The sequence below is a fragment of the Aythya ferina genome (assembly GCF_964211825.1).
Source record: "Aythya ferina genome assembly, chromosome: 8".
Lineage (NCBI taxonomy): Eukaryota > Metazoa > Chordata > Aves > Anseriformes > Anatidae > Aythya > Aythya ferina.
In genome coordinates this window covers 10,059,473-10,177,431 of record NC_140304.1, presented here as the reverse complement: position 1 = coordinate 10,177,431, position 117,959 = coordinate 10,059,473, and the positions used below count along the sequence as shown (strand labels likewise).

At 50.9% G+C, this 117,959-nt stretch overlaps 7 protein-coding genes across 23 annotated transcripts; 3 read left to right on the top strand and 4 right to left on the bottom strand.

The window, feature by feature from the left end:
* The first annotated feature begins 5,774 nt into the window (after positions 1-5,774).
* On the top strand, positions 5,775-14,747 carry OLFML2B (olfactomedin like 2B). 2 transcript variants are annotated; one of them, XM_084526869.1, is made up of 8 exons: positions 5,775-5,975; positions 6,632-6,895; positions 8,470-8,577; positions 10,279-10,437; positions 11,452-11,680; positions 12,198-12,734; positions 12,951-13,127; positions 13,367-14,747. In XM_084526869.1, exons 1-8 carry the CDS (start codon positions 5,847-5,849, stop codon positions 13,966-13,968), a joined length of 2,205 nt encoding a protein of 734 aa, XP_084382995.1. In that variant the 5' UTR covers positions 5,775-5,846; the 3' UTR covers positions 13,969-14,747. The 2 variants fall into 2 exon arrangements, with proteins under 2 accessions (XP_084382995.1, XP_084382994.1); XM_084526868.1 differs by having other exon boundaries at positions 11,452-11,689.
* Positions 14,748-16,266: 1,519 nt separating this feature from the next.
* ATF6 (activating transcription factor 6) lies at positions 16,267-89,062 on the bottom strand. Of its 2 annotated transcripts, none has more exons than XM_084528184.1 (16): positions 88,964-89,062; positions 88,769-88,845; positions 88,003-88,090; positions 87,616-87,710; positions 87,015-87,144; positions 86,638-86,841; positions 83,929-84,149; positions 77,802-77,987; positions 77,297-77,388; positions 66,531-66,674; positions 64,879-65,004; positions 63,814-63,916; positions 62,622-62,686; positions 58,483-58,597; positions 30,980-31,064; positions 16,267-17,133 (listed from the first exon to the last, which is right to left on the bottom strand). In XM_084528184.1, exons 1-16 carry the CDS (start codon positions 89,037-89,039, stop codon positions 16,925-16,927), a joined length of 2,016 nt encoding a protein of 671 aa, XP_084384310.1. In that variant the 5' UTR covers positions 89,040-89,062; the 3' UTR covers positions 16,267-16,924. The 2 variants fall into 2 exon arrangements, with proteins under 2 accessions (XP_084384310.1, XP_084384311.1); XM_084528185.1 differs by having other exon boundaries at positions 58,483-58,594.
* Positions 89,063-89,275: 213 nt separating this feature from the next.
* Positions 89,276-100,369, bottom strand: LOC311440811 (P-selectin-like). Of its 9 annotated transcripts, none has more exons than XM_084528164.1 (19): positions 98,489-100,358; positions 98,050-98,140; positions 96,049-96,432; positions 95,857-95,964; positions 95,524-95,706; positions 94,159-94,344; positions 93,682-93,867; positions 93,367-93,552; positions 93,056-93,241; positions 92,742-92,927; positions 92,428-92,613; positions 92,116-92,301; positions 91,801-91,986; positions 91,488-91,673; positions 90,842-91,027; positions 90,608-90,730; positions 90,237-90,267; positions 89,627-89,682; positions 89,276-89,436 (listed from the first exon to the last, which is right to left on the bottom strand). In XM_084528164.1, exons 1-18 carry the CDS (start codon positions 98,612-98,614, stop codon positions 89,628-89,630), a joined length of 2,961 nt encoding a protein of 986 aa, XP_084384290.1. In that variant the 5' UTR covers positions 98,615-100,358; the 3' UTR covers positions 89,276-89,436; position 89,627. The 9 variants fall into 9 exon arrangements, with proteins under 9 accessions (XP_084384290.1, XP_084384291.1, XP_084384294.1 ...); XM_084528165.1 differs by lacking the exon at positions 98,489-100,358 and adding an exon at positions 98,294-98,379; XM_084528168.1 differs by lacking the exon at positions 92,116-92,301 and having other exon boundaries at positions 98,489-100,364.
* A 337-nt stretch (positions 100,370-100,706) lies between these two features.
* On the bottom strand, positions 100,707-104,004 carry LOC311440813 (uncharacterized protein; the record flags this gene model as incomplete). Of its 3 annotated transcripts, none has more annotated exons than XR_014695599.1 (3): positions 100,707-101,878; positions 102,103-103,231; positions 103,398-104,004. XR_014695599.1 is itself a non-coding variant. In XM_084528174.1 (2 exons), 2 exons carry the CDS (start codon positions 104,002-104,004, stop codon positions 102,174-102,176), a joined length of 1,665 nt encoding a protein of 554 aa, XP_084384300.1. In that variant the 3' UTR covers positions 100,707-102,173. The 3 variants fall into 3 exon arrangements, 1 of the variants encoding a protein (XP_084384300.1); XR_014695600.1 differs by having other exon boundaries at positions 100,707-101,623; XM_084528174.1 differs by having other exon boundaries at positions 100,707-103,231.
* A 4-nt stretch (positions 104,005-104,008) lies between these two features.
* HTATIP2 (HIV-1 Tat interactive protein 2) lies at positions 104,009-106,704 on the top strand. The gene is made up of 5 exons (XM_084528175.1): positions 104,009-104,312; positions 104,393-104,500; positions 104,677-104,814; positions 105,614-105,675; positions 106,209-106,704. Exons 1-5 carry the CDS (start codon positions 104,139-104,141, stop codon positions 106,432-106,434), a joined length of 708 nt encoding a protein of 235 aa, XP_084384301.1. The 5' UTR covers positions 104,009-104,138; the 3' UTR covers positions 106,435-106,704.
* Positions 106,705-106,846: 142 nt separating this feature from the next.
* LOC311440816 (uncharacterized protein) lies at positions 106,847-112,224 on the bottom strand. Of its 5 annotated transcripts, XM_084528178.1 has the most exons (4): positions 110,932-112,224; positions 109,392-109,492; positions 108,032-108,142; positions 106,847-107,189 (listed from the first exon to the last, which is right to left on the bottom strand). In XM_084528178.1, the coding sequence occupies exons 1-4, from the start codon at positions 111,131-111,133 to the stop codon at positions 106,905-106,907; spliced, it is 699 nt and encodes a 232-aa protein (XP_084384304.1). In that variant the 5' UTR covers positions 111,134-112,224; the 3' UTR covers positions 106,847-106,904. The 5 variants fall into 5 exon arrangements, 1 of the variants encoding a protein (XP_084384304.1); XR_014695601.1 differs by lacking the exons at positions 106,847-107,189; positions 108,032-108,142 and adding an exon at positions 108,152-109,172; XR_014695602.1 differs by lacking the exons at positions 106,847-107,189; positions 108,032-108,142; positions 110,932-112,224 and adding an exon at positions 108,152-109,172 and having other exon boundaries at positions 109,392-109,825.
* On the top strand, positions 109,953-115,231 carry LOC311440820 (regulator of G-protein signaling 5). The gene is made up of 5 exons (XM_084528181.1): positions 109,953-110,198; positions 113,051-113,161; positions 113,897-113,958; positions 114,069-114,235; positions 114,319-115,231. The coding sequence occupies exons 1-5, from the start codon at positions 110,155-110,157 to the stop codon at positions 114,478-114,480; spliced, it is 546 nt and encodes a 181-aa protein (XP_084384307.1). The 5' UTR covers positions 109,953-110,154; the 3' UTR covers positions 114,481-115,231.
* The last annotated feature ends 2,728 nt before the right edge of the window (positions 115,232-117,959 follow it).

Sequence of the window (117,959 nt, the reverse complement as noted above, 5' to 3'; positions counted from 1 at the left end):
AGGGGCTGAAGTTGTGCAGGTGTCAGGGAAGCTGAGCCTGGTGGGATGGGGCAAGTCCTTCTTGCCTGTGTTGTGCCCAGGGGAAGGCGAGGCACGATACTCCAGCCAATTCTTCAGCTATTGATCATTTTGGAGTCAATCAGAGCTACGCACGGGTCTCTGGGCTCATCCCACAAGCACTTCGTGGCCCTCGCTTGAGGGTTTGGGGTTGGAGGTTGGCCAAGGGTCTGAGCTGTCGTGCAGGGTTTAGTTCCACCTGCTCGCTTGCTGACGGCACCTGGTGGGTGGCAGTGTTTGCTCTGGGCTTTGGGGGCATCTCCTGCAGGATGTGGTTGTGGCTGCTGGACGTGGAGTCACCTCTGGAGATCTCCAGCTCCGCTTCCTGCTTCAACAGAGCTGGACGGAGGAGGAACAAAAGGCACTGCAGCATGATCACAGCCTTGGGGAGAGGGGACAGCCTGGGAATAGGGAATAAACCTGGTGGTTTCCCCTGGGTTTGGTTCAGCGTGGAGCTGGAGGTGCTGTCAGCTGAGGTGCCTCCAGTTTGAAGAGGTGCTCCAGGGCACGTCCTCTGAGGTGAGGTCTGCTGGGAGGCCACCGAGGAGGTTCAAGGGCTCTCTTGTGTGTCCCTGCACCAGCACCAGGCTGGGTGTGGGCCCTGCAGCCCTGCTCCTGAGCTCCTGTGTTGGGTTCCCTGCGGGGTGAATCCATCCTGGCTTTTGGGTGTCTGCTCTGGGTGCCGAGCTGCCTGCCCGCGGGGACGGATGGGGACGGCTCCCAGTGCCCTGCCCTTGGCTAACAGGTGCCTGCACGCGGAGCTTAATCCCCAGTAATCCCCCAGCCCGTCGGGCGCAGCCGGGCGTGAAACTGGGAATGGAGAAACAGCAACTGGGTCAAGGAGAGCAGTCTCTCCTCGCCGGGTGAGCCAGGTCAGCAGAGACCCTGCCGGTGCCATGGCTGAGTCAGGCTCAGGCCCAGGCCCTGCACGTGGAGCTGACGGGCCCGTCGTGTGTCACAGGCAGCTCTGCCCGGAGCACGGGGCTCGTGGTGGGGCCGGGGTGATGCACGAGGGTGGGAAACGCTGGGATGTGTGACGGGTGAGGAGCAGCAGTGAGTCAGTGCCAAAACGGGAGCCTTCAGCTCGCGGTGCCTGCTTTGGGAGCCACCAGAGAGGCTCTGGGGCAGGTGCTGAGCATGAAAAGTTGCTGTGGTTGCTCCACAGCATCCTGCACGGCCGGGCCGTGCGATCTTCCATCATTACTGATCGTGCTTAGTCCCAAGCCACCAGATTCCTATCTCCACAGGACAACGAGCTGCCTTGCTCCAAATGCAACTGGAATTCACTGTTGTTTACAGCCCAGCTGGCTCCGTGGGGTGGGTGGGAGCTGCAGCCCGAGATGTGGCTGAGAGAGGAGGGAGCAGGAGATGGCTGAGGGCTGGCTGAGCTCGGCCTCTCCACGAAGGAGTCACCAAGGACCAGAAGGAGCACAGGAGCAGCACACAGCTGGGCTCCCACAAGGCCTGGGACCAAACCTGTGCCTTGCCAGGATCCGTGCTCAGGCAGGCAGCTCCTGACAGGTGCCAGGTCTACTCCTGATGCCAGCCTTCCTCCCACCCACGTGGCCATGGCCCCCGGCACTTCCTTCCCCAAAAGAGCCCCTGGCAAACTCAGCAGCTCCTCTGGCTGCTCATGTTGGACATGAGAGCCTCTCCGAGCCTCCCTAGGCTGGCTCCATGGCACCTCCTCGCTTAGTTCCCTGTGAACGGGGGGTACGGATGGGAGGCACCGTGCCATCATCCTCCGTGGGTCCCCCACGTGCAGTGAGCCATGGGCAGGGACCTTGGAGGAGCTGACTTTGGTGCCCCATGGCACAAAGGGACAGGATGGGTGGTGCTTCCACCCCAGACATCCTGCTGGGGGGATGCTGATGGCATGTGGTGGCTGTGTCCCGGAGCCACCTGGTGCCTCACGGCTTAGCCTCCTGCCCTGGCTGCCCACCGCGTGCCAAACCCCATCTGTAAGCAGCCACAACAGGTCCTGCCAGCCTCCTCGTGACCCAGGCCTCTGCCAGGGAGCCCTGCCACGCTGTTATCAGCCCTTCCTAAGCCGTCTTCGCTCCCCACCTTTTCCTCTTGGCTGTGCCCCAGCCCGGGGACCCTGGCAGCAGGGTGTAGGCACCCCGGTGGGTTGGGTTCCTCACCGCGTGGGAGCTGGGGGCTGAACCGCAGCACCCTGGGCACTGTGAGAGCACGGCTGGTTGGAAGCAGACCCACAGCCCCAAACCTTACTGTGCTCCCCTTGCCCATGTTGGCCAGTGCTGACCACCAGCAGCCTCAGCAGGGGCTGCCTGGGGTGTGCAGGGCTCTGCCCGTGGCTCCCTGCACGCCCTGCCAGGTCCCCGGCTGAGATCGGGGGCGAGCAGAGCAGGGCACTAAGGACAGGGCATCCCAAGGAGAATGCCAGAGTGGCTGGGAGTTACGTGGGATTGCCAGGCTGATCTTCCTGGAGCCAAAAAGTTTGAAGCCAAGCTGTCCTTGGCGACTTCTGTCCAAGCTGGAATTCTCCCCAGAAAATTATTATTTTTTTTTCTTTTTTTCTCTCTCCTTTCTCTCTCTCTCTCTCTCTCTCTCTCTCTCTCTCTCTCTCTTTTTTTTTTTTTTTTTTTTTTTCCCCTTTTATTTTATTTTTTTATTTTTATTCATTTATTTTTTTTTCTGGGAGGTCAGAACAGATTTTGCATCCTCACTCCACCCAGCCATGAGAAGTGTTTTGGCCCCTGGAAATTGTCAGCCGGAGCCTCCCATATTCCTGCAGGGCTGCGCTGCCCAAAACAGGTCTTGTGGGGCTCCTGGGGCAGTGCACGTGCATGCGAGGTGCTGTGAGGGGATATTTCTGTCCTCCTGGACCAGCTTGCCACATCACAGCCTTTGTCTACAGACCTTTTATTTTGCATTTTCCATTTAGGCTCACCTCTAGAGGTGCTGTTTGTCATGGGTTTAGTGGGAGCCCCTGCAGGGCACGCAGGCAGATGCTGGTGCTCCCCAAAAGACCCCAAAGCTGACAGGCAGCTCAAATGTCTGTGTCTCTATGTACACCAGCGTGGGAGGTGGGTGTAAAGGAAGCATGGCAGGGCATCGGTGTTGGCAACATGGCCCCAAAACCCCAGGAAGGTCTCGCCCAGCTGCCAGCAATGACCAGGGCATGTTGTGCTGCCCTGGTGTGCGTGCTCAAGGGGATTTGGGTTTTGAAACACAGAGAGGCGGAACCTTCCCTTGATCACAGGGGCTCGGGCGGGCTTGATTACAGCACGAGGTGGGCACAGCACCAACTGGCTGGCACGTCAGCGAGGCAGGATGCGTACAGCTGCCTGCACGCAGCCGGGAGGAAGAAGTAGGGGATGAGATGAGGTCAGGGGGTTGGATGCTCCCCTTCGTCACCCTCTGGCTGTTTTGTCTCATGATGCCCAATCTGGGCTCCTATCCTGAAGCATTTTCCAGGCTGTGCTGCCTGCACCCTGCAGGTACAGGTACAGGGCATGCACCAAGCTGCACGGGTCCCAGTCTCTGACAGCCCCAGCCCGGCACAGCTTGGTGAGGTGGCACAGTCAGGGAGTGTGGACTTCAGAATAATGCAGCTACAAGGCAGAACGTGTTTGAAGCCCACTTTTCTCACATCGTGGCCATGTGGCCTGAGCTCTGCGCTCAGCTCCTGTGCAGCTCGGCTTGGCGTGGCTTCTCCAAAACCCAGCGCCAAGCTGCCATCAGAAAGCCTTCCCAGGGAGAGCTGCCCAGGAAGCTTAGGGGCTCATCGCAGCCAAATGGCACAGCAAAGCTCTCCTGGTTTTAAAATTGCTCTTTTAAAACACACATCCTATTCGGCTTGGGCAGAGCTCCCCTGTGTGCCCAGGGTGCTGCAATCCCAGCTTGGCGCAGGCGTGCCTCCTGCAGGTGACAGGCGTTGGGCAGCCTCGGGAAGGGCAGGCTCCCAGCGCAGGCACACCTGCATTCACCCGCTTGACTCACGGGTGCAAACGCAAGTGTCACTGCTGAGGTCAGTGAGGAAGCCTCTCAAATTGCCGTGCAGCTCGGGCTCACGTCAGGAGCCTTCCTGCCTCGTCACACGGCTCCGTGGGACAGCTCTGCTGCACCGACGGGGCTGGGAGGGAGCGCGCCTAATCCTGGGCGCGGAGCGGATGCACGAGGGACGGGCGTCAGCTCCCTCGTCAAGCCGTGACCCCGGGGGCGTGCAGCTCTTGGGCCACCTCTCGCCCCGAAGGTTTGCCTCAGCTGGCCCTTGGCAGTCACGGGAGCGCCGCCCTCGCAAGCCCCCGTTGGCACTGGCGGTGGCGGCGTGCTCCGCGGGCACGTTTCTGCACGTGGGCCCTGCAGGGCGCAGCTGGGGTGGCTTAGGGTGCCGTGCGAGACCAAGCATGAGGATGCTGATGGTGGGGCCTGCCCCCAGCAGCTCTGCTCTGTTCCAGCAGGATGTGGTGCTGGCGCTGCTGCTCACGGGGCCGGAGGCCGCAGGAGGTGAGGGGCAGAGAGGTGCTGGAAGAGCCACGGCACGCACCGCAGGAGCCCAGTGAGGGGAAGCACCGATTCCTGGCACATGCAGCGTGCCCTTGCTGTAAGAAAGAAAATGATCTCTGGAGAGGCCTGAGCAAGAAACCCAAGCTGGCAGCGCGTGGCAGCGCACATCCTGCCTTCCCCAGGGCTTTGTGCCCGCAGCAGCTCCTCTCCTCGCTCGGCTCCGCGCGGTGGTGCTGCGGCCCCGCCGTGCTCACTCAGGGCTGCTTCGGAGAGCTCTGGCTGCGGGTTTCCTCGTGGTGGTGTGTTGTGTTTTCTTTTTTTTTCCCCTTGGAGGAGGGATAGTCAGAGTTTAGAGAGGACCGCAGGGAGCAGAAGTGCCTGCTGCTGTCTCCGCTCGCCCCCAAAGGACAGGCTTAAACTCGTCTGCAGCCCAGACCAAACACCACCGGCACCAGCTCCTTGGAAAAAAAGAAGGCAACAAAGGATGCCGGTGGCGGGGGAGACCCTGCCTATTCCAAAACCCCGTGGCTGATTCCTTTCCCTTCTTTCTCCAGCCTTTGAAAGTGGCCGTGAGGAAGGGGCTGAAGGAGTTACAGGGGGACAGGGCAGCCCCCCGGGTGGCAGCCCTCCTGCAAGCCCCCCTCCTGCCTTGCTCCTTGCTGTGATGCTGGATCCAAACCTGCCTGTCCTGGGGGGTTTTGCCCAATCCCCCAAATGCAGACTGGGCAGCCCGCAGACCCCGTGGGACACGAGCTGGGACCCCAGAAGCGCCCCGGTCTCACAGCTGCCCCTGGGGGACCCCCGCTGCCAGCAGCACGGAGCCATGGAGCTGGGCGTGAGGGAGCTGGCGCCCGGGGGCTGCTGTTTGCTGGGAAGAAACCTCCTTACCACCCATTTTCACCCGCTTCCCCCACTCGTAACCCCCCCGGGCTCCGTGCCGGGCCTCGCCCCCATCTCCCCCCTTCTCTCTCCCCCCTCCCCAGTTTCCCCGGCCGGGGGTGGGGGTGCGCTCGGGCAGCCCCCTGCGCTCCGCAGGTGGGAAGCACCGCCCGGGGCGGCCCCAAACCCCGACCCCAAGCCCATCCCCGGCTCCGCCCGCCGGGGAGGGAGCCCGGGAGGCTGGGGGCGAGGCCGGGAGGCTGGGGGCGAGGCCGGGGGGCCGGCAGGGAGGCGGGGGCCCTGCCCGGCCCCGCCCGCGCCCTCCGCGCCGCACCTGAGCGCGCAGCGGCGTCCCCATCCCCATCCCCATCCCCATCCCCATCCTCATCCTCATCTTCATCCCCATCCTCATCCTCACACCCCCCCCCAGCCCTCCCATGGCGCTGCGGCTGCTGCTGTGCCTGGCGGCGCTGGGAGCCGGCTGCCGGGCAGGGCCCCCCCCCGGCCCCTCCACCGAGCCGCCGCTGCAGGACGAGGCGGACAACCAGGAGAACATCCTCTCGCAGGTCCGGGGGGGTGCCGAGGGGGGGGTGCCGCTGTTACTGCCCCCGGAGGGCTTGGGGGAAGCCGGGGGGTCCTTTGGGGGGCGCTGGGTGGGCGCATGGGGGGGCTCTGGGTGCCCGGAGAGGGGCGTCCCATGGCCGGGCTGTGCGCCCCCCCTCCGAAATGCGCTGCGTGCTGCTGTCTGCCCCCCGGAACAGCTTTTTGGGGTGGCTGCTGGACAAACAAACCCCGTCCCGGTTGTGTTCGGGCTCCCCAAAGCACTTTCTGCAGCTGAAGGAAATTCCTGGCACGGTGCGGGGCTGCTCGGCGGGGCTGTCCCACCGCCAGGTCCCGCTGTCTGTAGGGTTATTTCGGCTGCCCCAGCCCTGCGAAGAAGCCTGGCTCGGGGCAGCAGGTGGCTTATGGGGTGGCTGTTCCCCAAAGGACACCAAGCATGAAGGGACAGCGGGATGGGCTTCACCCCTAAAGCTCCTAGAGCCTGGGTCCATCTTATTATACGGACAAGAAGACCACCCTGGTGCGGGAAGGCGGCTTTCCCCGTGTAGGGGCAGAAAGCCCAGCGCTTTGTAGGGGACTTGTCCACCGGTTTTGGGATGGTTTCCCGGAGGCTGGGGGCACCATGAGGCTCCCCGAGGGGCCTGACGGTGCCGGTGCTCAGCTGCTAGGTGACTACGACAAGGTGAAGGCGGTGTCCGAGGGCTCCGACTGCCGCTGCAAGTGCCTGGTCAGGCCCCTGGGCCGTGGCGCCTGCCAGCGGATCAACGAGGGCGCCTTCAGAGCCGAGGACTTCTACACGGTGGAGACCATCACCTCGGGACCCGGCTGCAAGTGCGCCTGCGTCGCCCCCCCGTCCGCCCTCAACCCCTGCGAGGGCGACTTCAGGCTGAAGAAGCTGCGGGAGGCGGAGAGCAGTGACCTGAAGGTAGGGGCACGGCGAGGATTTTCGGGCTCCTCGCGCCTCCCAGGGGCGCGTTGTGGGAGCGGGTGGCACCGGTGACGTCCCCTGGGCACCAGGGGGATGGTTTGCTGCCTGTGGGCGCAGAGGCACAGAGGCATTTTCCAATAAATTCATCCATCTGGGTTTAGGAGTGTACAAAAATCCCCGGGGAAGCTGCCACCACCAGCTGGCGGGCATCAGAGCCCTCATGGATGGCCGGGACTGCCTCAGGCAGCTGCTGGCAGTGATCCCCCACGGCCCCGTTCGTCCCCCCCTGCCCTCGGTGCCCCACAGCAGAGGGACGCCCCGCGGGATGCTCACAGGGCTGGTTTGGTTTCTGCAGGCTGCAAACCACTGATGTGTCAGCACGAAAGTGTGCCGCAGTGCTGGCGGGGACGGTGGCGGGGTGGCTTTTGTCCTTGCTGCGATCACAGTCTGGAGTTTTTTGGTGGCCCCTCGGCCGGCAGCACCGTGCCGTGTCCCCGGGGACGCCTCGCAGCCAGCGCCGGCCCTCGAGGAACTGGCCCCGGCTCCCCGGGTGTTTCGCAAGGACCCGCGGCCAAACCGCCTCGCGGAGCCTGTCCAAGCAGCACGTGGGGATCGTCCTTGCTGCTAGAGCCCGGCCACGGGGGCTGTGGGGAGGCTCCCCAAAATGAGGCGGGCAGTGCTGGGAGCACCCCAGGGCGTGCAGCAAATGTTGGCGGGGATTCTCAGAGCGGGGAAAAGCAAACCCCCGGCGGGCAAAGCGAGGGAGATGGAGTTGGTCGGGGTGTGCGCATCGGCACAGTGCGTCAGGGAGGGTCAGCCCGGGGCAGCTGAATCCAAAATCTCTTTTTGAGGGCCAGCAGCTTGCTGCTGGTCCTCTGCTGGTGTTCCTGGGGGCCTGGAGCCTGACCTGGAGCCCTCCCCAGCCCTTCCGTGCCCGTGCCCAACCACAGGGCTCCTCTGCCCTCTGCTCCCACGGCCATCCCCACCCGGGTGGGACCAGGGCAGGCACCTCTTAAATGGGGGCTGCAAGGAGGAGGCAGGAGGCAGCATCCCTCCAACGAGGGGGTTCCCCGGGGCAGCCGGCTCTTACTAGGCTGGCGCTGAACTTCGGCCCCCGCGCGCTGTTGCCTTTGTGAGTATTTTTATTTTTTAACGAGCTTCCCCTGGTTCCAGGAAAAACAAGCACGGGATGGCAGGAGCTCAGAGTCTGATCTCAAACGCGTTTTATGTTCACTCCTTGGCTCCTCGGCTGCCAGCCGTGTCACTTGGGGAGCTGACCCTTGGGGACGCGAGCGCCGCGCTCCCCTCGCACCCGGCACGCGGTGCTGTGCGCCGTGCCCCTGCCTGCCCCGTGGGCTGGGTGGGCCGAGGTTGTTTATCCCCTCCAGGAGCATTAAGAGTAGCCCATCGTCCCCAGATGCAGAGTGCTGGCTGTACAGGGACAAAACTGCTCTCTAATATCCCCTTGTGCTCGGACACCTGCGTTACCCTTGACTTTTGGCTACTGAAACCCTTCTGGGTGCTTCATATCAAGCACCTCTGCCTGACGGTGTGCTCCGTTTGCCTTGCAGCTGTCCTCCATCGTCGAGATGCTGGAGAGTGCCTTCTACGGCTTGGACCTGCTGAAGCTGCACTCAGTCACCACGAAGCTGGTGGGCCGGGTGGAGAGGCTGGAGGAGGTAAGCCTCACCTTCGGGCTGCAGCCAAAACCCTGTACCTGGTGCCTGGGGTGGGCTCAGAGCCTCCTTAATGTTGGAGGAAACCATAATTAACTCTTCTGGCTCATTCCTTGGTGCTGCTAAAAGATAGATTTGGTTCAGTATTTCCCCTGGCTAGCACGATGCAGGGTGGCAGTTCGCTGAGCCGTGCTCAGAGCGAAGAGCGCGGTGCGCTCCCCGGGTCTGTGTCTGGGGCAGCAGTCCCACATTCTTGTTGGAGCAGCACGGACCCGTTCGGCTGCAGCCAGCGGCCAAGAAGTGGTGATTTATAAAGCCAAAATTCCACTTGCAAAGTGTTTTGGGAAGGCACGGGGTGCTCCGCCTCGGGGTCAGGCGAGAGACAGCTGAGAGGAGCACGCTTGGCCGCGAGGAGCCGGCTTTCCAAACAGGGTGTTGACCCAAAAGGAGGAAAAGGGTTTTGAGGTCTGAAAATAATAAAACACCGCTGTGTGTGCTTGCAATCCCACCCTCCTCCTGCGGTTTGGCTCGCTCCCCAGGTGTTGTTGGGGCTGCCGTTGAGTCCTGGGTGAGGAAGGAAGGGGAGCGGTGACACGGGGCTGTGCCACTGCGGAGTGGGGCTCAGCGTGGGGGGCGTCCTGCCCCGGGGGTTTGTGCACGCCTGAGGCCAGCGAGGTGAAAATGTCAGCTCGGAGGCTTGGGGAGTGCCAAGGAGAGCGTCCCCGTGCTTTCCCTGCTCTTGCTTTTCCAGCAGCACCCTTTGAGGATGTGCCCGACAGCGCCGCGAGCAGCCGGGGCTTGGGGAAGGCACCTCCGAAGGGGGCAGCTGCGGGCAGCAGCTGGGAGCAGCCTCCTGTCCCCGGCCTCGCACCCAAATTCCTGCCCGCGGGGCCGGCTGCAGGGGACAGCTGGGTGCTGGGGGAGGTCTCGGCATCGCTCCAAGGTGTTGGCCCCCAGGCGAGAAGGGTTTTGGCAGCTGCTCCCCCGAGAAGCAGCTGAGCGGCCTCGGAGAGCATCACAGGGCACCGTGTTGGCCCTCTGCTCACAGGGAGAAGGGTTTTGTCCCCCTAGAGCAGATATTACACAAAATAAGTGACAAGGGCACAGGACAGTTGGAAACAGCCATGATTCCTGAAGGAGGAGGGTGTCAAAGCTGCTTCTTTCTCTCCTAGGAGAGCATCTTAAAGCTCCCCTCTTCCTCTCCTTACTGCAACAAAAAGCTTGCCGAGGAGTCCCCGTGTTACAGGACTCGGCCTCAAAACTAAACGCAAATCGAGATTAAATGCCCTGCGGGGTGGTGGGCTAACCGGGCTCGGGTGGCTGTTTTTGGAGGGGAAGGGACTGCCAGTTTTTTTTCCAGCATGACAAGGTGTCGCGCACAAACGCTGCGTGGTTGGACCCCGGAGCTGAGCTTGGCAGAGCTGGCACCTCCTCTGCTTCGTCGTCAGCTCGCAGCTGTTGCTTCAGCTGGCAGCTCCGGGGTCACAGATGGAGGTCACGGCGGATTTTAGGAGAGATTAATGGCAGGACAGATTCGAGATGAAGGATCGGGGGGGAACTGCCTCCAGGCTGTGTGCAAAAGTGCTCTGATTGATGTGCCGTCTACTCGAGCGGCTGAAGATGGAGAGGACCAAGAGGTTTTGAGCCCAGAGCCCCCCTCCTCCAGGGGTCCGGGCTGGGGTGAATCCCCTCTCTCCTTCCCAGGGCATGGCCAGGAACCTCAGCGGGGAGCGAGCCGCCGTGGAGGAGCCTCTGCAGGAGCCCCAGGGCCGGGAGAACTGCTCCAGCCTCATCTCCAACAGCCTCGCCGACATCGAGGGCTCGCTGCAGAGGGACGCGGAGGCTGCCTACGTGCACACCGAGGTACAGCCGCCTGGCACCAGCCCTGCCCTGCCTTCCCCGTGCCCCCAGCGCCACGCCATAAGGCTGGGCATCGAGGCAGCCCAGCTCTAGGTTATTATTTTCCCTCCCCGCTCAGCAAAGCCCGGCCCCAGCCTGCTGCTCCCGGCACGGCCCAGCTGCAGCCGGGACGTGGGAGGCAGCGGGACCGGGCTGCTCCCCGCGCCTCCCCCTCCTGCTTTTCCAGGTCGGAGTGCTCGGAAAGACTGATGTCATTGCGGGGCCGGCCGGCAGCCGCTGGGAAGCCTTTGATTAGCGGGGCTCGGGGGCTCCGGGGACGGGCAGCGCGTTGCTTTCCATCACCAGCAGCTCCCCGCCAGCTCCCGCGCCCGCAGGCTGCGGGCAGAGACGTGGGCATCCCGTGGGTCTGCCCCACGTGGGGACGATCCTGCTGGGACTGGGCTTTCTGTGCTGCTGCTGCGATGAGCGAGGAGGGTGTTTGCGGGGGAAAAGCCCCACTGGGGTGTCCTGACCCCCTCCCTGCCCTGGTTGTATGAGCTGGGGAGGCTTTGTGCTGCTCTGCGCCTTGGTGCTCTGGCCTCTGCCCCCTGCCCGTGTGATGCCCGGGCCCCCAGGCTGCCCTGCCCGTGATGTGGGGGGCACGGCTGGCAGGGGGGTGCCCGCTGGGGGTCCCAGCCCTGCCGCGGGGCCGTTATCACCCCGAGTGACCTCATTTCCCAGCACTCCCCCTTCCGCGCCGTTAATTGCAGCGGGGCTTCGAAGGAATCCTGGGCCCGTCCCCGCAGCCAAATGGGCACGGCTTCAACGCTCCGTCTGTCTTTCCATTTCGCTTTAATGAGGTGAAATCCCACAGACCTGAGCCGTGGCTGCTGGGCTCTGCCTGCGCTCGGCTGCCCAGCATCACTCGTGATCCAACGCAGGGCACGGCAAGCCCCGAGGAAGGATGGCACAACCCCTGCCAACCCCCCGCCCTTTCCCCCAAAAATCTTCCCATAACAAGCTCCCTGTCTCCTGCAGGGCAAGTACGAGGAAAGGTTCCTGAAGGACGAGACCATTTCTCAGCAGATCAACTCCGTCGAGTCCCTCCCGGAGCTGCACCTGGCTCCGGAGGAGGAGAAGCCCAAGCAGCTCCTGCAGAGGAAGCTGCGGCTGCGCAGCCGGCCTCCTTCCAAGCCCACCATCGTGCGAGGGGTCACCTACTACAAGGCGCAGTCCGGAGAGTTGGAGAACGACATCGAGGAGCAGCGTGAGTCGGGTTTGTGGCCCCAGTCCCCATCAGAAGCAGCCTCGTCCCTCGGGAATCTGTGGGGACAGCGTGGGGGACACGGTGCCTTCGGAGTAGGGAGCAGGGGGCTTGGAGACGTGGGCTGGGGGACGGGGTGCGGAGGTGCTGGGCCAGGCTGCTGGCAGGGCAGGGGAACCAAAGGAGTGAGCCGTGGGGATGGATGAGCTGCTAATTCCGGAGACGTGGTTTCTGAGAGGAGGCCAGAGCAGGAAAACCGAAGCTGCGGGATGGAAATAAAGGGGCAGGAGATGAAAACATGGGGTGGAGGGGAGCTCCGAGTCCCGCTCCTCTCAGGGGTGCTGTGGGGCTAGCGCTGGGCGTGTTGGTCGAGCAGCAGGACCAGCGGGCAAACCACCACTGAGAGCATCAGTGTGGGCATCCAGCGCCCACACCCAGACGGGTGGGCTTGGCACAAGGGACGTGGGGCGGTGGGAGGAGGAGGCTCGTGGCTCCACTGACGCCCGTGTCCGTGCGGCAGAGGACGAGCTGTTCAGCGGGGACAACACGGTGGACCTGCTGATCGAGGACCAGCTCCTGCGGCCCAGCGGGCGGGCGGGCGAGGCTGTGAGGAAGCCCTCCCCGGTGGGGTGGCCGCCCACCCCCAGCAGCGACCCCACCACCGCCGCGCCGACCACCCTGCCCTTGTCCCCTGCCGCCTCCGTGGGGCCGACTCCGGACCCCAACACCGTGAGCCCACCGCCCCCCACCCCGGGGACCACAAGCGCCCCATCGGGGCTGCCCGAGGAGGGAACCCCGCAGCTGCCGACAGCATCGGCCAGCGCGGTGGCACCCACGGCTACCGAGAGCCTGCCCGCGGCCACCAGCCACGTCCCCAGCCCCACTGCGGCCACCGCAGCCCAGAGCCCGTGGGACATGGGGACGAGCCCTGAGCCTGGCACCGGGAGCAGCCCGGGACCCCCGGAGCAGGCGAGCACCCCCGCGACGCCGCTCAGCCCCACGATCCCCGCCACCCCGAAACAGGCGCTGGAGGAGGAGGACATCAGGAACATCATCGGTGAGTGCTCCTGCGCGTGGCCACGGGGGCAGGCTCGTGCCCAGGGTGCGCACCCCTGGGTTTGGTCGCTGGTGGGAGATGCTGGGCTCTTCTGGGGCACCAAGCTTCACTTGTTCACTCTGGAACCTACTGATGTCCCCTCCCTGGTTTGGGGGTGGAGAGGGGTGATGCCTGCTGCCCTGCCTCCAGCCTGGTGACCCCTCTCTGCCCGCGCAGGGCGCTGCAAGGACACGCTGTCCACCATCTCGGGGCCCACCACCCAGAACACCTACGGGCGCAACGAGGGGGCCTGGATGAAGGACCCCCTGGCCAGGGAGGAGCGCATCTACGTCACCAACTACTACTACGGGAACACGCTGGTGGAGTTCAGGAACCTCGACAACTTCAAGCAAGGTGGGGTTGCGCCGTCCCCGCGTCCCCGGGGCTGTGCCAGGCCCTGCTGGGCTGCCACAAATACCCTCCCAATAGGGCTGGGAAGGACCTTTTTGGGTGGTGGTACCCGGTGTGGGGTTCACAGCACGGGGCAGGACCAGCTGCCTGTGGTGGCTGTGACCTTTCATGTCACCACGGGAGGTGTGGAAGGGGGTGCAGGAAAGGGAGGACTTCACCAGCGCGGTGTCTGTGCCTCTCAGGGCGCTGGAGCAACTCCTACAAGCTCCCCTACAGCTGGATCGGGACGGGGCACGTGGTCTACAACGGGTCCTTCTACTACAACCGGGCCTTCACCCGCAACATCATCAAGTACGACCTGAAGCAGCGCTACGTGGCCGCCTGGGCCATGCTGCACGACGTGGCCTACGAGGAGTCCACGCCGTGGCGGTGGCGGGGCCACTCGGACGTGGACTTCGCCGTGGATGAGAACGGCCTGTGGGTCATTTACCCGGCCATCAGCTACGAGGGCTTCAACCAGGAGGTGATCGTGCTGAGCAAGCTGAACGCCGCCGACCTCAGCACGCAGAAGGAGACCACGTGGCGGACGGGGCTGCGGAAGAACTTCTACGGGAACTGCTTCGTCATCTGCGGCGTCCTCTACGCCGTCGACAGTTACAACAAGAGGAACGCCAACATCTCCTACGCCTTCGACACGCACACCAACACGCAGATCATCCCCCGGCTGCTCTTCGAGAACGAGTACGCCTACACCACGCAGATAGACTATAACCCCAAGGACCGCCTGCTCTACGCCTGGGACAATGGCCACCAGGTCACCTACCACGTCATCTTTGCCTACTGAGCCCCCCGCCACGGCGGGGCACTGCGAGCGAGGGGCCGCCAGCACCTTTTGTTATTATTATTATTATTTTTATTATTATTATAATTATTATTTTGTACAAATCAAAGAGTAAATGATTTTTTTTTTCGGCGTTTCAAGCTGTTTTTTTTTGTTTTGTTTTGTTTTTGTTTTTATGGCGGATTGTAGATCGATCCCCAGGCCGGGCCCACCCCCTTTGTCTCTGGTGCACCCTGCTCCTGATCCCCGGGGCAGCGTGCAGGGGCCGGTGGCAGCAGGGCTGCTCCTTCGGGAGGGGACGCCGGGCTCCACGCATGCAGGAGGAGGTGGCCCTACTCCTCAGCTTTTTTTTTTTGAGCAACCCCAGCCCCTGGTGCAAAGCTGGCCTTTCTGCTGCAGGCTGCAGGGCCCGGCGGGACGCTGGTGTCCTGGTGATGGGGAGCGTGTCCCCGCTCGGCACCGGCAGGTGCTTTGGAGAACCCCTGTGCGATGCGGCTGCGAGCGCAGCCCCGGTGCTGGCACTAACGCTGAGGACTGTCCCCTCTCCCCCTGGAGCCCCGGGGGGCTACGGGTGCCAGGCTGGGAGCCAGCAGCGGGAGGGGGGCTGTAAATAGCTGTAGATGACATGTTGGTGCGCTCTGTAACCCCAAATCCTCCCCCGCTGGGATTTGCCGGGTGCTGCTCTGCTGGAGGGCACGGCCAGCAGGAGCCCCCCGCCTCCCCAGCCTGGCACCATCTTGTATTTACCTGCTGTTAATAATAAAAGATCAAGTACCTTTGCAGCTGTCTGGGGCTTTCTTTGGGGCTGGGTCACCCCACAAAAGAAACACGTGCATGGGGCTGCTGCTCAGGCTGGGTTCTGCCTGCAACCGCTTGTCCTGGCGTTGCTGGAGCAGCCCCTGTCCTCCCAAGGGACGGGGAGACGGTGACGAGTGTGGCTCGGGGCTGCCTGCTGCAGTCCTAGAGGGGAAGACAAAAACCCAACCCGCCCAAGGTGGCACCTGACCTGCAGCCACCCTGCGCTGCCCCCCCTGCAGCCGCCTCTTCCCCAGGGGGCCAGGAGGAGGGTGTGGGTGCCCCGCCAGCCTTTTGTGCACGTAAAGCAGCATGAACAAGCCAACTAGTGTAATAAATAAGAGAACCATTTTATTGCCATCGGTGCTAGGGACACAGACAAGAGGACCACACGGGAAGAGAGGTGCTCTCCGCCACCGGGCTGCAGCGGTCCCACGTCCCCAACCCCTCTGCGCCAGCCCCGGGCTCGGGACTCTGCCCTGCCACCCCCGTGGCCCTTTCCACGGCACCATTGTGACTGCACCCATGGGTGCACCCCCTCCCTGCCCCAACCTACCCACCCACGGCACGGATTTGGGAGCGCGGCCATCACCGCCGGGTCCCCGCCGTGGCTCCCCGCAGCAAAGGGTCCCCCCGGAGCACCGCGGGGCCGCGTGCCTCTGGCTGGGGCACAGCCGGGGAGTTTCTGCTCGATGACTGCGCGAGCTGGCCCGCAGTCAGGTGGGGCCCGGGCCAGGAAAACAGAACTGGTGCAAGGAGCGCAGCCAAGCCCCTCGCCGAGCCCGGCTGCTTCCCAGCAGCTCCAGCGCCGAGGGGACGGGGGCCGCGCGGCGCTGACTACGTGGCAAAGGGCAAAGCTTTTCCACAGTGTTGCAAGGCACATATTTCACAGGGGTGTATTGCTGCTCGCCCTCCTCCTCGCCTCCTCCGAGCTGTTTGTCTTGCTGCGGGATCAACCTTTATTTCCTAACAGCCCCACACACAGACACACACACGCACACACACAAAGAATAATAATAATAATAATAATAATTAAAAAAAAACACATCGGTAAGTGGTTCAGACAAGGAGGGAAAGCCAATGGGCTGGCAAACCGAAGCCGATCATCTTCTGTGCTAACTGCAAGGGGGGAAAAAAAAGAAGTAACAACATGCTGAAGTCATTACGCACGGCCGATGCGCTGCTGGCGCCCGACCCCAGCTGAGCACCGCGCCGCAGCCCCTCGGCCCTGCCACGGCTGGCCAAAAAGGGCAGAGGGCTTCTGCGGTGGCACTCAGGGGGTGTGTTGTGGGCAGACGGTGCTCCTGTGTGTGTCTGTGTGCATGTTTCGGGAGGAAGGAGCTGTGGCTGCGTCCCAACACACTCAGCGTGCCCCCCCTACCCCAGCTGGGCTGGCGCTGTGGGGGTGATGCTGCCTGCGAACACAGGCAGAGCCACTCAGCGGGCTGGTAGCAGTGAGAAACATTAAATATCACCCAAAATTTAAAAAAAATAAGCACAGGGAGGTAAAGAAATACAATCTTTAGTGATGGTTACGCTGCACTAATCCACCACCTTCAGGCCAAGCCCCAGCTTTTTGCCACCCCGCAGGGTGCACGCAGGTGAGGCTGCGCACCCGGGCACCCCGCTCGGTGGGCACAAACCCACTGCGGGGTGACCCCGGCAGCAGGACGCTGTTTGAGCAGCTCCACGGGTGGCTGGGCTGCACGGAGCCCTCGGGGCACGCCTGGTGGCCGTGCAGCTCGTTCTGCTTGTAGTGCCTTGGCTGCCCCAGGCAGCAGCCCCCTGTTTCCCCGGTGAGGGAGGCTGCGTGGGGAAGGGTTTGGGGCAGGTGATGAAACCAAAAAAAAAACCACCAATTTTGGGCAGTGCATAAGCAGCAAGGACGGCCAGTGCCCCCTTTGCCAGTGCGGGGCTCCAGCTGCTGATGCCGGACACCAGGACTGTGGCAACCTATCACCCACGCCTCGGGCACGGGGCATCACTTGTGTGGGTCCCCCAGGCCTGTCCCCAGCTGGCAGAGCTCTGCAGTCCCTGGGTTAGGACAGGACGCGGCCGCGTGGCAGGGTGAGGCACAGGAATGGGCTCTCAGCTGCCCTCGCTGTGCCCGGAGCCCCAGGGACCTGCCGGCGTCGTCAGGCAGGGTGTAGGGGCCGTGCAGGGGCTACTGCAGGGACTTGACGATTGCCCTGAGGGCGTGGGGCGTCTCTGAGACGGAGGGGGACGAGCTGTAGAAGGTGTTGGTGTGATTCCTGCGCTGCTCGCGGAGGTAGGGAGGGACGGACGAGCTTTTGATGTGGAGGATCCTGGTGTCCATCACCTCGCAGTCGATCTGCATCATCACTTCGTAGTCCTGCCCGTTGATCACGTTCTCTGCAAAAAAAAAAAAAAAAGGAGAAGTCAGAGTCAGCCGTGCAACCTCGTGACACAAGGGCATCACAAAGCAGAGCTTTCCGGACACTTTTCTGGGTTGGACTGGCTTCGGCTGGAGGCAGAGGCAGAGCTGGAGCAAGGCGGGGGGGATGGGAACCCTTTTGTAGGGTCACACGTGGAGATCTACTGTGCACAGCACAGCCCCGGCCTGCTGCTGACACTCCAAAGGCCCAGCCCACGCTTAGCATCTGCACTCACGTGTAGAAAATAATGTTACATCTTTTCTTTTCCACTTCTTCATCTGCACTTAATCACGAATGGCATTTGCAGTGTCTAACATTTATTCCTGCAGAGTTGTTCTTGAGCTACTAAAGCACACAGCTGGTTAAAGACAGGGCAGAGCTCAGAAAGCTGAGTGTTTTCACTTTCTTTTACTGGCTTAAGAATCCTGTAACCCTCCTGATACTGAGGATCTAGAGGAATTTATTATTTTTAGAAGTGAAAAACGTGAACTCTCAAAAGAATTAACTGTGCCTCATTAACGGGCTGAGCTGGCTGCTGTGCTCGCATGACACCGCGGTGCTGCTGACCGGGAAGCCATGACCAAGCAGCCCACGATGGGCACAACCATGGAGACGTGCCTTTGGGAAAAATGTTTGAGAGAAAGAGCTGAGAAGGAGACAGTGATGGTTTCCTCTGCCCTGAGAGCTCAGCTGGTGGCAAGACACAGAAGCCACAAGCTGCAAGCACTCAATGAATGTGGCAGGGCGATGGCAGCGAGGAGCCGAGGCTGCCCAGGAGCCCGTCTCCCTGGGAGAAGCCCAGAGATGTTTCCAGGAGGGGAAGGGAGCTCGGCTTGCAGAGGTTTGTGCATGGCCTCAGGCTGGGCACGTCTGCTGCTGCAGAAGCTGCTGGGCTTGCAGGCGGAGGCCCAGCAGTGCACATGGCCAGCATCTGCTGCCCGGCCGGGAAGGTGGGAGACGATCCTTGCACAGACAGCGAGCCCAGGAATGCGAGAGCCGAGATCAGGTTTCCAGGCACGACCAATCCTCGCTTTCCCGAGTGAGAACTGCTGACTGCCATCGGCAGGGTTTTCTTTCTGTGCTGAGGAGGATGGAGGATCACCTAATGGAAAGCGTATGGACTGCAGGAATGCAATATACATTGCTAATTTTTACTGTTTTCCTGGATTAGCTCTGATTCTGGATGACAGCTGACAACCGCGGCCGGACCCTCTTGCACCCTGCGCCACCTGCAGAAGCCATTAGATGGAATATGTCTGGTGCAGTAATGAAAAGCAGGAGCAGACCCTTGCGAAGGGGGCTGGGAAATCAAAGCTCCCACCTGCAGGAATGCACCGCAGACAGCTCGACGTGCCACCGAGCCACTGGGGCCAGGAGCAGCCGTGCTGGGCACCGACGGCCGTGGCTGTGCTGTGGAAGCTTGTCCACAGCGTTCGGAGCCCTGTGTGGGGCTCTGTCTGAGGCCAGTCCCTCTGTGTCACCCTGTCTCTTGCCCTTTGGTTGCCAGCAGACAGCTCGGGGGATGCAGAGGGGCTGGGATGGTGCTGCGCAGTGGGGAGCAGGAGGAAAGGCTGAGGGAGCCGGAGAGCCCGGCCTTTGGGCTGGGGACAGCTAGCAGGAACAGATCCGCTCCCTGAAAACACAGCTCCTCAGCTCTCCTGCTGTGGAGGCGATGGCTGAAAAGGAGCCCGGCCCTGAGAGAAAATTTGCTCCAAAGCCACAAGTGGGTGAGGTGGGCTGGGCGGGCAGCCAGGGTGAGGAAAACCCCTCGGGAAGCTCCCCGAGGCAGTAAGGGGACCCTGCATTCGCCTGCAGCGGCCAGCCCCGTGGGTTACCACCAGGCTCCCTGGCACTGCACAAGCCGGAATAATAACACCCCAGAGAGCAGCGACGTGAGCGAGGGAGCCGTGCTCTGTGTGGGTGGCAGCCGAGAGCATGGGAACGGGCTCCTCCAGCCTCCCGCTGCCCTGGCTTTGACAAAAGCTCCCCCTGTGACAAAATCCAGCCCCAAAATGTGTGTGAATGGGCACGGGAAGGGCAGAGCTCCTCCACATCTGGGTGCTGAAGGCTGGCACTGCTCCGATACTCGCTGAGCAGAGGGCAGGCAGCTCAGAAACAATTCCTCATGGCTCTGGCCTGAGCTCGAGCCCACGGCATTGTTTCATGGTCTGGATGAGGACTGGAGAGCGTACTTACAGGGTTTCTGGAAGATGCTACGCTGGAGAGCTTTCAAGCACCTTGGAGGACTGGATTAGGCTACAGCTTCACTAAAAGAGAGGGGCCGTCCAAAATCCTCAGGATGCGTTTCAGCAAAGGCGAGAGCGAAGCACAACGCTCGGGAGGACTCAGAACATGAGTACGAAGGGGGCCGGGCAGGAGCACTGCAGAAGAAGTTGGAGGGCCGCAGAGGCTCGCTGGGTGCAGGCCAGCAGCACAACAGGCCTCGAAATCATCAGCTCCAGTGCGAGAAAAACAGCCTTACCCTTGCCCAGGTTTCTAACGTGGCACCCATCGAACCTCCTGCGGGGAGCTGGGGTCGGTGCTGGGAGGACTGACCCGGCTGCAGGCCAGCACTGCCCCTGTGTGCCCCGCGGGGCTGCTCGCACGGAGCCACTTCTGACGGCTCTCGCGTTACCTACGAGTGGTGTTCTGTGGGATTACACAAGTGAAAAGGGAACGGCTGTCCCGGAGAGGTGTCGGGGTTTATAAATAGGTTTATTGCTCCTCCGTGAAGCCCAGGACGTACAGCCTTTCGCACTGCGCGGCGTCAGAACAAAGCTCCCAGTTGGGCTTCAGACGCTCCCCTTTGCAGGCCAAGAGTGCCGGTTATTAATTGCGAACAGCTCTCAGGCCGTGCTTCGTGGAGGCTGTTTCAAAATACGAGCAAGGTAGCTGTGCCAAGCACTGCAGTTCCCTGCCTGCACCTTCCCGGAGAGGCGTGCTGGCCTGGGCTGGACCCAGCCCCCAGCGCTGAGCCGGGGCCGGGCAGCACAGCGCCAAGCCCCCAGCGCTGCTCTCCAGGGCTCGCCGCGGCTCCTCCGACAAGCAAACAGGCTGCGAGTGCCAGCTGATGAAAGACGAAGTCAGCAGCCCAAAGTAAAAATGTCCAGCAAACAAAGCCGAGGGTTATAGCTACTGCTACCAATTACTGGAGAAGGTGGAAGTTTGTCTTAACCTTTGGAGCACCGGATTTTCAAAAGGCGTGTGAGAAAGGGCAAGAGGACAGAGTCCTCCTTCTCCCTGAGGGGAGCTTTTCAGTCAGCCCCAGGACCCACACAACTCCTTTATTTGATGCCAAATGCCATGGAAGCCTCTCTCCATAAGGTATCACACAACCACCAACTCTTTTAAAGGCACCTTTGCTGCACACACGCTCCCACCCTTTGTGTTTTCCACGTTTCCTTCTAACAAGAGGGCTCGCTTTGCCACATCAGATTCCCCACAGGGTCCGTGTCGGTGTTAATTTGCGCCTCCAGCCCCTTCAGCGGTCCCATCTATCACACCAGCAGGAACCCAGCCAGCCTTCACACAGCCATCAGAGGTGTTGGTGGTTGCTTTGCGCTAGCTGTGCGACGCTGACAACGATGAAGTTTGGCTTGAAGAATGATTTAGCACCAAACCACCAAAACAATTCACACTGCAACCTGTCCCGGCCCGACACAGAGATTATTTTAGGGCAGCGCAGAGCTGAGAAAGCAGAAGAGAAGGGCACCAGCTGCGTGCAGCTCCGGGGCTGGGCTGCTGAAGCGCTTCAGCTGTCCCCAAACAATCTTCAGGGGGCTTTCTCCGCCCTGTCACTGCTGCGACCTTCCATCCCCTCCATGGAGCGGTGCCGACTGTCCGCCACATCTGGACAACGTTTCCGTCTGAAGGCTTGGTGTGCACTACCAAATAAGTATCGAAATGCAGCAGCGTTGCTGTAAAAGCTACCAGGACTAAAAATACACTCATTGCAACAACGCAGCAGGGTTTCTAAAATATTTACAGATTTGCTTGTTACACGGGATTACTTGAGGCAAGGGAGAAAGTTAGATTGTGACCCAAGTCATTTTTTTTTTTTTTCTTAAATCAACTTTCTGCCTCCAACTATTTCCAAGCAAACCAGTCGCAATAGCTTTGTCTCTGTGGACCCAGCTGCCCCCAGACCCTGGGGTGGGTTAGATGAGATCCTGGGTGTTTCTGCTCTGCAGGTCTTCCCACGGAAACCCCTCCCAGCTGGTCTCCTACCTCCCCTTCACACCTTTCATGCTGCAGCATCACTGCCACCTCTGCAAGAGGATGCTGGGCATGGCCAGAGAGGGCCCAGTTTGGGTAAACTGGGCTTGCCGTTGGTTTGGCAGGGAGCCGAGGGCCTCTCAAGAAGAGATGAGAATCAGTGGTGCTGATCCTCGCAGGCACAGCATTTAAAGCTCCCTCAGGTAGAGCATTTCTTGGCAATACAGAGACACTGGTGACAGCACTGGCTGTGGGCATGCTTCTTGCTGGCAGGATGGCCAGATCTGAAACCCAGCCCGCTTAGGCAATGCTAACTGCAAAGAAGGAGGGAAAAGGGAAAAAAAAAAAAGACAGAAGAAAACAAAGGCAAGGCACAGAGGAGTTTTCCTTCACAGAAAGCTCTCTTGGGAGCACAAGAAAGGAAAGAGGCTGGGGAGAGCAACTCTGCTCGGCAGAACCATCCCATGGCTGCTCGGGAGGCACCACGTGTAAACAAATCTGCAGAGTCTGCAAAACCAGACAGACCCACGCACAAGACAAATAGCTGTACACAGCAGAGTAGCCTAAAAAGGAATTCCTCTGCAGGCTTTGTTCACAAACAAGGGCTGGGAGCTTGTTGGGGGCAGCAAGCAGGGGGCTGCTCCGAGCACAGCAGGATGGGACCAAGAGGCATGGGCACCAAGTCAGGGCAAGTACCTGATTTTGGGGTAAAATAAAGAGCAAATTGCAGCTTCCTCGCCACCTGACCCACGGCGTTCATGGTTCTTTAGGTTCTGTTCTGGCTCTTCTCTCAGCCATCTCTTGCCGATTCAGCAGTGATAAGTTACACTGCTCTTCTTCCTTGGCTAAGCTGGAGCTTCAGGGAATGGTCCCCAGTGAGCAGGAACAGCTCGGGCAGAACCCAGCACTGTAGGTTTGGGCAGGAACACTCTTTCCATGTTTTTGTGTTGTTTTGTTGTTTTTTTTTTTTCATTTTTTTCACACCTGCTGAAACGAGTCCCACTCTCTTCTGAGACCTTCCACCCTCTGAGGAGCCGCGCTGCAGTGAGGCACCCCCAGCACACGAAGCCAGGCCAGCTGCTTCCACCTTTCACTTACAGCTCTTAGGGAGACACTAACCTACACGCCAGCCTTCCCCTTCCCTCACAAAACCTCACTTTCTTTGCAGAGTGTCTGCAGAGCTACCATTTCACAAGTTTTCTCAAAAGCCAAACCTGTTATTGCACCGAGGAGGCTGCCTTATCCTCGAAATCGCTGCCGTTGAGGCCCCCAGCAGAGCACCCTTGGCTCTGCAGGAGCTCTGCTCTCCCTTCCCAGCCTCTCCAAGGTACCCACGCGTGCTCAGCTCCAACAGGTTCAGCCAACCCGTGCTAATGCGAGACCTGATTGTTAACAGTTCCTGATGCCACTTGTCACTTGCCATCCCCATGTTTGTATATCCTCAGACACAAGAATGCTTCAAGTGCTCTTTTACACCTTGGTCCTCTGCAGGCACTACAGATTCCCTGGCAGGCTTCCTCTGAAAAGTTGTTTTTGTTCTTTTTTTATGCCTTAAGCGAGTTGTTCCTCAGTATCATTTTTGGCTGGGCTTCTTACGGCTTGATGCTAAGTCTGCCAGAAATCGTGTGCTTTTCCTAATTCCCTCATTTGGTCGCAGTGTCTATTGTTCAAGAGAGCTCTTCTTACTTCTAAGAATCTACTTTAATGTATTATTTAAGCCTGCTGGATTTTCTAGGGTCCTTTTAAAGGTCCTTTTGCACTGTCTTTAATCATTCTCCAGACCACTCGCCAGCATTTTACCCTATTGTTTTCCTTTTAATATTTTCCCATTCTTACGTAGCCCTTAACCTCTGAAGTCGTACTGTAGTATCTACTTCACCATTTCAATTTGCAGGCACTTACTGATAAAATTAACTTAATTAGTCGACTTCATTTGCTTTTCCAGGAGGCAGCCATCACTTGTTCACTGACACGGACCTTTTCTGTCACCCAGTGTCATCTGTACCCTGGTGTTAAAGTGTCTCCCTGATTTAAGAGTGAAGGCTGGCGAGAGCCTGTACGCACTCCCAGTTCAAATGTCTTTACAGGTTGGATGTTATCCAGATAATGAGCTGAATTTTCCACCTGTCTCACTTGGATACATAAAATTACCTCATTTATTTAGATACTGTGATCAGCCCTTGCTTGTAGAAGCGTGTTTTTAATACCACCTCCTCGAAGCTTCTGTCTGCATGGGGCAAGCACTTTCCTCCATGGGAACTTCTCTGCTACAATAGATTTGCCAGTTAATTAAAAATAAATACGAATTGCACACGTGCTGCAGAGTGCCTCCCTGAACAATGCACACTAATAAAAATGCTAAGTCCGCTTCAAAGACTTCTGCCTTGCAGCTACATCAGCAGGAGATGTCCAGCTTTAAGACACAAGCGCTAAAACATGACTGAAATTGCAAATCTCCTTCAGGTGCTCAGGATGTATTTTTCAAACGCTTTCCTGCAGCAACGCTGACGTTGGCTCACACCAGGAGGCCAGCACCAAGTGCTAGAGGTACAGTGACTGGACAAAGTGGGCTAGGAAAGCTGCAGTGTGGAAGACTGGGACTGGGGTAAGAGAACAAGGCAGAGTCCTGCTGGCCCAGCTGGCTGCAGTCTCCTAAGAGACTGCAATCAAAACACAGAAAAAGACTGTCTTGGACTGCTGTGTTTTCACTGATCTCTAGGTTTACCCCAGTGATGTTCTCAAGACAGAACTCATAAATGTGGACCTCATCTACCAGCCCCGTTTCAGCTCTTTATGTTTTTACAGGGTGAGCTCATTACGTATAATTATGTTTCAGATCATGGCAGAAATAAAGAGCTACCAGTAACCAGGGCCGGCCTATGCATCACAAACATAAAACTGTATTTGCCACCTCTAAATTAACACGACGAGGAATTATGTAATCTTCAATTTACAACACTTGAAAATGTATTAGGGCAGATCAGCTGGACTCAGGGCTAGAGTTACGACGTGCCGCACAAACACAGCTCAAACCAGCTGAGACGGAGAGTGCAATCTCACTGATCAGGATTGAAATTTCCTTTTTTGCTTTGCAGCACAGCTCTCGGCACGGCGCTGACTGTGAAGCTTGGTGGGTGAGCGTTACCTACACGGCAGAATCAGCATCCAGCTTTAACGGGTATCTAGGAGATAGGCTCTCTGCAGCTCAGCTCCAAACTCAACCTGGCTCCTGCGGCTCCGTACCGGCAGCTCATGGCATGGGTTCCTTTTTTCTTCCACGCTGTGAATTTTATATAGCATGGCTTTTATATGGAAAAACAATCTGGTGTAGGAACTCTACGCTGGCACTTGAAATAGTAAATCTGAAGTCCAATTAATTTGTGACTCATTCTTTACCACTTCTTGGACAACATGTTCCCAAGAAAATGCCATCTGTAGCATTTATCCTGTCTGTGCAGGGAAGACCAGTCACACTGGGGCTTTAGCCAGCTATATCACACAAAACTCAAGAGATTTTCCCGTTAACGAAGGGGCAAAAAGACACAGAAGATCCTCTGAACTCATCTTCCTGTTCTTTTGAATACTTAAAAATAGGTTACTTATTTAGCAGTTTAGGTAAACAGACCATTATGAAAAGTCACAGGGGAATAAGCCTTTATGATTTCATTTCTTGATCGTTTCCTGTCTAACTAACTAAACATGAACTCAAATGACACGGATTCCTTTTCTTCTGCATGCAGAATATTTGAATGATTTCTGTCATACTTCTTTGACTAATTTAATCTTCTCCTTCCTGTCAAGGACAACGCGCATTAGCAGAAAAGTGGTGGGGACTGCAAAATCTCTCAAAGAACAAAACTTAGCAAAAACTCGTGTTTCAAGCTGAATCTAGGCAGTGATCAGTTTTATGTTCATGGAAACAGGGAAGATGAGGGGGGTTATTCTGCTCTGGCAAACAGCAATTGCACATCACTTTGAAAAGAGAAAAGCAGTGAGAACAGCAACATCTGACAATCTGACTAAAAGCTGTGGTTAGAGTTCCTTGACAAAGCCTGTCCTGCCAAGCTTTCGGCCCTGACCTCTGGAGCAGAATTTCAGATGAGCTCAAGGGGTGAAGCACATCTGTGACACCAGCAAACCGCCGCTACTACAGCAGGACCACGGTAACCCAACACGCTGCTTGCCTGACTGCACACCAGCACAGCAGACTCTCCACGTCGCAGTCCAGGCACCAAAATCAGCTGCTGCAGAGAGTCCTAGCCAAGAGCGAGCTTCGGCTTGTGTTTGTCCTGGTCTGGCTTCACCAAACTCCTTGTGCTCCTCAAATGGACAAATTTTGAAAATGGCCTGTAGACTTACAGCATGGAGACATGTTCAGATACACTATTCTATATCCTGACTGAGAAGCCTTGCTGCTTTATAGGATTCTCAGTGACCTTCTGAAAAAAACGCTAGCAGTCACCCTACCTTCGTCTCATAGATTGTAATCCTACCTGCACAACTTCCAGACCCTCTTCCCATACACTATAGCTTATAAGGCTATGCTGATTTCTCAGTGCTTTCTGCTAAATCCAGCCATAAATGCAGATTCAGCAAGGGAAAGCTCTCTGCAGATCATGCTTGTGCAGCCCAGAGGTGAGCCCTCTCTCTGTACCTACTAGCCTGGCACGAGCTTCCCAGTCTGGGGCCAAGCACAGCAACCATGAGAGGGAGCCACAGGGATTAACATCTGGCTGCTAAGCACGAAGAAGGAACTGACAACACCTAGAGACAGAAGGCTACCTGAACTGTGAAGCAGCAAAGGAAAGTCAGCCACCCGTAAATGTATTGTTTTAGACCTTCCTCGCTCAGTGACTGGGAATTCTGCTCCTTCTCCTGCAAGAGGGAAATGACATCTTTTGTTTGCTTGACCCTGAAGGCAGAGGAAGTTGGAGACTATTTTTTTTAACTCCGAGACATGAGAACTTATAGAACATTGCCATTTCCCAACTCGATTTTGTTTTTTATCTTCCTTCTCAGCCTGTGTGGGTTCTGTTTGCCTTATGGATTTTTCACAGAGTTTGCTACCAGCCTTGGACATCTGCAAGGGGCTGTTGCACGTGGCTGTCAGTTGAAAGAGCGTCCTTTGTAGCTGCGTGCAAATATCCGTGCTACTTGATGGCAGCAAACCCTCTGGTTTTGATCAAAAAGCCTTCCCACTGTATTTGTTATTAGCCATTTTAATTGAAACGTGGATTATTTCAGAGCACTTTTGAAGTCTGTTACATCAGTAGGGTGAGAATTGCTGGAAAGGAAGGCCGAGGGAAATAGCTGCGAGCAGGAGCTGGCCAACGCAACCGAGCATATGGACTTTGCAAAGCTCTCCATTCCGCTCGGTAGATTTTTACCTCTAAGAGCCTCTTTGGCTGTTGTGCTTCATCACAAAAAGCAGCTCTTAGGCTAACTCCATCCAGGAACACACACATTACAGAAGATCAGGCACACAAACAAGTATAACAAAGGCAGGCTGAAGACAAGTCCCATTGTGTGACATCAGACCTCGGACCTATCCAGAATATCTGCAGAAAATTCAAAAAACTCTGCTCATGGCTGTCAGTTCTCAGAAAATAAGGTGAGGAACTTGTCTGCTGGCTGGACATGTACTTGCTTATTGCTAGGCAACTGATAAACTCCCCTGCTTTCAACAGCCTTGCTGTTAATGCTCTCCTCGCAGCAGCTCTCTCTTGGATCGACAGATACTCAGGGCTCAGTAACCAACTCTGGTAACTTATTCCACGTACCAGCAGCTGAACTGATCCCCATGAATCAGCCTCCATGTAAACAACCGCTGGCCCTGACTTCTACACTCATGTATTGGGAGCAAGGGGAAGGGGAGAGACTAATGCCAAAGGACACGTTGACATAGTACAGGATATCCAGGGGGTTCTAGGAAGAGGATGTGCAGCCTTCACCTCCAGACCACGAAGGATCCCAAATCTGCACGATGTGAAGACCGTACATTAGCCCTTACGTGAAATCAACAGGAAATCTGCAGCTTAGTACTCAGCTGGTTGGTTTCCACGTGGTAAATGGCCTGATGCTGGCACTAACAACACTTGTGTTTGTAACTAGCAGAAAGTCCAAGGCACTAGCTCTGCTTCTTCCAACATCTGCAACACCAGCGTTTGCCTGGGGAAAAATACATTAACCAAAGTGTCTTCTTCAGCTGAATTCTGACTGCTGTCTCCTACAAGGAGTGGCTGTACAGATGTTCTCTCTTTTGCACGCTGCATGGAGAGGACTACTGGTAGTGTGCGCTGCGCTGCAGAGCTGCGGACGTCCTGCAGAGACAAAAGGCCCATGCTTGGGGTCGGAAGAGTGGCTCAGCTGTGCTGCTCTCTATAGGTTATTTTGATCCAAAGACCCATGTTATAACCCACTGCATTTTTTACAGCAGTTAAATAAATACAAGACTAATGGCAAATGTTTTCAGTTAAACTTCAAGCAAGGCACCGCCTATATGTCAATTTGGAACTGGTGTAATGAGCCAACACGACTCTGAATTACAATAAAAGCAAATTTAGGAATGAAATCTACTGGAGACTTAACTGGTCTCAAGTGCATAGTTAGATTTCTAAAATAATAGCTGCAATCCAGCATAACAAACATGACTTGCTCAAAAACAAAAGCTGAAGTTTAACTGTAAATTGCAGTTGGCTTTCATTCCCATGAGAAACTGTCAGATATTTCTTCTTGGAATAACTTCTCAGCAAAGTCATACCAGTGGTACTCCCAGAACCACGCACGGTGGGACTAGGGCTACACAACTCTGCTTTTTTTCCCTCCAGGCTTATCACGCCCGGGTTACTTACGTCCCATCAGAAAGATTGTTTTTGACTACTACTTGTGTCCAGAAATGCTGGGGCTTCGTCGTTGGGCAGAGGGAGGTCAAGACGTGGGCTCAGCTGGCTGCAGGGACCGAGGGGAGAGTTGGGCTGAGTGACAGCAGCCAGCAGGGAAGTGGGACAAGGGTAAAGCACAATGAGAGCAGCTGGGGAGGCAGCAACGCAGAAGCTGATAGCAAGCACTGGCTGTGAATTGCAGGAGTGGCCTGGTGAGCATGGAAGGGAGGCTGGAACAGGGTGGGGAGAAACCAGTCGGTGAGAGAGGAGGGATTAACATGCACCAACACAGTTGTTGTCTACTAAAAAAAAAAAAAAAAAAAGAAAAAGAAAAAGAAAAGCAACACCTTAATACTTAAATATATTTCAGAGTTAACACACTTTCAGGCACCGGCACACACGCCCTCAGTGGAGGCTGTGCTGGCTACTGGTGCTCGCAGAGAGGCATTGGGCAATTCAGGCTGAACGAGAGACGGAGCACATAGGGTGTATTTAAAAGGCAACGGCCACCTTTAACCACATAAAACTCTGAATCGTTTTTACCAAGTTTTTGCCTTGAAAATAAATAACTGTTATTGCTTTGTACAATATTCTCTTAAATATTCCAGCTACAACTTCCATTGTACTGAACACGCACACACACACGCCTACTAGGAAGTTTTCTTTCGAGATCTGCCATCAGCTGAAAAGCACTAGTGCTGCTGGACTTACATCAAGTTTTCCCCCGAGAAGAATTATGAAAAACTTTTCGAACTACAAACCAAATTCTGTTTTGTACACGGGTGAAAAAGAGTCAAACAAACCTTGCAGAGCTATGTCACTAACCTCCACGTCGAGTCACACAAGACAGTGAGTGACAACTCGTTTCATTTCCCGGTCTCTGCCTGCACTTGTTCTCTCCCCATTGCTGCTGCTGGGAACTGCTCAGTGAGCTCAAGAGTCTCCAGCAGAGCTCAGAGGGCACTCAAGAGATCAAAGCACAAGCAGAAAAGGATGACAGCCCTGCCGGTAAAAGACCGTCCAAGTTGTTCAAAACGTCCTCTAACGAACTGTAAAGCTGTTTCATGTTTGTAAAGTGTCAGGGGTAAATGTTAGTACTCAGATAAAATTAAGATCCTGTCGAAGAAATCACGTGAAGTAGCTGTGAAAAAGATTCAAAGCAAAGGCCATTCTACTTGTACTCCCTTCAGCTCCTCTGCCAGTGGCAGTGAAAAGGGTTTCCCTTCTTCCACAAAGACCTGTCTGAGGCATGAGGAAAAGCAGGAGATCTTTCACTCAAAGCTTTGACAGTTCCACGCAGGGAGACCCAGCCTTTTCCAGCAGCCAATTCTCTGCAGGTGGACAAAGAATTAAGGTGGGCTTAAAAGCAGAGCAGACAGCTTGGAGAAAAGCTTCGCTGTCAGCAAACTTCCAGATGCCTCTTCAGGACACACTCAGTCCCCGCGGAGGACAGGGTGGAGGAGCAATGTTCTCAAAGGAGAGGAACAGGTTCGTCTCCAGGCAGAAGTTTTTAGGGAATAGTCTCCTAACAGCAATCTACTAATTATCACATTAAACATTATGCCAAGGTACCCACTGCCTCTTATGTATCTTGTAATTTTCTTCCTAACACCTGGTTGAGTGTCACAGAGGAAGCAGTGTTTGATGCCATTGTTCACGTAATTGCTGTCCTCGTGTCTGATCCATTTCAATACCTCTACCAAGTCCCAGGACATTTTTTATTTCCTGGATTATACCGATGTTCTGAAGAAAAATCCCAAAAAACTCCAGTAACTGTAATTTCACAATGTTTCATTCTTAATAAAGGGTACGATTTATCACCGGACTCTGATGTGCATTTTCCAAATTATATTTACTCCAATAATTGAACAGCTATCCCACTTCAGACTCAATAACATTTTAAGAATAAATACTTTGTAAATTAGAAATAGGGTTTATTCTCCAAGTGATAAAGTTCACATTTGCATGTGATAATTCAGCTCAGCCAGAAAAGGATTTTTGTAACAGACATGAAAAGGGAGTTTCAGACTGAGGAATGCCAAAAATAATTCTGATACATCTAATAAAAATTTCCCTAAGACAGCCGGTTATATATTATCACTCTAGACTTACCATACTGTAGTGCATGGGAAAACATAATTATTAAGATGTTGCAAGCCCGAACTGATGTGTTTGTTTGTTTATGGAAATTTATGTCATCAGACAATGTTTTTGGCACGCTTGTATTTAACAAAAACATTTGGGTTTATGATTCACTTGTACTGTAAAGCATGTATTACAAAGGCATTGCAGTGTATAGATACTCAGTAAGCAAAGTTTGTACTGTCAAAAGGTTCCTGCTGCATTTGATGACTGTGACAGTGACACTGTCTTAACTTGTCAGCTCCTCATCACATGAATTAATGGTATATTTGTACAGTTCAAGTCATATCTCTCACGTGGGACTAAAATGGAGGCCAAGATCATTTCTTTTCACTAACAAGCCTGTGCCTCTAGTACAAAGCTGTTTTCTCTGTTTTCTATGCACGAGGCCTCTTGTGACAGGGATGCCAGGCATGGATGATGTGCCAGTACCCCTTTTCCAGGAGGAACTTTGTCAACTACCAGTTTGACATCTTTTCCAAAGCTGTAACAGCGGCCGCTTAGTCTAAGCTTGGTTTCCATACACAAGTCAGGCATCTCTTTGAAATTATTCTCCTATCAGTCTCTTTCATGTTTCGCACTTACCATTGATGTTTACAGCTGGCAACACTATAGACATCTTTGGTCTTCTGGTCTTGTTGTGTGTGGTGGCTGGCAATAACAGGTGGTCCTGAAAAACAGGGGAAAAGATGTGTTAAATCTACCCTGGAAGCACAGAGCTGGGAAAATTCCTTTCCATTCTGTGTTACAGGCATTCCACATAAAAGTATTTATGACAGCTTAGCAATTTCAAATTGTTGAGAGAGTCTTCCAAAAGTCACAGCAGTTGCTCACGCTGTGCAACCAAGGAGAAATCCCTATCGCATGCAGCAGAATATGAAAAGGCCTTGATCATGTGGAGAGAGATGGAAACTCCTATTAGGCCCTAGTTCAACAGCGTACTTATGTATATGATTAAAGTAATTGAACTTGACTTCAATGATATTTAAACATGTGGTTAAGGGCTTTGCTGAACTGGAGCCTTTACTGGCAGTGCTGTCTGCTTTCTATATAAATATCGTCTTGCTGTATCTATGGCAAGCTCATGCCACATGCCTCTTGCAGCAGGGCTCTATCAGTTAGGGCTGTGATGGGCTGTGAAATACGGGCTCTGCTGACAAAACCTACCAAGGCTGTCTGATGGCAGAGCTATGCCTTAGGAGTTTATTTCAGCTGGGAGGTGGCTAGGCGCTGCCGTAGGACAGGAGGGTTCAAACCATCCCGGGTTCTCAGCAGCAGAAGCTGTGTCTGCAGGAGAAGCTCCGGACGTGGACCTGACCTGCCAGGAAAAATGCCACCTTTCCTCAGTTTTCTTGCTAGCTGTTGCTGAGCTCGTATCACTCAGCCTGTCATCTGGGAAAAGAGAGCCTTTCCCAGGCTCCAAAGAATGAATTCAAGGGTTTATTTTCCCACGTGTTTGTCCCTCGCAGCCCCAACAGCTCCGAATTCACCCCGTGTCACTGAGAAGAACCAAACCAGCAGGTGCCACCACGTCGAACACATGGAGACAAACTCCTTAAGAAATTTTTGCAACTGCCAGAAAAACAGACCTGGAACATCTGCCTTTCACTCCTCAAGATCCAGGCATCTATCTCACATAGGTAAAAAGCAGAAGGAAGCTTGGAACTTTGATCTTATTTCGTGCTTTCCCAATTGTAAAACTCCCAAGGTATTTTAGGAAAGCGGCACTCACAAACCTTACAAGCAGCTCTTCAGCTCCCTGGGTAAGGCTAAGAGCAGGCACACAAACGCCTTATGCTTCTGGACAAGGTTTTGGTAGCCTGAATTATACTTCCTTCAGGACACACTTGTTAATTCCTTAATTTCAGGAGAATATTTTTCCCATTTTAGTATCAAATCGCTCAATTATTATGTCTAAAATTCAGGGTACTGAGTTACACACAAAGTTAGGTGTTAAATATCTCAAGATATTCTGTAGATATTGCAGAAATATCACTGCTTTTCCCCACAAAAAAAAAAAAAAGACTGACGACAAGAAAAAAAACCAACGACTTCAATAAATGAATATAATTAAAACCATCTTGGTACCAAAATTATAAAGCCACTCCAGCACAGTTCTCAGGCTACATGTGTAATTCCCATCTCATTCCTGAACCACTGAGATTAAGACAACATTCAGTAAGACAACGAACTTTTTTTCAACGAACTTAAGTTTTTTCCCTGAAAAACTGCTCTGAAATTCGATGAGGCCCACATCTCAAGGGAACAGCCTGAAGGTCAGATGCCCGTCAGAAGTGCAGTTTGTGACAAAGTCATGATCTGAGGACTATTTTTTATTTTTATATTAAAAATGGTCGTCCTTGTCTTTTTTATTTTTAATGCTTCTGAGAGTCCATAATACTATTACCTGGCAAAAAACAAGAACTGTACAGAGGAATTATTAGAAGTTGCTACTATTTTCTGCTAACATATCTCAAAATCAGTAAATTAATTGACACGGTTTACTTTTGTTTCTAATGGCACCTTCATTTACTGTCTGTATAAAATCCATTAAGAAGCAACACACAGGCTTTACAATCAGAGCCACTCTACAGAAATAAACAGCGATGTCATGGCAAAGTTACCAAATGACTAGAAAGCAACAAACTGAGGAGAATTCCTAATTTTCCTCCTACATCATTACCTTCTTGGCAGACCTTTTAAACCAATCTTCCAGTGCACAGCAGCAGTTTGAAAGCCTAGGTAGAAAAGTTTTGATAATCCCACTGAGGCTACCCAGCTGGTGAGAGGTCCAGAGCCCACATACCTGTATGGAGAGGCAGAGGGAACTGGGCTTCTGTCTTCTTCCACTGAAAAGGTGAAGGGACAACCTAACAAGCCTATGACCACCAGAAGAGTGGCTATAAATCTAATGGAAAAAAGCCTTTGGTGTGGTGCCAAACAATTTACCAGTCGTGACGGTCACATCCGCTAGAAAACAATACTTTACTCAGAACATTGCCCTGAAAATGAGGTGTAAAATTCAGCTTTCTTAGTTCTGCCGTAGCTAGAATCCATGTTTTTAATACCAGGAATAGATTTAATCTCAACTAATTGTACACTTCTGTGAATTATTTTTCAAAAGCTACAACCAAGAAACCCAGCAGATAACCACTACCTGCTCTCCTTTCTCATAGTTCGTGAAACAGGATGACCAAATGATCGAGCTGGTTTTTGCTGATCGGGCAACTGAACTGGTTGCAGGGCTGGAGCGATTCTGTGGCAGCAGTCAGGGGGAACAAGGTCACCCCATTTCGTACCCTGAGTTGTGCAGGTGGCTCAGCTGAGTGGCCCACCCCTGAGCTATTTGCCCTTAGCTTCCAGGTTCTGAAATGCCTCCTGGAATTAGGCAGCACAGGGCATTACCAACTCACCTGCTACACCACGCTTACTGGTACGGTTTGAACAGCGTGGGAAGGACTTCTGCTCCCCTAGCACACAGTGAGACAATGAAGTCATTTCCACTCACATTTGTGTATCCAAACACGCCTTGGAGTTGCTGCACAACTCGGGGTTTCAACACCAACTTTGGAGAAGACACGCAGAAAAACCCAGTCAGCGCTATGTCGAAGCTACTACCAGGAGCTAAAGTCCAAAATGCACAGATCGTCTGGAAGTTGAACACAGCCCCTCTCTACTACAGAGAGCCGGACAGGTTTTTAGTTCTTTTTTAACCTGGAGTTAAGAAAATTGATCCAGCTCCCTATCACCTTTATCTTTAGTAAGCAGGACTGTCCCTCTGACAGCCGGTCCTAACTTGCAAGGTACGATGCAGAATATCATAAATACTTTGCCTACAGTTTGGCTACCCACAACATTTTCTTGAGTCCAGAAGACTTCAAATAGTCCACAAATTTTACAGAAAATAATGCCTAATTATTTGTATGCAACATAAATGAGTGTAAAGTGATTAGAAAGAAATGAGACATTTAGAAACATAGTGCAAATGCATTTCTAACATGTAAAACATTTGGTCCTGTCCTATCTTATTCCAAAGTAACATGAATCGCATCCCATGTGCCATCCCACGTGCATTCAGGGGAATGTGACGCTATTACTCATCCCTAATTTTAAACACTAGGCAAAAATATCTAAAATTAAAACACCGTTTGTGATATTAACACATGGCATAAAACTGAAAATGAATAAAAGCAAATCCTACAAGTCAGCATCTGGCCCATGAGCATGAACATCAACCAGAGGCAAAATAAATCACAGCTATTACCCAACAACAGATGGCTTTGGCTTGGGCCAAGATTTGCACTTAGATGAGATGACAATTTAAATAGACGACGCAGACCTGAAAGTGCTGGCATAATGACTGGAAAAATATCGGCCTGGAAAGACAATATTTCAAGCGAGCCCCAAGCTTCAGCATTCTCATTTTGCTTTTGATCATCTCTACAGTTCGGTGATATTGAAGCCAGATGAGATGTACAGATACAGATATGGATAATAAAAATCCAGCCACAAATGCATTACCTTAATTTATTAAGCTGGGATACAGAAACACATTTTTTTCCTGGGGGTAAAGTCTGAAGTTATTTGTTAAACTTCTGATAACAATCACATTTATTAAGTCCTTGCAACCACAAAGCACTGAGGGCACTATATAATTAGGATATAATTAACCAGAGTTGCAAACATTAAGAAATTAGGTACCCCTATAAAATGAATATCCTCACTGAATCTTTTTGCTTTTCTGGCTATTTCAGTGTCTGCCGATCTGCTTCTGGACTCAACAACACATGGAACCGCAATAGAGATTTTAAGGCTTCTTCCATATGATCAATGTTGTCAAGGCTCTAACAGGGATTTAGCTTTGGAGCCTCATGTATCTTTAACCCTACAGTCAACTGGCAAAAGAAAGCTTCATCCACTGTGCTAGAATATTCCCAAACTGGCTGTTCCTGCCTGCAGCTTCAGCCTGAGTTGTAATATGGGTGGTTTGTTTCTCAAAGTACCTACTACCTAGAAGTGCATGACAATTTGCAGGCATCTTAGCCTTCATTAAAAAAAATCATCTCTAACTCTCACAGTTACACAACACAGAGTAAACATCGTCACTGCATACTAGGAAGTTTCATTAAATGCAGGAAGAACATGCTAATCCAAAGACCTTTTAATTTATTTTTTCTAAGCTATCATCGTTTCCAAAGCTGGACTCTTGGCTTTCAAATGTAAAGAACTGGCAATAGTGCTCGGTTTGGGTTTTGCAATGCATGTTCCATCAGCAATGCTGCACGCAGCAGCAAGCATTTCCCAGGGGAGCCGTATGCCACATAATTACAGGCAATCTATGGAGTTCCTCCCCCATTTCTGTTTGTCTGAAAGAAACAACCATGAATTAATGCTTGCAGCCTGCCTGTGATGTAGGAAAATAATATTGGTGCTGTGGGAAACATTTAGAGTAGAGGTACATGCATTTGTGAAGTACCCGAGTGGCACGGGACACAAAGGAACAGATTTCCCAATCACCAAGGCTCTGCACTCCCAGTATGAGCTGTGTTTCCTGCTACCTCGATGTTATTTTATTGTTAAATCAACTCCCCAAGAGTTATCTTACCTTCTTAGCTGATGTGCTTAGGTATGGATAAGTGTTTTTCAAAAGCTTTTTCAAGTATCCTGCACAAAAGCATCACCTACCCCAAAAATCTGAACACAACTTGATTCCCATGTGCTTTATTACGGTGTTTTTAGCACATCTGCCTGTATAAGCATTGGCTCTCTGACCTTTCCCTGCTGGTTTTGGGCACAGAACCTGCAAAGTGTAGATGTGCTCCACGTGGAAGCCGTGACCCCTCTCCTGTAAGACAGGCCTTATCTTTGCATCTCTCTTCTTTGCTAGAAGACTTTGCTAAGATGTTCAGATGAGCCCAGCCCGTTAGAGATCCATCTCCAATGAACTAATGACATTGTTTTCAAAAACAAGTGACATTTGTTACTTTACAGGAATAAAAGCTCCACAGAGATTGGCCTAAAATACCAAAGGAAAACCTTAAAGTGCTGTTCTCGTAACTTGCCTGGATGAGGAGGTTTGATCTTTACCACTGCCTTGGAAACGAGCAATGTGCTCGATTATTGCAACTGACAAAGCCACTGCCAAAGCGGAGAGGGCAAACAAAGCCAGGCGCCTCGGCATGCCAAAGGGTACTCTGTCCAGACAGCTTTAGAAGATTTCTGACAGTAAACAAACACTGTAGCTGGGCATTTGTTCATCTGTTTATGACTAACAGGTCTCCCAGGGAATCCTGCCTCAATCTCTTCCAGCCTGAAGCTTCACAGCGGCGATTCTCAGACCGTGTTACAACTACTGCCCATGCGGACTGCAGAGCTTCCCACATCCGACTCAAGTGCTGGCGGTTCCCCAAAGCTGCTGAGGGTACCATTTTTCTTTAATCATGCTACTTTTATTACTGCCCAGCATGTCCTGACAGCTTAAAAGCTTATCTATCAACTATCCAGCCACACCTAGTGATCTCAAGATGAAGCAGATACAAACCAAGTGTTTATTTCACCACAAAAGCCGTGCATGAAATCCATGTATCATCTTTCATATTTTGTTCTGACATCTGCAGGGATTTCAGGTCAATGAGATGAGACTGGAACTTCTTTTGAGCTATGTTTTGGCCACACAAAGCCTGTGTGATTAAAATGTGCTTCCACAGGCCCAAAAAGCTACGTGCAGCCTCTGAGACAGCCCTGGACGAGCCCTTTGAGGAGCTGGAGTGTTTAAAACCCTGAGCCGACAGCGGGGTTGCTGGGAGAGCTTTGCTTTCATCTACCACAGACTTCACACTTTCTGAAAATTTCAGAATAATTGCTTCAGGCTGTCTGGCTGTTGCCTGAGATGTGACGTTTACGCCCTGATCTCCTAAGTAGGCCATCGAACCGGCACCGAGCGCCATTACAGGCCTTGGCACGCTCGTCCTGACTGGGAAACCCTAACTGAGAAGCTGGAACCTGGTTCTCCACACAGCCTTAACCCAAAGAGGGCAAGCCTCTCTGGGAAAGGAAGCTGTTCTCGAGCTTCCTTTCCAGTAAGTTCTAGAAGGGAACTTCCTGCAGCCTACCCATGGCCTAAGGGCTGAATCTCATTTTCCTCAGCAGTTCCTGAGAGTGCCAAGCACATAACGAGGCCCACGGTGTAAATGAGAATCAGGCCTTGGCATATCTGTTTCTGGTTTCCTCTGTCTGTTCGAAGAACAACCGAAGAGGACGTGTAAGAAAGTTTACAAATTTGTACAGGAAATGGCTGTATAATTTCACTATTGATTTGTTTGGGTGATGGCAACCATATGGTGTCCTGAGGATACACCACAGTGGATGCGGCAGTGGTCTGCCTAAAAATGCCAGCAGTTCCTGCAATGTTGCTTTTGATACCAGAGGACATTAAATGGGGAGGTCACTGTAGAAGGGAGGGTGCCTCCAAAACTACTGCTATCCTACTGGTGCAGTCTGACCCTCACGTCTGAAAAGCATGGGCATGGTTTTGAGAGAAGCTTAAAAAAAAGAGAAAACCAGTTAAAACCTTTACACGAACCACGTAGCCACATTATTTGCCCATTATACCACAAACCGTGAAAGCTGCACTGCTTTTAAAGTTGGGGTGTCTGTGTTTTGTTTCTTAACGCTTAGAAACCCAAGCGAGCCCATCATGGATGGATCCTTACAGAAAACACGACATGCAGCGATGTGGATGGGAGCGAGTGGACGATGGGACAATGACTGCAAGGAATCCACAGAAAAACCCTGCTAAAAATTCACAAGGTCTCAGCCTCTCCGCACCGGTTCTTGACAGCTCACCCTGGGAGGCCACAGCAGCTCTACTGCTTTGGGTTTAACAATAACAATTTCACTTAATTTGAAAGCGTGCTGGCTCTCCATATATTAAATTGAGCTTGGCTAGCACATATTAACACAGTTTGATTTCGCAGTATGTTAAAGAATTAAGTCTGTAACTGAAAATTCAACCCCCACACCATAATCGTAGACTTAAAATGTAGAAGTGATTAAATTCTATTCTGAGACTGGGAGGTTGTGGGGGTATAGAGAAACTGTCCCATAACAGGAAAGCTCCCAGAAGTGGTGGGAATGGAGCTTCTTTTTCTGCTTTTATGTCTGCCAGCAGTGCTCCTGTTCACATCGGTGCTGTTCCAGTCCCAGTGTTTCTATGTGCAGGTGGTTTATACAGCTTATTCATTGCAAGCAGCCATGACGTGATGAGATATGCTTTTTGTTTAAGCATTTTACCAGAAATAACTCAATCCCACGGTCAATAAAAAGCCCTGTAGTATAAGGTTACACTTTTCTGACATTCCCAGACAATCCTTTACAAATACCACCTAACGGTGATCTGGAATACCTTCTGGTCACTATCCCCGCAGAAGAGAGGGTGGCTATCCAGTTTAGTTCCCACATGAGAAACCCTTTAATGAAGGAGTCTTTACTGCCTTTTATTATCAACTGTGTTACTGCCAGATGTGATAGGGCCTGGGCTGCAAAAACTAAACTGACTGGGAAGCATCTCACTGTGAACCAGAGCCTTGTGAAAATCCCAGAGACCTCAAGGGAATGGAAAATTTACCCTATTACAAGTCTCATTTTGAGGAGTTTCTTCCACTCTCTTCCAGTGGCAGCACTGCTGCACTTCCAGGAGCAGGGCTCTGCCTTGAAGGTCAGCACGAAGCGTTTGTGCAGTGTTAAAGAGGAACAGGGGCCACAGATCTCTTCTGGATTAAGAACTAAAAAGGTTATGGAGACTAACAAGGATATGGAGACCTACTGCGAACTGTCCCCCCTCTGCAGTTAACAAGGGGAGACAGCAAACATCACTAGAGCGAGAGCTACTACTTTGTTCTGTCCTTTCACCTTTTGGATTGAATTTATGCCTTGCCACCTTACAGACCAAAAGGAACCTAAAAAGCAGAGGGCAAATTAAGGTGACCTACTTTAGATTTTTAAATGGACTACAAGTATCTCACACTTATACATTTATTCAGATCACCTCTCCAGTACCTCTTGACTTCCAGAAGATTCAAGACATAACAGCAGTCAACATACGCCTCTACTTCAGCACAAAAAAATCTCTCCAGGTATAAAGACAGAGGACATGGTTTCGCAATGACTTGAAGTTAATTATGCCTTCCTGCTGCTGAAGCTGTTCCCAGTTTCCTCCTTCTGCCTGTCCTGGGCTGGGCATTCAATCACTGCCCGAGAGCTGATGCTGTCCTCCTCTGGCTCCATGGAAAGCCATCTTGCTAAGCTGGAAATAGGCAGTGTGTACGTACGTGACACTTTCCCCTACCTGCCTTCCAGCTGCTAGCTGTTTTCAGTGACTGCTTTAGAGACTTCCTAACAAAGATGCAACTTGCACATATTTAGTAGCTCTTAATAGATTTCTATTACATGAACGATCCCAGTCTTACCTCGAATCCATGTAAATTCACATCTACATTTCGGCACGGCATTCCACAAGTCTACCTCTATTATATGAATCGCTTCCTTTCCTTTGTTTGAACCTGTGCACTACTAGCTTCATCTGCTGCCCTTTGTCTCATTTGTTACCCTACTCAGTTCCCCTTTAGGTAGAAGACCAATTTTACAACTGAGAGAGCAAGAATAAAAATGCAAAGAGATTTTCCAGTATTCCTGCAAAGTTAGAGAAGACCAACACAACAACTTTCTGATGCACAACAGAATATAATACAAAGTATTGCTTAGGTAAACCAAAGGTAGCTGTAAAGCAGATGTCACATAAAGGTGGAAATAAAAATATATAACGTTCCTTTTTTCTATTTTCATGGCTTAAAATCCCTTTATTAAACTTCTACCACCAAATAGAGGGAATTATGCTTTAAAATAACATTGAAATATTCTGATAATTATTAGTCTAATAGTAGAATCTGTCTAGTGGCTTCCATGAGAGAATTGCTGTCTGCCTGCAGGAATCAGAATTTAGCACAATTCCAGAAGCCAGGCCAGCTGACCTTACGTCCCGCTGAAATATCTGTCTTAATCCGGTTAACACAGTGACAGCAGCTGCCAAACGACCAGCTATTCTCAGCCCTCCCATTCCTCTGCGAATCTGCCCTTCTGTAGCTTCTAAGACAAACCTGCCTCGTTTCTGTGTGAGCTTTTTGAATCTCACTTTTGACTTGCAACACGTCCTAAATAGGAGGCATGAGATACTATCAGCATTCCTGTGTGAATATGAAATACTCTGGGAAATCACAGTTAGCAGAAGCTCTATTTTTACCATAAATGTAAATGTACTTTTTTTTTTTTTTTAGTTTTGACTTTTTTTCTTAGAAAAGGTATAGGAAAGAAAAAAAACAAGCCCTTGTGAACAAGGAGGGCACAGGACAGACTGGACAGAAATCCAGCCAATTAAACTTTTTTGCAGAACTGCTTTGCAAGGCCCAAAAGTAAAGAACAATGCATGCATTTGCTATGATGTAATTTTGGTTTGGCAGCAGATTAAAAAAAAATTCCTAAACGCAAAGTAAGAGGATGTGAAGAACAGAATTCTATGTTTAAGTAAACAGTTTTGGTTAAAATCATATCGGGAGATTTCTTAGGACTTGAAAATGCTTCGATTAATTTGTGTGTTATTTGTGGAAATTGTCTGAGTACAAGACTAACTGGAAAATATACGTGCATATGAATGACTGACTCCATTCTGTGCTTCTCTAAGACAAAAACCATCCCAGCTTATACTAGTTGAAGAGCTCTTCTTATGTTTGATAAGGATCAGATTTTCTTCTAAAGGCTCTCTCAATCAACCCAGCATAAAAAAAAAAAAAAGTTAGTTCTAAGTTATCCAAAAACGATGTTTCTCTGCCATTTTGTGCCCTTGTTAGCTGTATAAGCACAGGAATGCAGTTCTGTATTTCCCGGTTGAGTCTGTCAATTATCTTTGTAGATTTTACAAAGCTGTAAGACCCAAAAGGAATTAATTATTTTATTACTACTACCCATAAAAAGATATTCCCCTCCTTCTCTAATTCACTGCAGCAGAGCTCTGCTTTTGCATAGCATCTGCAGGCTATTAGTTTTGCAACTGCAATCTGTAATTGCAAAAACATGTAATTTAGGTAGGGCATGTGAATAAGGTCCAGGAAAACCAAAAAGGATATAATCCAGATTCTTTGCTTCTCTGACAAAACATTAACCCAAAGTTTCTATATTTGCTCGCGAGACCTCAGGTCTCCTACTGAAGACAAATTCTGGATTCCCAGAATTACTGCCCAAAACGAACACACGTGATACAAACTAGAGAGGGTTATGTTATTACCAACAAACACCTTTTTTCCGCTGCTCTGCCTTTGCAGCCCAGCCACATAAAGCAGAGAGCCAACCAAAGCTCAAAAACAACGTGGGTTTTATGGACATGCTCCTTGGATACGGTATCACGAGATGGTTCAGACTGTAAAACCTGATCTGTCTCTAGACCAGATTCTCCATGAAACAGAATTTGGATGAGTAGAAGGAAATTTCTGTAAGGCTTTCTCTAAATGCTGGATCAACAGGACACTGGGGTTCAAAATCCATTTGCTAATGCAGCTGTGCTCTGCTTTCTCATTCTAATAAGTTCAAAGGACAGCAAAGCATTCAAACACTGTGTGGTGAGATCTCCATCCTTGGAGGTCTGTAGAGCCCTCCAGACATGCTCCAGCCACCCTCACCCAGTGCTGGTGACAGCCTTCCTGCACCCAGGAGGGCAGGACCACAGGGATCTTCTAACCAGGCAGGATGTTTCAAATTTGGAAGAGTCTCTCATTATTATGCTTCTACATCACCCCTTCCCTGTTTTACTAACCTGCAGCCCACTCATGAAAAGTACTGGAGAAACACTGACAGCACTGAGGTAGGGATAGCTGCTGAAGTCCGCTCTAGGATTGAACAATCATCGGACAAAACAATTCCCTTGGAGAGCAGAAGATGCATTTTTTATACAGCAGATGTGCCCACACATAGAGCTAGTCAGGAAAGCAAGTGAACTTTAAAACCCTAACCAGAAACAACCGTCCAGTAGCATCAAAACCTTAACGTTTTTTAAATGAAGGCAATTAATTTGATCACGTTGTGTTCCATCCTAAATCATGCGGAACAAAATCCACCCCTGGTTTGAAATTACTGTCTTTTTGTGTTCTGCAGCAACAGCAACACTTTTTCTAATATGCTTTTTCTAAAAACAGTTCTTTAGCCCAAATACTGACTGTCAGCAGATGCATTCTTGAGCAGAACACCTAGCATGGGATTTATCTCGGGACACGTGTTTCTGTCTTTAAAAAGAATATGTATGTCCTTCGCAGCCAGGCACTGGATTCAAATACAGTACTGGACTCAGATATGGTTGGAGGGGATAAAATTACACTTGGCCAACAGCAACTTAAATCTCACAGTCACTGGTGGTGTATATGGGAGGAGAAAAAAAACAGAAAGCAGTGAATAGCACAGAAACAGGAATAGCTTTCAAGGCCAATAACAGGAGAGAATAAAGTAATAGTGTGAATTAAATTCTAGGTCAAAAGTCATTGGTCAAAATGATTCTAGGTCAAAAAAAAAACAAACACAAATAAATGCTAGGTCAAAATCATCATTAAATAGATGCAATTAAAATTGCCTAAAAAGCATCCCAGTTCTACAAGTGACTTTCTGCCCTGTTGAAGGTTCCAGCTAACAGTGAAACCCAGATCTCACTAGCACAGAGTGCTCTCCTCCATTCCCCCTGTTGGCCTGTCCAACAGCAGCCTCCTCTGATTTCCCTGCAGCAAACGGTTTCCTCCTCCTTCCACATGCTGCCAAAGCTGAACAGAAGCGTGCCTTTAAACAATCCCCATCAACGCAGGTGCCGTTGTCAAACCCACAAAAACAAGGCAACCTCGGAGACAGAGGAGGAAACGCAAGCAGACAACAAGGAAACAAACGCTCTTCCCAGCCAGCAGCGAGGCTGCATTTTTCCTTGAATCCCCTCGATTTACCCGGAGCTCCGCAATGACTTCAGCTCAGACTTGGGTGGGTCTCTGTACGTCTTGGCAGCAGGGACAGGCGAAGTTCCTGCGCCGCCGATGGCTGGACGGTGGTCTGGCACACACGGGCCGGGGCTGGTGCTCCCAGTCCAAGTTGCCTTTTGTTTTTCTTAAAATGTCGGATCAGAGACAGCAAGGTTTTAATATCAAGATGCAGTGGGCCAAATCCAGAGTTGATGGCAGCGTTTTAAACCATGCAATGTGTATTGCATTACAACTGCTTGTAGGAAAGATGTTTCTCATTCTGCAGATCCCAGGACATCTCTATAGCTGATGATTCATCAACTATTCATAGTTTCTTTTAATTAAAGAGATACTCGGTATAATAACGTTAAAGAAGCTGTCACCTCTGTTACTAATAATCTTAGTTAAATAAAGATTGTGAAGATGAAGTTTCTTTTCATTTTGTTGCCTGTTGGTTTGCTCAAGCCAGCCTGATGAGCTCCCTCCTCTTCAAGTTTGTAGCTGCATTTCACTTTTAAATCCCAATTCTGAGTCCAGTTGTTGCCAAATGCCTGCTCTGTTTGAATTTCTAGTATTGCTGAAGAAGTAGTAAATTGGCTCTAGAAACAGGCTTCATTTTATAAGAGGAAAAATGTTTATAAACATTTCTTAACATTTTTTCCCCCAAAACAAAAACCTGAAACCAAAAACAAGAACAAAACCTGATGGAAAATAGACCTTAAAGGCGTAAATAAGTTACGTAATTCAGTCACGCTTGGTGGCCAAAAGGATCTAGATGCATGATGTGGGGGATTCCTCCTGGCAATTGTCAAACTCCTCTGAGAGTCCCCTCATCTCTGCAAGCAGCAGGGAAGCAGCATCCTGATGGCACAATAAAATGGCTCAAGGAAGGACACATGAGCATGCAAAACCAAGGAGATAACAGTACCAGAAACTTGCTGGTGGTGACAGACTGCTTAATAATCTCGCTGGTATCACTGAAAGCAGCTCATCTCACTTGGGAAGAGAAGAGATCCTTTTTTGAATTCACACAAGCCATCAAAACTTAGAGCACGACAAGAGATGCAAAGCACCACGCACTTTTCACGGCCAAAACAGCTGTTAGGAAAAGAGTTTTTTCTCATGACAATAGATAACTCAGATCCTGTGTGAAGCCTGACTAATAAAAGGATAAACGGGGGTTGATCGCAGGGTTGTAAACTGGTGCAGGAACATCACACTCATCCATCTCGTGACTGCGCGTGTGCCTGTCTGTCTGCTGCAGAAACTGCCTGAGTGAGGCCACGGGCACCAGATTAAAGAGAGCAAAAGGTCGGCGTTTAGAAGAGAAATGCGCAGAGAGATGCTGTCCTGCACACTGCTCAAAAGACGTATCGAGCTATAGCGAGCTGGGCCCGACAGTCCCAGTGGTACGGCTCTTCCTGGAGAGCAATGTGTTTTCTTCTATCAGTACTTGCCAACTCCTAACCACATTTAAAACAGAATGGCTCAAGCAAATAGAAGCCTTTCATCTCCCCACTTAGGGGGAGATTAATTTTTTCCAGCTTTAGCTGCCTGACAGAGTCGTCTAGGCTCCCTTTAAAATCCACAGAAGGGAGGCATCTCCTGAAGGAAATTCAGTCCACGTAACGGTAGGTGTTGGGGAGAGTTGGGCGAGACCAGGAGCAGCTTTTCTGTCACCATTTAATGCAGGAGGAATTTGCACGGTGCTTGAGGATCCGTGGTGCCTAGGAGGGCACAGAGCAGTACAAGCAGTCTGAAACAATTTAAGAGAAACGCTCAGGCAAACCAAACTAAATTTGGGGAGTGTGGACAGGGAAGTTTTGTCACTTTCTGTTCAGCACTGCCCAGTCCGTAGGTGGAACACCACCTAAAGTTGTGGGTCCCCCTCTCGCACTTCAGGTGAAGATGTGTGTGGGGAAACCGGAGAAGGGCCAGAAGCTGTCAGGATCATCAAGGCCTGGGGCATGTGGAAGATGAAGAGCATGAAGGAAGCTGGGCTGGTTCAGTCTGGTGGGGAGGAGGCCTGGGGCCTACCTAGGAGCAACCTACAGCTACCTGAAGGGAGCTGCAGAGACAACGGAGCCACACACAGCTCTGTGGTGCTGAACGACCCAGCGAGCTGCCGCAGCCGTGCGCTGTGCTTTGGGACGTTCAGACCCTCCCTCAGCAACAAGTCAGCACAGGGGCAAGGGGTCTCCAGCCACGGAGGGTCCCAGGTCTCACCCGGACCACCCCACATGGCCTGACCTACGACTGGCAGCACTCCCGCTTCGGTCTGGGCACCTCCAGAGCTCCCTCTGGCAAACCCTCCTGTGATTTTGGGAACATGCACTTGTCAGTGAGTGAAAAACTGACTGGCAATACTGCTCATGACTGCTAGTGGATTTTTTTTTTTTTTCAAAATCCTTCTTTATTAAGGGTTATTTAGAAACTCCACTGTACAGGGAGGTGGTGCCAGCGACGTCAAACAAATAAAAGGCTGCATTTCTCTGCCTTGATCTGCACACAGCTCACTCAACGTGTGCTACTAATATCTAGAACCATGGTAAATGCTTTTGCCTTTAAGTATTCTAATTATGTACATTTTCTTTGCGAAAGTAGAAGCCTCAAGCTAATTTTTTTTTTTTTGCCAATATCCTGCAAAATATGATGCAACCAGATCAGAGAACCGCAGGAGATGTGTTTCCATAACTATGGGTTTTAAAAATGAGACGTCCCATTCATAACATTTCACTGAGTGGTTGGAGATTCCAGCTTTTCTAACTGTTTCAAAACACAGGAAAGTTTTAAGTCAAAAAAAGGCTCTACTGGAATTCCAGTCACAGAATAAAGATGTGAGGAATGATACCCAAAAGTTTTTAGACAAGTAGGTACATCGGTGTACTCTTAGGCACTGAGACTACGAATGCTATTGCAAAATAACTGACCTGTGTGGATAACATGAATTGCATATGTACATCTAAAGCTACAGATATTCTGCAGTGTTTTAACATCTGAACCATGCTCCTGTATGAATCCTCCTTTTTGTTTTAACTACTGTAGTAGATTTAATTTTACAGAAGAATATTGAACATCGATCTCACCACGATTTCTGCAAAGTATCAGAGAAGTACTGAGCACCTTGACAGGAATTAAATCCCAATCCTCTCCTCAAACGCAGCTGGAGGCCCATTCAGCTTGCCATGAACTCATTTAATACGCATTGGCTCTATTCTACCTCCCCAACTCACCAATGAAGTGAAAAGTTAATTCAAGATATACCATCTATTCTACTTTTTCCTTACCCAGACCACCAGCTGCAGAAGAAAACACGAAGAGCTTGGAGAACAGGATACGTTTTAGACGTGACTAACATCACCTGATGTACATCCCAGCAGGTCACTGAAATTCCGGGTGATTCTGGAGCTTCTGCAGGTTCTGAGAAGTTTTTGGCTGAGTTTCATGACAGTTCCCACACAATTTCTACCTGCTATGAAGATTTCATGTGTAACTCATCAGGCCCTCAGTGCGAAGGGAGGGAGAGAACAGTAAAAGCCTCATGCTGCTTTGTTCTGGTGGATGTGCCCTCTTTCATTTACCTTCCTGCCTACCCTTTGAACCTCTCCTGCCTCTACAGAGCCACCCCTGACCTGCACAAAGACTGTGTGAACTCAAGGCAGTCCCTGAGCTTCAGAACATTTCCCTCTATCCCTACGATCACGCAGAAATGTGTTTATAAGCAGATGTAAAGTGCACATGCCATTACTGGGAGGGAAACACAGTCGAGGAACACAGTAACTTACCGTTCAACGGGTCAAATTCAGTACTGTAATTTCATACAAGACAAAGTACCTGTAGCAAGGCTTCACCAGGGTATTTTCCAAACAGAAAAATGCTACGAGCAGATAAAGGTAATTTATAACAGAATCAGACAAAATGTGCCACAGCCGAGGTTCAGGGCTCTGTGTTTCTTTTCCTTCTTTTAATCCAGATCTGTCTTAGGCCTATATTTCCTCTGAAAATTAAGTTACAGGAATCGACTTTGATAAACAAATAGGTAAGTTCTTAAATCAACTACTCAGACTTGGAGAGACTTGTAAGTTGCAAGGGCTGTGAGCTTTGAGCCATCTGAAGAGGTCCTGAGTCCGCAGGAGGACAATGGACAGACAATGGCCAGGAGCCAGGTGTAACCACTTTAACCCACGTTATTTTTATACACTTTTCTCTATGTTGGCTCTTCAGAAACTGAGCTCGAGAAGCTAGGAAACTTCTTGCCTACACTGGATGTGGCACCTTGGTTGTCTGCCGGGGAGTTACAGCTTGCAGCTGGTAAGCAAATACCAAACAGATGGTTTAGCAAAAGCAAAGAGAAACCCACAGTGTATTTCCCTGACGTCAAGGAGATACCCTTCTGGAGACGCAGGCCTCAGACTGCCTGAAACAGCAAAATGGGCCCTTTCCAACCCATTGTCAGCCATCAGTGCCCAGAGATTAGTTACTGAGCTCTTGATCCTGGCCAGAAAGTTCAGGTTCGAGCACTCGGGACTGTTCTCAGGAAGCAGAGCTAGGTACGGATTCCCTGGGGAGTTTAAACAAGGGCCTCCCAGATGCTAACAAGTGACTCAGCCCAGGAAACTCCGCTGGCCAAGGCTTCATGGAAGGAGCCATCAGTGGGGAACAGCTTGGGAATGTCCATTTCTGCAGTCTCGTAGGAGAGCATTGCTTAATACACACACGCCTGGCTGGACTTGAATCAGGAGAAGACGGACTGTGTATCTCCCCGTATCACAGGGAGCTCTTAATTGTGTACAATTTGATTTTCCTCATATAAGGTACCGCTCTTTGAGATAACTGACAATTCGGACCTCACCTTGCATAGTCATGAAACCACGGAACAACAACAACCTGTTAAGCACTGCCACGCTTAGTGGGGCTTTGCTAAACGAACTGCCAGAGCAGTCATTTAACACACCAGCCATTTCTACCTAGGACTCTCGTGGTGCACACACCCTGAGTCAGTTGTTCACGTGCCCCTCCTGCACAGCTCTCCTCTTGCTGAGAAGTATTTTGTAGTGCCAGAATTATTCACTGATCTGCTTGCCATCAGAACACAAAGAGAATTTCCTGAGCAGTGGTTTCCAGCATGAAAAGATTTCTCATCTTATCCCAAGATATTCCCAGTTCTGAGTCACTGATCCAAACCCAGAGTTTTCATCAACTGTGCTGGCAGAAGTGCAGTTTTCCAACGAGATGGCGAGGAGCAAGCCACGCCAGGCATCAAGCACATGTTCTCGTTCTCATACCCCTTTCTCCACGTTAACTGTCAGGAGCAAAAGTTCACCTTGCTGGGAGCTGTGATGGAAGTTTAATTTAAAAGAATTACCTGGATGAGAAGCTGCAGGTAGAGCACACATATTCAGGACTCTCTAAAGAACCTCTAGTCATTGTGGATATGATTTTGGAACAGAACTGTCCTGATACTTGAGTAAAACAGAGCAAATAAAAAAGACTGTGGCCATGGAAATGAAACTGCTGCCTTCCAGGACTCACAGAAAGGAGATCTAGATGCCAAAGAGACTACTAGTTCTTACCTCTTTATGAGAACTAAGTGAATTTCTGCAGCCTTTGTCTTTCTATCACAGCAGATAAGCTACAAGCAACCAAGAGTCTAAGAAGCAGAAAAGTATTATGTTTTGGTCACAGTTTCAAAGAGAGTTACAAGTTTTAAAACAGTGTAAAGATAAAAACGTACAGTTCATTTTGTCATGTGTCTTGTCCTAGGAGTGTTACTGATTTAAAAATAAAACCTGGAAGTCAAGTGTTCTGTTTGGTCCAGTGGGAGGTGGCGATAAGCTGTACACACTCATAATAACACCTGGGCTCTTGATTCAGAAAATAAGCTTTGTGTGCTGTCCAGCTAAAAATCTGGCAAAAGGAGTGATTCAAACTGGAAGCAAATAACTCCACCTGACAAGAATTAACTCTAAACGTGTTTTTAAGACTTTAAATAACGCTCTCAAATGCAATACTGTAATCACGATTAACATTTGTTAAAAGGTAGGATTTCTGCTGTGGACACAAACTCTGCGCTTAGGGAAGCCAAACATATCTGAATTCTGCACGTCTTGATTTTATAGAGATTCTACCAAGGGCTGTCAGACAAAAACAGAAAACTATCAGAAAAAAAAATCAGTACCTTAAAGCTGTGAAAGCACCAAGTCCAACTAAGACAATAAGCTTGGATATTGCAAGGTGCTCTCTGTATATACATACCATCACTGAAGGTAGGTGAAAGATCATTAAGGTCGTTTTTTCACCCAGGAGCTTGTTCCTACTGCACACCAAGTCAATGCCTTACTGGGTGCTGCAGCTCTGGAGTCGAAGGTACCATTTAGTGGAGGACTTGTTAGTGTTAGGTCAGAGGTTGGACTTGATGATCTTGAGGTCTCTTCCAACCTAGACAATTCTGTGATTCTGTGATTTCTGTCTTTAGGCAGTTAGGGCTCTGTTAGCATCCATTCCATAATTAAATACCGCTACAGATCATAAGAGCCCATCATTCACTTCTGGGAACTGTTCAGAATACTCTGAGCCAAATTTGCCTCAATGAATGCAAATCCATCACTAAAGAAAAAAGCATTACTATCTGGCACTATTAAGATATTACTAAATTTGGGCTTTTTCCTGAAAAAGGAGAACTGCTTCAGAGCTGCATTTCCGCTGCCAGCTCTCCTGCACTGCACACTGCTTGTCCGTGGATACACTCATGTTCCTGCACGCCCTGCTGCTGGCAAGTGCCCGTTCCCTGCTCTTAATAAGAGACACTGCTGTCACTTCCTGCACCAAGACAATTCCCACTTTATAATCACATCTTCCTCCCACACTTCCCAGTTATCCTTCTCTATCCGATATCCGCACCAATTTCAGAAGCAGTGGGTCTTTTACAGAGGCTTTCCAAACCCAACAATCTTCCTCTATTTCTTGCCCACAGCTCCCTGCCTGTCAGGCATGCAGCACATTTTAAATAAATGTATGCTATTACTGGTCACATCTGTCTGCAACCAGTTTAGGTTTTGGAGACATTTTTTGCAGTATGTTCTATTTTCACTGTAATTATCTCCAGTGTATGTTGTCCTTCCAAACGCTAGTTTAAAAATAACAAAGTATTAGTTAGGCCTGGGACATATGAGGCTGCAAGCAGTTCAGTGACGGCATTAATATGATTCATGAAGTTCCAGCAACCATACAGAAAGACGACAAGCGGATCAAGACGATGCACATGAAAGTCAAGAGTGTCTTTTGGTCCATGCCAGACATATTTGAGTGACTTGCTGTCTGTGCTCATACATCTGTCCCCAACACCGCATTTATTCTCAATTTTATGCGGAGGACAGCGAGGTTCGACGGGACCCCAAGGAGATAAAAAGCAGAGTGATGGAGAGCTTGCTTCCTCAGCGCCTTGGAGAGCCAGCAACAGAGCAGACATCTCCAAATGAAACAAAACCCCACTTGATGCGACAAGGCATTACCTCTCTCCGCAGGAACGCTTTTTGCATTCTTGTCCTGGTCCTCCTGACCACTGTTTGCAGCCGGCTGAGCCAAACAGCTGCTGCCCCGAAGAGGCTACGGAGCAGCTGGTACTTGCTGGCTGCTCCCCTTTGGCTTCTACTCACTCCAGCCGAGGTGCCTCGTTGCCTGGCTCCTTCTCTTCCTTCGTCTCAGCCTGCTCTCCTGGATGCCAGCCCTCTAAAGCCCAGCCCAGCTCTCCTTTCTTCACCCTTGGTACCACGAGACAGGAATAAAACTTCCAGGCATTGCACTGAGAAATAAAGGAAACTTCAGAAGCTTTGCTGGAAATATTATAAGGCACCGAGAGAAACGTTTTCTAAGGAATTGCTGGCCCTTATCTAGAAGCATAAACCCCCCTACTTTGAACTTCCTGTTACTGAAACTTGGAGTTGTTTTCTTAAGCACTTATTTTGCTAATCCCAGGATTCAAGTAGGGCCATTTGCACTGTGTAAACCAACACACATTTTCAGACTTTATTTTAGATTATTCAATTTCTTTCTGGAGATTTTTAGACTAAGCAAGAACAGCCTTAAGATGCTATCACAAGCACCATTTCCTAGATGAGCATCTAGACACCTTCCTTCTCCACCTCTCAGTCCCTCTGACAGTCAGCTCTCCCCTTCTCCCTGCCTACCAGAAATATTTCACACCAGGGGGTGACAGCTGAAGAAAGGCCAAAAAGCAAGCTTATTTCACGTTTTCAGAGGGATACGTGGGCTTTGGGAGAAGAATGTTCACGAAGAGAATCCACAGCTCAGCTAGAAAAGAGGGAAGCAAAGTGTGCAGCAGGGCAGGATTCATTTTCACTAGTGACACTCAGATGGAAACAGGTTTTCATAAAAGATTTTCAGATCTGAAAGTCAATTGCAGCCATAATTTGACAGAGGTCAGCTTGCTAAGCTCCAGGGCACGATGAGGTACAATCACACACACTGCCTGCTTTCTCAGATATTTTTTTTTCCCCAAAGAGACAAGACCTGGCTTCACAAAGAAGACAGGCTAAGGGGTGACCTCTGCTTTGAAAATGACAAGCAGCTTATTACGGATACCATGCCCTTAGCCTTGGCTCTTTCAGCACATATTATTCTCAGTGTCTGCATACTGTATAGGATGAGATCTTAAATTCCTAGGTCAAAGACATTTTTTCTCTCAACAGCAAAGGTCAGGCACCCCAGGAAAAAGGGGAATTTGTAAAAACCTTTTGAAAAACTGCATTTTAACTTGCAGCAGTTGCAAATCCACAAGACTCAAACTTACAAATTAGATATTTTGTCTTTAGGAGCAGCAGTACTCTGTGGGTCTCGTTTTATCTGAGTCAAATTAAATGCAAGTCTGCCTTTTATCTGAATGTGAGACCAAGTGATACATCCTTATCCACAGAAATACACAAGGAGAAGAAAACTGCATGGTCAATAAAAACACCACCTTTTGTCAAATGTAACAAAATAGGAGAAAAGCTTACGTTTGGACTGAATTGATGGCTATGAAATATCATACGAAGCCAACTTATCACGAGGCAGTTTTGCCTGCAGGACGCATACGGCATCAAGCCTGCAATGAATTGCAACTGTCTGAATAAATGCCAACTATTGCCACAACCCTGTAGCACAGCAAGCTACTGCCACACAACCATTTCAGCAAGGCAACGTCTTTAGCAGCAGCACTTTGGTCCTTCCCAGCAGCTTACCTGATGACAGAACAAAAATGAGAGCTAACTGGGATGAGGAACGAGGTCAGATGACATCTCAAACAACCGTCCTGGTTATGCTCTTACTGTGCACACCGTTCTGCCACTGCGAGACCCCGGGGACATCGCAGCTACTGTCTGAGCTTTGGTCGCCTTTCTGCAAAGCAGGCACGGCGCAGAACTTCTATTTCGAGATCATGTTGCACCACACACATCTCTGCCCCAGTGGAAACCTATGGTCTCCTCTCAAAAAAAAAAAACCAACTTTTTTTTTCAACATGTTGTAATCCTTTGCTGCCTGAAAGCAATAGATCATCCCCAACACAATTAACACATCACAAGCTTATTACCCACAAAAGCAAAACACGAATCAGATATTTTTATTCCTAGCACACTGAGTGTTCACACAAAGATACTGACAAAGAAAGAACAAAAGCTGTGATTTAAATTTGGTGTAATTACTTCAGTGAAAACTTGTTGCAGAACTTGAGAAATCCTTCAATGTTTGTTCCAGATGTTGGTTTTTAGGACCAGAAATTCACATCCTCAAATAAAATATTTATCTGAAGCTCTGTGGTTTATGTGTCACGGCACTGAAACACACTGGCAAAGAGAACTTCTGGTTTTGGTGAAGTTGGTAATGGCTTTGCCAATGATTTCCATAGGGCCAGCGTTGCCCTTGCTCTAACACATAATAACCAGAATCAAATTATAATATGCATTTTTTACTGCAACATGCTGTAAGACATTGTATGTGCACTGTTTAAATGTAGTTGGCAACCTTTGATAGCAGGAGACATCTGTGCTTTGAAATAAATAGAGAAAGGGAATGTTAGTGGCCTTCCTTAATGTAAGTAATTACAGTTACCCTAAAAAATGTCCTTGTCCTTAATAAGCCTACACAGATGCCAGCAAAGCGTCTCTGATGAGGGACAGTGAAATCCACTGCTTACCCATGGGAGGCCGAGGGGACTCTGACCCTAACCACACGAGCAGCGTGGGGATGTGGGGCAGCATTTGCAGGTCAAAGTAAATTGGAAGGGATGTTTTCTTCAGCTATTTACTCAACTGCCTTTCAAATTGTTAGCTATGCGTGTTTTTAAAAGCAGCTAAGATTGGCCAGAAAACACACGATTGTCTTCAGAAAAGTTCTGTTCCTATCTGCTGCTCTCTTTTCCTACCTTCTGTGCCCTACCAGCAACGTTCACCCTCTCAGAGCACGATACCAGCCAAACTTCCCACCACTTCCACAGCAATCTTCGTGCAGTTGGTTGTAGCTCACTTGGAACCAGCAGCAGCAGCAAACATCCTATGTATATAAGTTACCAAAGCAACTCTAGAAACAATCTCAAGGCCTGAATACTCCGTGCTCAAACAGATGTGAGCTCTGAGAAAGACCAGCCTCTGTGCCAGGCAGTGCCAGGCCTGCAGGGGAAGCACCGTGGCAGCCAGGTGCTCCCTCACGTTACGGCAACTACTCTGAATTTCATGGCCATGCTCCGCTGGGATTTTAGAACAGCTCGAGCAGGTTTGGTGTCACAGGTGTCAAAGGGCAGAAATCAAAGGTGTTGGCAGAGCAACAGGCTCTCAATTCTGCCTCTGAGACCTGGGAGAAACGGGAGGAAGGGTCAGCACCAACTGCAGGCTCCGACACGGTTCAGTGAGGTGACAAACCTCACCGGCCTCCGCTCCATCTGGGGACAGCGAGGGAAAGCTACTTAAAACATGACAAATCAGGACCATGGTTCCTCACCCCAATCGCTGTCTTTTCCACCACGCAGTGCTTTCAGACATTTCTACAGACCACTGTACCAGAATGAGGCCTCCATGCCCATGCCATTCTCCTCTGGCTAGAGCTAGCAGCAGACCTCAGTTTGTGGCACTCTTTTTCAAACCTTCACGGCAACTTGCTTTCAGTACTCACTGCACGGACCTCTCAGCTCTAAACAGACTCTCCAAATCCACCCAAAACAGCACAACTTAGACCCATGCTGCAAACAAATGGCTTCTGAGCGCTGGAGTGTCTGGGGACAGCAGAGGGCCGCAGGTGTGCATGTGTATTTTGGTACATTTCCACGTGTCATGTTCTGCAATGCTAAAGGAAAGCTGAACAAGGGCTTCCTAAAAGGTAAGTAATGTGAAAAAAAAAAGATGAAATTAATGAGTTAATATCTGAAGAAATAAATGGTGACAAGCCTTGGCTAAGGGATGTTAGCTGCTGAGGCCTGGCAGAGCTGGGAGACAGCACTGGCTTCATTCAAAGGCTTCGTTGTTTGCTGTCAGCTACATATTTCTTGTTAAAAAATGACATTCGAGTCCCCTGGCAATTGCAGAAAAACAATTTTTGTAGTCTCTCAGAGTGAAAGTCCTGCCTCATATATGGGCTTAGTGGATCCAAGGACTATTTTATTCTCCTCTGTCCTCTTCAACAAAAAAAGAAAAAGAGAAAAAGAAGAAAACAAAAGAAAACTCCAACAGTGATAGGCACACATGCAAGCCTTCCAATGCAAGGAAAGAAAACAAAATTGATAAGACCATGAGAAATTCAGTCTTTGCGGTACCACTGCTAACATCCTATTTATTTTTGGAGTGTCTGCATAGCACAGGGCCAGACAGGAGAATAAAACCCATCATCTCCAGGCACTGCCTTCTACCTTGGGCAAGCGAGCAAGCAACACGAGTGACTCTTAATGCTAAGGAGGAAATCGGTCCCCTCTCTCGGCTCCCAGTCACCAGTGGGAAGGAACTGTGGTCCAGAGAAAAAGTCAGCGGGGCTGCTAAGGAGAAAGGGCCCGATGGCACCCCTCAGGCTGTGCAGGACTCCCTTCTCCTGTCTCACAGAAAAATCCAATTCCCATTGAAAAGTGCCTGAGGGCAGAACTTGTCACTTCATCAGGTTTGCCCTATTAAAATAACCAATGAGGTGGTGCATGGAACTGCCTTCGATTTGAGGACGTTTCATTCATAAAACAGAAATACCCACAGCTTTGCTGCCATATAAACTTCAGAGCTGCTTTTTTAAAAGTCCCCAAACCTCTCCTTGTACTAGAGCAGAGCCAAGCAATAGGAATTAGGTGGCACAAGACTCACTCTGATTTCCAAGGACAGCTCTGCGAGTCCAAATGAAAGCTGCCAACTTCTGGGTCATTAATCCAACAGGACACACAACATGAACAGAACCTGTGCACCAGTGCTTGTGTTCAGGTGGACTGCAGCAAGGACAGAAAGTAAAGAAGTACACAAACACTACCCTGATTTTTGCTCTGAGTTTCCAGAAAAAAAGCTTTTATGATCAATTCTCCACCCCCTTCTACTCATCCTCAGGGTACACAGAGCCTGGTGCTGGCTGTGTTTGTGTTGTTAGCTGAAAGAACAGCAGAACGTGCCAAATAGTTAATAACAAAATTCCAGTCTTGTGACACAAGCCAGTAATCCCAACACTGGAAACTAATCTCATATTTCTCTTGAACCCTTACAGAATCCTCATCCTACCAAAAGTACTATTTTTGTTTTGCCTGAATCTCCTCTAAATACATATATCTCACACGTTAAGGAAGTTACTGCAGACCAGACCAAACGGGGACGTGTTACCCAAACTTACATATGTACATACATTGATTTACGTGGGGCAGAGAGACACGAGAGTCCTGAGGCAGGAAACAATAGTAACTGGATACAGTGGTTTTCTTTTAAGGAATCTTTTAAGGAAATAGTATGACAAACATATCTAGACAAACAGTAACATGACTCTGTCTGGTAATCACTGTTATCGCTGTCTGGAATCCTAATTCTGACCTCTGAGGTCTGTGTCCTCTCCCTGAAGGTGTGGGGAGATGTCCTCCTCAGCTGGAGCAACTGAGGACATCTCCACTCTCAGCTCTGAAACTCGACCCTCTAAAGCAGGGTGCAAATCAGCTTTGCTGAGACTTCACACGGGCACAAGATTTGGCAGTGCCCAAGCTCTCAGCCTTGCAAAAGCACACACACATGCATGCCACCCGATCCGTGCCCACTGCAAAACAGCAAGGCAGGAGGCCTAGCAAGCTACGAGCCCAGGTTCAGGCCTGGGCCAAATATGCAGGAGAGAAGTCTCAGGACCCATCAAGACCTTGCAAGACAAAGGAAACAAACTCTCCCACCCACAAATTGCTGTTTTAACCACTGTCGGCCTTGATGACTTCCCTTGCCAGATCCCAAGCAGCTTCTTGCTCCTGTAGCTATCCTTGCTTCAACGCCACTCTGGCCATCACACATCTGTAATTCCAGTTTTGAAACAGCTTTTTCTCACCAACTGTGCTGCAAATGTGAGGCTATGCCAGACAACGCTGGAGCACAAGCTGATGCTGTATTCCAGCACGGACAGAAAAGAGATCATCCGTCTCAACTTACAAGTCACAAACCAGCAGAAAAGCCCTGTACAGCCACAATATGGGACACAGAAAACCTCAAATGAGACTATTTTAGGGGAAGATAAAAATAATGTTATGTTGAGCTAGCAGAATTAATTTGTGCCCAGGGTACATTTCTTCCTGTACCCTGAAGCACAAAAGGTTTTTACACCTATTAAACAAATATCTAGTTAACCACTCTGATTATTGGCCTGCTATCATGAGTAAGTGTTTAACTACAAGTCAGGTCCAGTGGGTATTGCATCAACCCAGAACTTTATGCCCTGTTCTCAAAGCAGGCACAGGCTTGTCAGAAGGCCAGTTCTCCTTACACAACTCTGAACACTCCCTTCATTCCCACCAAGCATCTGACCATAAAACTGCTGTGGTAAAGAGCTTGAAAGAGCAACACAATCACTTATTTTTTAAAAAATTGGTGCCTCTCGGTTTCATTGAACACTTTCACCCATCCTGATCACTTTAAAAAAAAGAATTGGTTTGGACCATTTGTTGTTTTACACATGTCAAGCCAGGGCTGGGAAGAGAGTGGCTGAGAGGAAGAAATTAGCAAAGCAGATTTGCCAATCTGCCCTGATATGATGAGGTGCACACGCAAAGCTGAATGCCTTTAAGCACAGCTCTGTGCCACATACACCCTGAAAGAGCTTTTAACACATTTACAACACTCACAGAATGGTTCTGTCTCTTTAGAGCTTACTGTGCTTGGCCATGCACAGATTCCCTCTCCAAACTGTCATTGTGTTCCTTAATCCCTTCCTTGCCTGCACAATCTGTAACAGAAACATCGCACATCTGGAAAAATGAGCAGGGTGGCAGCCCAGGAAGAGCAATGAAACTCCACTCTGCAATTCTTGCAGAGTAGCTGGCTTTGGAGGATTTTATGACTGTTTCCAGAAAAAAAAAGTTATTCAATCAGAAGGCATAGTGCTCATACCTCATCTATGCTGAGATTAAACAACTCAACAACCTCATGTTTTAACTATACCAGTCAATATTAACTTTTCAGCAACAGTGTCTAACAAACAGTCCCAGTTACCTGATGAAACTGCATCAGTGTTTTACTGATTTACAGTATTTTACCTCTTTGTGCAGTTTTTACTTCTTTGCAGACTGCCTCTCACCTCCAGATACTCCCTCAAATCCTGCTTCTCTGCGCTTTTCATACAATTTCATGCTGTCTTGCCCGTGCACTGCAACTTTTCCTGCAAAGTTCTCTTTCCATTCCTAACCACGATAGGCATATTTTGAAAAGACCATGATCTGGCCATTTTACTGTGAAGTTCGTGCTGAGGCATCACTCACGAAGAAACGAATTTAGCTTCAACCTTGACGACATCATCTTTTGTATCACAAGGAAAGAGGTACGGTGTTAGAAACAGTCTTACAGATTGATATAAACTTACTCTGCGAAATGACACCACGTAGAATGTGTCTTCCCTTCTGCGAATAGCTTCAAGGAAGTCTTGATAGCTCCTTGGAGAGGCATAATACACTTGCAGCTCGTTCCCTGAGTTCCTGCTGAAATAAAGAAGGGGGGAAGGTAATTATTTTAGACACAAGAAACTTAACTTCAGTGAGACAGTGGCTATAAACACCTGCTTTTCAAAAGAACAGCAGATCTTTATGCACTGAGAGCAGCACGAGGAACATTAAACATAGGTGAAGACAGCGAGAACTACTGCGTACTTTTTGAGAGTTCATAGTGCTTTAAAAGTCTTGCCCCAGGAAATTGTTTCAAGCTTAATTTTGATCATGCTTTGGAGGCTAGCAAAAAGCCACATACTAGCTCAACAACAACAACAATAAAAAGTCTCAAATCAATCTAAAACGTCTGGAAATTTGCGATGACTTCTGAAAACAGATCATAGCAAATTTTAAAACAAAATGTTATTCTGAAATGGAAAATCAAAACATTTAATAAGTTTTTGATTTATTTACTTGCAAGTGGCAACTTCATCTTCTCTCTCACCTGCCTTCTTTTTTTGCCTTTGGTCAATTCACAGATTTGCTCTTGATTTTCTATTTAGACATTGGAGCAAAAATAAGATATTCGTAACATTCATATAATTCATACTTTTTCACAATTCTCATTTTACTGATATCAGACACGAGGAAAAGACACCGTCTGAAATATTCTAAGCAGACACACTGGCAAGTCAGGCAATCGTGGTACTTATCCACTGTTTATCTTGGAAAGGTGAGAAATTCCCAGCAGATATTGCTATCATCCCATTCCCACTCAAAAATAACATATTTAATCAAGTGGGAAAGCTGTACTTAGACAAACCATTAGCTGGATCTTCAACCAGTTATTTGAATTCTTCCCCACGTTAATAGCATGCTATCTCTTTGCAGTATTTGTGGCACCATCACTGATGAGCCTGCTCCTCCCAAACTGTCTTGTGCTGACCCAGATTTTAAAATACGGTGGCTCATTTAGATTATTTTGGTATGTTTCTATAATATACATAACTACGCAAAGAAAACAAGGCTCAAATATATCATCAAGTGATTTTCTTGAGCAGCAGTAATAGCAGGCCACCATTATCTCCTCTCCTACTGCTAATCTTGCCTTGCTGCAATCAGAGGACTGCAGCTGCCAAGCCAGGCTCCCCTTTAATGAGATGGGGGGTGAAAGTCCTGGGGGATTAAGAGTAGGCAGTGCTGTTCCATATATCCTCATTAGCAGCCCTATGCAAGTGAGGGATCAGATCATGTCCTTCACGCACAGGAAACAAAGATCCAAGCTAATCTGAACTCGATTACTCATTCACAAAAACACGTAGGCCCACCAGAACACCCCTGAGATTCGGCATTGAAGTTGCACTGTGATAAAAGGCATCACACCCACGTATTGCTTTGTAAAAACACATCCTGAAAACTGAAATAGGTCCCACAGTTCCGTTTGCTCGCCCACGCTACAGAAGATCCAGCTCGACCTGGAAAACAGCCTTTTATAACTCTAAATCCAGCCACGGGAGAAAGTTGTTCCAAAGCACTTGGAAACCACTGGGCCTTCCCTGAGCTCTGCTGGTTCCATGGAACAGGTCCATCGCCAGCTCCAAACTCCCAGTAACACCAGTAATTACCGGTACTACACCATGTCGACCTGTGTGCAGTTAAGAGCACTCACTGTGGACTGCTCCATGAAGGAAAGAAAGAGATTGAAGATCCAAAACCAGCTACAAAGATACCAAATTTTTTTAGCAATACCTTACCATATTACAAGAAAGCATCATATTAAATATGTATCCAAAAGGTGGTGCTGAATCTGTCCACTTATTATGATATAAATAAATCTTCATGGTTTTCAGAGTTATAAGGGCTCTCTGTTATGCATCACCAAGCACAAGCATGGTGCAAGACTGTTGTTCGAGGAGTGAGGCTGTGGACACAGTGCTTTATTCACCAAGAACCACGATTTTAATAGCGCAAAATTCAGAAATAGGAAAAAAGCTGGAGAGTCCTTTAGCACTTGATATCCAGAGCCCCAAATACACATTTGCAGAAAGCCTCATCAAAATAACCCCTGATGAAACCTAAAAGGACTGAAGTGGGTTGGGGGTGTTTAATGATTTTTAAAGTCATCTTCATTTTGATCTTGCTCTGCTTTGACTTCACTGCAACACTTTACATCACTGCTGATATCATCAGCACCACAAAGATGAATCCAAACCCTATTAATGTCCTCTTATTCATGGATTCACCCAAGATCCACAGGTCAACAATAAGGCTATTTCAGAAGGAAACAGTCACTCAAATTCCAGGCGCAAGACCAATACTAAAAAGAAGTCTTGACAGCATGCTCCGAATAACGGCACTTGCATCATTAACAAAAGCTTTGTGGCTGTCTGCATGCACTTATGTTAAGTATCAGAAAGCTTACAAGTAGCTTAGTTTTTGACTTAGACATTTGCAGACAAACTCCTAGCTCATTAATAGTTTTCCAAAGGCAGTGCCTCATGGATAGCATCAATGACAAACTTAGATAAACAGCATCTTTCCTGTCTTCCCAGTGATGAAGCACATGGGCTGCAGGAAGGAGCTGAGGTCCTGGCAGAGCAGCCAAATGCAAGTCAGCAACACATCTGGGCAGCAACTGCATGACTGTCAGCACCTGGAGCACAGGATGTGCAAGGAGAGACAGGAGGCAGAGGGAGCAGGGTTTGTTCAGCCTGGAGAAGAGAAGGTTGAAGGGGCTCCGACTGCAATCCTCAGCTTCCTACCGGGGGCTTACAAGGAGATAGAGGCAGTCAGTCTCTTCTGACAGATGCACAGTGAAAGGGTAAGAGGCAGCAGCCACAAATTACTACAGGAAAAATTCCAGCTGGCTACAAGGGAATAACATTTCACAACGGCAGTGGTGTAGCCCTGGGACAAGTGCCGAGAGAGCTGGTGGCATCTCTCCTTCAGGAGATACTCAAAACTCTGCTGGACATCACCCCGAGCCACTTGAAATTAAACCTTCTTCAAGTAGGAGGTTGGACTGGACATCTCCAGAGATGCCTCACAACGTTAATTATTCTGCAATTCTGTGATTTCATGGAGCATCTAAAACTGATGTCTCAGGGAGAAACTGGAAGCCTGTTCTATGTTCTTAGCAGTTCCAGGACGGTCCCAGCAAGCAGCTGCCCTGACTCACTCACTGGTCCTGTTCACTTAAACATCATTTGTCCAGAAAAAAAACCTCACTTCTTTCTGAGCACAGTAAATTATACCATGCGGAGCTGCATGTCACAGATTGTTTTTAATAATCTCAATACTTTTTTCTTTTTTTTTTAGGAGTAATGCAGGCATGTATATAAACTACCTTATGCCATGAGAATAAGCTTGTCAGTCATCCTACATCCGCCTGTAGAACTAAGAAAGCTCTTTTTTTTTTTTGCCAGCCTCGTTTCCAGAACACTTGCCTACAGATCACTATTTTCTCCCAGACTATCCTGCTTTCAAAGCTGCTGCAATACAAACAGAAGGTCCACAGCTGTCTTACTTTCAATAGCAACATTTCAGGTATGTTCCTTCAATAAAAAGTCCACTTTGTACTCCATTTTCCTTATCCTTCCTTGCCACTTCGAAACAGAGATCCTTTTAAACACTGTCACAGAGAATTCAGGAGAGAGAATTTTTATTTTCCTTAAGCTTTTCTCTCCAGCTTTTCCTGTCCTCCAGGAAGATGGACAGGACAGGTACGCAGAAGAGGGCAGTCCCAAAACAATCCCCCTTTTATTTCCCCTTAAAGATTCATATCTGTTGATTTGTTTAGGGAGGGACCCTGCTGAGTGAAGTAATGATTTTCTTCAGACTTCTTGGTAGGAAGACCCCAGAAAAGAGCTGTATATAAGTATATGTATAAATATAAGGGTTCCTCTACGTGTAGGTTGAAACATTGGAAGCAGCTAGGGATGGAAATTAGGCCAATAAATGTAGCTAGCCCCTCACTTAAGAAACCTGACAAGGTGAAAATAAGCATTTCTCACCAGCCGTTGGTGAGAAATGAAGTTAGTAAATAAAGAGAAAAAATAAAGCAGTTGTTTTGCCTTACCTGAGGCTGGTGTCTGTATAAGGCATGGCCATTAGCTGGGAATCTACTTTCTTACTGAGGGAGCTCTGAAAAAGAGGTAAAAAAAAAAAAAAAAAAAAAAAAAAGATAAATGTAAAACAATAAACATCCTCTTGGTTTTGCACTACAAAAAACATGAAGCACAGATGTAGCAGAGTGAATATTTAAGGAGTTACAGGGGTTAATTAGTGTCCCTGGACAATGAATGTACATTTTTTCACTGGTGACAAGTGACTAACTGAAATGGTGACCAGCAATCAAGCTGGAATCAAAGAAAAAAGCAAGTGTTTTAATACAGCCAAATTTAAAGTCACACGCTCAGACACAAATAAGAGATGCAGGTACCATACACAGTAGTTGCATACATTCTTTTAGGTCATATTCACTTTGTCTCTCTGCCAAAATGTACTACCCACAGCACACCTCTTGTGTTTGAGACACGAGAAACACCTGAACTTGCCTTACCTTTGACATCTCACTGATGTCTTTTGGACATTGGTGCAAAGTTTAATATTCAACAATTTTTCTCTAGAAGCGTGTTGTGTTGCCCACAGTGTGAAGTTCCATTCCTTTTAAGGCTGTTCCTATCTCTTAATCAAATGAAAGACTTCAAAAATTCATGCTCTTAATTACGTCCTTGCTATCGATAAGCCATGTAGATGAAAGGCATTTTTAAAAAGGGGAAATATGAACACAAATCTCATAATTCTGTACTCTTACCCAAAATGTATCCTTTTAGCAAGAAATATTTCAACAATCAGCTGTGCCTCTTACCAGTCAGCCTGATCAATGTGCAGTAGGTTGTGTTTCTCCATCAACCGTTTAACCTTACACAACCTTACAGAGAAGTCATATAAAAGGTTTAATTTTAGAGATCAACTAATATGTTTTGAGGACTGCTAAAAAATAATTTGAGACCAAGAATGAAAAATTGTATTCCCAACAAGAACTCTGGACACACAATTATCAACCAAAAACAGCAATTTAAAATGGCAAGCGTTTGGTAACCCTAATTACAGGCACTCTTGCTACTCTGGTATATAATAACAAGCACAGACAAGTAACACTGAATATTTTTGTGGTATGTTTATTTTTTTTATGTTTATTTTTATGTTTATGTTATGTTTTATATTAACCTGTCATGATACTGACTCACCAGTATAAACCTGCCTACCTGTGTAACCCGTGCTTTCTGCTGTTTGCTATTTGACAGCCTTCTAGACCTTGTTCTTTCCACTTCATGTCTATGAACCCACCCTCGAAGTTCATGGTTTAGCCTAAAAACAAACAACAAACACAACACAGCATGAACAGATGTTTCAAAGAACAGTGGCAAAATTTTTAGTTATAGAAAACACTTCAAACACACTGCAGTTTAGTACTCTTTTGCTTTACCGTATCTTATTTTTAACACCAGAGCAGCAAATTTAATTGAAAGATTAAATTTTAAGGGAATTCATACGTAATAGAACAGAATAGAGTTGTTCAGTTGGAATGAACCCACAAAGATCATCGAGTCAAACTGGCTAAATATCCATAAAGTATATGAATTATGGATGTTTTAACATAAAGCAGATACAGAATTTTCTTTTGCCCAATGAACAGTAATTCTTAAATTACTAGAAGGGCTACTGAAATTTAAAAGAAAAAGATCATCAGTTCAAGACTAAATATTGGCTAAGAAAGCTAAAATACTGCAAATAAATTTGAGAGAAAGAATGGGCAAAGCAGAATGGAGCTAATTTTGGTGATACACTTGTATCTTTGGAAAAAAAACAGAGCTAAGTTTTTCCCAATAATGAATAAAGCAGATCTGCAACGTCAAGTTTACTTGTCTTGGAAGTTGAAGGGTAGGAGGCCATCTTTTACGTATTTCTGATGGAAGTGCCCTTGATTTCCATTTTGTAAACATTTCCACTTACGAAGTGATTTCTGTTTTAAGTCATTAAAAACCTCCAGGCAACCAGAAAGTTGTTATTCACTTATTGCTAAGTGACCAGTGAGAATACTGAGTGAAAATCATTAGAAAAAACATCAGAAGATTACGAAGATCAAAGTCAGTCTCATGTCTCCATGGAAGTAGATGCTGGACAGCACAGACACTGACAGAGGCAGTGGTCCCAGACTGGATGAATGCTATGAGCGGATATAACATCATCCAGAGCCATCTGTCCACTCACCTATCACACAGCTTGCTCCTACTAAACACTTAAATGCTCAGAAAAAATTGTTTGCTCACCTCTGTGACTCTGTCCGGTTGATCAGGGGCTGACAGGGGGGTGGGGGTGGTGGTGGTGAAATATATAATAGTGGTTCTTCTGATACTATCATCAGGGCTTTGTTGTCAGACACTGAATGATCGTACCTGGGAAAAAGAGAAAAAGACACCAACCTTTGACCAAACCCAGAAAATTAAGAATGACCAGTGGCAAACCCGCCAAGGTTACAGCTGCTGCTACGAGACCTTCAAAACAGGTGAATAATTTCTATCAAAAAATCAGTGGTTCTAGGCAAGTCCTCCAAAGGGTCTGGTGGCACTCAACATGGGGCAGACAGATGAGCATTAGTGGTTGCAAAATTTCTTCCCAAATAGGGCAGATATTGAAAGGAAATGCAGCCCATAGAATATTTCTCATAAGATGTAAACTGAGAGATCTCAGCAGACAACTTTCTCTTTCATTCCAGAGCTGTGAAGGATTTGCTATAGAAATACTAAATTTATTAGCCACTAAAACCATGTGGATACAAAGACCATGAGCTATACAACAACAGAGCAGCCAGAAACCATGTTACAACCAAGTGGCGAGGACTGCTCCCAAACATCTCCAACAGTCTCCAGCAGCTCGCTCAGCTACAAGAAAAAGTAAGAAAGAGCGTGCATTTCAATACACAAATCCACAGCAATTTCAGCAACAAATCAAAGAATAATGTTCCTTTCTCCTGGTTAACTGTATCACAGGCACTAGCACAGCCTCCTAAGAGAACCTCTCTACTACAGTGTCACATAAGTCACGGTCTGAAACGTGCCACATAGGACACAAAGCCCTCACCATGGCTACAGCACTGAAGTGTTTGTGATTTATTGTCTTCTGCATGGCAAAATGTATTAAGACCTTCTGCACGTCTGTGCCTGGCTTTGTTCAACCAGCTAAAATACTCTACTGGAAAGGGACAATCTGATAGGATAAATCCTGTGAGGGGAAAACATGAGCTGGATTCGCCAGACTTCAGTCTGGAGACAATTATATGTTCAATTACTTATGCACTGAATGCTAGAGATGGAGGAATCTTTAAAGCAACTACATGATGCAATAATGGGTAAGCACAAGGATGGACTCAGAGATTTCTGAAAAAAAAAAAGTGCAGTTCTTCTTAAGTTCAGAGTATGCTCACAATTGTGAGCTTCCCTTCTCCGCTCTTGAGTAACTAAGAAAATGCATATTGCGACTTGAAAAGTAAGGACAGATAGATAATAAAACAAATATCTCAATTCTGCTAGGTAAAATAAACATCAGGGAAAAAAATCAAACAGATGAAGAGCTGAAGAAGGTCACAAATCTCCCTGACACACACTTGCTTATATATTCTCTTTCACCACTCTCTCGTTAATAGCATATAGCAAGGCAAAACTTGCCAGCTGTGCACCTCTACATACTGGCTAATCCTGTGGATTAAATGATATATTAATTTGAAAAGCAGCACGGTAAACTGTTACATAATAAAAATTTAAAAAAGAGATCATCAGCTTTCAAAACACCATTTTTGTAAGCTCAGTTGCTCTTTAAGAGCTGCAATAATACTGGACAAAAAGGTTCCCAAATGGACGGACAGTGAGGTCTAAAGCAACATTGCCCTCTGCCACTTAAAACACATCAAAAGTTTTCATCTTACCTATTACTCTTCTCGGAAATTATGTCATCAGGTATTTTCTGTGCTGTGCTGGACTCCTGGCTAGCTGAGAACTCCAGGAGATTTCGGGTCCGGTGGTTGGAGCTCACAGGGGAGTCAGCTCCACTGGGATCTTTTTCGAATACACTGGAAACACAACAGACAGAGCAAAATGTATCACTCACATCCAAATGGTCTGCAAGACACTTTACCCTAAGGTGTAAATAGTCAGGTGGATACATTTCTGGCTGCTGCTGTGTCACATAAATAAGGTTCATGTCACATCTTATGTAAAAACATGACGTCTTTTGTCATTATATTACTGTCACTGAAAGCACTAATAGGGAGAAAAGCAATTCTCTTCTTCAGTTCTACTCGTTTGAAGGATTTTGATGCTCTGTTTTTCTTGTTGCCCCATAAATGTCACCTGATGAAACTGAAATCAATCTGTAACACAGACCTGCAGGCATAAGAAAATAATTTATGTTCAAATCCAAGTACCTCTATACTTCCACTTACATCGTCCTCAAAGCTAACTGACAAGTTTATACGAATACAATACGTAAATAAAATACAGCTCCCTAATTCTGTGCAGCTGCAGGCTTGGAGTATTATGCCAGACATTTAACAAAACTGTACACAACTTATTTATGTCCAAAACTAGATGGATTTAGAGTCACTGGTAGGGCTGACAACCCCACCTCCACAGCAGCAGCGGGGCACGGTCCCATTTCCCTGCCTTCCTGCTCTGCTTGCACTGGATGGAGGATCTTCCCCCGGGGCCTGCCGAGCCACCCAGGCAGTGTCAGCACATCTGTGCTGCTCCCGAGGCCAAGCAGGGTGGCGTTTCACACCAGCTGGAAAAATGACCCGGTGACTGCTACATGAGATCCACCGCCGCCTGGTTCAGAAGGGCGATTTGCAAGAGAGAAGTCCTGCAAGCAGGAAAGCAACACCTCACCACGTCCTTCCCAGAGACTGGCTTTGCTTTTCTGTAAACATGGTTGCTTCCCGAAATACACATCAAAGGCAAGTCCTAACGCTCCTGGTTGACAGCAGCAGAGCATCGCCGCCAGCAACAGAGCAAAAGGGCAAAAATACAAGAGCCCAGCATGCTGAGGTCTTTGCCATGCATGTTGGTCACTGCTCACAGAGCACATTTTAATTCGTGCCCATCCCTCTTGTGCAGCAGAGCATAAACCCTGCAGGGGAAGACCTCATTCTCCTATTTGTTACATGGCATCGTGTTGCAGCAGGCGATGAATGCAAATGGTAATAGCAGAGGAAGAGAAGAACTAGCAAGGACGAGAGGTTAAACGTTCCACAACTAAGGCACGCAGATGTAGTTGCCTAGCAATCCCCTCTCTTTTGCCAATGTATTTGTGCTCCTGTTGACAGCAGCTCAGGTCTCCTGGGAAGTAATTTTGTCACCTCCTGCAGACCCATGGAGGCGGGGGCAATTCAAAGAGACATCGCTCGGACTGCCCCGTGTCCTTCAGGTCCCCAGGCAGCAGCACACAACCTGGCCAGCAGAAGCCCACAAGGTGTTTTCCCTAAAGCAACAGTGGGCAGAAAAATACTTCCAGATAGTTTCTTACTGTAGATGCACGCTGGCATCCATTGCTTCTGCTGTGGAGACTGGAAAGCTGGATGGCTTACTGACAGCCTTACAGGTCTGGCATTTTGTCCTGTCCTCCTCCTCTTCTTCCCTGTTCAAACTGACACTTTGAACTAGAGAAACTTGCCGTGTAATTCTTTAGTTTGAGCTCATTAAAAACCTAACCAGAAGTCTCGTAGCAAATCTGCATTTTTCTGTGATGTTTTTTTCTTCTTCTCTTGCAGGACAGGCGTGCAAAGGCAACTCTTAGCAGTTCAGGTCCAAACTTGGGAGGTGACAAGCCTGAAGCGAGGCACCACGCGTAACGTGCTCAGCCCAAACTCTGCACAGAAGTAGAGAAATCAAAACCAAGTCCATCCAGAAAAAAGATATGCCCTGCTGTGCAATCACAGCTAATCTTCAGTTTCTGTAATGTCGTCGTTTTAGCTGCACAGCCACTCAAAACGGCACCTACCTCGTTTCATTATATCAGCTTTAGTATAGAGAACATGTCTATTTTTACTCCTCTCATACTTGAAACACGCTAAACTTTTCCTCAAAATTAAAATTTCACTTTTGGCATCAGCTAATTATGGGATGTTTTGGCCCGAAAGACGATTTCTTCAGCAGCAAGAGATAAAGAAGCAGATGAACGGAATATCTTTTGCAGTCCCTACAGGCATGAACCATGGCTCCCAGTTCTGAGAACATACACAGAAAATCCTGAGGGCAAAATATGGTATTATTTATAGTACTTACTGCAGTGCCCTTTCCTTTACCAGGATTGTTATTTCTCCCCCTAAAAGGACTCTTTTGAAGCAAAACCAGCAGGAATTTCTGCTTTATGCTACATGGACTACACTTACTTCCCCTATTGCAATTCATTTTTGTAGGACGATGACCAAAAGTACCTTTCCCAAGATCTCAAATATGGCTAAAAAAACCGTTATCGACCTTCCTTGCTCCTTCGGTTTGTGGTAATGATGCAATAACAAAAGAATTTTCATGTCTTACAAGATATAAAACTCCCACTGCAACTTGAAATACAGCCCAGCTCCCACTTCGTTGTTGTTTCCCAACAACGAGGCTGAAGATGAAGTCAATGCTGGGTGTTTGAAAGGATGCAGAAGAGGATAGGAACAATGAAAAGGAAAGGATCCCCTCTTAAGAGGGGAAAAAGCTTCTGAAGATAACTATTGATATCTTTGCTGAAAATGCTGCTTAACAAAATGGTTTCCTATGACAAGGTCAAAGCAAGGAAGTTTTGTGTTGTTTTTTTCATTATTTTGGTCCAGAAGATGAGAATTTTGGAAAGAAAAAGCACATTGGCATATCTGCTGTACAAAATTTCTAGTTTTTGTAGGAAATGAGTCACTGCCCCACATTAGTAATCAAGAAAGATCAAGGCTGAGAAATGGCTTTATTGGCCAAGATTACCAGTAAGATGTTGGGAACTGTGATCTTCTCTGTTTGGCCACACTTACGTACCTGGGGTCCCTCTCCGAGCTTTGTAGCCTTCATCCGAGCATTCCGGATAGCACGGGCATTAAAGGGTTTTCACACAGCCACAAACACTCTGTCTAAGCTGGCTGAGCTATCACTTCATTTAAGATGCAAAACCAGATCCAAGGGAAAAAAAGAAAGAACCACTAACTACTCCATGCAGATGGCTGCTCAGAAGTGTAGATTTGATTACAGGAGGGAAAGAAAAGAAACACTCCTGTCATGGTTTCTCCAGAAATTCAGTGGCACCTGATATTTTAGCTGTATTTTTGCTCCTTTGGTTTGAACGTCAGTTTGATAAACGTGAAAGAAAGCCTTGCCAAGAGCCTGAGCTGAAAACTTCATTTGTAATTCTGGCTGAACAACCCTATGCACTTCAAGTTTTGAATACTTAAATGCAAGTTGCACAGCAATTTCTAGATGAAAGCCAATCGTAACATCATAACAAAGAGTTTTCTGGGGACAGAATTATCTCCGAGCATGAGCTGGGATTCTTCCAACAGGCTAAAGTTGGCAATGCTAGGAGCCTCCAACCGAAGACGTTGTCATTTTCCTAACTGGTTCCAGACAAGGCTGTGACAACTCCAAACGCTCTCTGGAAAGTTTTCTCACTTGTATTCAGTGAGGGCACCAGCTGCCCAGCTGACCAAAGAAGCAGCAAGATGTTACCCACTCCTCAGGTCTCCTCCTGTGCCACCCTCCGAGTGCTGGACTGGAGAGAGGAGCTCAGCCTCTCCGCTCTGCAGGGAAGGACGAAGAAAGTCACTGAAGTCACAGGGACAGCCTGTGTGTTTTGGTTTGCCTTCTTTAAAAAGCAGTTCATTTTAATAAAGCTGTTCAAAAAGAAAGGAAGAAAGCAAATACTGACACCAAGAGCATTTGGTTTTGCTTAGGAAATTGTCTACAGTGCTTTCAAAGTGGGCTGGCACTTACTGCCACAGCTTGGGCAGGCCTGATGGAAGCAGCCTCAACTGCAAAGTTCATCAAGGGCGAAACCTGTGCATATTTCAGTCCTGTTCCCAGCAGATGAACTGGTGGAGACAGGGGGAAGCTATCAGTGAGTGTTATCTGGCATTCTGCGAGGCTCTGCGACTGCACCAGCAGGACAAGGTAAACAAGTGAGCACAGCCAGCTCGAGGCACGGCTCTGCCAGGATGAACATGTGGCTGTGATCAGCAGGAGGAGGAGGAAGGAATCGCTTCCTGCTCCTGCAGTTGTAGTTTGTAAGAAAATCGAGAGTATTCAGTGTTAGTCAAGCTACCAGCACATCCAGACAGATCCTGGACCCTAAACTCATGTCCAAAATACTCAGCTCATCTTTTTGCTCTTTATATTACAACACAAGAGCAACGGTGCAACTTAACTTTTACATCTTATAGCTTTGGGCCACCTTCTACTCAAATGAACACTCAGCTCAGCACTGAAACTTACACTTTCACCATCACAAATACTGAAAAAGGTTTCCCCAATTGAAGCACTAAAGCCACAAATGTCTTCCTGGGCTTCTGCCATTTCTCCTAAAACACTCAGAGGGCTCCACATTTCCTTGGGAGCCAGAAGGAGCTGGCTAGCGCGGCACTGCTGCATGCCTGCTGCACTCATCTAACAGTTTTCACATTTCATCAGTTTCTCTATGATTTTACAAAAAAATTAATAGCCCTTTGACTATCAACATTTGTACGACTGATTGTTTGTTAGCATATTCCAGGTATAGACCCCTTTTAAACCCACCATGCTCCTGAAGACAAGTGGAAAGATATCAAGGCTCACAACAGGCAGAGAAACAGCAGGAAAGTCAACCTGTTGTACAGCCATAATTTGGGTGATTCTGTTCTCAGAACCTCTCCTAGGGGTGCTTCAGCAGCCAGTGCGAGGTTACCCTGCAGCTGAAGGAGAGGGCAGGCCACAGGTGTGATGAGGAAGGCTCACAGATCAGCGCTGCTCCCTGACCAGGCACCAGCTGGGTTGGAAGGCAGCAAGGGCCAGGCAAGGTCCTGGCTGGGGAGCTCCCCTCCATTCCTCTCAAAGCGATGGTTTCGACTAACCTGCCTGCCTTTGTGCTGGGATGGAGGGAGGAAAGGGCACGCACACGGCTGGGAAGAACTGTTAGGGCAACAGAAGCAAACAAGCAATCAAAAATAAACAAAAAAACTTGTCATTTTAAGCAGGGCTGGCTTCCCGGGGTGCAATCTGCACGGACAGACCCACAGCTCCCCTATCTCTCAGCAGCACCAGGCAGCAAGGTAAGAAGGCTTTGCCCACACAGCCGGCGCTTTCTTTAAGGGAACTACAAATGCTTTCTCTGACTTTCCAATATCCCATCGCTGAGGTATGCAGCAGCTCCCCAGGCTCCCGCTTGCTGTAAGACGTGTCTGTTTCTTTAATCAGGCAGCCCAGCACCGAGACTCAAACAATAGCAAACTTGCAGAAAAACACTACTGAAGGCACCACACCTCAGAGCAACCCTGCTCTCCCACACATTAACTCGAGATTGCTCGGCTCGAGTAAAGGCTCTAAGCCCCACGGCCACCGATACAGCTCTGCACAACGGATGGCAGCTTTGGCAGCCCAAATAACGTGGCTTTGATAGCTCAGCAAGCTCACTCGTGAGACTAACAGCCTGCAGACTAGGCAGGACACTAGCCTGGGCAGTGGTGAAGCCTTGTGTTTTGCTTACTTCACGCTTACAAGAAGCAGGCTGGGGCAGCATGCAAATGAACTACCCTGGGGTAGCTTCCTCCTTGTTCGTAGAAGATGATTAACCTTACCACTTCTGCTTTTTTCCTTATGTTTGTGCTATCAGCCGAAGAAATCAGACACACCCTTAAGTCTTTCAAGAGTCAAAAACTGCTGCTTCTCCACGTGCTGTGCCCTGCAACAACAGCAGACAAATCACAGCTCCCAGCTCCCCAGGCTGGTGCCTTGATTTGCAGGTTGCTCAGCGGATCTAACTTTAAATAGATTATTCAGTGTCCACGACAGTCCTGGAAAGGAGAGGAAAACCCATCTGGACACTCCAGAGAGGAGCTACAACGAAATCTCTATGAAAGGCCAGCAAATTCCAGCACAGCTGCTGGAGGTCAACAGGACACGAGAGAGTTCGAAGCAGCAGCTTTCCTTAGTTCCATCAATCACCACCTCAGCCATCTTCCATCACAAACACAGGATTTTTGGTTGCATCATCAAGTCTATTTTCCTGTTTGAAAGGGATTCCAGCCACACAGAGATGGCCAACTTGTAAGGAGAAAAAAATAAAATAAAATAATAAAAAATACAATAAACCTACACCAACTTCTAGACACTCCCTGTTCCAACAGCTTCACAGATCTGTCTTTCCGCTCTCCAGCTTCGCGTTTGGTTTTGTTTTCTGTCCATTAGATAGCTGAAATAGTAGTTGAGACATATTCTGGCTGGCTATCTTTATAAATATTTAAAAACTCTTGTTAGATGATGATCATGTAAGCTTGAGCAGACAGATCAGGCCAAAAAAAAAAAAAAGTACCTAGCCAAATGTTTTCTGTAGCCCAAAAAAATAATGCTAGGGCCACTAGCAAGCATCTGGCTTATTTGCTTTGCTGCTACTGCCCCAAGAAGTACAAATACAGAAGTACAAACACAAAACACAGATGCATCCTCTGTGGTTGTTCTCCCTTTCCTACTTCTTATACATTTCTTTTATTCCTACCAAATAAAACAAAGAGACAAATAAATGAACAAGTAGGCCAGTAGTCTGCCACTTCTAGCAACTCATTGGTTGGTTCCCTGCAAATACATTATTATCACATGTAGAACTTGCATTAAAAAATTCACAAGATAATTTATGTTCAAATGAGAACAGGGAGAAGAAATAAAAGAAAAAGGTTCCCAAAATAAATACAGGAATTCTTTAGCACGTACGCTTCATTTTCTGTTGTTTCAGCATTGTTTGTGCTTGTTTCAACACATTTTCAGATCTGGTTAGTACCCAGGCATGGTCTAACACAAACACCGAAATTAAAAAGGGGGAAAAAAAAAAGCAACCTAGGAATTGTAACAGTCCAGAAATCTCCAGATTTCATATTTTAAGCGATAAAAAAACGCACAGCTAATTAGAGATGTCTTAATGCCAGAAGTCAGCACTCTGTGAGAGGTGCCATGCCAGCTGAGAACCCGGCTGTGCTGACGGATGCACGCTCTCACAGAGGGCGAGCAGGAAGGCAGGGGACTGCCTCTCACAGATACCTGCCTCCAGATGTTGTGGTTCCAGCTCCCAGCCCTGCTGCGTGCCAAAGTCTGTGCTCGCGCTGCCTTTTGTGCAAACACTGCGCGTTGCCAACTCCTGCCTTGCACCTCGTGGTATGTAAGACTGAGGCAAGAGGGTGACCTCTTCAAGGAATGAAATCTAAAGTGCACCCTTCTCCCTTCATACACATCACCAATCATTCTTAAGTAAAAATAAAGGGAATTTTTTATGCATGTTATAATCAGATCTAAATAATTCACGCAGATTAGAGAATAGTTCATTGACACACAGACGAGAAATTCCTGGACACCTTTCACCTAATATAAAGCAAATACGTTAAAGAGAAGCTTACGCTAACCGAGTGCCCACTGAATTACTCTTGCTTTTAATAATTGAAAGTTTCAGTTTCTATACAAATATCCAATATAAACAATCCCAGAATAGTTTAGTAGCACGGTGTGCTGCGATGCAGTTCCAGTTAACTCGACACACGCCACGTGGGCGATCAGAAAGCATTCCGTTCACATGTACTTACTTGCTTTACTTTCTTTTATCAGAGACATCATGGTGCCAGTTCCAAGGCTGCAGGTCATCTGACAATCTTGTCATCAGTTACACGAACTGGACTCGACTCTCCAAAATTCTCTAACAGGTTTCTCGCTCTGATAAGCTGGCTTCCCTACCAGACTTCCAGCACCACTCCTATATTCACTGGCTTAATGGCACAGATTATCCACACGCATAATGTATTTGTCAGGAGGCAAAATTCTGCGCCAGCAGAATAATTTTATCCACTGAACATGTTTGCCAAGGGCTGCCACATCCTGGACTGCTTCCCATAAGCTTAAAATAGCAGAACAGTCCTCCACGAAGAGGACTTCAGAGTCCTCCACGAAGCATCACAAACATCTCACCTTTGACACACACAAGATGTGGCCACGCAGCTCTGTAGGAAAGGACTACCTGGGGATTGTTGCCACTGGCCCCTGTAAGCCAAGGAGCTTCAGATCCCCAGCCCCAACCATCCTAGCCACTTCCCTGGCTTCTCTGATTTGACAGAAATAGACAGTGAAGTAGAAAACCGATATATCTCTTCCTTTGTTTTACCTCCAGCCTTCAAAGAATCCTATCACTTCCGATTAGAAAACCAAGAAGCATCTTACAATAAAGCCAACTAAGGGAACTGCAAAATCTGCTGCAGAATTTAGGGGGTGAAATTCCCACATTTCTGCTTTGTTTGGATGTCATTCCCTCTTTGCAATGGTTCGTTGGTTTTAAATAACACAATATTCACTGCTAATATGTTTGAATCAAAACATTTTGTGCCTGAATGCTGTCATGCCTCCATACAGGTTTGCGAATGATTTCCTACGCAGAGGAAATGGCAACACTGCCACAAGGTTTCAAATCAGATTTATCTCCAGTTGGCCACTGCTTACAAATTACATCTTCCACAGTTAGCCAACTCGGGGAATTTTTCTTTAGATGAACTCTGGGTTCACATGGACGTTATCACAAGAATTTCGTATTTTTGTAAGAGGTTAAAGAGTGAAAAACATCACTTTGTTGGAAGTTTCTGTGAAGGTCTAAGCAGAACAGCAGCCATGGCTATCACATGCATGGAGCCAGCACTCAGTAACACCTCTGTGAGGGTAAGGAAGTGAATATGGGAGGAGTGAACTCTGAAGTAACTGTTTGTATATCCCACGTTCAGGGCCTTCCAAAGGGTGTTGCACAATCAACGTTCACACCACGTTAATATAATCCAGTATTTTAACTGCAGGGCAAGCAGTCATGCTGCTAGGGGAGAAAAAAAAAGAACAGAAAGATAAGAGCAGCTCCTTGCTAATAGGCATTTCTCCTCACTGTCTAAATCCAGTCCTGATGCAGACCACCAAGTTAAGGCTCAGTGATTACACTGGCACGCTCGGGTATTATACTGGCCAGGAACAGCCAGACATGCAAGAATTTCTTTTTGCTTTATCTAATTTATTAAACATCCAACAGGTCAAAAAATTAACCTTGTCACATTTCTGTAGTTCCCAGTTGTTGCAGAGATATGAACACAAACCGACCTCTTAGTCTACTCTGGGAGCAGTTTCGTGCTACCAAGCTCAACCCGTTACTCACTGCTGGGGGTAGAGGAGCTGACACACAAACCTCAGAGCACTGCAGGAGGTCTTCCCACTCTCATCTTCTGTCTTGTTTCCAGGTCTCTCAAAACTAAGCGAGCTTCAAGCATTCCAACTCATTTAGAAGTTAAAAATTCCAATATAATTGCTAAATGCACTAAGACACTGCACTGTATTTTACTGCCTGATAGCAAGGAAGCAGTATTTGCAATAAATGCAAATACTTCAAAAGTAATTTCACCATTATCAAATTTACTAGCGTTATTAAAAATACAAACACCAACATTTTACAAGTTTACCAGAGATGGAAACAAAGTCTTCTTCCAGATTTATCCCATCCTACTCCTTTAGTTTGACAGGGCTTTTAAAGACAAATGGAGACACTGCTGACTGGGAATCTACCGAAAGATCCTCCCCTTTTGGGAAAGTGAACAGTTTCATACAAAAGATCCTTAGGTTCCAAAGACGGGTTAAATAGACAGATACATGCAACAAATCATTATCCACGTAGTAATTACAACATTAACCCTTTTTAATCTCCTCTCTTCTGTGAATTTCTTTATGAAATGAGTGGGCTATAACACAGCATTTTTTTTCCTGCTCCCTATTCTCATGTCCCACTGACACAGTTCAAATGAGACTTTTGATTACCACTTCAACGAACCCAGCAGACTTCGTAGCTTAAAAATAACAATAACTTGTTAAAAGAATATTTGGCAGATCCTCCGTCAGCTCGGAGACAAAGACAACAATGGCTCTTCAGCATCTCATTTTAACAGACACTGGAATTAGAAAAGCCCAACATTTGATTTATATACTCATGAGCCCAGCTGTTCTCTAGTGACAGGTATGCATAAATAAAAGTGGAAATAAATCTGCATAGTTTGAAAGTTTACGACAAAATACACAAGACAAAACAAACAAAAAATGAATTATAAGGACAGAAATAGCCTTTTCTGACTTTTTTTCTAAAAGGATTCAAAACACAGGTCTTTAATCCCCTCAAGTATAAGTGGAGCAAGCTGCTACACTCTGCATTGGTTAACAAAACGCCAAAGCCAAGAGAAATGAGAAGTACAAGATGCAGCTCTTGTTGCCAGAATGATTTCAAAAGAGGAACCATTACACAGATTAGTCTGCCCCTGTGAAGGAGAAGCATAAAGGACAGAAGACAGGTTTCAGGCTCAAGGCTTAAAACACAACACAGCCTAAATTAAACTTCAAACAAAAATCACCTGGCAGCAAACTCACTACTGATTGCAATCAGGAGCAAGTGTACTGGTGTAAGGCAACGAGGAATTCTCAAGCATCTTACCTCAGGGGACCATAATTCAACATTATGAAAGCCAGTATCACCATCACACACAGGGTTCTTCTCTTAGGAGATGATACTTTGAGCTTCTGGTTCTACGCAGGAAAAAGCAGAGAATACGTGAAATAAAAAATGGCACCGACAATTATGACAGAAGCTAAATGAACCAGATTATGCTTATTTTTTAGATTTATATGTCTGTTTATGTATGAATACACTCTGGGACTACTTGAAAAAAAAACTATTTCTTTTGTATACTATATTCCAATGTGATCCAATCTATCTTTTCAGTAAAATCTCCGGAAGCACCATGAAATATGAAATTAAAAGCCGACTACATGATTCAGCAGCCCACCTGACCAAGAGTTTGTGGAGGTCCTGCTCTGCATTGGAGGCTGGGCTAGAAACTCCCAAGGGTCTTCCAGTCAACACCTGCATGCGTCCACTCAAGTGCCTTCCACCCGAGCAACTGTTTATATACAGCCAGATCTTCATCACGGCCTCTTACCTCTAATACCACTTCATCCAGCTGCCTCTTCAGTGTGCTGTTTTCCTTCTTGAGTTTCTCGTTCTCCAGTAAGGCTGCCTCCAGCCTGGCCTCTAGCCCCAACATGTATTCCTTTTTTTTCTTCCGTGACTGAAAGGCTGACTCCCGGTTTTTGATCATGCGCTGCTGCCTTCTCAAGACATTGACCTAGACAGGCAATACCAAGGGCTGTTAATAACCTGCAAGTTAAAAGTGCCTCTGCTTCATGCATAATTTCTGCTGCTCTACTTCATCAGAAGTCTATGCAGATTGCTTCCCCTCCTCTGCTTCTAAAGAGCCAACGTGCTCAGCACAGAGGCAACTGGCTGTCGTGGTTCACCTCCAAGAGTTACAGCTCGTGGATAATTTTAAAAATCAGGCCCTGCACTCTGTTTTCAGCTGCAATCTCAACCTTCTCCTATGTGCAGGGGACACAAAAGGTATACTCAAACAACAATTTGACTCGATCAGTCAAATCACAAGGAAAGCAAATACACAGCTAATCTACAGGTCTGCGAGACAACAAGGATGCCTTTCGCCTTCATTTTATCATACACCATTTTACAGGCTACAATCAGATCTCTGTTTTCTTAAGTCCTACAGTTTTTTAGTCTCTCCTGCACAGAAGCCATTTCCACACTGACTACGCCTGTTTCTGTACCTTTTCCAGCTCTGCTGTATGGTTTTTTGGGATTTTGAATGCTGCTGCTGATCTCAGGGTGCACGTTCAATGTGTATCAAGCATCTGCGTGGCAGTTTAACTGCGTCCGCTGGGTGAGCATCTACATGAGCATTTTAATTCAGATCATACGTGTGGTTTTGATGCAAATTTCCTGATTGTCCCGCTTCATATGCTTGGGTTCACAGAACAGTTTCTGATGAGAGTGCACGAAGCAGACTCCTGGATGAAGCTACAGCAGCAAACAGGCTGCAGGAGGGCACACGATGCACTGCAACCGCTAGCAGGCAGGCAGTCTGCGAGACCAGACGGGGACAATTCAAAGCAACTCCCCCCATCCCCCAACAGTCTCGCCAACTCTGATTTCTTTCCCAAGCAGGAGCAGTCTATCATCATTTACCACTTACTCATTTTGTGGTTTGCACTGAGTGGGACGCCCCAGACTGAAAGCATCTCGCTGCTGACAAGGACAACGATGATCGATACGGCACAGCTACACAAAACGACTTGGAACTCGAAGCTCAAAGACTACTCTGTTGATTTCCTTTTCACACAGATTAGCAATGGCAACCGTGCTTTTTGTTTGATTAAAACCAGAAGAATTCCATCACATCATTAAGCCGCAACAGGATGTGATTTAATTATGTTTACTTTGAAAGACAACTGAACGCTGTATCTTCCACAGACCTGAATATCCTCCAGTAGCTACCAACACACACACTGGAGGAGCCTTTATCTATTAGAGCATGAAAGCTAAAGAAAAAAAGATGAGATCTATTTTAGAAGTATTAGTGTAAGAAAAAAAAATAAACAAGATAAGTCACAGAACAGTAGCATTAAAAAAAATCAGATACTGTGCCCCAGTGCAAGTTTGGCTGCTTAAAGAATCTTAAGCACAGCTTTGCAGCTCCCTCCCTGTCTATACTTGCACATAGACAATATGTTGCTCTAGAGTTTTGGCATCTGCGAGGAAAATGGGCCACAGGCTGTTTGAAGAAGTCATCCTTCTTCACGATATTGCAGTCTGGTGACAAAGACTAAGAAAACACGTTACAGTGCATTAGCATTTTGGGCCGTCTCCATGTTGACCTAACTGCTTTCTGTAAAGATCATTTATTACAAGTCTAGTCTGCTGCCACCAAAAGCCTGTGAAAGTGAAGCTGTTTGTACTTACTCCAGTTTTTCTCTTCAGCAGAGAGTGAAAAAGGAAGGGACTTTAATATATTCTCATTAGCTCTAAGCTTTGCTCTGAACTTTTTAAGTACTCCAACACTTAACATAAGCAAACTTCTGCAGACACATAAAAGCGTTGGAGGGGAAAAAGAAAGATTCGGGCTAACCGAGGACTGGAAGGTACAGAACACACCAGTTTGGTGCCAGGATCACTTCAACCATCCAGAGATGCAAAAACAAGGCATGTGTTCATGCAGCAGCTTTGGCTTCTCTGTGTGATACTCCAAACAAGTACCGTAACGTTCCTCTCTATTTATAGAGGTTTTGCATCTTGAAGCAAAACAGAGAAGAGCAATTTGTTTACATCCATTTGTTTGCAGACTTGTTCAGGTTTATTCACGACTGGATATATTTTGATTCTGCGTCTGGAAAATCTGGCAGATCTATGTGCTCTCCGACGAAATCACGGAGCTAAAGCACTGGTGTGCTGTTTGCCCACTAACGTACACCCCAAGGTACCTCTGCGGCTGTTTCAGAACCCACCAGCTCTGTTTCAGGTGGTGCTTATCCAGGCTGCCCTCCTTTACTCGGCCTTCTCCAAACGCCAGCACGGACAGCAGCCCTACCCTGGCCAGCTCGAGGTCCCCGTGCAATAACTGCGTTTCAGTCTCTGCCAGACCGATTTCACTTTGACTCATTTCTCAAGCTTCCTTGACTGAACACCAACTATTCGTGTCCCTGAGTTACTGTGGGTTAGGTGACAAACCCTAACATAGTTTCGGGTCCTCAGTCAACCCTTGAGCACTTGCCTGGCTTTTCAGGAGTAATAAACCAGAACTGCACACCTGATCCTGCCTTAATCTGACGCAGGAAGTGGAAAGAGTTGTGTGAGTGAAACAGCAGCACTGCTTACCCTTGGAAGCAGTACAGAGCCAGGCACTGCATAGCTGGCTTGGCATCAAGATAAACATGCTGCTTGCTGAGCATTTTGATAATCAGAAGAAAGAGAGGGAAGCAGTTTATGACAGACAGCTTGAACAACACCGCCTTGCACATGCGCTGCACGCAGATGAAAGGTAGCGAACGCCTCTGCTAACTTTTTTTTGCAGCCTCCCCCTGTGTAGGTTGTTTTGTATGGATTTACTGCTCAAGATAGTAACTTCTGGTTCTTGGGAAACAGAAAAAAAATGACATTAAAACCAAACATTAACCAGTGATGCAATCTTGCTTCCCAGCTTCAAAAATTACACAATTACACCAAAAAAAAAAAAAAAAAAAGAAGATGTAAATATGGAGAGGGGAAATACTCATTGCAAAACCTCATTTTAAACAGTACTAGCTAGACTAAGCTTGTCCCACATCTTCAGTCTTTACCAAGGGTCACACATTTTACAAACAAACACTGCTACCTCAAAATAGTCTTCCAAAGAAAACTCAGTTCTTAGGAAAATTTAACCTGCATTCAAATGCCAGCTGCATGGCACAAGATGATATCTTCTTGCCACAAGCCGGAAGAGTATCTCACACAGGTCATGGGGTAAAAGTTAATTTAATGACTAAAATTAACAGCTCTCCACAGGGTTTTGTGTACACACACTGAGAAAGTTAGCACAGAGCTGCAAGCCCAAACCACTTCAACTTTACATCAGATGTCTTCTCACCTCAGCTTATGGAAGGTGCTGTCTTTGAAGATGCACCTTAAATGTGGGAATAAAAAAACTATTAAAGTATTTCTCTGCTCTTATGAAAAATCTGTTTTTGCCTCTATCTCAACAGAACAGAATTTAAGAGTTTATCTCATCTGACAATTACCTACAGAAAATAGGATCCTTTAACAGAAATCTATACTTACACTCAGTAATTTTGCATAAACTAGTTTATTTTTCTTAGCAATTAAAATTATGAGACAGAATGAAATCCTTTCTCATTAGATGGAAACACGAGAGGTCCCTATAAGCACACGACTAGCCCGGATTCCCTCACAGACCCGTTTGTACCTTCCTATCCTTTAATTCCAACAGAAACAGCAATCTGCTTTTTCAGTTAAGAGCTTCTGTCCTTCACTGGAAGAGTGGCTTGCGTAGGCAGCACCTCCAGTTTCGTGGTGAAAAGCTCTTCACCAGTCTCCTGCTGAAGAGTGGCTGCGCTGAAAACCCTGCACTTCCCTGCTGTTGGCAAGCTCCTAAATCGGGACAAGCACAAAGCAGGGCCCTCACAAGGTCAGGCTGCTATCAACTGATCTTAGCCTAATCCATCTGAAGGGCTGAGTGTTAAGCTAACACTTTATCCCTCTTAAGCTTGAAAGAAAGTCCTGCAGTGTTTCTTTTTACCCTGCAACATCTGCTCAGACTAGCAAACAAAAACATGTGTTGGAGAGCTCAAATGACAGCCACATCTGTGCAGCTCTCAACACCCCATATGGCGTCTGTGGCAGTCGCAGGATGTTTTAACTCCACTGCTGCTGCCTGGATCCTGAAACATTTCTTCTTTTTCAAAGTGCTATTTCACAATATGTACCAAAGAGCAGTTGCAATTGTTTTTTTCATGCTTCAATAAACACAGGTAAGATGTCCGGTGTTTAGGCCAATAAAAAGTCCTAAAACTGCCTCTTCAGGTGGAAACATCCATACGACTATCATTTAAAACACAGCTACTTGTTACCTCAGTTACACAGTTGACTACTGACTGCCACAGATGCGTGTAAGCAGTGTGATGACAATAAAGAGCTTTTGTCAATTAAACCTCCAATTCGGACAATGGCAAGGTGCCACACTAGTTTTGATTACAGGGAATAACAAATCTAATGACTGCTGACAGATTTCTTCAGCTTGGCTTCGGATGGCTGCCTATTATCATTTACAAATGTAGTCCTCTTAACTGTCTGTCTGCTGACAGACTTTTTTTGCTTTTTGCAAATTCAAGATTAGGTTTCCACTGCAGTGTGGTTTCTGAATTATTTGCAGCAAATAATTTTTTTTTTTTCATTTAAAAATGCAGCCCAGTCACAAACATGAAGAATTAATAAAACTTATTATTAAGCATGACTGGCAATTCTTGTATGTTAGGAGCCCATATAAAAACACCCTTCCAAAGAAGGGAGAAGACATGCTTTTGAGAAACAATGTACTGTGCTGCAATTTATGAAGTCAAGGTGGCAGATCAGGCAGTTATATGAAAAAAATTAGGCAAGAGTGCAAGAGGAACATCAAGCAAACTGCATGATAAGCAGTTGCTGCAACCCAGACCACCACTTTGTTAAGTAAAGCTGTAACAACAACAGCTTTGGTCAAATTTATGTTAAGTTCTTTGCTGAGTCAGGGGCCATCAGAGAGGCTCACTGACATGTGGACTAGCACTCTGAAGGGCAGGTACAAAGAGGTATTTGAAGCACTATCACAAAGATGGCAAAATGAAACGACACAGTGGATGGGGACTTACCATCTCCTCTCAGTTAAAGGGGAGAAGATGTCAGTGTTAGAAAAGATTTGGTAACAGTGCCTGAAAAATGATCTGGCAAGTTTTAATTGAGCCTGCAGGGCAATTTGGAAACGTTAATGCTTTTTCTCTTGCATAGTTAAGCAAGCCTGATTTTCTTTTGGTCCAGCACTGCTTTGGTCCAATACAGCCAAAGAGTCTGTTAACGCACAGTGCCATTTCTCCCAGACAGGCATGCTTTCCAGCAAGAATACTGGAAAGTTCAATTGTTCAAGGAGAAACCTCTAGAAGTTCTGTTTCACAAGAAAAGATGGAACTCTGCTTTTCCAGCAGGTTTGGATCAACAGCCTTACTGTTTTCCGTAGCTGAAAGTTTCAAAGTTTGAAGAGAATGGCTTTACCATCAACAGACAGGAAGAACAGAAAACATCTTAAGAACCTGAGTCCTCTTTATCATGAAACTCGGAAGAGCACTTGTTTCTGCAGATAAGAACAGTACTTGAGAGCAGAAATTGGCCATTTGGGACTGAAATACTTCTGTGAAGTCTGATACTCCTGAGGAAGGAGTACAAAATGAGTCAGAACTACCAACTAATAATTAACACACTGGGAAGTCATCCATCCAATTTGACGCTTCCCCTCTGCTCTGCACGAATGCCAAATTAACACAGAGCTAAGCCCGCTCAGCCAACCTACCTCTAGTAGAGCAGCACCGATTTGTACCTGCTGGGTGTGGGGGTTAAAGGCTTCAGACACAAAGTATTTTGTGTCTTATCACATCCTATTAGGGCTCAGTTACTAGCTATCAGCACACAGAACTTACATCCAGCCCCACCGTCGGTGTGGTGCTTTGCAGCAAGGGTTTAGTCACCGCGATTTTGCCACTTGGTGAGCCATTTCCAGCAGCCGGGGGCAGCGCATTCACCGTGTGGTTGTGGAGCTGCGTGGTCCCCCCGGTGACAGCAATGACTGGCTGGGAGGCAGGAAGCACCCCAGAAGCCTGGAGCTGTACCACGGTGGGCTGGGGGAGCACCACTGATTGACCTAGAACACAAGAAAAAATGCGAGTGCTTAGCATGTGGTACAAAATGATTTGTAGCTGGTCAGCTTGTAGAGCGATACTGATAGAGGCGGTAGGTAGCTTTGCTTCCCTGCCCTATATTTAAGTCAAATTCTTCAACATTTTACCACAGGGAAAAAAAAAAGTCTCAAAAGAAGTTTGCATGGCCCTTAATCCATCCTGCAAACAAAGAGCACACATATGAAAGGGATCCATTAAACCAATCTCTCTTAAAACCTGCTGGCTCTTCAAGGTTAATAAAAAAAAAAAAGAAAAATCAGTACTTTTTAGAAACTTACTCTTGTTTCAATATTGCTATGCTAACACTTGATGAACACTGAGCAACTTTTTCACAGAACCTAGGCAGCTCACCTTAATCCTTCTGCTGCCTTTTGTCCATCTCTACTTCACTGCTGTGGAAATGTTACCACACAGAAGTGACTCATGCTATACAATTCAGAAACAGTGTAGAAAAAGATGAACAAGAAAGAACAACTCCAGTTATGCTTTCAAAATGCAAGTTAGAGCCTCAGTTCACACTGAGACAAGAACAAGTTTTTGGAAAAAAAAAGTACTGCCTTATATAAGGAACGTTACACACAAGCTGAACAGAGCCTGAAGAAAAGCAAGCAGAAAAAATGAGGTAATTTCCAAAGAGCTTTGAAATGGAATTATGAACAGTCACATCCAAGAAACTTCAGTCCAAGAACTACATTTAACTCAAGCAGGTGCTTAAGTAATATTTTGTTGCATGAAAGAACATGAACATCTCTTTAATCCTTTGTAACAAGATGACCTGGCTGCCTCTTAGGAGCAGCACATTCCAGCTGAGCATTCCGATCAATATGCATGACTCTGTATTACAGCACTTATCCGACTTTCTGGAAGATGAGGAATGAAGTCATTTACCCAGCGCTCCAAGATCTTTTATGTGCGAGCTAAAGGATCGGGTCGCTTTATTGCAGAGATGGTATTAAAGGCATAGTAAGTGAGAACTACCCTATTTAAGAACTTCAAATGGTAAATTTGAGCTGCTTTCAATAAGTTTTTTAATGCATAGAGCATGTGATGCTCTAACATCATGCTTTCTTCTTCTAGGCTTTCATGAAAGTGACTATAAAAAGGAGGATCATTCCTTACCCTCCTTGAAGATACTGGCACATCTCAATCTGGCAGCTCCGATGTGCCACGGGCAGGGGACTTTGATTAAGATAGATTAATCAAAATATTTTTGTGCTGGAAGGGGCACTACAGAATTTTTAAGCATGCCATCAAAGTAAATACTTTGCACAGAAATACTTTTCCAACAGTATTTCCTCTGGAGTGCCTCACAGAAGCTATTCTCCCGACTCTTCTTCAGGGGAAAGGAGAAGCTGATCTTCACAGCACTGTATTTATACCCAAAAACTTCGTACCCGCAACATTCCTTATTCTAAATGGTATTTTATCAGCTGGAACATCAGACACAGTAAGAATTAGGTCACGCTGACTGTGCCGCTCTGTGTTTTAAGCAGTCTAACAATCCTAGGCATGTTGCAACAAATGTCAGCCTCTGCAGCTTTGGCTTAGCTCCTGATGGATGAGCAATTAGTAACAAAGACAAAATTTCACTATTGTAATGGTTTCTAGATACATTCACTGACATATTTATCGCCTTTCCCCTCCACTCCTCACCGCCTGTATAGTCAACTGCAAAAATCTGCAGCCATCAGCTGGTGAAGACAAGCAACTGCATCTGACTATTTCCACAATGCAAGTAACATCCCTGCTCCCTTTGCAGCAGCATAAAATAGTGTTTGGGATTCCAAAAAAAGAATCAGGCTTCAACAAACTCTTACAGAGCAACAGGATGAAAACTTGTCAATGGACAGGAAATCATTTGCCTCTTGTTAACATCAGCTCATAGCTGCACGCAATGATTCTAACCTCCGGCACTGTCCTCGTACCTGTTAACAGATTTCATAACTTCCTTTTAAAAGTTATTGAATTAGAGAAAAAGCCATAAACTCATGTTCCTTCCATTCTGTGTCAGAGTTTCATGTAGGTAAAAAACTTTTATCACTCCTTCCCAAGCTTTCAAGTTGCGTTCAGGTGAACAGGGTTCACCCTGTGCACCACTTGCCAATCACAAGTAGAGCAGAGCGAAGGATCCCCAGAGATCTACCCAGATCAGCAGCTTTATGTCCACAGTTCCCAGTGCTCAGGGAATTGCCACACTGTCTTCCATTCCACACCATGCTCAGGCAACTGCTGTTTTGCACACAACTACATGACAAAGAACTAAGGCCATTTTCTCAGTGTAAACCTTTTTCAGCAAAGCATGCAGCATCCCTCTTTTATTCCCACCCCTCCTGCTTCTTTTTTCCTACTCCCTGTGTTTCACCTGCCAAACCTAACTTCGGTTTAGGGACCATCCCAAACAGACACAGTGTTTACCCCCAGGACCCGGCGCAGTCATGACAATTCACCCACCTTTGGGAGGTGCTGGCTGGATGTTAACAACTGGCTGATGTTTGGGCAGTGGCACAAGTGTTGGAAGAGTCTGAATAATGATGGTTTTAGCTGGGATGCCAATGTTAGCCTGAGCCTCAGGTACAGCAGGCAGAAGGGGCTTCGGTTGTATTGAAGGCCTGGATGCTGACTGACATTTCTTCGGAGTTTTCACGGAATTATTTGCTAGGAAAGGAAGAAGAGTCAGAGTAGGGCCAGAGGATCTAAAATTAAAAAAAAATCCAGCAGGAATGGCTGGAAGCAACGTGGCTTTTGGTATGTTTCATTATCCATCTGTGACATTTATTAAAGTTGACATATCCATAGTTGTGGAATCAAAGTAACTCAATCTCTCCTACCAGAGCGAGAAGTGGCGCTGACAGCAGGCTTCTTCCCTGCATCTCCGTCAGGGGACGCGGGGCTTCCAGAACTCTTGATGTAGAGGGAGATGGGAGACATCTGGGAGCTACAGCTGAAGTCCATATCATCCTGCAGACAGAAAATAGATGAGGTTACGCTTCAGAAACAGATAAAAATGACTACTAGAAACTGCGTCATGTTGCTGCTGCAGGACACAGGAGAAAGGTTTTGTTCTATTTTATTCTGGTCAATGCTAAGCAACACTGAAAACCCAAGCAGCACCTTCTCCTCATCAGCAGAATGAAGAGAGGCAGAGACCAGCAACTGCTGGACTCAGAAGCCTTTAAAAGGCATTTTGTTTGGCAAGCAGGCACACAACTGAGGTAACAGAACTGAACCTGCTCTTTTTGGAATGGATCTCAGTAGGAGGGTAAGGAAAACATTACTGAAGGGAAGTTTTTTGCACAAAGGTTGGAAAAATAAGCTGTTTCCTCTTATTCTGCAAAGTTGGTCAGACACATAAATCAACCAGCTTTTTGTTTGCCACAGTTGGGTCTGAATGACTCCTGCTGTCTGTGTTACGGGGAGGTTTCTGCATACAGGCACATTCTGCACTGGCGAGTCCACCGACGATGGAGAAGGGACCGAACAACTTGAAGCAGCTGGTGATAAGGGCTCTGTCTTCACGTTTGCATCTGCAGGAGACAGACAAAGAAGTCTTACCATAGGAGTCTTTAACATGGGGAGATCAGTAATGAACACTCTGCGCCAGCTTTTTAATTCCTGAAGCAAGGCACAGCAGAGCTTTGAGAGATGAAAGACACCAGCTGCACCCATCCTACAGAAACACCGCCTGACTTCTCAGCAGAGGGACAGGTTCAGCAGGCATCCAACGGTGCCAAACGATCGGTACCTTACGGCACTAACAGCTCACCCTTGTGGTGCGGGGGGGCATTGTCACGGCTGCTGAATACAGCCAGGAGTTACCTGAATAAGCGTGGCTTGTGATGTTCCAAAGGTCTGAGTCCCAGGACATCAAATCCAAGTCAAAATGGAAGTTACAGAGATCGCTTTCCTGAAACGACAGTTCGGGAAAAGAAACAAGACAAAAACACACCATACACTGAGACCATCCATCAGCTGTTGTGTTCATGTTCTTACAGTTACAAGCGAAGGAAAGCAGAGGAAAGCACAGGACTATCAGTTAGCTGCCTGAAGGCGTGCAGAGATAAGAGCCTTTAGAGAGGCCTTCTCAACTGGACTACAGGAAAAAAAAAAAAAAAAAGGAAGAGAAAAAAGGATTCTAGGCTTCTTTTAAAGCTTGGAGATATAGAAGAGCATTTCAGCTCAAGGGCATCAGTGGTTGTTATTGTTGGTCTGTTATCAAAGTTTCACAAAGCAAAAGTTCCAAGTGCAGCCACTGAACCACCCCCTACACGGTACAGGTTTGGTGACTTGTTGCCGTCTTCTCCCTTCACCTTCATTGAAGGATTCAATTAATGCCCTTCCTTCGCCACATCTCAAGGCGTTTTACAAATTACAGCAGAGAGCTGCAGCAGTTTCCCAAGCGCAGGAGACCCGCGGCTCAGGATCACCTCAGTGCTGTTACGCACGGATCAGGCCTCCCCACGCCTGACCACACCGACATCGTCATCGCCTAAAACCGGAGCCACCGCTTCCATTTCCCCCAGAAATTATAAAAAAAGAGGCTCTGATCGCTCCCCCACCTCCCTCAGCCCCGGCCCCGGCTCACCTCGGGCTCTGCCCCCATGTCCCGCGGCGGCCCGGCGGCGCCCAGCAGCTCGCCCAGCTCCTCGCCCAGCACCGCCTCTGTGGAGGGGGGGGGAAGAGAAACAGCGGCCTCAGCACCGGCACCGGGCTCGGCTGCTCCCTGCCCGGCCCCATCCCCGTCCCCCGGCCCCATCCCCGTCCCCAGGTCCCCCCTCACCCCAGTCCAGGCCGCCCCCCGCGGCCGGCAGCAGCCCCGCGGGCTCCCACTCGGCCTCGGCCGCAGCCGCCGCCATGGCTTCCTCCTTCCTGCTCCGCCGCTTCCGCCCCCCCCTTCGCCCCACCCCGCTACGGCGGCCTCCGACGGACAGGGCCAGCCCCAAAAATAAATAAATAAAGTAAATAAATAAATAAAAAGCACCTCCCACACCCCCTCATATACCCCCCGGCTCCCCCATGAACCCCCTTCCCCTTCGGTACCCCGCCATGTACCCCCCTCTTTTATCCCCCCCACAGCACACTGAGGCACAGGTCAAACACATACACACATTTATTTATTTATTGCCCCACAAAACCCAGCTGGGGGCTTCCCCCCTTTCCCACACAAGCTGAAGGTCCATGGCTGAGCTCTGGGGTCTTCTCCACACACATGGGGTGGCAGGGTGATGGCCCTCACAGCATGGCATTCCCTGCCTGCAAGGAGAGGGGAGAGGTTTTGGGGGGCTCGCCGCCTGCTTGGTCTGTGCCTGGGGGTCTCCTCCTCTCCACACACACACACTTTCAGGTGGAGGAGCCTGCAAGCTTGTGGGTTTTCCACAGGCAGCTTGTTCAGAGCGAGGGATGTCGCCAGTGTGCTGCGAGGAGGCAGCGTGCCGGCACGCACCTCACAAGTTGGAGTCGTAGGCGGCGTTGGTGAAGATGCCTGGTGATCCGAGGTCGCTAGGAGGAAAAGCAGAAGGGTGTCAGCTTGGGGGAAAAGAGGCAGTCATCGTTACAGAGTCATTAGGGTTGGAAAGGACCTCCCAGATCATCTGCTCCATCACCCTACCACCAGTGTCACCTGCTAAGCCATGTCCCTAAGCACCACATCCAACCTTTCCTTGAACAACCCCAGGGACAGTGACTCCACCACCTCTCTGGGCACCTCATCCCAATGCCTGACTGCTCTTTCAGAGGAGAAATGTCTCCTCATTTCCAACATGAACCTCCCCTGACGCAACTTGAGGCCACTCCCTCTACTCCTATCACTAGTTAATCATGTGTGTGTGAGGAAAGCACTCGTGTCTGCCACGTCTCCCCAGGGGCTGCACAGTCAGACCTGACATCATGCACTACGGCAGAATCACAGGGTTTTGATGAGCACCAATTAACACGACATCATTAGCCCCTGAATAGGCTCCCACTGCTTCTCAAAGCAGCCTCACACACACAGATGTGGGGAACTGGACCCTAATGTAGTGACTGCAGGGCACAGCCCCGGGCACAGCTCTCACCTGGTGGGGTTCAGGAGCTTCTTCTTCTCCTCTGATAATGGCGTTGAAGTGTCCATGTGGATAGTGCCGATGCAAAAGAAATAACCAGATCTTTTTAGATGGCTTGGGAAGCAGCAACACTTGACAAAGTGAACAAATTTGACAAGTATGGGATGGAGGAGAGGGGTGCAGGGGCAATTGCTTTCTCCCTCTTCAAGGGGAAAGTGTTTTTCTGGCTTCCCCCCCAGTCTGGCTGCTGACACTTTTTAGCTGGACACAGCATCACATTTCTGAACTCTTTCAACCAACCCACCCTCCCTGGGTCTCCCATCCAAAGTGAGCTGAAAGTCCCCATCCAAAGCGAGCGCAGGCTGCAGGAGGTGTTTCTGTACCTCTGTCACTGAGCCGTTTGGCAAGCAAGGCAAGGAGCGTCCCGGAGAGCACCACGCCAGCTACCACCAGAGCACTGCTGCTGGTGTAGACCAGGACTTGCTTTAAGAAGGGGGCAGCATCCTCTGCAACAGATCCACAACACCACAGGTTGTCACCAAGCCAAAGCCACCACAGTGCCCCCCTCCACGCTCAAATTGTGCCGCAGGAGGCTGGGGAGCGCAGCCCCACCATACCTTTGCAGACAGGGGAATGGCCGGTCCAGTTCCCTGTGGCCTGACACCTGAGCAGCCTTGCTCCCATCCGGACAAATCCATCCTCGCAGGAAAAGGCACAGGTGGAGTTGTACGTGAAGTTGCCGTGGGCGTGAGAGCAGTTCAGGCGGCCTCGGCTCGGGGGCTCCAGCACTGGGCAGCTGATGGCTGGGGGCAGAGCACAGCAGCAGCGTTGGTGGGATGGCATTGGGGGTGGCGGGATGAGGACCCAAGGGCTGAGGAGCCAGGGGGTGAGCTGCCACAGATGAGTGCTAAAGGGAAGGGGATCCTGGTGAACGCATTCTGCTAATGCATAGCAGTGTGCACTGCGCTGGCCATGCATGGCACTTCCCAGGAGGCTTGATTTCAGAGGGTCAAGCACCCACATGGTGCTGTGCACCCAGTGTACACACCCCTATTGGGGTCACAGAAGGCATAAGGATAAGGACAGTGATGCAGGGGCTTCATTGCTACCTCCTTACACAACTCCCCCCACTCCCAGCACCACCTGCCTGAGCACATGTGGCTCAGCAACTCTAACAGAGAGACTCTAGGGACAGATCCTGAGAACGTGGCATCTCTTCACCAGAGTACATGATCCCGGCACATGCGTGACCACCAGCTGTACCTCTGCATCGTGTGGCGTCCCCAGTCCAGGTTCTCATGGCCATGCACGCACGGCTGTGTGACCCTTTCAGCTCAAACCCTGGCTGGCAGGAAAATGCACACGTGGAGGTGAAGGTGAAGCTCCCATAGAGATGGGAGCAGTTCATCCTTCCATGTTCTGGAGCCCTGAGCATTGGGCAGGTGATGGCTGCAAGGGAGAAGAGGCACACCTCAAAAAGGAGCCAGGGGAATGGGAGGCTGAGCTGTTGGGATGAGAAGCCAAGAACACCCTGGGGCCAAACCCAGGCCAGCAAAACCTTTACCAACAGCTCTACCTTTGCACTGTGGGGTGTCTCCGGACCAGGTCCCCATGGCTGTGCACTCACGGCTCCCTGGCCCTGTGAGCTTAAACCCTGGCTGGCAGGAGAATTTACATGTGGAACTGAAGCTGAAGTTCTCGTGAAGGTGGGAGCAGCTCATCTTTCCATGATCTGGAGCCCTGAGCACTGGGCAGGTGATGGCTGCAAGGGAGAAGAAGCATGCTTCAAGCAGGAGCCAGGAGACTGTGAGGCTGAACTATTGGGGATGAGAAGTCCAGGAACATCCTGGGGCCAAATCCAGGCCAGCAAAACCTTTACCGACAGCTCTACCTTTGCATTGTGGGATGTCTCCGGACCAGGTCCCCATGGCTGTGCACTCACGGCTCCCTGGACCTATGAGCTCAAACCCTGGCTGGCAGGAGAATTTACATGTGGAACTGAAGCTGAAGTTGTCATGAAGGTGGGAGCAGTTCATCCTTCCATGCTCTGGAGCCCTGAGCACTGGACAGGTGATGGCTGCAAGGGAGAAGACATGCTTCAAGCAGGAGCTAGGGGACTGAGAGGCTGGACTCTTGGAACCAGGAGGACCAAAACCTCATAGAGCCAAACCCAGGCCAGCAGAACCTTTACCAGCAGCTCTACCTTTGCATTGTGGGATGTCTCCGGACCAGGTCCCCATGGCTGTGCATTCACTGCTTTCAGGCCCTATGAGCTCAAACCCTGGCTGGCAGGAGAAGGCACACGTGGAACTGAAGCTGAAGTTGTCATGAAGGTGGGAGCAGTTCATCTCTCCGTGCTCTGGAGCTCTGAGCATCGGGCAAGTGATGGCTGCAAGGCAGAAGAGGCACACCTTAAGAAGGAGCCAGGAGACTGCGAGGATGAACTGTTGGGATGAGAAGCCCAAGAACATCCTGGGGCCAAACCCAGGACAACAACACATTTACCAGCAGCTCTACCTTTGCATTGTGGGGTTTCCCCAGACCAGGTCCCCATGGCTGTGCACTCACGGCTCTCTGGCCCTATAACCTCAAACCCTGGCTGGCAGGAGAAGGCACACGTGGAACTGAAGCTGAAGTTGTCATGAAGGTGGGAGCAGTTCATCTCTCCATGCTCTGGAGCCCTGAGCACTGGGCAGGTGATGGCTGCAAGGGAGAGGAGGAACACCTCAAAAAGGAGCCAGGGGATTGTGAGCCTGAACTCTTGGAACCAGGAATACAAAAACCTCATAGGGCCAAGCCCAGGTCACTGACACCTTTACCAGCTGCTCTACCTTTGCATTGTGGGGCGTCCCCAGACCACGTCCCCATGGCTGTGCAATCACGGCTCTCTGGCCCCATGAGCTCAAATCCTGGCTGGCAGGAAAATGCGCATACAGAACTGAAGCTGAAGTTGTCATGAAGGTGGGAGCAGTTCATCTCTCCATGCTCTGGAGCCCTGAGCACCGGGCAGGTGATGGCTGCAAGGGAGAAGACATGCTTCAAGCAGAAGCCAGGGGACTACAAGGCTGACCTGTATAGGATACGAAGCCCAAGAACATCCCTGGACCAAACAGGTCACTGACACCTTTACCAGCAGCTCTACCTTTGCATTGTGGGGTGTCCCCAGACCAGGTCCCCATGGCTGTGCATTCACTGCTTTCTGGCCCCATGAGCTCAAACCCTGGCTGGCAGGAAAATGCACATACAGAACTGAAACTGAAGTTCTCATGAAGGTGGGAGCAGTTCATCTCTCCATGATCTGGAGCCCTGAGCACTGGGCAGGTGATGGCTGCAAGGGAGAAGAGGCATAGCTCAGGCAGGAGCCAAGAGAACAGGAGGCAGAACTAGTGGGGATGAGAAGCCAAGGAACACCCTGGGGCCAAACCCAGGCCAACAACACGTTTACCAGCAGCTCTACCTTTGCATTGTGGGGTGTCCCTAGACCAGGTCCCCATGGCTGTACATTCTCTGCTTTCTGTCCCTGTGAGCTCAAACCCTGGCTGGCAGGAGAAGGCACATGTGGAACCGAAGCTGAAGTTGTCATGAAGGTGGGAGCAGTTCATCTCTCCGTGCTCTGGAGCCCTGAGCACTGGGCAGGTGATGGCTGCAAGGGGAGAGCAGGGTTTCAGGGGAGGATGTATGAGATTGAATCTAAGGATTAAGCCTTAATCCTAACCTTATCAAACGGAACCTATAGGGTTTTTTTTGGTCTAGCTTTCCTAGTCTGATTCCAGGCAGCAAGCCTCACTTCCCGAGACATTGAGGTACCGTAGGTGATACAGGGACTTTTGCTCAGCACTCCCAGACTGCAGCCCCAGGGCAAAGGACTGCAGGCACCCTACGCAGAGCCCATTTCCCCGCAGGATGTCCCCCTCCAGACACCCCCCAGCTCTACCTTTGCAGTGCGGGGGAGCCCCCGACCAGGCCCCCTCAGCCGTGCACCACAGTCTCTCCGGTCCTGTCACCTCAAAGCCCTCCTGGCAGGAGAAGTCACACGTGGAGCTGAAGGCAGAGGCTCCGTGTGGGTGGGAGCAATTGACCCGGCCGCTTTCGGGAGCCGCCAGCTCGGGGCAGGCGACGGCTGCAACCAGACACAGGCAGAGCTGGTGAGGATGGATCAGGCACAGCCACCTCTCGCCCCTTGTCCCTGTGGTACCCAGGGCACGTCCAGCCCCGCCACAGCAGAAGCCTGTGCTTAGTGCTGGAGAAAACCCAGCTGGCAATGCTCGCTAGCATAACGCCATTATCAGCAGGGGCAAACAACTGACTCATCTGAATCTTTGCAAAAAGAAAGGAAAGAAAAACCCAGCATACGTACAGCCAGCAGGTAAAAACAGAGCTGCACTCTGGAAAACCAACTGTGGGAACTCGGAAAGCTGGAAGCAGGGTCAGGGCGGCTTGCTGGATGGTGTGTAGGGGGACTTCCAAAAAGCCAGGGCCAGCTCCTGCCCCTGCCACCAGCAGACCATCACTTCACCCCTCTGTGCCCGTTTCCCATAACTGGGGAAAGCCCCAGGCCACAAGCCCACTGAGCTCAGCACCATTGGCAGCACTAACTGCAAGGCAAGCTTTGTTTCCCAAAAACCTACATACAGAGAGCCAGCCCCCCTTCTGGCAGGAAGGATCCAGGGAGCTCGGGGGGTCCGTATCAGTGTCTGTGCAGCGTTATCTCTGCATGAATGACCTCACTGCTTCCTGCTGGGTGTCCCCATACAGGAGGTGCCCCTTTGCGTCCCATATCTGCTCTGGGGCTCCACTCGTCCCGTCCTTGTGCAAACACACTGAGCTGGCACCCAGGGGCACGGAGGAGGTGGAGCAGGGCTCCGCACACACCCCAACCACAAGAAAGCTCAGCACCTCTCTGGGGCACCGGGAGAGCAGCTGTGAGCCCTCGAGATGCCAACAGGAAGACTTTCTCTGTCTCTGCAGCATGGCAGACCACAGCTCCCTCCTTTGTGGCTTTCCCCCCCGCGGTGGCTTCCTGCCCTCTGTGTCCCTCCCAGCTTATCTCACCTCATCTCACCGCCCCTTGCCCCTGCTGCCCAGCCCTGCCAGGGCACACCCGTCCTCCTGCCACAACAGCAACCCCTGTCCTTATTCTCTGAGCCCCCCTGGGGTGCCCAGCACCTTCCCAAAGCTGCTGGGGGCTTTGGGGAGGAGCAGAGGGTGCGATGGAGGTGGCAAGACACCACTGAGCACCTGCATGAGCGATGCTGGGCACCGGTGCCACATTTGAGTCCCAGCCCGCGGCGGTCCCTACCTGCACACGTGGGGGTCTCCGTTGACCACTGCCGTGAAGCCAAGCACCGCAGCGTGCCCTCACCTCGCCGCTCGAACCCCTCCGGGCACCCGAAATCGCAGGTGGAGTTGTATCGGAAGTCCCCAAAGGGATGGCTGCAGGTCATGAGCGCTCCTTGGGCATCGAGCGTGGGGCACTGCACGGCTGGGGGACACACAGCAAATCCTTCACTGGCGCTCAGCAATAAGGGTGGGGGGCTTCTGGGGGCATAGCCAGCAGCAGGCAGAGGCTGAGCCACTCAATGCCACCTAAGAGGAGCACCCTGACCCCCAGCAGAGCCCGCCAGGCACTCACCAATACTGCAATCGTCCCCTTCGAAGCCGGGGTGGCACTCGCACTTGTAGCTCTTGATGACCTCCACACACTCACCGTGCGGGCGGCAGGTGGAAGCCTGGCAGGAGGCTGCACACACACAGACACACAGAACGTGGTCAGGAGCCACCAAAACCGCAGACAAACCACCGCAGCCCCCAGCCCCGCGCCCACCTTTGTAGCACAGCGCCGTCTTCTTCTTGTTGCAGGGCTCGTCGTTCCACTTGCCCGCCTCCTGCTGCCGCTTGATGTAGATCTCCACGCAGTCCTGGTTGGAGCGGCGGTTGTTGGGCTCCCCCCTGGCCCAGTTCTCCGCCTCCTTGGTCAGCGCCTTGTTGGTGCCCACCCAGGTCCAGACGCCGCCCTGCTTGCGGATGCCGATCCAGTAGTACTGCCTGTGGAAGGGCAGGGTGGCGTTGAGGTAGGCGATCTCCTCCTTGTTCTGGATGGCCACCAGGTCGGTGAAGAAGGTCCGGCAGTAGTTCCTGGCCTGCTCCCACGAGTAGAGCCCTGGGTCGCTGTAGCTGTACGTCCAGGCCTCCACCTGCGTCACCATGCCTGCGGGAGAGGACACGGTCCAGGGTCACCACCGAAAAGACCAGAGCTGGGGATGGGTTGGTGAGGACACGAGGGCGAGCTCAGGCTGGCAGCAGGGCCAGGAGACACCAGCCAGACAAGGGGACACGAGGGGACAAAGGGAGAAGTGTGGGTGAGAACACTTCACCCACAAAGAGGGCGTGCAGAGACCTGTGTGGGGCAGGCACAGCAGGAGATGATGTGGGACAGAGAGACAAGAAAAGTGGGAGGCAGCTGGGGCTCCCCTGCCCACAAAGGCCTCCCAAAGAGGAAAAATGGTATCAAGATGGTTCCTTAACACACGTTTCCTTCCACGAGTGCAGAGCTGTACCGCTTTTGTAATTCTTTTTCCTCATTTGCTTTACAATTTCACACGAGGGTCAGCTTGGTGCAGGGAAGGGGACCAAGTGCACCCCATACACAAAATCATCTGGCAGCTGGAGGTAGCCTGAAGAGTCCTGTAAACCTCGGTATTGCACAACGAAGCCTTGCAAAAGCGAAGCTGACATCCTCCTCGTGCCCACCAGGCAGGATGAAGCCCAGATTAACTGGAACCCACGCCCAGAAGCAGAGGGTACTTTGCTGAAACACTGCTTCTAGAAACAGCGCTTCACATCACAACCTGATGCAATCAAAAGGTTTTTGCCATAAAGAAGCTTCTCTCTAGAAGGAGGAATCCCCACAGCTGCAGAACGAAGCCTGAAAGCAAGGTGGGAGCCAGCATTTGCTCCAAGCAGCCTGCCTAGGGTACCCCATGTCTCAGGAGAGCACTTCATAAACCTTTATTATGAAGGCAAAAGACTGAGCTTTGTAAATTAAATGCAATTTTAAGGCTTCCCAAATCTAACAAGAAGTCTACTCAGGCCAGTTACTATGCATTTATATAGGCAAAACCCCCTAAATTTTTCTGTCCTTCCTCATGAGAGATTAAACTACCCATTTCTGTTAAACAAAACCAAACGCAGAAAAAAGTGGCCACTAGCAGCAGCCCTGCTTCTTGCTCCCCAGGGGCTCGGGACACCTCCTGGCAGCCTGCCTCCCCTCGGGGCAGCCACCCCACTACCCCTGCACACCCTGACCCCAACCCCAGAAGGACCAGGGAGCCCATCCACACCTCACCTGTCCTCCACACACTCTCCCACCTCACTCCTCCTTGTGCTCAGCCTTATCTCACCTCTCCCTGCCCACCTGGAGCTGACCCCACCTGGGTGCCGTTTGCTTGGGTTTCACGCCCTGACGCTCCTGCCCCGTGCAGCTGGGCACGGTGTGGGACACGGGGCTGCCACACTCAGGGTGCATTTGTATTTTTGATTTCCTGGCTAGACCTAAATCTCAGCCTCCTCCTGAAACTTCTGCATTTGCCTCTACCCTTCAGCTGAGCCACGAAAGGTCTTTTAGAAAATAGCCCAGACCCCGCAGGACCCCTGGGGACACAGCAGATACCAGCGGGTCTTGCTCCGTGCAGTGCCAACGTACGAAGGCAATGCCCTACGAGCAGCAAAGCCCGCTGGTTTCTGAGTGACTGACGGGCTCCCAAAAATAACCCCGCTGCCCTTCTCCGGTTTCCCAGCTCTGCAGGGTCACGCTGGGCTCACTTACCCCATGTGATGGCAGCGATGCCCAGGTAGCAGACGCCACGAGAGCCCAGAGCCCCCGTCCTCCCAGCGAAGCACTGTCCCGCGGCGGTGCCCTGCGTGCCAGGGAGAGAGGCGTGAGCACACACAGCCCACAACACCGGAGTCCCGTGCACCCACAAGGGCACCTGCACCAGCTGTGGGATGGATGCTGGTGCTCTCCTCCCAAGCAGACCCCAAAATATCCCCGGGGAGAGGAGCAGACCTACCATGCTGGTGCTGCAGGGTGCCCTGGCCCTGGGCAGACAGCGGTGCTCGTGCTTCCTCCGAGCCGCGGAGCCTCGCTCCCTCCCCACAGCCTCTTCCCCTCCCGACCCAGCCCCGCTGCCAGCCCGCATCCTGCCCCCGCTGGGCTCCCCACCTGCAGGAGCCTGCTCCCCTCCGGGGGCTCCACGGGGACCTACCTGTCTCAGCAGCCCACCGCAACGAGCAGGGCTTGGCCGAGCCCCCGGGGAGGTGCAGAAGGGCTCCCCTGAGCGGGACAGCCCCGATCCACAACCACCGAGACCTCTCCGGCCCCCCATGCCCATGCTGTGTTGGCGGTGGCAGCAGGAGGACGACGGGGGGACGAGGTGTGAGGAGAGGTGGCCGCAGGGGTTCCTGCGCCGGGCAGAGCAGGAGCGTGGCTCGCAGCCTCCCAGTTCCTGCTCCGGATGCTCTTCTCATTTGCAGGCTGTGAATCTTCATATACTGCTCAAGAACAATTAGTTACACAATGTATTTTCCTGTCTCTGCCTCTTTTAAGTCTTTATGAGAAAGGTCCAAAAACAGGACAGAAGAACACCCTCCACCCCCTCCCATTAGCATCCTTTATGAACTTCCACCAGTGCTCCAGGAAAATGCCCCATTGTGTCCACCTTCTTGACTCATCATAAATCTTTTTTTACCCCTCTTCTGCTCGTGAGTGAAATCGTCTTGGCAGGGCTTTCTGCAGGAATTGCTCTGCTCACTTCCAGCTAAAGGCAGCGCGGGAGCCCCTCAGGTCACGAGCGTTTCCCACTTCCAAAGAAATTAAACGGGGCTCCAGAGGGACTTGCCCTACACAAAGGGAGGAACCCATCCCACAGAACCCACGAGCTGCTACAATGACTGCGTACTCCGCCAATGTAAATGCAACTCTGTTCCTGGGTTTTGTCATTAGCTTTGCAAAATCCTGGAGTGCAATTTTCCCGTTTTATGGAAGAGCTGCAGCCCAGCCTGTGCACGCAGGAGTTTGGCAGCAAACGCTGTGTGTCAGCTCCCGTGCAGAGGGTGAGCAGCTTTGGGATGGGGATGGGCAGCGAGGCCACCAAGGGGTGGCTGCCAGGACAGGGGGACACCTCGGAAAGCCGAGGTCCCTTGGCCAGGATGGGAGTTGCCACTGCTGCACCGGGGCAGGAGCAGTCAGAGGTGTGTTTGTGGGTGCTCAGCCCCAGGGGAGGACAGAAGGAAAACAGGTTGTGCCCCTGCTGGTTTCACTTCTGCTGGGCCGGGACGCGGCAGGGCAGGGCAGCAGCAAAGAAATATTCCCACCTCTGTTTTTGTAAGTGCAAATTGTAAAAACAGAAGCGAGGTGGCTGAGCCCCAGGGGCTGCCATGGGCAGGACACGGCCACGTGCTCAGGGATGCTTTGCAGGTAGTGGAGAGGGGTACGTGTGGCAGGGGGGGAGCAATGACCACAATCAGCTCGGGAGGAGCTCCCCAGGCAGGCACACGCTGCCCTTGTTTTCGGCAGAGGCTCTGGTCCCCAGGCAGCCCAGCCCCTTGCCCTCCTTGCACAATGTTCCCTGGCAAACCGCAGAGGAACCGACTCACCCTGACACAGCCCGGCTGCTGCCAGCGATACCGCGGGCACCTTCCTGGGGACCCCCGCAGCCCCCGGGGGTGCTTTTTGTCCCAAAGGGGGTCCCGAGCCGCAAGGTGCCTCCGGGTGCATCTTGCCTCGGTGGGCCCTCCAGCGCGACGCCTGGCCCGCAGCGCCGGGGGGAAAGCAGCACCCGATAAAATCTTTCTCACGGCTTGAAAGCGAGAACAGTTTGGCCACAGGAAAACATGTTTATCCAAGCGCCACCCCAACCAGCACGGGGTGAGGTGGTAGCAAGGACAAGCTGGGCCAGAGGGATAGCGTTGTCCCCGAGATGTCCCCAGGCACCCACGAGGTGTGACAACTCCACCTGAGGGGTCAGGGGGTTGGGGACAAGTCCCCCTGCCCACCCCACAGATCCCATTGCCTGCTGACCCCTCTCAGAGCCGATTCTTCGACCCCTGCTGCAGCAGAGCTCTCAGCCTCCTGCCTTTGCCCTGGGACCCGGGTGATGGAGAGTTTTTGGCTGGACATTGCCGCCACCCGTGTGACCCTGCAGGCTGGCTCCCTGGCGCCTGGCTGCGGCATCACGTGCCTGGCACAGATAAGGGTTTGCCAAACAGGATGCCGGGGGCGTAGATAAGGCCAAGGTTCTCGTGCTGCTGGCGTGGGGCGTTGTAAACAAGTGCTGCTGCTCGCCGGGGTGCAGGGTGGGTGCGTGGAGCCCGGGGCATCCCATCCCCCCTGTCCCCCCCTGACTGTGCCGTGACCCCTCCTGGGGGCTGCAGCAGCTCTGCCCGCACCCTGCCCGGCTCGTGCCACCCAGACATCAGCAGCGCTTTTGACACGTGTCTGCACAGTCTGTTTTAATGCAGTGAGCAATTTCAGTCTTCCCACATCTAACAGAGCAAGCCCAGAGGTGGGTTCCCCCGCCCATCACCCCCGGCGTGTTTTTGGGCCTCTCTTCCCTTTCCTCTCCCTCACATCTGGCTCCATCCCCTCGCTCCTTGGCCACGGCAGCTCCCGGGCAGAGCCACCCCGGGGGAGCGGATGAACGCACTCAGCAGTGAGAGCCTCGTGTCCAGCCAGAGCCAGCCTCTGCGGAGCAAACAATGTCCTCTCCTCCTGCCAGGAAATCCTGAGGCACCCGTGTGCAGGCAGCGAGGCCAGCCCTATTTTTCCCCGACACAGAAGCATCCTTGAGCGTGTTCTTCACCTTTTGGCAGGCCGGGGCTGAGCTTTCCTCTTCTCACAGTGCCGGGCGAGCAGCCTGCCTCGCGCTTTCTGCGCCCTCCTTGTTGGGCGCTGACAGCAGGTTGGTGCTTTCTGCACCAAGCAGGTCTCGGTTCTCTTTCTGCTCCATGTGGCTTGTCCTGCAGCTCCCCGGTCACTATTTAAATCGCCGGGTTATTTTCTGCAGGGTTGGGGTTTACACCCTTCGCTCTGTCCTGCCAGCTCTCCGCGTGTGCCGAATGCACCAGCCATGGAAAACTGCCTTCTGCGTGGGGCACCTCCCCATACCTGGCCCGGGTACACGGGAGGGGATGTCCATGTCACCCGAGCCCTCCCCTGCAGGCACCCTCCTTCCTCGGAAAGCTCTCCTCTTCTCTCCTCTCCTCTCCTCGCTGCTGTCCCTGGGTGCCTGCAGGACGAGCCCAGTGATGGGGACATTTCTCCTGCCTTCTCGCCCTGCCGTTTGTTGCCGGCTTGGTTGAAGTTGCCTCTCTCTAACAGTCCTGACCCTGGGGGCAAGCCCCTGCAAGAAAAACAAAACAAACAAACAAAAAACCCACCTCGAATAACGAGGGGAACGACATTCCCAACATTTTGTTGTCACCTTTGAAATTAATTCCTCCTTCCCCGTGTCGTGGCCTCCCACAGCTGTGGTTTAAGAGCACGATGGCTGCGAACACCAATTTCACCGTGCTTTGGCAGTGCACAGAGGGCTATGGGCTCTTTCATTGCAAAGCAGGAAAAGCAAAGGGGCTTTTCCATGCTATTTTACACTTTTCTGCTGGGAAAATGCAAGGAAATGTAGGGAGTGATTTCCTAGCTTCTTTTTGTTATTCATGGAAAGGGCAAGGGCTGTGCCGCAGGGCACATCCAGGTGGACTCACTGGTCCCAAGGGGAGGCAGAGCAGGATCTCCACCCTCCGCCCCATCCCTGCTGCTCTGCAGGGAACTTCGCAGACCCAGACCCCCACCAGCCTTCACTCCCCCATGCCAAGACCCTACCTGGCTCCTGCTGGGACGCGATGCACAGGGGCAGCTGGGGGCTGCCCGGCTCCGACCCGGCCCCAGCGCTGTCACGCAGCCGTCACACAAAGGCTTCGCGGTGCCACACGGGAGCTACGGCCTCTCTTCTTCCCCAAGGACACCGATATTTTTCGGCGGACACGTGGGGCTGGCAGTGCCACTGGGGACACCGGCCCCAGCGGTGCCGCCCGCAGCGCCCGTCCCCTCCGCCACCGGGGTGCCGCGGGGGTGCCGGGTGCCTCCACGACGCTCCCGCTGGCCCACGGGGCGTTGCTGTCCACGATGAGCCGCAGGAGGCCTGCCCCGGGGAAGTCCATGATGACCACCCCCCAGCGCACCGCCTGCCCCGAGCGGCGCCGCAGGTGCCGGTAGCAGCGGGGGTTGACGAAGCGAGCCACCTCCTCGGGGCAGGTGAAGAGCCCGTTGCCGGAGCAGAAGGTGAGGTGCATCTTGGCGGGGTCCCCGCCGGCCGCCGCCTCCAGGTGCCGCCGCGCTCGGGCCCATTTCCTCTCCAGCGAGAGCACGTTCCAGGCGTCGCTGATGCTCAGCTGCTCGTAGGGGATGCCCAGCACCGCCTGCTCCAGCGCCTCCAGCACCACGATCTTGCCCCGCGCCTGGCCCAGCGTGGGCACCTCCTCGCGGCACCACAGGCGGCCCCGTCCCTCCTCCAGCAAGCAGCGCTGGAGCCGGGCGGCGAAGCCGGGCCGGGAGAAGAAGGGCAGCTCCTCCTTGATGCGCATGAGCACGGCCTCGCCGGGGTGGGCGCGGAGGAAGCGCAGGGTGCGGCGCAGGACGCCCCGCAGGCTGGCCCGCTGGAAGGTGCAGAGGTGGTAGACGCGGAGCTCGCCCCGCTCCAGCTTGCAGCGCACGTCCAAGAAGCGCACGCCGGCCGCCAGCTGCGCCTCCAGGCCCCAGCTCTGGCACCGCAGGCGCCGGCCGCCGAACAGGCTGAGGGAGTCGTGGGTGCCAGGGATGGAGAGGCGGGAGAGGGGCAGGGCGTCGGGCAGCCCCGCCATCCAGTCGGGGCAGCAGGCAGCCGGCTGGGGCGTGCAGTCGAACGCATCCATGCCGTGAGGAGCACGGGCACCCTGGCACCACCGAGAGCTGCCTGGAGGAGAAGTGGCACCATGATCCAGGGTGACAGCACCGCATGATCCCCATCGCTGTCCATACCCCAGAGCCACCCCACACATGCCCGCACCCCACACAGCTACCCCTGATGCACCCGCAGCTCCCCAGCCCCGGTGTATTTCGGCCTCCCCCCCTGCACCCACCTGGGTTTGCCGGTGGCGGCGGGTGCAGCGTGCTGGACGGGGCACACAGCCCGGGGGGCAGGCCGCGACTGGCAGGCTGAGCGGGGTGCTGGCCATTAACCAGGAGACACTCATGACGCGCGTCATGTCCCGCACGTGGCACGTGCTGCGGGGATTCAGGCTCAGTCCTTGCTGACGTGCAGGGCTGGAAAATTGCTGGGCTGATCCCAAAAGCGGGCATTGGGGCCTCGGCACCTCCCTCCCCAGGAATCAGGACAAACGGGATCAGGCACCCTGGGGTTCCTTGGAACTGCCTGTGCCCGGAAAGGCACGGCAGGGTCGGGGCTGTGTCACCGCTGAGCTGTGAGCCCCGTGGCCAGTCCTCAGCCAGCCCCCCGGGGCTTGACTCATCTCCTGCCCTGGGGACACGGCTGCCCCTTGCCACCCCCTTGCCGCTCTGAGCTTGGCAGTGCGCACCAAACCCCACGGTTTTTGAAGGGTTTGAAGCCTGGCGGGCCACAGACCCCTCCGAGCACCCTTCCCATGCCCACACCTCACAGCGGGGGGCACGGAGACCTGAGCGGGGCCAGCCTCGGGGACACTTCCATGCCAAGCATGACATGAACATGACAGAGCCAGCGCTCTGCAGGCCCGGATCCCGGCAGCACAGCGGGGAGGAGCACTGAGCACGGCCGGGCGGGGAAAGAAGCCGGCAACACAGCACAGCACAGCACGGCCTGCAGCACGGCGCTGCCCTCACTCATGGCGGCCACGGGCGGCGGTGGCAGCGGGGCCGGGTCCTGCTTCGTGCTGGGAGCCTCGGGGGTCACGGGGCAGGCGCTGCTGCGGGAGCTGCGGGCACGGGGGCTCTTCGCCAGGGTGACGCTGATCGGGCGGCGCCGCCTCAGCCTGGCCGAGGAGAGCGGCAGGGCCGTGGTGCGGTGGGGACGTGGGGTGGCGGGGGGGGGTGCTGGAGGTGCCCGCTCCTCGCTCTGAGCCCGGTGCTGTCCCCACAGGAGCAGGTGGTGGTGGATTTTGAGAGGCTGAGCGAGCACGCCGCTGCTTTCCGGGGCCACGACGTGGGTTTCTGCTGCCTGGGCACCACCCGGAGCAAGGCGGGTGCGGTGAGTGGGGCACCCGTCCTGGCAGCCCTATGGGGGTGCACCGAGCACCCTCCCTGCGTGGTGACGGGGCACACGCTGGCCATGGGGTGGTCTCCCTGGGCAGCCCTGCCCCAGGGGGTGTGGGAGCAGTGGGGAGCCCCCATCTGCGCTGAGCCTGCTGTCCTGCTGTGCCATAGGATGGCTTCGTCCGTGTGGACCGGGACTACGTGGCGCAGGCGGCAGAGCTGGCGCGGGCAGGGGGCTGCAAGCACTTCGTCATGCTGTCCTCGCAGGGTGCCAACGAGCACAGCCGCTTCCTCTACCTGCGGGTGAAGGTGAGGAGGGGAGCCGGGGTGGGCTCCTGAAGCCCGGGGGGTGAGGAAATGCCAGGACACTTGGGATTGAAGCCGGGGCTGAGGTCGGAGAAGATCCAAATGGCCCCAGGGTCCTGCTGCTGGGAACAGAGAGCTCAGGGGAGGGGGCTGGCAGGACAGCAGTGTCACCTGTAGCATCCTAACCAGCAAACGCCCTGCACACAGCATCCCGAGAACCTCTGAGAGCCACCAGAAAGGTCTGGGCAAGACCTTTCACAGCCATCAGGAGGCTCAGGGCGGGTGCCACCGAGATCCAAACTCCCCAGGGACAGCAGCATCCATCACAAAATCCTCTCCCCCATACGTCCCCAGCACCTGCAGGACCCGCTCCTGCCTGGCAGCGTCCCCTGGCTGGCCATGCCCAGGCTGGGCAGAGTCCACCCCTGTGTCCCCACGTCCCTCGCCCTGCCAGCCCTTGTAGTTTACATGCTGGCTGCAAGGGTGCGCTGCTGACTGCCGCTCAGCTATCCACGCCGTTCCTTCTCCTGCAGAGGTGCCTCTGTCCAGCCCCTGGCCTTGCTTTTACCATTACTGATGTTTTTGGGGTCCCTGCTGACCCACCCTGTGGTGGTCCCTCCAAACAGCCACCCTGCCAGTTTAGCACTTTGGCATCTTGGCAAAATGTTGTACATTTTGGGCAGGATTGGCTCTGGCTCTTCCCTCCCTGCTCTCTGGGCAAGGCTGAGCACCGAGGTGTTCGTGGGGTGGTAGAGGTGGTGCTTGTGGTCACCCTCGGTTCGTTTCATCCCTCCTGCGACAGGGAGAAGTGGAGAAGCTGGTCCAGGCTGTTGGCTTCGATCGCTGCACCATCCTCCGGCCAGCGTGAGTAGGATGGGAGCAGCCTCTGGCTTCAGCAGGGGGAGGCACAGGGGGCTGGGAGATGGGGCCACGGGCAGGACACAGAAGGAGAGGGCTGGGGAAGGAAGCGGGGAAAACCTCTGGTGCAAGCACAGCTCCTCCCTGCACCCCTTCCCCACCGCAGCAGGGAGTGAGCACGGCCGTTCCCCACAGCCCTTCCCAAATTTTAGGTCATACCCCATGACAGGAGAGGCTTGAGTTGAAAGCAGAGGTTGGGAGACACCAGGAAAAGCTTAACCTCACTCGGAGGTCAGCCTACACTGGGAGGTTACGCTCCTTACTCCTGCTGAGTGTGTATCCCCCCATACTCTACCCGGGAGAACCAGCACCCTGGCAAGGAGTTGGGTGTCCCAGGGTTCATCCCAGTCACATTTCAGGACGCCACAGAAGCTCCTCATGCCCCATGCAGGTTTTTAAGCCAGGCTGGGTCCCTCAGCACAGCGGGGGACGTCGTTCTCTGGCTTTGCAGCCTGACCCCGTGTCTCCTCGCCCCACAGGGTGCTGCTGTGCGCACGCCAGGAGTTTCGCCCCCTGGAGTGGCTCACCCAGCACGTTCTGGGAGCCGTGGCCTGGCTCTTCCCCACCGCCTACTCGGTGCCCGTGGAGACAGTGGCGAGGGCGATGGTGGCCAGCGTGCTGCAGCCGGGCAGGGGGAAGGTGGAGGTGCTGGAGAACAAGGCCATCCATCAGCTGGGAAAGGCAGAGCCGCAGCTGGGCACGTAGGGTGAAAAGGGTGGGCAAGAAGTGCTGGGCTCACCTTCCAGGTGCTATTCCGGGCCAAGGATGAGCGCATGGGAGAGCAGTGGGGCGTTTGGATGGGTGTCGGGGAGCCGGAGGTGTGCTCCTGCAGGAGGCAGCCCGTTCTGCCCAACGCTGCTGGGAGAGGAGAAATGGTGCTCTGCTTCCTGCACCCAGAACGCGAAGCTGGGTGAGAGCTGTACGCCTCAAACACTGCTCTGAACTGAGGCCTCGAATAAAATCCTGTGCCCGCTCTGTCCGTGCCAGCCCCGTGTTGAAATTACACCTGTGCATTGCCAGCCCCTTGTGGTGACACCTCCGGGAACGCAGGCGGGCAGGAGCACAGGGGGAAGGAGCCGGGGCCATCGGGGCTGCCCAGGGCCCCCCTGCCTCACAGGGGGCTGCGCCGTGCCCCAGCTCCTGCCACTGCAGCCGTTCTCAGGCCTCCCGCAGGGTCAAGGACCGCAGTGGCTCCGCAGCTGGGACGGGGCCTTACGTGACTCCCGCATTCCCTGCTGGCCGTGGTCCCAGCGCCCCGGGCAGCGCAGCTTTCCAGGGTTTTCTCCTCTTCGACCTCCCCGTGGCTCCTGTGTCAGTGACTTGGATGGGGAGAGCGGGAGGGAGCCTGGGTCCCTGTGGTCTCCGTCCTCCCGCACAAATAATCGGCTCGGCGGGCTGGTACCTCGGGGACACGGCAGGGGGAAGGGGAGGAGGGCAAGAGGGACACCTGGAGGGTCAGACTTCATTTACAAAGGGAGACGTGAGGTGGGCTGGCCAGGATTATCACGCAAGCCTCTGAGGGGTGTTCAGGAGGGTTATGCTGCTTAAACATGCAGGGGTGGGTTGCATTGCCTTAGCTACACGCCAGTGCTCAGAGGTTTTAAGAACAGATGCTGTGCTTAAACAGGCAAGTATAAATGAACACTGGAGGTGACGAGACCTTCAAAGAAGTGAAGACTGCAAACAGATGAGAGTAAAAATAAAGAATACAAGCTCTGGAAAGTTACAAGTAAAAGACAGGCCCCAGGAGGTTTGAGAAAGGCATCCTGAAGGTATAAAAATTCATCATGGCTGTGTGAGAAGCAAAAAAACTCTGCAGAGAGCCCCGGGGGACAGGACACGATCAGGTTATATGAAGGAGCCATCACAGGAGAGCTTAATAAGTTACTTGTATTAGCCTTTGTAGCGACAGGCTCACACTCGCATCATTCCTTTGGGGAGCGTGTTTGCATGACTGCCCTAAAGCACTGGGGAAAAATGATTTTTAACTACATTTTTAGAGCACATAGTTAAAAAAAGAAAAATGCTAGTGCCAGAAGGAGCTCTCAGCTGAACTGGAAAACACTGAATTGGGTGAGAACGAGAGTGATCCTGCCATTAAAAAGTCAATGTAGTTAAATTTGATGCTAATTTTCAAAAAGTTCCAGTGGGAACCAGGAAGCTGCAAAGCAGTAAGATGGCCTCTATAAAAGGCAAGTTGTTAGAAAGGATAATAAAGTCCTGAAATAACAGAAACCAGGATAAATATGGTGCAATGGGAGATTCCGCTTGTCTTTTGAGGGGGCAGCTAGGAAGCACAAACCTTTGCTGCTTTTGGAGGAAATCGGCCGCTGTGTACATAAGGCGGTCTGGTCCTCAGGGTGCACTTGGGTTTCCACAAAGCTCTCCCAAAAGGGCTCTTAAAGAAATTAAGCTGTCGTGGGAAGAAAAGCAAGGTCTGTGCATTTCTGATTGGAAATATTTTCTTAGCACTATAAAGCCTTGAAACGGACAAAACAAACAATTATTGCTAGACAAAGGTCTGCAGAAAACACCAGCGCTATTTCTGTGCAACCCTCGGTTTTACTCGGCGCATCGGCACCGTGCAGCATCTCCCCAGCCCCTTCTGGCCCACCCGGGACTGAAGGAGCAGAGATGGGTCCTCGGGGGCACCCCTCGGTGCTCAGACCCCCCCGAAACAGCCAGGGCAGAGCCCCTGCACCCCTGCGAGCAGGAGGTCGGCACGGTGGGAGCCGTGCTCCGGGCCGCAGCTGGAAGGAGAGCATGCAAGGTTGCTCGGTGTCTGCTGGACGACGTCCATGCGGACCGCCTGATCCCACAGATCCCGGCTCCCCTGGGATTTCTGACGCTGGCTGTATGGCTGGAGATTAATGAGGAAAAAACAACCCCCGTCCCCATGGCTCCGCAGCCGGGCGCAAGGCTTCCCGTGCGGCTCTCATGGCCCCGATGCCCTCCTGGCTGAGGAGCTGTGAGAACCGCTGTGCCCGTGCCTGCCACGCTCCCCCCAGCCCCAGCCGGGTGGCAATGTCACCTGCAGGCGAGTGGCACAGCACAGCACACCCCGCAGGGCTCAAATCCCACAGCCCAGCTGCTGGCACAGGGACCCCGGGCCGTCCCCAGACAGATGACCCTGCCATCATCAGATGAAACAGGCCCAAAATCCGCCCCAGGGACGGGCAGGCACAGCTCTGGCACTGCTCAGGGGAGGAAAGCGTGTGCCAGGATGAGCCTAAACGCAGCCCTGGGGCATGGGGCAGCTCAGGGCCAGCCAAGGCGCTGGTTCCCTGGGGCCCAGAGCAGGGGGTGGGCATCTGGGGGCTGTAGGAAGCTGGTTAGTGGCCCAGCCACAAAGGCCTTGCTGGCTGGGGGTTGAAATTACCCGGAGCTGGTTATTGCTGGTGGCAGGTCCCTGCTCTCAGCGCAATCACTCCTGGCCAAGGCACCTGCAGCAAATATTAGGGCAGCTTTAAAGCCAGGGATTTTGTTGCCAGAGCCCCTGGAGCCAGGATTTGCCCCTCGTCTGGCAGCCTTGCCAACCCCAGGGCTGCCCCTACACCATGCTGGCTGAGGCTGGGAGGAACTCATGCCATGGATGCCCTGGCCACAGGCAGGCATTGGCTCCGTGGTTTCCAGTTTTGGGGGAGGAACCGAAGGGAACTTACCTGACCCGAGAGAAAAGCTGTCACGCTGCACAGGACGAGCTCAGGTCCCTGCTCAGGCACCGCTCCCCCCTCCGCAGGCAGCTGGGGGCTCGGGCACTTCACTGGTATGGAAGGAGATGGGAGAACCTGCTGAGTTACCAAAATCACAAAATTCTGGGCAGGAATGTGTTTCAGCCTTATCAAAGCATCGCTGTCAGATGAAGCTGAAAGATTTGTTATCATTAAAAGATTTTTTTTTTTAAGCGTACACGGAAACCAATTGGTTTCAGAGCAAACCTGTTACCCACCAACCAACACTCACACTGCCGAAAGCGTGGAGGTTTGGGCATTACCCACAACCTTTACATCAACAGCAAGATCTTCTCCTAAGCACGTAGATCTTCATGAAAACATTCTGCACCGAAGAAAATAAAGCTCGCTTCAACACCACATTTCCACCCCCCCCCCCTTCCAAGGAGCCCGACGCACCACCGAGAGGAAACCTCGCGGCTTCCTTGGAGCTCCCCAAAGCGCAGCTCGGCCCTCGCGCTGCCGTCACCCGGCCTCACCCCGGGCACACACATTTCCCCCCGCGAGCCGCCCGAGGAGAAAACAAGAGCCCGAGGCGGCCGGGGCCAGCTGCGGCGGGACGGCGCTGGGGGGGCTGGCGGGGGTCCAGCTGCCGATGCTATAAAGCCGGCGCCGGGGGAGCCGGGCCGCAGAGCGAGCCGCAGCCGTCCCGCACCCTTTTTCTCGCAGCCGAGGGAAGCCGCAGCGTGCCAAGATGTGCAAAGGGCTGGCCGCGCTGCCCCACACCTGCCTGGAGAGGTGAGGCGGCTGCAAGGGACGGGTGGCATGGGATGGGATGGGGCTGCTCGGGGGGATGCTGAGGGTGGCTTGGAGCTGCTGTGACGCCGTCATCCCGAACTCTCCCCTCTGGTTTGGAGACCTCCCCCACCTGCACTGCTTCGTCTCAGGTTTGCAGCCTGCAACGGGGGAAAGGCAGGGCAGCAGCTGTGTCCCTGCAGCAAGCACAGCCCTGGCTCTGAAGTGCCTCGAAACCCTCTGTCGCTGCCTGCGTTGCCCTCGGCAGCCGTGTCTGTGGCTCTGGCGCAGGAGGAAAGGCTCCTCAGGGGGCTGGGGCTCCGGGGGCTCTCTGGGGGCTGCTGCGGGCGGCTGGGGCATCCCCCAGGCAGAGGGGGCTCTGCCGGAGGAGGAAGGTTGGTGAAACGTTTGAACACAGGGATTTCTTGGCACTGCAGAGATGCTTAGTGCTGGCTTTTAGAAGGGAGCCAGGTCTCTGGAGACCCCCTGTTCACTGACAAACCCTCTGCCACGGGAGCCTGATGCTGCCCCTCGGCATGCTGGCGGCCGTCAAGGCACCAGGGGTAACGCGGGACCCTCGGCTCCAGGCCAACCTGACCGGGGGGCGCAGGCACCACAGGGCTGTGGGCACGGGCAGCTCAGGACCACCTCCCCCTGCCCTCATGGAGCCCTCCGAGCCTTACACCCACCCTGGGCAGGACACAGCTCACCCCTGTGGGCCCAGCCATGCTCCTACCTTCACACCGCCCTCCACGAGGCGACCTCTCCTCCCGCAGCCTCCGGGGGTCTCGCCGAGGGTCTGCCTTGCCCTCTGCCCCCCCAGAGCACACATTGTGCGGAGGGGGCCGCCGGGAGCCTGCCGCTGCCTCCTCGCCAGCAGTCCATATTTGTCCATGCGTGCACCGCGCCGCCGGCTGCTGACACGCTCCTGCAGCCATCGGCCGTGCCGCTCGGCAGCTCCCGGCAGCTCCCCAGGGCCTTTCCCCCCCTCCTGAGGGACGTCACATCCCAGGGAGGCTTTCATGGGGATGTTACATGCCAGCATCTTCCCATGAAGTCTCCTGGGGGGCCACTGTGGGGCTTGGGGACCTGCGCTCACTCCCAGCCCCTCCTGAGACATCGGGATTTGAGGCAGACCCCGTGCAAAGGAAGGTTTCCCCGTGCAAACAGCCCCGGAGGTTTTCCTGCCTGCATTCAAGCTAAGAGCTGCAGTTCTTCAGCTGTAACCTCTTTGAGCTCCTTTGTTTTGTTTTCTAAGGTCGAGCCTCTCCTGGCTAGCATCTCGGCCCTGCTATGTTTGACAGAGCCCATATTTTCTCTTAATGTCTTTTGGAAGCTGTTTCTCAGACTTTTTCTTGGCTTGCTCCCATTTGTTTTCACACTTAACCTTGCATGCTTTATGGCCGCCTCGATTCTTCTCACGTGGACGCGGCTCTGGGATTTGGGGAGAATTCCTGTTTGTTTATAGCTGCCTTTTTTTACCCTGCTGTTTAGCCTTCCCCAAAACTTACAGGACATCTGCTTGAGGACTCCAGGATGGAGTCTTTAAATAGTCCTGCCCTCCTGTGAGCACTCAGCCCTTTTGGCTGTCCTTTCTTGCCTCCCTTTGAGGAGCTTCCTTGCTTCTGGACCTTCCCCACTGTGCGAAGCCACCCTTGGGTGCATCCATACCTTGAGCATGGGTTGGTGTCACCACGTCCTGCTCCGTGGGGACAAACTGCTGGTCCTTTTCTCCCCTTCGTGACAGCAGTGCCCACCGCTTAGCCAGAGGCCACATCCCATTTATTTATTTATTAGAGAGACCGGGATGAGCCGTGCACAGCAGCATCTCTGCAGCAGGGACACCTCGGTGCGGGGAGCATGGGGACCCCGTCACCCTTCACCCAGGGTCCTGCTCCTTCCAGGCAAGATCTGAGCTTTCTTGGAAGCAGGAGGAACGGAAGCTGTCCCCGCAGCCGCTGACTTTTTCTGAGAAAACAGTTGGGTTCTTGGGCTCCGTGCGAGGGTGGCTGTCGGAGGCAGGTGGCTGCAGCCGAGGCAGGAGCGGAGCCCGTGCCAGGTCCCCAGAGTTCACCCACGAAGCCTGGCGGGCAAAACACGGAGAGAGTTGTGCAGGCAGGGAAAAATAAATGAATAAGAGGAATGGCAGTGAAATAGCAGACATAGCAAGGGAACAATCTTACACAGAGGGCATGTGAAAATAAACAGCCCAGAGAAGCGCGGCGAGCCCTGAGCTGAGGAGCTGCAGCGTGGCCTCCATCAGCGCGCCGTGCTGGGGCTGCAGAGCAGCACCCGGGGGCTCTGTGTCGGCAGGACCCTCCCCACTGAAGGTGCAAGAGAAAAAAAAAATATTATAGTCCTTACAAACATGCCTAGAAAGGGGGGAGCCCCCAGGAATGAGTGCCTGGGAGGGTCGGGGCTGGCAGGGATGAGGCAGGGAGCGCTGCGCCGCGTTTTGGTGGGTGCAGAGGTTGGTGCTGGAGGGTGGGCGCAGCACCGGAGGGCACCGGGCAGGCTGCTCGCTCATTTTGTCTGGGCTGAGCACTGCAGAAGCTGCGCAGACACCCCCTGAATCATCTGCACAGCAGCCAGCTCGGGTGATGCGATTATCCCGGCCGCAGATGGGGACAAAGCGCTGAGCTCAAGCTCAAGAGCTGCCGCTAATTCCGAGCGCCTGGCTCGAAACGCCTCGGACAGGCTCCTTTACAGCATTAGCGCCCATTTGTTGGTGTGTAATTAATTACACGGCGCTGTGCCTGGCACAGCCTCGTGTTATGGTCCTGCTGTGCTGCCCCGGTGTCTGCATGCCCCCTGCCCATCCCCACACCTGACCTGCCTCCGCTCACCCCCCACAGGGCCAAGGAGATCAAGACCAAGCTGGGCACACTCCTCCAGAAGCCTGACTCGGCCATCGACTTCATCATCCCCTACCCCGAGAAGCCGGAGAAGCCAGCCAAGGCCCAGAAGTGAGTGGGGGCTCGGCGCCGTGCAGCCCGAGACGTGCCGGGCCACGTGAAAACCAGGTTTCTGATGGAAACTCGATTTGTGTTTGATGAGATTTCACGTTCATCTGATAGAGGTTTTGCCGGAGGCGTGAGGCACTCGGATTTCTCTGAGTCATCCGCCGCAGCACAGAGGTGCCGGCGAGGCGGGGAGGGTGGCTCTGGGGCTGCAGCGTGTCCCCGAGCTGGGGCACGGCCCCAGGGCACGCTGAGGCTGCTCCCACCTTGCTGCTCGCACCCCGAGCCCCTGCTCTCCAGCATCCCACGGTTATAACATGGCTAAGCAGAGGAGCCGCTGGAGAGGCTGATGGTTGGTTCTGCAGGGTTAGCAGTCTGAGGGATGGAGAAGTGTGTCGGGAGGCAAAGCAAGCCTTTAAAAAAAAAAGCTTAAATCTAAAAGCAGAACAGTATCCTGCATGTCGGCAACAGCCTCACCCAGGTACCCCCAGCCCAGCTTCACCACGAGCCTGGGCATCTGAGCCACTGCCCCACCAGCTCTTACACCATCCCTCCGCCCCGACTCCCTGTAACCCCACCTTCTTGTCCCTAAATGGAGCATCAGAGCTCCCGGTGACCCACCACCCCACTTCTGCAGCCTCCAAACCCCTTCCCTCCATCCCTCCCTCCCTTTTTTTTAAGGGAATGAGGGGCCCACCACATGGCGAGCCTCTCTACCCAGGCTTTCTTTACCCCCTCCAGGCCATCCCCGGAGGAGGCTCTGCAGTGGCGCGACTCCCTGGAGAAGCTCCTGCAAAACCCCTGTAAGTCTCCCCCCTCCCGTGGCCACATCCCCCCATGCCCAGGGTCCCCCCGGGGGCTCAGCGGGGTCTTGGGACCCCCCCGGTGCTCAGCGGTGCCCGGCCCCCCGCAGACGGGCTCGCCAGCTTCCGCAGCTTCCTGCGCTCTGAGTTCAGCGAGGAGAACGCCGAGTTCTGGGTGGCCTGCGAGGACTACAAGAGGACCAAGTCCCCCGTGAAGATGGCAGAGAAGGCTAAGAGGATCTACGAGGAGTTCATCCAGACCGAGGCGCCCAAAGAGGTCGGTGGCCGAGCGCCAGGGGATGGATGGTGGTGGTGGGGATGAGGGGTTTTTGGGATGATGCTGTCACGCTCCCCTCACAGGTGAACATCGACCACTTCACCAAGGCCATGACCATGAAGAACCTGGTGGAGCCATCGCCGAGCAGCTTCGACATGGCCCAGAAGAGGATCTTTGCCCTGATGGAGAAAGACTCCCTGCCCAGATTCGTGCGGTCGGAGTTTTATCAGGAGCTCATCAAGTAGCAACGCGGCCTGGCTGTGCGAGGCGCTCCCTGCGGGCGGCCCTACTGCTTCTGGCTCAGCACCTTCTCCTCCCGCAGCCGCTTTGCTTTCCTGACGCCACCCTGCAGGAGCACCCAGGAGTGTTGCTAAACACCTGCCCCAGTGCTTTGGACGCTCGGAAGGCCCGATATCTCCCACAGCCTCCGTCCTCCCCTGCAGAAGAGCAGCTAGCAGGAGCCCCCGGGGCTGCTCAGCAGGGCAGAGGTGGCCATGTGCTGGGATGGCTGTGAGGCAGCCCATCTGCTCCCCGCTGGAGGCAGCGCAGAGGATGAAGCACGATCGACTCGTTCAGAACACCGGGACTGTTTAGCAACGAAGCCCTCCTGCCCGCTTGCCTTCCGTACCGAGCTCGTAGTCCCCACCTGTGCTCCCGGTGCCCGGAGCCACGCCACTGTGGTGGCCGGTGCCGTGCTCGGGTGGCACCTTTGGAGATGCTGCTGTAGCCGCTTCCCGCTCCGGTAGCTTCTCTCCGCAGTAGGCACGCCAAAGCCATCCTTCTGCACAAACCCAAACCAGGGGCGCCGGTGAGAGGGGAGAAAGTCATGCTGGGGGAGAAGAAAGCTGCTGAGCGACACTGGTCAGAGCCAATTCCAGGGGGAAAAAAAAAAAAAAAAAAAAAAGGAAAAAAAAAGCAAACAGCAAAGCCAAAGCCAAAAATGTCATTGGAAATATATAAAAAAATAAAACCCTGTCTTCTTGAACAGACGGCAAACTCTGCTGAGTTTGTGTAGCCTGCTTCTCTCTTCTGTCTCCCCCTCTCTGCCCAGGGCAGGTGTTTCCATACGGCAGTCTCGTGAAAAGACCACATCTTTTCAAGCAATCCAAATGCAGCCCGCTGTGTGCTACAACAACAAATGCCATCTGATGATGGGGCAAAGGCAAGTGCAAAAGGCCACCAAGGCCTCACTCGTCCCCAAACGGGCAAGTTCTCTGAGCAGATGTGCTGAGCCCTGTTCCTGGGGCCTGGAGGCCTCATCCCCACGATGGTTTCTTGCTGCAGCATCTGCGTGTGAGGAGCACACAGCCAGGGATCGGCCACGAGTGAGTGGTCATGCTCCTTGCTAGCGGCTCGGACCAGGCCCAGACCTCTAAACTTCATCACGAGGCTCCACGCAGCCTCTTCGAGGCTTTCAGAATCGGCTCAAAGCCCCACCAGCCCCAAATATTTGCATGCGGTCACTGCAGCGAGGAATGAAAACACCGCAGGATGGGGGCTGCGTTTCCCAGGCAGGGATGGGGAGGCAAGGGAGAGATGAAGGCGACCACAAGCGTGCTCACGGTGGTGGCTTCTTTCTGCTGTCGAGTGCCCTGGAGGGGAAGTCGGAGCAGAGCAGCAGGGCAGGAGGCTGGTGGGCATCTCCTGGGGGCAGCTTCAGCTTCAGCTGCCCCCCAGAGGTGTGGGATTGCCCCAGAAGGGTGTGTGGAGAGCAGAAGCGGGGCAGGAGGGCTCGGGCAGCCCTGGTCACGCAGGGCATCCCCACCACCACCTGAATGTCTCCAGGATGTGGTGCCATGACAAGCGGGTTCGGCACGCTTACTCTGCCTGCTCATGGTGCTGCTCACAGCAAGGCGGAACCAAGCAGGCTTCCCTGCAGACAGACCCAGACCTTTCATTTTCATTGACGCTTTGGCAGCTATTTCCAGATGCCCTCGCACGTTTTGCAGTCGAACACCAACGCTGTCGAGATTTGGATTCTGCTGGATGAAAACCTGGGATGTCACCGGCTGCAGCAGCTCCACGCGGGGCAGGGAGGTGGCACCAGGTACGTACGTGCCGAAAAGAAAGCCGGAGGCCAGAGAGGTGAAACTGCTCCGCTGGGAATCCCACCCCAGCTTGACTTCTGCTGAAACCATTGGAAACCTGCTTTAGGGGTGATTTAACAGGTGTAGGAAGTGACTGGGTGGCCATGAAACGTGACCCCCAGAGTGTTGTGGAGCTCTTGTGAAGTTGTGTTTGTGTAGAAGGGTCGTTTGGCTAATTGCTGGGCACGCTCGCTCGGAAATGTAGCAATGCCTGTACCGCACAGCCGAGCTTTCTGCAGGCCCAGAAGCGTTTAGGTGGGCTAATACCAACCATCATATCTCTGGTAGCAAATATTTCATGTATTTTGTCACTCTTGCTCTTACCAAGTTTGGCACATATACGAGCACGATGCACATGACACGATACATCCATACCGTTGCAGACATACATAAGTATACACACACACATGTATTTGTGTACTCTTAATGTTGGCAGCCAGCTCCCCAGTGAATCAGTGAGCCCAGATGCAGAGTTTTTGCATGCAGCACTTGGGATTTGAGGGATGAGTGTGAGAGGATTTAGCACGGCCCCCGGCACCACCAAGGGAAGCCTTGGCCATCCACCCCGGTGCCAACAGAGGCACGTCCTCCCAGACACCCTCAGAAGTCGCCCCGTGCTCTCAGACCACCAGCAGCCCTGGCACTGGCACACCGAGCAGGCCTTGTGCTCTCCGAGGCACGCGGGGTGCCCGGGGACCCCCCTCTGCTGTGGGGCAAGACAACCCCACACTGCAGCACGGGGCTGCTCGGGTTAATGCCGGGGCATTGCTTGCTGCGTGCGCCCTGGCTAATTTGGCAACTGGGCCCACGGGGGGGCTGGGGGTGTCCCAGGGCTCGTCCCAGCCCCTGGTCACGGGCTTGGGCTCCCTGGCTGGAGCGTGCCAAGTGCCCCATCCAAAGATGGGACCGAGGTTGGAAAGAATCAGCTCCTTACACATCCGAGCAGCTGTCTCAGGGTGACGGTCTCTGTGGGATTCCCACCAGAGAGGTCTCCTGAGCGGTGATGCCGGGCGCTGGTGGGCACTGAGGAACTGGTTGTGTTAACCCACGTTCTTGTACCACTCAGTAATCCACATATAAACATGTATTTCTGCTACCGTCTCGATGGACTATTTTTTTTTCTCTTTGCACCGAAGGGGCAGCACGTCCTTACTTTCCACAGAGCACTCCCAAAAGTTGTTCCCAAAAGCCCTGGCAAGCAGCAAAGTCCTCTGAGAGCTTTGGCAGCAGCAGATGTGGCAGTTTCCCAAGAAACTGGAAAAAAGGAATAAAAATACCACCCCAGGAGACTGGCCTGGAGGAAACCCCCTGATGCCTGCACAGCCCGGGCAGCCTACTCACCCTCAGCCACGTCACCTTCAGGCAGCAGCTCTGCACTTGGAGGATTTGCGCCCAAGGCTAGGTCAAGCCCTGAGCTGAAATGTGTTTTCCTCTGGAGCTGTGATGGGGAAAACATTTGTCCGAGGGGCAGCTGGGCCTGCTGCAGGCAGCAGGTGCACCTGGGGAAAGGGAGAGGCTCTCCCCAGCTGCGGTCACTCACGCAGGACACTGGGGGTTTGCAGCAAGGAGGTGCTCCTTGGGGTTCCCCCTTCCACAGCTGGCTTTGGGGTGGCCCCGTGCCCACCCCAGCCCCTTGG

Excerpts from the sequence above, each read along its gene's own strand:
- ATF6 (XM_084528184.1), bottom strand. The coding sequence starts at position 89,039 with ATGGCGGCGGCTGCGGCCGAGGCCGAGTGGGAGCCCGCGGGGCTGCTG. Across the intron at positions 88,091-88,768 it reads ACATGGGGGCAGAGCCCGAG|GAAAGCGATCTCTGTAACTT; the intron begins GTGAGCCGGGGC and ends CTGTCGTTTCAG. Across the intron at positions 87,711-88,002 it reads CACAAGCCACGCTTATTCAG|ATGCAAACGTGAAGACAGAG; the intron begins GTAACTCCTGGC and ends TGTCTCCTGCAG.
- HTATIP2 (XM_084528175.1), top strand. The coding sequence starts at position 104,139 with ATGGCGGCCACGGGCGGCGGTGGCAGCGGGGCCGGGTCCTGCTTCGTG. Across the intron at positions 104,815-105,613 it reads TCCTCTACCTGCGGGTGAAG|GGAGAAGTGGAGAAGCTGGT; the intron begins GTGAGGAGGGGA and ends CTCCTGCGACAG. Across the intron at positions 105,676-106,208 it reads TGCACCATCCTCCGGCCAGC|GGTGCTGCTGTGCGCACGCC; the intron begins GTGAGTAGGATG and ends CTCGCCCCACAG.
- OLFML2B (XM_084526868.1), top strand. The coding sequence starts at position 5,847 with ATGGCGCTGCGGCTGCTGCTGTGCCTGGCGGCGCTGGGAGCCGGCTGC. Across the intron at positions 8,578-10,278 it reads GGGTGGAGAGGCTGGAGGAG|GGCATGGCCAGGAACCTCAG; the intron begins GTAAGCCTCACC and ends TCTCCTTCCCAG. Across the intron at positions 10,438-11,451 it reads CTGCCTACGTGCACACCGAG|GGCAAGTACGAGGAAAGGTT; the intron begins GTACAGCCGCCT and ends TGTCTCCTGCAG.
- LOC311440820 (XM_084528181.1), top strand. The coding sequence starts at position 110,155 with ATGTGCAAAGGGCTGGCCGCGCTGCCCCACACCTGCCTGGAGAG. Across the intron at positions 113,959-114,068 it reads GAAGCTCCTGCAAAACCCCT|ACGGGCTCGCCAGCTTCCGC; the intron begins GTAAGTCTCCCC and ends GGCCCCCCGCAG. Across the intron at positions 114,236-114,318 it reads AGACCGAGGCGCCCAAAGAG|GTGAACATCGACCACTTCAC; the intron begins GTCGGTGGCCGA and ends CTCCCCTCACAG.
- LOC311440811 (XM_084528164.1), bottom strand. The coding sequence starts at position 98,614 with ATGGGCATGGGGGGCCGGAGAGGTCTCGGTGGTTGTGGATCGGGGCTG. Across the intron at positions 98,141-98,488 it reads GCGGTGGGCTGCTGAGACAG|GGCACCGCCGCGGGACAGTG; the intron begins GTAGGTCCCCGT and ends CCTGGCACGCAG. Across the intron at positions 89,683-90,236 it reads AAGCTCCTGAACCCCACCAG|CGACCTCGGATCACCAGGCA; the intron begins GTGAGAGCTGTG and ends TTTTCCTCCTAG.
- LOC311440816 (XM_084528178.1), bottom strand. The coding sequence starts at position 111,133 with ATGGCTGCAGGAGCGTGTCAGCAGCCGGCGGCGCGGTGCACGCATGGA. Across the intron at positions 108,143-109,391 it reads CAGCTTTTCTCTCGGGTCAG|CTTAATTTCTTTAAGAGCCC; the intron begins GTAAGTTCCCTT and ends TTCCCACGACAG. Across the intron at positions 107,190-108,031 it reads TTCCTCCAAAAGCAGCAAAG|TCTGACCCTCCAGGTGTCCC; the intron begins GTTTGTGCTTCC and ends TTGTAAATGAAG.